General features: G+C 49.1%; 1 protein-coding gene across 1 annotated transcript; it reads right to left on the bottom strand.

Annotated features, from left to right (window-relative positions):
• Positions 1-25,945: 25,945 nt before the first annotated feature.
• On the bottom strand, positions 25,946-107,112 carry Sh3bp4 (SH3 domain binding protein 4). The gene is made up of 6 exons (XM_085696850.2): positions 106,920-107,112; positions 74,062-74,140; positions 43,262-43,509; positions 35,023-37,376; positions 28,611-28,799; positions 25,946-27,899 (listed from the first exon to the last, which is right to left on the bottom strand). Exons 3-6 carry the CDS (start codon positions 43,377-43,379, stop codon positions 27,675-27,677), a joined length of 2,886 nt encoding a protein of 961 aa, XP_085552976.2. The 5' UTR covers positions 43,380-43,509; positions 74,062-74,140; positions 106,920-107,112; the 3' UTR covers positions 25,946-27,674.
• Positions 107,113-144,179: the final 37,067 nt, after the last annotated feature.

The raw sequence follows: 144,179 nt of genomic DNA, 5'->3' as shown, positions 1-144,179 counted from the left end.
TCCTTATTCTGAGACCGGAAGTCATATCTCTCATGTTGATCTGGATCTGTCAAGTCTCTTTTGGTAGAGACTGGTGTTTGGAACTCACACTCAGGATGTCCAGTGTTCTCACTACTGCACGGTGTCACGGAGAGACAAAAGAGGCATTTTATTTTTGCCATGTGTCTACCTGGTGATGCCTTTCCCTCCAATCCAGTACCTGCTGGATCTTTCTGGATCCCCACCCCTGACACTAGTTTTTGGTTTTTTTTTTCTCTTCTCCCATCCTGACACTTCCCAACACATAACCAAGTCCACAGTCGCCCGTTTTGACATCAGGCAAACTAGTTTTGTAAGGGCCACCCTACCACTGCCTCTGAAGACAAAGACATCAAGCCAGGCTCAGCATGCCTTGGCAGCTTCCTCATCTTAGGATCTATCTCTCTGGGAAGAATCTAGAGGGAACCTCAAAAGCCCACTGAAGTGTGGTGTGCCTGTGGGGTGACAGCACTATGATAGGAAGCTTCCTCTCCCCCACCCCATCTGCTTCGGATCAGAAGCAAATAAGAAAACATGAGCTTACAAACAAACAAAAATGGACGAGAGCGTCTTGCAGAAAATACATGGAGAGCTTCAGAAAGATGGGGACGACTTCCCAGGGTATTAGAATGGAATTTTTCAATTTCGGATGAAGAGATGTGTAACATGAGGGCCGGCTTGTTGGGGTATCTGTTCCCGCCCAGTACCCCACAACCGGCAAGTCCCAGAGAAAATCAATCACACAGAGAACTCTATAAGTTATAAACTGATTGGCCCATTAGGTCAGGCTACTTATTAGCTCTTATAACTTATGTTACCCCATTATTCTGATCTATGTTAGCCACGTGGCTTGGTACCTTTTTCAGCTGTCAGCTTACATGTTGCCTCTTCGGTGGTCTGCGCAGGAGTGTCAGAGGAAGCTTCCTGCTTCCCAGAATTCTCCTGTTCTCATTGCATCGCCTCTACTTCCTGTCTGGTTGACCCACCTATACTTCCTACCTGGCCAATCAGCGTTTTATTAAAATACATGATTGACAGAATACAGATAATTCTCCCGCACCAGAGATGATGCGATGGAAATTGAACCAGACTTCCAGAGTATGAGTTCTTAGACTTTTCTAAACAATCTTAAATAAGAGTAGAGACGAACCCTGAGATAGGTTCTGGGCGAACTGAGAAAGTAAAAATGTTGTCTGGTGAGGGGTTGGTGGAACACCTCTGGAGATCAGCAGATCAGAGCATGAAAGGAACGCTGAATGTCCCTCTTGGCTTGTGTGTTGAGAGCTGAGGCCTTGCTTGCCAGACTGTGGGACTCTGGGGAAGTGAAGGACTACTGGGGCTCCGTGTGTGTGTGTCTGTGTGTGTGTGTGTAACTGTTGCCTATGTGTGCACACATGTGGCCTCACTTTGATGTTGAGAGTCTCCCTTCATCACCGTCAACCTTACTCTTTGAGACGAGACTCTGAAATGATCTTAGAGCTTGGTTCTCCATCCAATCTAGCCGGCCAACTTCTCCAGGGATCCCTTGCTTCTGACTTCCAAGTTCTGGAATTACAAGTGGCCACCATGCCACTTGGGCATTGACATGGGGTTCTGGGGATCCAAGTTCTGGTCCTCACACTATGAAACAAGTACCTTATTCACTGAGTCACCTCTCCAACTCTACTTTTTTTCTTTTCTCCTGAGAGAGTCTCCTACTGGCCTAGAACTCTTTGAGGCCAACTGACCAGCAAGACCCTGGGGTCTGCCTGTCTCCACCTCTCCAATCTGGGGATCCTTGAGCACTTCAGTGGGTGAGCATTTCCCCAGCCTGTGGGTCTTGAGGCGCTAACTTCTTCAGTGGATTGCCTCTTGGTGGACTTATGACTCGATGCTAAACTTTGGTCACAACAGTGTGTGAGTAACTCTCTCTCTCTCTCTGTCTCTCTCTCTCTGTCTCTCTCTCTCTGTCTCTCTCTCTCTCTCTCTCTCTCTCTCTCTCTCTGTGTGTGTGTGTGTGTGTGTGTGTGTGTGTGTGTGTGTGTGCATGAGTACCCTCAGAGGCCAGAAGAGGGTGTTAGGTCACCCTTGAGCAAAAGTTTGGTGTGATCCCACCAATATGAGTGCTGAGATATGAATTTGGGTGCTCTGCATGGAGTGATGGAAACTAGGGGGTGGCTTTGATCAGAGGAGCTGGGTCACTGGGTTAGTTCTTAGGGATGTGCCTTACCTTGGCCCCTTCCTATCACTCTCTGTCTCCAGTCTACCATAAGCTGAGTTGCTTTGCTCTGTCATGGACCTTTGGCCGTGTAGCTCTGTCTCACCATGGTGGGTCCAGAAGCAAGAGCAAGAGACCATGGATTGACACCTTTGAGACCATGAATCAAAACAAATCCTCACCCCCAAGTAGGTTCTCAGATATTTTATCAAAGTAATAGACAGCTCTATACCGCTGGTATGTTTTCTGTTGCTATAACCAAGTACCTGAGCCTACAGACGTTATGCAGAAAACAGGCTTATTTGGCTCACTGCTCTGAAGTTTCGAGAGCCCAACGACAGCATCCGGTTGGCGGTAGCAGGACCGAAGCAGATGGTCTCATGACAGATGGTCTCGTGGTTGCGGGAATGCGTTTGGAAAAGGGATTCAGGGCAGGTGCCAGACTTGATTAGATCAACCCATTTTCTCCAGAACTAATCCAGTCCAACAGACAGACTTAATCCATTCATGAGGCTCGAGAGACCATGACCTAATTATCTTTCACTGGTCCCCATGGTTTAAGTCTTCCACGACTGTAGCCCACACACAGGAACAAACCTGAAGCACCTAGCCTCTCAGGGACGTATATCCAAATGATGCCAAAGTCAGCGTCTGCTGGGTGTTCAGACTTAAGCATTTTAAACTGGTGGGTACAGGACTGGGCCTATTGAGGGTGGCCAGCAGATGCTTCCAGGCTTTGGCATGAGGACTCTGCAGCTGTGTTTGGTTGACGAACTATTTTGACCAAAGTTCGGCAGCTGGATTGCCACCTTAATCTTTATTTTTCCTAAATGTAATAACATACAAGATCAATTAACATTATGCAAATCCCACGATTGTAAAAGGATTCCATTTTTCAGTTATGTCAATGTGTGACTGTGTGTACATATGCGTGTGAATGCCAGTGTCTTTGAAGGTCAAAAGCATAGGATCCCCTGGAGCTGGAGTTGCAGGTGGTTGTGAGCCACCCGACATGGGTCCTGTGTTGGAGCAACTCCTGATGAGCCATCTCTCCAGACCCAAGTTCCACCATTTTCAGACACTGTAAGATTTCCTTAATTGAGGTTCAAACAATGCTACCTCCTCTCCGAGGAGCAACTGTGTGGAAAATGAATGGGCAACAAAATTAAAACATCCGAGCTGAAGTGTCTCTCCAGCTGTAAACAGCCAAATGCCTGTGTGCCGTTAATTCAGTCTGTTGCCCCCGCACCCCCCTGCTTCTTGAACCTACCTAGCAAGGCCGCTATTCATCATCTCGTGTTTCCCTGGAAACCATTGATAAGATTTCAAAACACTTCAAAACAACCTAACTGTTCTCTGGAGATGTTTCCATGGTTGCGAAGGAAACATGGTTCTCTTTCTGGGTGCGGGAGAGGAAAGAATGCCACAAGCAAAACTGGATCTCCAATTCAAGCTCACCTCAAGGGATGTGGACCCTCACGAGGTTCAGCCTTGCAAGGAGGAGTCCTGCCTCTGCCTTTTTGTTGCTCACTGTACAGGGCCAGAGACTGTGCAAGCATTCTCCATTGTCTCTAATATCACTAGAGACAGAAACTCTGGGGAAACCTGGCTTCAAAGTGTTTCTTCTCTGTTTCAGTCTCTCTCTCTTTCTCTGACTCTCTGTCTGTCTTTCTGTCTCTCCCTGTCTATTTCTCTGTCTCTGTCTCTCTTACTCCAGTCTGTGTCCTGTCTTCATCCAACATCAAGGAGAAAAGGAGAGAAGGTTTGAAGAACTGCTGGTCCAGGATTTTGGATCTGGCTCCCCCAATTCCTCTGACTTAGTTAGGGTAACTCTTGCTGTGATGAAACACCATGACCCAAACAGCAAGCTGAGGAGGAGAGGGTCAGTTTGGCTTATACTTCAACAGTGTAGTCCATCACTGAAGGAAGTCAGGACAGGAACTAACACAGGGCAGGAATCTGGAGGCAGGAGCTGATGCAGAGGCCGGGGAGTGCTGCTTACTAGTTTGTCCCCCGCCCATGGCGTTCTCAGTCTGCTTTCTTATACAATCCAGAACCACCAGCCCAGGGATGACACCACCCACAATGAACTGAGTAATCCCCCATCAATCACTAATTATAAAAATGCCCCCACAGGCTTCACGGCAGCCCGATCTTATGGAGACATCTTCTCAGTTGAGGTTCCCTCCTCTCAGATGACTTTAGCCTGTCTCAAGTTGACATAAAACTAGCCCTCACACTCTCCAAACAACCGGTGTGCACACGTGTGGGTTTGAAAGATGAGCAGGTACACGACTGGTGTCTCGGGTTACACCTGGAACCCACGCTTCTCTTATTTGCTGTGTTGTCTTTTGAGGCCGAGCCACATAGAAATATAGCACTCAAGCAGATACTAGGGCTTCTCTGCGCAGGGAAGGAGGGCCATTTTCACTCCAAGGAGGGACACTTGGGTGACATTCTACTCTCTTGTCTGTCCCGAAATCATCCTTTTCTGTACCAACTCCTTCCCCATCAGACTGTTTTCATGGAGCAGACTCAAGACCAAGATACAGTGCAGAGGCCTCATAAGGAAGAAGTTGGGCCATGGAGGAACCCCCTGGGATGATGGACAGGTGCCAAGAAACACCAACCAACTAGCCGCTAATGAACAAGCCAGCCAATAAACAAATGGTGTAACTTCTCAGCCAGGACGTATCAGCAAAGATGTATTAGTGTTATTATTCTGAGGAAATTAGATGAAAAACTGATGAGAAACAAGTAATAGATGGGTAAGGCTGGCTGCCTCTCGTTTATCTTAGGGCCACTGCTGCTGTGCTTGGATGTGGCTCACACCCCTCAGCGTCCTCTGTGTTCAAGGCTTGGTCTCCAGAGTGCTACTGTGGAGAGGTGGCATGCACCCAAGATCTTTAGGACATTGAGGTATGAGGACTCGCTTGTGCAACCCCGAGGGCAGTCCTTTGAGGATGTGTTGTGGGAGTAACTTCCGCTGCCTCAACCAATAGTCGCTAAAATACGAGCCCACAGTGCAGCGGGGAGCGACTTCCGCTCCGTCAGCCAATAGCTGCTGAAATACCAGCCCACTGGGGCGTGGTATATTTCTCTTTTAAAAAGAGAAACAGTTCCGGATCAGGCCCTCTTGGTTCCGGCTCTTGGTTCCGGTGCTTGCTCCTGGCTCCTGCTCCCGGCTCCTGCGACTAGGCTCCCTTCCTGACGGTTTATGGTGTATGTAAGTTTTACCCCCCAAAATAAATAACCCCTTAAAACATAACTGGTGTGGGATTGATTCGCCGATAAGGATGCATTTCATAAAAGCTTCTCCCATGCCCTGTGACCACCCCCGCCCCAAACTCCTGTTCCAGAAGTGGCCATTACATCTGTCATGATATAAATGCACCAGGGAGCAGAACAATAGAACTACCAGTCTTGGACTTCAAAGCTCTGAAGCCTTGGGCTAAATAAGCCCCATTTCTTCGTGATTAGCCCGAGTCAGGGATTTTTTAACAGTGATAGAAAGCCGGCTAACACACTGGTGAAGGGTGGGACACCCAGAATTCCTGGCTCCTGACAACTCGCAGCACTGTGAAGCACAGCCTGAGCCCACGTGTCTCTCTAGATCCAGCCCTCTGCCACAGGACACAGAAGGCCGAGACAAACCTGAGATCACCCCCAGCCACTCAAGCAGCCGAAACCAACAGTGAGACAAAGCACCCGGAAATCTCCAAGTTGTTTCCAGCAGCTGACGGGCACAGAAAAGCCAGAGGTGGGGCGCCACTGTCGTAGCCACTGGAGAATTAGGGGGTCTGACAGCTGAGAGCAGAGTCAATGGGGACAATTGGGGGAAAAATTGACAGAAGTGGGGTCATTAGAGAGAATTAAGGAATTACTGCTAATCTTTCAGCTGCGACAATAGCGTTGTGTGTGGTTAAACTCGAATCACTTATTGATTAGAGGAAAATCCTTAGTTATGGTTTTTTTTGAAAGATGAATTGACAGCATTTGTCTTAAATGTTTCAAACAAATAGAAATCACTTTTAGGGAAACAGACGAGCTGGAAAGAGCACAATGTGGGTGGCTGCTGCAGAGGGAGCCGGGTGGTAGGCATTCTTTCTGTTCTATGTTTTGAGTCTATGCTGTTTCTGTGGGGTTTTTTTCCCTATCGAAAGGTAAAAACAACAGTCCTGCTGGACAAGTGTCAGCTTTACCGGACATTCCACCAGTTTTTTATTTTTGATATAAAGTCATCCTCGGTTTATTCCTAGTGTCTTATGCTGTTTGTGGTGCCATAGACCGAATCTGTTTTATAACTTTCTAATTTCTTGCCACTACCTATAAGATGATGGGATGTCCAGCAAATTAAGCTAATACCAAGTTGCTTGGATAAACTCATACATGAGGTCTAATACTGGGTTTGATAAATTCCCGGGGATTCGCCACATGAAGAAGTCTGTCAGTGAGAATAAGAGCAGCTTGTCCACTGCCTACCTGCTTCTTTCCCTTCTCTGGTTTTTCTTTCCTATAAAGTTTTTTTTTTAATTTTTAATTCTGTTACTATTATTATGTGAGAATGCATGTGTGCCATGTGTGTTTGTGTGCAAATGCACGCGTGCTCATGCTATGACATTTGTGTGGAGGTCAGAGGACAGCTTTGTGGCCTCTGTTGCCTTTCTCCTTCTACCATGAGTTCTGGGGATCGAACTCAGGTCATCAAGTTTGTGCAGTAAGGGTTTTCTCCACGGACATCTCTGGTCCTTCTTCTTACTTTACTAGACTCACTGTTGTTGTTGTTGTTGTTGTTGTTGTTGTTGTTGTTGTGTGTCCCCTTACCCCTATTCCAATCCCAGGAGTACAACTAGGTCCATTCTTTAATCTTCATTTTCACAGGAAACTTTGTCATTGATTTGAAGAATTTTCCACTGCTCCCAGTATTGAGCATTCTCCTAGGCAATCAACGTCAGATTTTGTCAGTTTTTTTGTGGTGGCTGTTGACACTCTCCCTTATTTTGCAAATATGATACATTATTTTATAGATCTCCAAACATTATGGCATTTTTTCCTTTTAAAATATTTTCCTTTTTAAATATTTTGAACTTTATTTTTATGTTTTGAGTGTGTGTATGTCTGTGTATCGTGTGCACGGCTGGCGCACGAGGAGGCCAGAGGAAGGACTTTGGATCACGTGGAGCTGGAGGTGGTTGTGAGCTGCCATGTGGGTGCTGAGCACGGTCCTCTGCTACAGCAACAAGTGCTTTTCTGTTGTTTTCGTTTTGTTTTTTTGCTTTTGTTTTTTCCAGATAGTGTTTCTCTATAGCTTTGAAGCCTATCCTGGAACTCACTCTGTAGACCAGGCTGGCCTTGAATTCACAGAGATCCATCTGTCTCTGCCTCCTGAGTGCTGAGATTAAAGGTGTGTGCCAACACTGCCCGGCTCTGGCTCACCTCTCCAGTCCCCAGCTGTATATTTTAGACATAACTCCTACCTGAATGGTGGTTGTCTTAATTTCTCAGTTTTAAGTTCCTATCCTTCCCCCCTTGACAGGGTCTCACTATACAGCCCTGGCTGTCCTGGAACTCACAGACATCTGTCCGCTTCTGCCTCCTGAGTGTGGGGATTAAAGGCAAGCACCACCTTACCTGGATATGTTTAAGGTTTTTTTTAAAAATAACCCACTTTCAGTAATGCCATATAAACATAGATAGAGACTGTGGGTTTGGTGTAAGCGTAGCTACAGAGGCAACAGTGGTCCAGATGCAGTTGGCATTTGTGGGATTTTTTACGATTTTTGTTGTTCTTCATGACTGGGAGTCATTGTGCTTCTTGACTGACTTTCATTTGCAAGCCTCTCAGCCGTGATTTCCTCAGAGACATCTTGCCCACCTCCCAGAGTCCTTTGGCTGTGGCTTTGTCTGTATGCTCACTGGACTGCTTGGTCCTGGTCGTTAGCTCACTAACACACTTCCCACCACTGGGTCTCCATTTGGGTCAGTCCCCTCTGTCTGTAAGCTCAGTGATCTTTTCTTCCCAGACATCTACTCTGGCTATAAAGCCACCGGTGTCTGTTTCAAGCACTGTATTTTCTAGCTCCCACAATCCCCTTGGGTCTCTTTCCTGTTCTAATTCTATTCTTCTCTCCTATTATTTTTCAATTCATTTCTCATCACATTATTATTCTCCATGGACTTCTTTTGTGAAGATTTATTTATTGTATTTTATGTATGCGTGAGTGTTTTGTATGCATGTCTGTGTGTATCATGTGACTGCAGTGACAGAGGAGGCCAGAAGAGGGTGTCTCATCCTCTGGAACTGGAGTTCCGGACAGCTATGAGCCTGGTGTGGGTGCTGAGAACTGAACCCAGGTCCTCTAGAAGAACAAGTGCTCTTAACCCTTGAGTCATCTCTACAGCTGTTAGTAAAGTCTTTCTCTGCTAAACACAAGCTTGCCCCACCCTGCTTAGTGCTAACTGTCAATTTGACAGACTCTAGAATCACCTGGGAGACAGGCCTCAGGGCATTCCCATAGGAGATCTTCTTGATCACATCCATTGAGGTGGGAAGACCTGCCCACTGTGGGCGGCACCACCACTCCCTAGGCTTGGGATCCTCAACTGTATAAAATAGAGAAACCAAGATGGGCACTAGCAAGCGTTTATTGCACTCCTCTAAGAGCTGATTTAGTGTGAACAGCTGCTTCACACTCTTACCAGATGGACCTCCCTCAAATTCCCTTCCAACAGTGAAGCAGTACAAACCCTTTCTTAGGTGGTCACGTGACTGGTCATCTTACCACAGCATCAGGGATAGAAAACGAGGCAGTCTGTTCGGGTAACCCTGCACATCCTTCTCTCCCCTCCTCAGGTCGGATGCCGGGCATAGTGAATTGGACATTGCCGAGGGTCTATCTTCTCTTGTCTTCCTTTAGGTAGTGACTCATCATTTGGGGCTGGCATGAAATTATTTTTGAGTCAGGCTGATCTAGTTAAGACGCGTCTTAACATCTTTTAGGGCAGGTGTAGCCCAGCCTTGGCTCCTGGCGGGGCTCTTGCCTGTGACTAACGTAGAACCTTTTGAATGGTTTACTGAATGCCCTGCCTGCTTGGTTAAGTCTTCTGCCTGACTGTGCAGAACCATGTGTTCTAGCAACTTTCTCACATCCGGACTGCCACAGCTCTTCCCTCCCCAGGTAGATCCAGAACAGTGACAGAGTGGCCCAGGTACCTGGGTCCATAAAGCCCTTCGCTTTGACAAACCTGGGCCACAGAGCTGCAGGTAATGATGTCAGATTACTGCCATTTTCCATACCACACCAGATATTCAGTGCTGGGTTATGAGATGGTTTGTTTTTAATAAAATATGATGGCAGTTTTGGTCCTTTGAGCAGCTCCAAGCATTGCTGTTGCTGCGGCTTTAAGGAGCATTAATAGCGTGAGTAGAGGGGGAAACAGACAGCACAGCAGGTAAGAGCACTGACTGCTCTTCCAGGCTCAAGTGCCACTGGGCGGCCCACAACCATCTCTAGCTTCAGTTCCGGGGCCTCAGACGCCCTCTTCTGGCCTCTGTAGATACTGCATGCATGTGGCGCCTAGACATACAGGCAGACGAAACACCCATACACATAACAATTTAAAATGATAAAAGAGGTGAAGAAGCAGCAGACGGCTGTCTGAGTTCTCTGGAAGAAGAAACTCTGACCAGTCAGGGCTTTGCATTAGAACAGTGGTTTTCAACCCGGGGGTCACGACCCCATTAGATGGGGGTTGACCCTTTTACTGGGGCCAGAAAATACAGATATTTACATTACAATTATAACAGTAGTAAAATTACAGTCATGAAGGAGCAATGAAAATTATTTTAAGGTTGAGGGTCGCCACATCGTGAGGAACTGCATTAAAGAGACACGACGTTAGGAAGGCTGAGAATCATCGCATTAGATTATAACCACCACCGTTTGGATCCCCCGGTGTAGACAGCCCAGCCATATACTCTGCCCATCCTCTCTCACTCCCCTCTCCTTTCCTCCCTTCCACTTCCTTTTCCTTCTAGTCACACCCTGCCCAATGCCATGCTTAGTGTGCCCACCCCTGCCCCAGAGTCAGATGGAGCCCCTCCCGGAGGCTCCTGGGGAGACAATTTGAGGTGACAGTCCTTGTGAAAGAGGCAAAAATCAGAAAGGGAGGTATGGTGGAGTAATCTTTTTGTACACTATGAAGATACGACTTTGACAGGTGCCTTCTTATTAGTTTAATAAAAAATTAAATGGTCATTAGCTAGGTAAGAGCTATAGGTGGGACCGCTAGGCATAGAGGATGCTGGGAAGAAGGAAAGCAGGATCTCCAGGAGACATGGAGCAAGACATGCTGGAGGACAGGTAAAGCCACGAGTCACGTGGCGATATGTAGAATAATAGAAATGGGTAATTTAAGTTGTAAGAGCTAGTCAGTAACGAGCCTAAGCTATGGCCGACCTTTTATAATTAATAATAAGTCTCTGTGGCATAGCTGGGGAGCTGGTAGACCCATTGAAAAGGTCCAACTACAGAGAAGTCATGAAGCTAGGAGGGTTTTACAAGCAGAGTTGACCAAGGCCAAGATCAGTGAGGTACCCTAGGGTGCTGTAGGAGACGTCACCCAAAGGAGGGTTGGGAGTAGATGTAAGAAGAGCCATCTCCGTGGAGGTGACTGCTTCCTTCTGCCCTCAAGGGTGGAGTCTGAGGTCAGAGAAGTGGCCTCTGGTCTATACCTTCTCAGATCTCCAATGTGACCCTTGTGGCTTCACCTGGTCCCAAGGAGGTCCTACTTTGGAAGGGGCATGCAGGATAACAGACATGCCTTTGATCCCTGCGTTATTTGATAACAGACTTGGGCCGCTCATTGTTGAGTGAGTGGAGTCATTCCAGGCACCATACAGGATTGACGATCAACTCCCACAGAGGCACTAGGACCCCAACACAGCCCATCTAACTTCTGATGCAGCCCACCAGACACTTTTTCACAAGTCGTTGGTAAAAAGCCTAGCATAGTCCAAAGACGCACGCTACCTGAAACATACCTCCTTTAAGACAGGTTAGAGTTGCGAGAAGCAAAGAGGATTTATGTAAAAGAGACCCAGATTACAATTCACGCTCAGAGCCTTAATCAAAGGGCTGATAAGCCCCAGAATTACAGCTCTTCCAACATGCACAGCTATTCCCTTGGGTGTGTAGAAAACGTAGATCAAAGGCACTTTGGATAATTTAAAAAAAAAATACTGTCTTGTGCAGTCACGAAAGGGATGCTAGACCCGAAACTATTCTCTAATAGTTTCTAATGAAAGTCTGAGCCAGGAGTTGTGCATTTTGAGTTTCTTCTCGCAGAAACAGAGGAAATTTTACTTTTTCTTAGACTGCATTTTTCTAAAGATGAACGCAATAATCTTTCCCTCATATATTATAGTCCAGCCTAGATGGTCCCCAGCGTGCTCAGGACGGCTATTATGTCGTAATAAGGGGACATTTGAAGACTGTAGTTTCCAACTATGTCTCTTTAAGATTAAAGATTTTCCAATTAAGATTCCATGGTTAATGTAAAGGCCATGAGTGGGAGGCAGGGAGAAGCTTTTAAGTTTGTGTTTTAAAGAGTTTAGCAGGGCCTGCTGGCACGTGATTGTAATCCCAGCCCTCGAGAAGCTGAGGCAGAAGGATGACAGTGAGATCAAGGTTACCTGGGGCTATCAAAATAGAAAATTAAACTTCTGTTGAAATGTTTATTAGTTAATGGGTTCTTGGTCTTCGGGAAATTGTCACAAAATTTCCCTGGAAAATATCCCTAAAACCTTTTTCAGAGTGCGGCCCAGCAGAGAAGTTCACTGGCAGTTTGGCGGGGAGCAGCAGGACTGTGGGCTGTGGTGTTTGAAGGGCCGTGACCTCAAGAGGCTGGCTGCTGTCACAGGTGGGGGCCTGCAATGGAAACTTGAGACCATCACGGGGACAGGAAGCAGCCTACCTCATGGACTTAACACTGTGTGTTAATGGAGGCGGTTGACTGACCGTCCTGTGTGTCCTGGACACCTGCTTAGTCATTTGAAGATTTTCCTCTCCACTTTAGCCGCTCCCGCTGCCTTCCAGCTGTCTCGCTGAGAGGAAGGCTTTGCTTGAGTACCTAGTTAGGAGACAATCTCACATGTGTTCTCGGACCCTGAGGGTACCCAGCAGAGGACTCAAGAAGGACCTTCTGGCCACGCAGACCTTCTGACCTCACGCAGAGTGAGGTCAGCCTGGGGCCAGGTTTATGGGACTGTTTACTGATAACAAAGACAGGCTGTGCCTGCAAAAGAATCAAGAACACGCAGTTATTGTAAATATTTTTTCTTGTGTCTTGAGTTTTGTTTTGTTTTAAATACGTTTTGGGGCTGGCAAGATGACAGGTGAAGGCACTTGCTACCAAACCCGACAACCTGAATTTGAGCCCTGGGCTCCACATGCGGGAAGGAGAGAACAGACTCCTGAAAATTGTCCTGTGAGCCCCATATGTATGACGTGGCAGAGCTCTCTAGAAAAATAAATAAATTAAAAATTTAAAAGATATATTTATATATAAAAAGTCTCCCCTCCCCCTATCTGTGTACTAGGCAGGGTGGAGCTTGCCCAGAGATGTAGCACTCAGGGAAGCTGAGACAGGAGGATTGATTAAGCCCAGAAGATGGAGACCAGCCCCAGTAACACAGTAACATGTCATCTCAAACCAAAAAATGAACAAAAAAACCAAGTAAATACACACGGAATAAAATAAAAGCAAAAGAAAATATGTTTTGCTTTCATCAGGAATCCATCAGGATGCCTCAGAAGCATCTTTCCGTTTGTGTTACCAGGACAATGTAGGGACCAGCCAGGGCTCAATAAAGGCCTAAGTTTCAGATTACCTGGTTTCAGGAAAGACCACAAACTGAGACCACCCAGGCACCACCCAGGAATGGACCATCTAAGGGAAGGTGTCTAATGGTTCACAGGAAATTCCTAATGTTCCAGCCATCGTAGATAGGGTCACCTGATGTCCCTTAGCACAGCACATACCCATCCCCTTTCACTAAGACACCTCTACACAAATGTCAGTCAATCAGGTGTCCTGAGCCTTAGAAATCTCACCCCAACCTCTGCTATGATAAAACCCTCACCTCAACTGAGCTCGAGGCTCTCTGATCATGCCAATGCCTTGGACACACGAAGAGTCCAAGTTCGAACTTGAGTAAAGGCTCTTTGCTTTTTCATATGGGATTTGGTCTCCGTGCTGATCTTTTGGGGGTCCCTGAGATCTGGGCATAACAGACAGGAACAGTAAAAAGTCACGTATCGTTCTCAACAGTCATGGAACTGTGAGTTCTGACCTCTGACCACACTTGGATGTCAATTTCCAGGCCTAGTTCATCTTCCGGTTCCTGCTTCCCAAACATGGACTCTCTTCTTCTCTCCTGATTGGCTGGGGAAGCCAGTCTGTCCTGCTTTCCTCCCCGGGCCTTCTCTTCCATACGTGCTGAACCCCTAGTGGTTGGTGGTTACACTCTAAACCTATGCTCCTGCCTGAGAGCTGCCCTGCTGCAGAGCCCTGCCAGCTGAGATGCCATGGGGCTTTGGCCAAACCTCTGTGGCAGAGCCCTTGCTTCCTTGGGAAGGACAGATGGGGCTCCTGTGCCCAGGCACCTCCACCATGGAAGGAAGCCATACCCTGTGGGTGAACGAGCATGTGGGGGGAAACAGGAGGCTGGTCCCTTAACCCAGACCACTCACCCACAGAGACAACCAGTTAGTGGAGACAAATGAGTCCTTTCATTCGCACAGCTGCTCTGGGTACCAGTGCCATCCTGACAGCTGGCAGAGGGTGCTCTCCACGGGCAGGGGCACAGATGCATTGCTGGCAGGTCTGGGGTGCAGGTGGGCTCAGTCATCATGAACCTTAGATCCTTCCAGCCACTTCTAACTCCAGCTACCAAGCTCCCCTCTAGCTGGCAGACCGAAACCTTTCTCCCCACATCTCTTCCTCCTTTCCCCAGCCCTTGGCTAGCAGCTAAGTTGTTGTGGATGATGAATCTGTTTGAGTCTCTAAAACACTGTATTGTCAGAAGACAGAGACCAATATAACATAAAATGTATGCACCATTTGGAGTTTTGCAGACCCCTAAAAGCCACGCATGGGCCCTGGATGGAGGCATAAGGAACCTTGTTCTACGCGTATACACTCCATTTTGATTATCTGTGGATAGCTGCCTACTCTGTTGATTAACAACATGTAAATTAGGTACTTTGATCTTTAATTTTGTAAATTGGGGTATTCTGTCTATTTCTTGGGTACTTACAGCCAATTCCAAATTGCTGTCATTTCATAAATTACGACCTATCATATCTGTAGGATTAGGAAAATAGCATTGGCTCAGAGTGAGAAATTAAAGAGCACAAAGGGGGTGCAACTGGAGTTGGCTTCCCTCAAGATGCTAGTGTCCCCCCAGGCCAAGTATCTCAGGGGTCTAGGGCACATCTGTGTTCCCTTTAGTGTAAGCAGGAGTTCTATACTTACTGTTGGATTTGTTCCCCTACTGTATCTTAGAGAACATTTACCCCACTCAAAAGAGTTTAGCCTTTCCCTTGTCATGGCCAAAATGTTCTTTTGCATAAACATGCTACTGTCAGTTTTCTTACCCAGCTATCAGTGGATGGCATGCTCCCCCAAGTCATAGGAAATACCCTCAGTTCAGGTAGCCACATGGCTGTCTCCTTGTCAGAGTGTGTGGACAGGTGTTAAATTTACCCCACCAGAGGAAATTAAAGTAAAAGCATCGGGGGGGCCTGGAGAGATGACCGAGCGATTAAGAGTGCTTGCTGCTTTTGCAGAGGACGGATGTTTGGTTCTCAGCACCCACATGATGGCTCACAGCTGCCTGAAACTCCGGTTTCAGGGGATCTGATGTCCTCTTCTGACCTCCCTCCCCACCAGATACAAGTGATGTACAGACGCACGTGCAGGCAAAACACTCATGTATCAAACGAAATTAAAAAAAAATTAAAGCCAAAAAGTCTATGGTAATCCCTTCTTTTGGGCTGAGCTAGATGATTCAGTTAAGTAAAGGTGCTTACTGTATAAGTCAGGCAATCTGGGTTTAATTCCCAGGAGCCCACATAATAGTGGTGCATGTGCGCGTGTGTGTGCCAGGATGCATGAGCATGTGCGTACATGCACACACACACACACACACACACACACACACACACACCAATAATAAAGAAAAACTTTAAAAAACCCTTCTCTGCTTACCCCTTCACATAAAGCATACTCAAGCTGGATATGGTCACTTGAGGTTTACCTTTGCACAAAGTTTGCTTTTGTTTGATTTTGTAGCTATGTATGTGTTTGTCTGTGTGTGGGCCTGTGTGTGTGCATATGTGTGTGTACTTATGTGTGTGTGTCTGTGTGCATGTATATGTGTTTGTGTGCATATATGTGTAACATGACGGGCCGGCTTGTTGGGGTATCTGTCCCACCCAGTACCCCATAGCCGGCAAGTTCCAAAGAAAATCACACAAAGTCTACATTAGGTTATAAACTGATTGACCCATTAGGTCAGGCTTCTTATTAGTCCTTGTAACTTATATTAATCCATTATCATTATCTATGTTAGCCACAAGGCTCAGTACCTTTCTCAGTGTGACATCTCACATGTTGCCTCTTTGGTGATCTGGGCAGGAATGGCGGAGGGAGCTTCCAGCTTCCCAGAATATTCCTCATCGCCCCGCCTCTACTTCCTGTCTGGTTGACCCACCTATACTTCCTGCCTGACCAATCAGCATTTTATTAAAATACATGATTGACAGAATACAGATAATTCTCCCACACCATATATGTCTATGAGCATGTATGTCTGTGTGTGTGCATGTGTCTGTGTGTGCATGTGTGTGTGCACATGCGTGTATGTATATTGAGTTGGTCAGGTGCTTTCATCTGTCACCTTCCACTTTCCAAACTGACTCGGGGTCTTTCAGTTGATCCCAGAGCTCGCTCTTTCAGCCATTCCTGTCAGCCAGCTTGCTCCAGGCATTCCCTGCCTCCCCATCCTTTGAAGAGAGAGGACAGGTGGGCAGCCATGCCCTCTCAGCTTTTTATACTGGAAAACCAAATGCCAGCCTTCCTGCTTGTGTGGCAATCGCTTTGTTCCATGAGCCAGAGGCTTCCACCACCTGAGCATGCAGGCTGTGATGGTTTGAGGTAGAACGGCCCCTGTAGGCTCGGATATCCAAATACCTAGTCACCAGGGAGTGGAACTGTTTGAAAGGTTTACAAGGATTAGGAGGTGTGGCCTTATTTGAGGAAGCTGATCTGGGATAGGCTTTGAGGTTTCAAAAGCCTAAGTCAAGCCCAGTACCTCTCTTTCTCTCTCTCCCCCCTCCCCTCCAGCAGATCAGGATATAGGACTCTCAGCTTCTTCTCCAGCACTGTGTCTGCCTGTATGCAATGCCATGATGACAATGAACTATGAACTAAGCCTCTGAAGCTGCAAGCAAGCTCCTAATTCAATGCTTTCTTTCTTAGTTGCCAAGGTCATGGTGTCTCTTCATAGCAATAGAACAGTGACTAAGACACCAAGAAAGGGGCACGGCACGCTGTGGGAGACAGGCTGTCCACGTCTGAACTTCAATGTCATATTTTCTAGCTATGTGAGCTTGGGAAAATTGCTTAGCCTCTCTGTCTCCTTTTTTATTTATGACACATGGACAATAATTGTGCGTACCACATAGGACATTCTAGGATCAAATCAGCTAATGTCTCTGAAGTGCCATGACCAAGGATGGACATCAAATACTTAGCAAGTGTTTGAGGGTTTTATTAGTCAGGGTGCCCGTGAAGAAAACTCAGAGGGGAATGGGGACGGATGCGGGAGAAAATGCAGGCATGACCTGGCAGCCAGTCCCCTTGGCACACTGCACATCTAAGAAGCAGGGCATACCATGCCCCAGAAGTCAGAACACTGACTTCTGAAGTGGCCAGGAGCTGGTCTGAGGATGAGTCTGCACTCTCCACGTCTCCCTAATGAGCTTCTCCCACACAGAGACCCTGGGGTGTGAGCGCCCACTGTCCAAGCCGAGGTAATGTGTCCACCAATCACCGTCGCTGGGCTTCCACTATACAGCTGTTTGTTCACGTGCAATAAAGCGGATGCTGTTCCCTGAAACCATCTCCTCGCTCTTAACCAACCCATGGGCATTGCTGTCATGTCAGGGGACGCCCACAGCAAGAAGCCAGCTTGCCTTGATACATCCTGCAGAGATGCAGAGACCATCTCTTCCTGAAACTGCAGGCCTGTGGGGAAGTCCCTCCACAGAGTCCCAACTGCAGATGGGTCTACATCTAGACCTGGATAGCTGCTCACACTGGGAGCCTACTGAGAGGTCACGGTTCCCCAAAAATAGCCTGCCGTTAGTACTGCGTTCACACCCTGAGGTGGCCTCTCTCCTCCCCTGGCCTGACTGGGAGCTCACTGTGCTCCTGGGAGTCACCAAGACAGGCGATAAAGACCCCGTTGCCAAGCATTGGGGCCATCTCTCCCTCATGCGGGGGCAGTCCCGAGTCACAGTTACGTAGTTCCTATCAGAGAAAACTCCCAGAAAACAACGTCCCGGGTTTAATTAAAACTCAGAGAACATTGGCTGTAAGTAGGGCATGGGGCAGGGATGGGGTGGGTGCGGGACAGGGGCTCCACCTCGAAAGCAGAGTCCAGACCTTCCTCTTGATCCTCAACTCCCAGACTTGAGAATTGTGAGGAAGCCTTTGGTATTTTGTCATAGGTGTTCCCCAAAGAGTAAACCAGATGAAGACTTGGGAGTGGCAAGCAGCCTCCCACCTCAGACAAAGATGCCCAGCACACCTGCTCACGGGGAGAGGCAGCCGTGGAGCTATGAGGGGAGGACCTGGTTTGGGCAGAGAGACTCAGGAGTAGGAGAGCCACAGAGGATGTGGGTCTCTGAAAGAGGAGCAAGGTCCTGGCACTTGGGGGCCCAGCATCAATACAGAGTTTCCTAGAAAGCAGGGGCAGCAAGGCCAGAGACAGTGGCTGGGGAGAAAATCTGACGAAGACATAAGCACAAGGGGCGTCATGTACCTGGAGCTTCAGCTCCACTTAGAAAAAAGGCAAAGCCGGAAGACTTTGGACCCCCCAAAAAGCCAGTAACCCCGAGGAGGAAGTAGGACGTGGGATTCCCTTGTCACTTCTTAAAGGCGATAAATATCACATTGGCCATTGTAGTTTACATCTAATTTTTAAAATTTATTATTTTTAATCATGTGTGTGTGTGTGTGTGTGTGTTTGTGTGCGCGCACGCGTGTGTTTGTGTAGGTGCCCATGGAGTGCAGAAGAAGATACTAGATCCTCCAGAATTGCGAACTGCCTGATATGGGTGCTGGGAACTGAACTTGGGTCCTTTACAAAAGGCACACTTAACCAGAAGGCCATCTCTTCAGTCCCTTACCTGAATTAAAAACTTAAAAAAACATATCTTTTGAGATGGGGTTTCATTATGTAGCCTACACCAGCCTTGGATCCATAATTCTCCTGCCTCAGCTTTCTGAACACCAAAATCATGGGTATGGACCACAGTACTTGGTTTAGTATTTGAAAATTTGAGCAATGAGTTCAGACCGTAGTGCATCACACCCTGCATTCGCTTTGCCATTTACTATTTGCTTTTTTAATAGGGTCAATGTGCACATACGTGTGTGTGTGTGTGTGTGTGTGTGTGTGTGCGTTTGTGTGTTTGTGAATTTGGGCATGTGATGCTATAGGGTAGAAGGTAAAATACGGTCTCAGGTGGCTTTACCATCCACCTTTGTTTGAGACGGGGCCTCTTTGCTGTGCGCTGCTGAGTATGCCAGGCTAGCTGGCCCATGAGCATCCATGGTTTCTCTACCTCTCATCTCACAGGAGGAGAGTCTGAATTACAAACATGTCACTGCACAGATTCTTATGGGCTCTAGGAATTCTTACATTGTTTGATTATGAGCTGAGCACAGCCTTGAATGGCAAAGCCATCTCTCTAGCCCAGGCTCTGGGGATTTTTTTTTTTTTTAATCCCCTGAGACAGGGTTTTACTATGTAGCAACCTTGGATGTCCTGGAGCTCCCTATGGGGACCAGGCTAGTCTCAGACTCACAGAGATCTGCCTGCCTCTGCCTCATGAGTACTGGGATTAAAGGCATGCACTACCACCACTGGGCTGGCTCTGGGAATCTAACTTGAGTCCTGACACTTATGTAGCGATTACTTTCCCCACTGAGCTGTCTCCCAGCCTCCTCCCTCAACCTTTGAATACCATGGATGCTTGCTTCCTTCCCTGAGCCACAGTTGCCCTGCAGATGTTGGTTTGAGGCTCTTGAACAGTGGGAATGTGGGTGGAGTTCCACATTGTTCGCCATCAGCATAGGCACTGCCTTCATGGCACCCATGAGTCTCAACATGTTGATCTTCAATTTCCATTCTATTAATAATTTTACATATGCTTGTCTTATTTTGTGCTTACACGAATGAATTCAGGTCATCAGGCTTGGTGGCAGATGCCTGCTGAACCATCTTGATAGTACCATTAATTTTTTAAAAATTTCCTTGGAATTGATAAAATATTTTTTTGCATGTATGTGTGTATGTGTGTGTATATACACTACCTTCTACAGGTGCCTGCAGAGTGCAGGGTGTTGGATCCCCTGGAACTAGAGTAACACACAGTTGTGAGCAGCTGTGTGGGTGCTAGGAACTGAACCCTGGTCCTCTGAAAGAGCAGCCAGTACACTAAACCACTGAGTCATCTCTCCAATCTCACCTTGAAATTTCTTTTTATACCCTGAGGTTTACATGCTATCTTGTCAGTTTCAAGTATTGGGAGTTGTTTTTTTTTTTTTTTTTTCTCAAGTGACTTTTGTGTAGCTACCTCTCAGTATCTGCAGGGATCTGGGTCCAGGGTCTGATGACACTCAGACGCACATCTCTTCTGCAGAACTGGCCAGTAATCCTAGCTGCACAGCAAACCAGGCCAGGAGGATGACAAACTCAAGGCCAGCCTGGGTAACTTAATGAGGGAAGACCCTGTCTCAAAACAAAAACAAACAAATAAACAAACAAAAGAAAGAAAGGTCTAGGGAGGGGCCAATGAGTTGCCTCAAAGGGTAAAGATGCTTGCTGTTAAACCCAGTGTCCTGAGTTAGATGCTGGACCCATGTGGTACAAAGAAAGACCCACATCCTGCAAGCTGTCTTCTGACGTCCACACTTGAGCCACAACATATATATATCCACCAACAAGGAAAGACAGAAACACACACACACACACACACACACACACACACACACCACACACAGAGTCTTATTTAGGGTTTTATTGCTGTGAAGAGACACCTTGACCCATGGGCAACTCTTATAAATTAAACATTTAATTGGGGTGGCTGGCTTACAGTTTTAGAGGTTCATGACATGGAGCATGATAGCATGCAGGCAGATATGGTGCTGGAGCTGAGAGTGCTACGTCTTGCAGGCAACAGAAAGTCACACTGAGGGAAGCTTGAGTAAAAAGGACCTCAAAGCCCACCCCCACAATGACACACTTCCGTCAACAAGGCCACACCTCCTAATAGTGTCACTTCCTTTGGGAGTCATTTTCTTTCAAATCACCACACACACACACACACACACACACACACACACACACACACACCAAAAAGCTGGAAGGACTTAGAAATTTTCACCATAATATAGTTTGTGTGAAAGCTGAGTGTGGCGGTGTACACTGTCAATCCCAACACGGCAAGAGAATATGGGTGACTTCAGGTGTTCCCTGGCTACATAGTGAGTTTTAGGCTAGCCTGGAGGCACATGAGAACCTATTTCAAAAGAAAGAAATAAATAAAAAAGCTTGAGGTAGGCACTTAACTAGATTTAACCATTATGCAGTGTAGACATTTATCAAAACTACGTGGTATTCTATTTCTTTTTAATTTCTAAATTTATATTTATGTAATTTGTCATGTGTGCCTGTGTGTGTATGTGGGGGTGGGGTGTATCTAGAGCCATCTGTAGTCACTGTTCCTCACACAGCACCTCCTCAGAGGCCTCCCAAGGCTACCTCCTCTATTCTTGTCCTGGGTTGGGGTCTCTCTCTTTAGCTCTGGCTTCTTTCTGACCTGACCCTACTTATTGATCTGGTAGACTGCTGGCTCCCTGCCAGCTTGTGGGCTCCTTGGGGATGGCACACCCCTTGGGTCCAGCAAATGACAAGTTCAGTGCCCTTCACTAAAGCACTTCTCCCTTTTAGAGCCCTGGAAAAGCCCTCTGCCTATGTCTCCTCCCCTGGCTCTCCATACCTCCTTTTCCTGGAGGCAGAGGTATGAACCTCAATGGGTGCCTCTTTACTGCTCTCTGTGCAGGGGCCCCTTCCAGGGGCTCCTCCCGTCCTTCTGCTTTCTCTGTCCACTCTGCTGACAGAGTGCCAACCCCTTGAAGGTTGCTCCTGTGTAAGACCTCCTCCAAAAGAACTAATTGCCCCTTGCTGGGATGCCCTTGAATATCCGTGTTGGTGACAGGTACTGTTCAACATATGTGGGCTCTATCTACCCTCAGCTCACAGGATCACATGATGCATTCTGAGAAGTCTTTGGTTGCCTTCTGAGATGAAAAATACACTCAACACTACATATATATATATATATATATATATACATACACATATATATTTATATACATATACGTACACACACATATATGAGTGCACAGATACCTTTAAGACAAACCAATTAAAATGGAAAATTAAGAAAAATGACTTTTGATACTTAAAATGTCAACTCACACACCAACTAATTTCTTCAGGTCTTCCTCTCTCTCCCATTAGGCAGAATATTAAATCAAAAATTTAAAAAACACTACCCTTCCTTGCCTGGAACAAAAACAAAAACCCACTAATATAGGAGATTTTAAAATAACATGATAACTGGATAGCTAATGTATGGGAGACTGGGATTTTTAGAAAAAGTGGTAGTTTTGTTTGTTTGTTTATTTATGAGGGGAAGTTGCATTTTTAATTTTCATTATCTTCTGCATTTCTGTCAAGAGTTTATATAGGCAAGGCACTGATATTTTTGGCACTCCAAGGAATTCTCAGATGTGTATGTCTGTGAATGTTTTTGTAGATGTCTAAACGCTTATCACTGCCTTGAGAGTCTGGATGAGACCTCCATTATTTTGTGTCTGATTGGATAAAGCCTCCATCAGTGTGCTGCCTAGCACGGGTGAGACCTTCTATTACTGTTTTGAATGTCTGACTGGGTGAGACCTTCACCCCTGCGTTGAGCGTCTGATGCTGACGAGATTTCCATCACTGCGTGTCTGGTTGGGGAAGACCAACCATTGTGTACTGTTGGGTGCGGTTCTGAGACCTCCAATCACCACGGTTAGAGTCTGGTGCAGGTGTGTGCTCTCACTAGGTGGTGCTATTCAACGGACAAAGAAGCATGCTTAAACTTTCCAATCGCAAGCTTTGGTACTTAGGTGTAAGGAACGCCTTTCTTTGTTCCCCCAGGTTTTATTTCACGCTTTTATATAATTCTGAGGTGTCTCTTATTGTCAACAAATCATCAAGGGTCCCATGGCACAAAGAGCCAGTTGAGTTCCTTTCAAACTAGTTTACAAAACACCACATTTTGTGACAGCATCAGGTACCAAATGGAAATGTTTGCCTTTGTGCAACTGTTCTTGGGACGCACCTCGCTGACTTCTATGCCTGCAAGGTTCTTTGACGCCTACGGATCTGAGCTGGTTTTGATGCATTCCGGTTTCCAGTTGCTTTTACGCTGGTGGGAAACACAGTACGAAGCCCCTATTATCCACCCCAACAGCCACATCTGTCTCCGTTTCAAATGCATTTCTATTGTTCATGTGGCTCCCTCATGCAACAAACATCTAGAGACAGATGGTCTGTTTCCATCCAGAGTCCAGTCTGTAACCCGGCCAGGTGGAAGGGAAGGGAAAGCCTAGGCAGTAAGCACTCCTGGTGTCAGTCCCGGAATCCCAGCTACTTGGGAGGGGGAAGACAGAGAAAGGCAGGCTGTGCAAAGCCTTGGCTCCACAGGGAATTCAAGGATGACCTGGGCAAGCTAAATTGACTCCATCTTAAAAAGCGAAACGAGAGCCAAGATATTAGCTCGGTGGTAGACGGCTTGCCTAGCGCATGCGAGGGGCTAGTTTGATCTCCAGTAACTGTTCCCAAACAAGGAAGACTTCTATGTTCCATCCTGGGAGGACAGAGGTCGTAGGAAGGGTACAGGAAGCAGGATTCGGAGCATCTGGAGGAGATGGGAGATGGGGACTGGTGGTGAGAGCTAAGATCTTACTTCTAGCCACATGTTTGACTGGTAAGATCTGGTGAGAACTGGTCAGGAAGGCTCTATGACCAAGTCCGAGTTTGGGAGTTGCGGCCAGGTGGTAAATACTAGAGACGGGTGAGAAAAGAATTACAGAAGGAATTACTCAGTAAGCATCCCACTGGAGGTGACAGAGTGGCAATCAGGCGGAGGTCACAAAAGGAATTTACCATGAGCCTGTGGTGGAGCATGCATTTAATCCCAGCACTCAGGAGACAGAGGCAGGCAGATCTCTATGAGTTCACCATGAGCCTGTGGTGGAGCATGCATTTAATCCCAGCACTCAGGAGACAGAGGCAGGCAGATCTCTATGAGTTCGAGGCCAGCCTAGTCTACAGAGTGAGTTCCAGGACAGAGAAACCCTGTCTCAAAAAACACCCCACCACCAAAAGAAACAAATTTACCACAGGTAAAACTCATCTTTTTTTCCCCTTGGAACCAGAGCCTATTTTTAAAACAGCTTCATTATCTTATAGTAACTGTGCATGTGTTTGCGTGTGAGAGCTCGCAGAGGCCAAAAGTGTCAGATCCCGTAGAGCTGGAGTTACAGGTAGTTGTGAGCTACCCAATTTGGGTCCTGGGAAGGGAACCCTGGTCTTCTGCAAGAGCACTATGCACTTTTCAGCACGGAGCCATCTCTCCAGAAACCCCCACTCACACTGCTTTCTTGTTTAGTTTTGAGACAGGGTCTCACCATGTAGACCAGACCAGCCTTGAAGAGAGACATTCACCCACCTCTGCCTCCCAAGTGCTGTAAATAAAGGCGTGCGCCATCATGTCTGCGTCTAGTTTTAACATCTTCTCTGCTTAGTATCTGGTCCCAAAGGATACCAATCCCCAAAGGGCGCAGCAGCAGCTGAACTGAGACACTGCTTTTCACTGAGGGAAGGAGGGAGTCGGCATGCTGGATTGTGTGGTGTCCAAAGCTAACCTGAGTTAAGTCCTGCTACTTGTGAGTTATTTGAATTAGAGTCAGCATAGATGAAACCACTGCATTACGTTAGATATGGTGGGACCTAATTCCAGCGATCAGTGTCCTGATAACGAGCGAATGAACTAATTAGGTCATTCGCTACCTTCATTTTAGACTTCTGGCCTCCACAATGATGAGACGATGCCCTTTCTGAGTTCAGCAGTTTGTTAGGGCTGTTCTGGGCTGGGGAAGGGACGGTTCTGTGAGACAGCACTTGCCTGGCATAATAAAGGCCCTGGTAATTCACATGCTTAACACTGGGAGAAAAAAAAAATCCGTTTTCCTATTAGCCACGTGTAATGAGTAAGTTAGGGAGCCACATGGGACTATGTCTTCAGCAACCAAGTAAGTGAGCACTCAGCAATCATCCCAAAATAAGAAAAGGTTTATCTGAACTCACAAATTAGGCATTGATGTCCAGTCCTGGCTGGCCCTGCTGCTATGGAGCCTGTGGAAACTAGGGGGATGCATGACAAAGGAGGTCATTCACCTCACGGCCAGGTACAAAAACAAGACGAAGACTCTGTTCCCCTACTAACATCAAGGTCACACTTCCAGTAACCTAGCTTCCCCACCATCAGGCCCTATCTCACCCCCACCAGTGCCCTGCTGGGGACCAAGCCTTTAACTCCAGGGCCTGTGGGGGACACTCAGGATTCATCACTGAGTAGCCAGAATTAACACAGGCGTAGAAGATGGAGGGGGCTGAGCTCACAGGGGGCTCTGGCCCGTGTGACGAAGATCCAGGCTGTGCAGATGTGGCTTTCCACCTACGATGCCCACGTGTCAGTGCTGGACAGTGTTCCCTGGTCTGTCTTGTCTTTGGTCCAGCTGGCTCCCATTCAGCCTGCTCATTGATGAATTCCATTCTCTCAAGCTGGCCCTCCACGAGCCCCGCGCTCCTCCCCACCCACCTCCAGCTGGGGTTGTTTCCCATGCCAACACTTCTTGTTCCATTCTTCCTGACAATCGGAAGGGTGCCCAGGAGGCCTCCACTGTTTGCCGCCACCAGTAGGCCCAGGAAGATGGCTAGCCCGCTCAGAAACTGCTGGGTCTTGAACTCAGTGCTGGGGGACGGCGGCACTAGTTCCAGGTGGTAGAGATCAGGAACAAGGAGAGACATACACACCCGCCTGCTTCGTTTGGGTGCCTGGGATGACACTGATTCCCATTTGGTTGTAACGAATGATCTAGCCACTTAGGAGCAATTAACAGCAAGAGAAAAAGTCCCCTACACCAACTGCCACACTGTCACTCAGGGTGGCTGACAGGAACCTAGTCACTGACTGATCTTTATGCTGGGTTTTATTTAAAGTCTGGCTAGGCACAAAGAGACACACACACACGCGCTAACCAGTTAAAATATCCAAATAAAATTTACTGCAACTTTTGTAGAATTTGTGTGCTACAAGACTTGTTGCATAGGAAACTCTTCAAGGCCCCTGAGGAAAAAACAGCCACGGTTTAAGGTGCAACTGGTTTTGTTTCTTCTTTGGGGGAAAAGGTAAAGAGATGTTCTCTGGGTAAAACAGAGGCGCAGAATGATGGGCATGTCGGTGGTGATGGGGGAGTTCGTGTACTTGGTACTTGCAGCATTCATACCTACTGCTTCCTTCTAAGTCTGCTGGTCTGAGTCAGAAGTGGAGGACATGTCGGCTCAATGCGGGACTGTACACTGACCCAAGGAAGTCGTTAACTTGTTCCAGGAAAGCAAACAGAGGGCAGCCCCCAGGGTCTGCAGCTGCCCCCGGAGACAGCCTGAGTCCTGTCCATTGCCAGAGTCACTTAACTGCTGATCTTTCTGGTTTGAGTTCTACTTCCTGTTTCCTCCCCCAAAGCCACAGCTACTGTGTGACCCACCACCCTGAAGTTGAATACAATACTCCGCAAGCCTCCAACTTTCCCTAGAATATTGCTTAAGGAAAATGTTCCCTGTGCTAAGGGTTACACTGTTGGATAACCAGTTGTTCCCCCTGTACTGTTATTACCAAGGGGATACGTGTGCACCAGGAAGGAGAATGTCCAACGTGAGAGATGAAGTGTGGCGGTTGGCAACGGCAGATGGCACCTCTGCACACCAGCATGTGACATCATCTGAGAGGTGACCGTGATGGGCACAGGAAGAGTCATGGGCCACCAGGTTCTGGCTGGGTGCTAGGGTTTTTCTCTCACCTGTAACAGAGGCAGAGCCACCCTGAGGGAGACAGCATCCAATGCCCAGAGTGGCAGGGACTACCTTGCTCTCAAGGGGGCATTGTTCTTCTGAATGGCAGCTGCACACACACACAGGGGTGACAGGGACCCCCATCTCCAGCTGATTTCTCATTTGTTGGCAGAATCTCAATGGCACTGAGCTGCCACATGAGGGCTTTGTTGCTCACCAAAGCACACAGGCCAACACGTCCTGTGGATGGCCACTGAGGACAGCAAGGCAGGAGAAGAAGAAAGGAACAGTGGAACTGCGGGCATCCTCAGGGCCCGTTTACTAAACATCACCAGGCCCATGGACTTGCCTTCTCACAGGCGATGAGTGGAAAATGTCCACAAGGAGCAAACTCCTTTCCACTCTTGAGCGTCCAAACGCCAAGTATGCCTGGGACTCCGAGACACCCATGGCCTTTAAATATCTATATACACCTGGAACATAATTTAAAAAGGCCTTTGAAGAACATAAAAACCTCCACAGCGTCCGCCTTTACTAAGGTGATGTTTTTTTTTTTAAATAACTTTTACAATCCATTAAAAAATTAGATACCACCTTTCTCACGTCTTCTCTAGTCTTCTGTTTAAAAAAAGTGATTTTTAAATTTCAACAGACATTTCGACAAATAGAAAGCAACACAATTGGCAACAACCAGAAGTAGAAAACCCCTGGGGCCTGCCCCTGGATAGAGGGGCGGGGCAGAGAGTCCAAGGGCCTGAGCCCCCCTGGGCGTGGCTGGCAGACAGGCCTCTACCTGAGCAGCCGTGGCCCCCTGCACCACCTGGTGATGGCTCAGCCCACCCCCCCTCTTGATGTGGGCAGACAATGGACGGAGGATTCCAGCTCGGCTGAGCAGTAGGCCAGCCCCCCACCCTCTCAGATCACAAAGTCATCATGGTCCGCAGGGCTGAAGGCTGCTGCCCTTAGGATGTCCAGCGAGTTCACCAGGATCAGGGTCCCCGTGAGGTGCTTCCAGCGCCTGGTGATGGGGTTCTTCATCTTGTCCAGGCCTATGTGCAGTTCTTGGATGACATCTCGGTAGCTGTCCCCAATCTGGTGGCTCCAGGTGAGTAAGAAATCGTAGGCGGGTTTCCACATGGCCTGGGTGATGAAGTTACCAGAGAGAGAGAGAGAAAACAGGGTCAGAGGATAGTGAGCTACGTTGGTCACTCCTATGACATTCACTGGGCGTTATGGTCACAGCGGCAGGCAGAGCCAGCGGGGCTGCTCAGCCGACAGTGGGCAAATGGTAGTGTCCTTGTGTAAGTGAGTCGCTAACAGAGCCTCTCTTTCCTCACAGGATCCACTTTCGCCCGTGCTGTGGAATAGAAACTGACCAGGCAAAGAAAGAACACCTTTATGTTTAGTACTTCCTGCTTCCCTGTCCTGTGAGTCAGTTTCCAGGAACACACGGAGACACCCTCCACAGATAGGCAGCCAGTCTTCGGGCATGACTCTATCATAGCCACCTTGGCTAAGTTAGGTAACACAGCAGACATTCGATCAATACAGTGAGACCCCCAGGGTTCTGCTGATCTCACAGGAGGTAATTTAAAAATAAAATTAGCGAGGGAGGGCAGTTCACCTCCCCAGCCTGCGGCAGAGCAGCCCTCATGTCTTCTACTGCGGGTTCCCAAGGATCCTGAGGACAGTAGACGGCGGCTTCCACCTGCCGGGGCACACCCACGTTACCTCAGCTTACCCTCCAAGAGTACAGGAAGTAGACTGCTCATTATTTATTGTACCCCCTGGGTCCCAGGAACTGGGGGGGGCAAAGGAATTAAGCAACCAAGGGGCTCGAACCCCACTCACCTCACTGTCCACCACCCCGTTCCTGTCTCGGTGGGGAGACTCGTAAGCGTCCATCTGTTGCTTGGAGACCTTGGCCAGCTTCTCGGCCAGTTCCCTCCAGCGCTGTGCCACCTCGACAGCTGTGGTCAGGAGCACAAAGTCCTGGATGAGTCTGACCACCAGGCCCTGACAGTCCATTTTCAGCAAAGCCTGAGAAGAGGAAGCACAGTGTGAGGCCAGGGTAGGCTTTTGGGGAAGGTCAACCTGCAGACGATGCTCTTTACCACCAGAGTTCAAGACCGATGCGGTGTCCGGGTCCCTTGCCTAGCAACCTAGCATCATCCATGCACAAGAGGAAGGAGATGGCTTACAGGGTGTATGGGTTGGCACCATCTCCAGAACTCATGTCCAGGACTCCAGATATCGACCTGGCTTGGACAGAGGCCTTTTCAGATATAACTTGATGAATAAAACCACAGATGACAGACCATCATAGCTAAAGTCCTTAGAGCCACCCACTTATGAAGTGGTGTTGGACTGATATTCTTTCCAGAGGGGGTAGAGGGAACTGATACTCTTTCCTGAGGGAAGGTGAGTGGTGTCCCCAGCCACGGGAAGGCCTGGCTCAAGTTGGTCAAGCACGACTGTTGTGTAGATAGCAAGACACACTGGCAGACTCTGAGCAGCTAAGCCCAGAGCCCCCCAGCCGGAGATGACAGAGGCAGACGCAGGACTCCGTTTCTGGAGGCCCTTTCCATGTTGCTGGGCTCACGGTACCAGGAGTTGAACCATACATGGCATCAGAGTGGAAGGGTTTTACCCCATTTCAACCACTTACAGTCTTTCACAAAATGGTTGATTATAATTTTGATTCTGATATCTGTTAAGAAATTGTTTCTATGAAAACTAAAAAATATGTTTACGTTCCAGAAGAAAACGGCATGATCGTGTATGTAGTCACATGTGTGGGAGTGGATGCGTGACATACTGCTGGTCGGGGGTCAGTCCTAAACTTTGTCTGATGTGTTGTGAGCGTAGAGATAAATTGATGCAGGAAGGGTCCCCTCAGTTCTGTGTTGTCCTGGAAGAAACTGCAAATGAACACAGGGCTTAATGGCAAGTCAGTCAGTCATATCAAACAAGCCCGAGTGAGTGTCTGTACACTTGGCTGCCTGGCTCTGGAGGTGGCCTCGTGTTCTAGGTAACAGAGTGCGTCAAAATCACCTGCTTTAGATTCAAGTCACTCTTGGCAGGAGTCAGCAAATCTGCTCTTTCCCTAGGGGCTCCGGGCACAGACTACAAAGGTCCTGGGAAACTCAGGCCACTCTCTGGCCTCTGATGGGCCACTGCTGGCCAGGAGAGCACATGGCCAGGTCCTGAGCAGCCGAGGCTCCATTTCTAGGAGTAGCTGACGACCGGATAGGCTAGTGCTGCTGTCAGGAATGAAGGTGTCTCATCTCTCCTGCACTCTGCCCAGCCTGGGCTCTCTCTGTGACCCAGCCACTCACACCACGCAGTGTGTTAGAGTGCCTGCCTTCTCCAAAAGGGTGAACTCTGGATACACATTAAGTCCGAGCAGCAGGAAGTACACCTCAGGATTCCTGCTCTGGGGATTCCCAACCCACATAACAGCTTACTCAGGTATACAGACACACTAGAAAATACCAAAGGAAATAAAACACAATACGGAGTTCTGATAGAATTTGGCTATAGAGAAGGGACAGCTTTCAATGGAGGCTTGTAGGTCACATGGTTTCTGTCCCAACTTCACAGGGGCAGAACGACATTGCCTAAAGGCAGCTCTTTCAGTTTTATTTCTGTCGCTGTGACAAACACCTGATCTAAAGCAACCCGGGAGGAAGGGGCTTACCTCATTCACAATTCCAGGCTACAGTCCATCACTGAGTTGGGGACTCAAGGGAGGAAGTCACACTGCACTCAGTCAAGAGCAGAGGAGCAGATATGCCCATCCTGTCTGCTTATTGTTTTCTAGTGTTTCACACAGTTCAGGGTCCCAAGCCTAGAGAATGGCACCACCCACAATGGGCTGGGTCTTCCTACATTGACTGTCAATCAAGACAGTCCTCTGCAGATATGACCACAGGTCAACCTGATCTAAACAAGCCCTTCAGTTGAAATTTTCTTTATAGGCAATTTTAGGCTGTGGTAAGCGGACTTAAAAATTAGCCATCACAGCAACTGTAGACAACCGGAAGGTGAAGAGTTGGCCACAGGCTGTGTGGCTGCTAACCTGTTTTAACAAGCTCTTAGGAAAATACAGTGTGCTGGTATTTGGGCTTTTGCTGTTGTGTTTGTTCCTGAGAGGCTCCGGTAAAAACTCTCCTACGCAACACAAGGGGTATGGCTGACGGGGTTACCCTCTTCACGCAGTTAACCATACAGCCCACAGTTCTATCTCTGCTCTCCTGGTCTGAGGGATAAGGTGGGTTTTCCTCCTGATCCATGCTGAGCTCCCTTGCCACCCTTCTGGACTCTTCTGTTTTCCTGCTAGCCGCCCACATTGGTATCTTGGGGCACCTCCATCTACTCCCTTCCTGGAGACAACTGTCTTCCTGGCTGGCACCCTACAAACCCACTCCCTCTTTCTCACACAAACTCCTCCAGAGTGCCCGCTGCAGCCCTCTTCCTGTAAGTCCCACGCGATGACCCAACAGACTGTTGGAGGCTTGGTTCTCGGTGGTGACTCCAGGACCAGCAGCAGAGAGAGCTGACCCTGGGCCCTTGAGGGGCGTGGCTTTCACAGTACTCCCAAGGTTTTAGTGAGGTGGCCACCAGTGGTTTCTAAAATCTCTTTTTCTCTTCCTTTCCAGGCAATGACTTCTTCCTCCCCATAAGAACAGAGACCACAGGGCCCATTCAGGATGGTGTCCTCAAAGAAACAGCGTCTTACACCAGAGGCATGCTGGGACTGAAGAGATGGATCAGTAGCTGAGAGCACGGCTGCTCTTTCATGACGATCCCAGCACCCACCTCAGGTAGCTCACAAACACCTGTCACTCCATCTCCAATGGATCTGAGGCCCTCCTTCGGCCTCTAAGGGTACCGGAGCATGTGTGTGAAGAGGCACATGCACAATAAAAAAAAAACCTTTTTTTTAAAAAAGTGTATTCCTTCAAACTAAAAAGCACATTACTGGATAAAGCCCATCATGGTCCCTAAAGACCTGCTTCCTTGGGGTCCTGTCTATGACCCCTTTCTCCCCAGGCCACTTCAAACTGTGTGCACACGAGATGACAGTACTACAGATCTAGGAGATGCACACGTGGGCCTGCAGTCAAACTGTTCCCCCCACTCAGAGTTTCTGTGATTCATAGAACATCCACGAATATGTGTTCCCACTCGGACTTTCAAAGACACTCAGAAAGCTCTCCTTTCCATGGCCCACACATTACAACAGAAGACGCGAGAGGATCCGGGTGCCTTAAAAATAGATAATGTTCTGCATTTTCTTCCTTTCTGAAGACACCCCCTCCTCCCCACACATACACACTAAACCTCGGGTTACAAAATCAAGTCCCCCACCCCTGCCAGGCACTGGGCCAATGTCTTCAGGGACAGTACATGTCTCCTGCCACTTTCCTGTCAGCTGACCCCAAAGTGACATTGGCGATCTATGTCTCTAATGATGCTTTTTGTACTCTGGAAAGATCCTGTGACTTAGAATAGGACAGACAGGTTTTACAGAGGGTCTTGAACTTCAGTGGTCATCAAAACCACCAGGGTCTCCAGTCAAATATGCAAAGGTACCAGAGTGCAGAACGCCCCAGAAATGTCAGCTGTGGAACACCCGCCACAACATCCTACCCCTTGTCAAGAGGGACACAAGTGGCCCTGAGTGGCATAGGCTGCTAGCCCTTGTTACATACAGGGGTGGGAAGGCGGTAGAAAAAGGAAGCAGAGCGTGACCCACAAGAGCACAGAAGGCCTGGATGCTTCTGTGCTCCGGCCATTGCTCACACACCCACCCACTCCCTCCCACCCTCTTCCAGGGTCTTCTCCATGCCCTCCTTCCTCCATGGAGTGTTGGTCTAATGGAGGGCAGTAATGAGAAACAAGCATACGCCAATCCTGACTCGAGCAAGCACTGCAAAGAACCAGAAGCACAAGCTTGCTTCATCAAGGGCTGGAAGCGACACCAGAATGGGCATCCGAGCGAATGCATCACTGGGAGCTCCAGGCAGGAGGGACATCAGCTGTGGAACACAGCAAGGGGGACAGCTGGTGCACGCAGGACAAAGAGAAAAGCCCACAGGCAGAGGCATGGGCTGTTACAGACCTGAGGTGCAGGGGAGGAGCCCGGTGGCCATAGAGAGGAGCCTCCAGACCTTGGAGAGACCTTTCCCTTCCAGTCTGCACAGTGACCATCTCAAACCTTCCTACTTCCGCTAATTAGAGTTGTAAGAGCAGAGATGCTGATGGTGCAGAGGCAGCTCACACACAGAAGGGGGCACTGGTCTAGCCGTGACCTCCTAAGTGGGGCATGGGAAAGCTGGGGCCCAACTGACCCTTAGTCATGAATCCACAAAAATGAAGCAGGTTGCCGATGCTGGGGTTAGCCAGCCGTGGGTTTTTGACGTGTGGCCAGCCATTAAAATTTAGCTATTCAGGAGGCAATGCCTGAGAGAGCTGGTTAGAACAGAACATAAGGAACCTGGGTTTTGTTTTATTTTTATTACAAAACTGCCCTTGCCCCAGGGCCAAGTTCCAGCCAAGGCCCGGTTGCATCTCCTCCAGGCAGGAAGGCAGAGGGGACTCAGAGGAGCACAGGACCCTCCTCTCTCCAAACCTGCCATGATCGATAAGAACCTGACCACAAAAAGTAAATAGAAAATGGGCATAAAGCCCCCATCCATGATGTTTGCCCACAGAGGAAGGAATTGGGCCTACTCTGGGTAAGCGTCCTTCAAGCGGTGGGATGCTGTTAGGATGCACCTAACTCTGCAGTCACTGAAGGACGCTGGCTGGGGCTCCTCCCTGGGGAGCTCCAGTCAGCCAGGGGGGCCAAGGCAAGGGACTCTCCATGACCTTCCAGAGATTTGTTTACATGGTGACAGCTGAAAAGACCTGTTTGACCCTGGTGGGTGACCTACATGCAGCACCCATGTTGTCCCCATTCACTTCTGGCTTCTTTCCCGGTGAGACAGCCATCAAGGCCTACTGGGGCCTGTCAAGGGCCCTCCTAACTGCAGTTCACACTGCTACCTCCATTTCTGGGGAGTCATAAGCCTGTTCTTCCCGTGCTGTGGCACAGTCAAAGGGTCTCTCACGCCTTGCTGCTCCTCAGAGAGATGTGTGATGATGTCATGCAGAGGGGGCAGGTGGGGATGGGATGTGGAACAGGAAAGCAGCCCAAGAAGCTGGGGACAGGAAAAGCAGGAAGGATCATGAGGAGGTCACCAAGGGTTTCTACTGGCCACAGTGACCATCAGTACCTTACAACTTGGGTGGGTTGCCTGTGGGAAACCACTGCCTTATGCTCCAAGGCCCAGGTTGCTGGAAGACCTGGGAAGGTCTCAGAAAATGTCTCTAGGTGGCCTGAGGTCAGGGTGTCTCAGAACCAAGCATGGAACTTCTCTTTCCCATGCATTTCTTAGAACGCCTATTCGTTTCATACTGGCCAAGAGCCTGTCCGCTATGGACTTGGATGAACCCCAGGCAGGGAGAAGGTCTCGCAGTAGAGACAGAAGCTGGAGGTGCTGGGTAATAAACACAAAGCAAAAACTCACATCAAGGCAAGGCCAGGATTAGGGACAAAAGGCTTGGGCCACTAACTAAGTCACAGAGTCTGCTGAGGACCTAATGACACACAGATACCCTCTGAAGACCCAAACAAAGGCTTCTGGATCACAACCCTGCTGCCCCTCCCCCTTAGCTTCCTATTGCTGTGATAAACATCACGAACTAAAGCAACCTGAGGGGAGGAAGAGTTTATTTGGCTCACACATCCTGATCACTGAAGGAAGTCAGAGCAGGAACTCAAGCAGGAGCAGGGGTGGGGACCACGGAGGAGCACTGCTTATGGGCTTGCATCCCACAGCTTGCTCATTCGGCTTTCTTAGACAATTCAGGATAAACTCCCCGCTCACGTCAATCATTAATCAAGAAAATGCCCCCACAGACTTGCCCGTAAGCCAATCTGATGGAGGCAGTTTCTCAACTGAGGCTCCCTCTTCCTGGGAAACTATAGTTTGTGTCAAGTTGACCAAAACTAACCAGCACGCACAGGTCCCCCAGAGGCCACAGAGAGGCTCATAAATGCAGCAGAAGAGAGGGAGACACCTTCCTTAGGGGTCCTTATGGATCCAACAGCTACACTTCCAATACTGCCCCCTTGCGAGCTGGCCCAACGTGACCCACGCTTGTCTGCCTCAGGAAGCTCACCCCAGGGTTTGGACACCAGCCGGGCACTCACCATCACTAGCTCCTTCTGGAAGGACTTCCGGTCCTTGTTGTCAGGGTTGTTACAGTCCTCCTTCAGCTTTTCCAGAACAGATGCCACCCGCTCCGCCTCACTGTCCAGTTCTGCCCGGCAGAAGAAGGTGAGCGGCAGGTTCCCGTAGCCCAGGGCGTCTGCGAAGGCCCGCCAGCTGCTGATGTTCTCCATGAGCAGGGTCCGCACGGAAGCATAGATGTAGGTGAGGAACTTGCAGGGCCGGAGGATCTGCTCCAACAGCAGCGATGTGCTCAGCTCAGGCCCTGAGAAGAGGCTGGGCCGGGCCTTGCCGACCACCAGCACGTTCTTAGTGTGCACCAAGCCCACCTTGCCCTGATAGTAGCCGATGTACCACTCCTTGGTCCACAGCTGTCCCTTGAGGCGGATGCGCTCCTCACTGAGCAGGGCCACCGTGTCACCCTTCTTGTACTCCAGAAGGTAGTGGCTCTTGTTCTGCCGCACCACGGTCTTCAGGAGCTTGCCAAACTTGAGACTAGACACGGGGCGGTCCTGAAACGTTGGGTACTTGGTGGTGACCACGAACGGGGACAGGATGATCTTCCCGACCTCATTCTTCTTGAGGAACCTCCGCTGCCCGGATGGTTTAACGGCGCTTTTGGGGGGTGGCTGGGGAGTCTGGACACAGAACTGGGTGAGGATGGCGTCCTGATCGTCCTTCACCTGTACCCTCAGGGTGAAGTCGGACAGCTCGTTGGGGTTCTGGGAGATGACGGAGTAGATCAGACGGCTGACCTTGCCCAGTTTCATCTGGAACCCTCTCACCACTTTGGCTTGCTCGTTGGCCTTGACCTCGTAGTTGGTCATGTTGGAGAACATACACACTCTGAGATCCTGGGGCCTGGACAAGATGAACTGGTGTTTGCCCCACAGCTGTAGGGCTACCGGCGCGGGACCGGGAGCCTGCCGAGTAACCTCACTGACCAGGAGGGTCTTCGGGGCACAGTCATGTCCAAAAATGGTCACCACTGTCTTGAAGGACGGATGGATGTGCTTGGGACCATAAAGACCCACAGTGACTCTCTTATTGATGAAATCCCACACAGTGGAAGGGTAGAGGATGTTGGGGCCCTGGGCAACAATAGCGAGGTACATGCAGGGCTCCAGGTTGTCCAGCTGTACCTGGACCGTGTCCCCATAGCTGTAGCTGAGGGGGATGGGCATGTAAGGCCCCTCCTTTGAGTCACTTCTCAGACACTGCAGGACCACTGTACTTTTGCTGAAGATGTCACCTTTCACCTCGGCAGAGACTTTCATCTCCAAGATGATGAAGGTACTCACCTCCAGGTTGCTCAGCTTCACCTCCACCACGGGGCTGATGCTGCTGGATCTGTCACTGTTGAGCTCCAGTGGAGGATCCAGCAGGGCTTTCAAGGAGATCTGCTGCGTCTCCCCAGGGGCTACATGGCCCTCGGGTACATGGATGCTGATGTTGGTGTCGGGAAGCTGCACAGAACCCCCAGAACTATCTAGCTTGCACACGATATTTGTTTCTACGGCTTGGGTCTGGCCCCAACCTGGGCTTTGGCCAAGCAGGTCTAAGTCATGGCAGGATCGGGCCAGTTTCCGGTGATTCAGCCAGGCAGTTCGGAAATCTTCTCGGCTTTGGAACTGTTCCGGGGCGGGTGACTTCAAGCCCGTGAAGAAACCGGACGTTGTGGGAGCATCCGATTTGGCTTGCAGGACAGAGAGTTCCGAAAGGCTGTAGGAACGCTTGCTTCTGAAGAAGGGATTGTCCCTCTTGACCGGCTGCTCCACATGGAGTCCATTGGTGGTCGGGAGCTCGTCAAAGATGTTGCCGGTGCTGTTGGTGGTCGCTGAGCTGGATTCGGTGAAGGAAGATGTGCCCGTATCAAAGAGGAGCAAGTCCACAGTGCTCTTGGGGTTTAGCTCATCCATGCTGGGCTGTGCATTCCCATTCAGAAATGGGTTCGTTCGGACTCCATTCCAGAAAGGGTTGTTACTGTAGGGCCTGCCAGATTCTTTCTGGTCGTCTGTCCAGCCCCCTAGCAGATCTAGCTCCTTGGCAACTTCTTCGGGGCTATCTGGGAGATTGTCAATCATGCCGCTGTCACTCAGGGTAGAATTCCGGTAGTTCAGCGGCTGCACGTAGGAGGAAGGGATGTAGCCCATCTCGGTGGTGTTGTGGGCATACCACCATTCCCCGCCAGATGTGTCCAAGACGTAGAGGTGGTCGCCCTTGGAGAACTTCAGGGTGGTGAAGTTGTTTGGGCAATAGTCTTTGATTGCAATCACTTCCTTTGCATTTCCAAAAGGCGTGGGGTTGTCTACTAGCAAGGCACTGGGGGAAGGCACTGCACAAAACAGAGAGGGAGAGAGAGGGTGAGGTCAGGCCTACAGGCACAGGAGACACTTTCAAACTGGGGACAGAGTGAGTGGATGAGGGGTGGGCCAGAACTGGATGATGTCATGATGTAGTCACCAACCCAGCAAGGAAACAACAGAAACCATCCTGGGGAAAGATCCATGTAATGACTCAGGAATACCCTGGTATTCTTCCACCTTGCTACTTTCCAATTCAATCTTCTAGTTGAGGCAAAAGACCCATAAGAATGTCCCTCCACCACCCCAGAAAGGCAGACCACATGATAGACAGTGAACATGTCCCTTTGCTCCGAAGACCTCATTTTGATAAAATTTGTATCTAATTTCTGATCAGGACTGTCACTATGATGAAAGGGAGGACAAACGTGACATGCTGGAGAGCACACTGACATCATAGGCCAGGCAGTGGCTCAGAGACACTCTGGGCAGTGGCCCAGGGATGCTACGGGCCAGGCGGTGGCCCAGTGATGCTACGGGCCAGGCAGTGGCCCAGAGATGCTACGGTGGCCCAGTGATGCTACGGTGGCCCAGTGATGCTATTGGTTAGGCAGTGGCCCAGTGATGCTATGGGCTAGGTGGTGGCTCGCTGCATGTAAGAACTGGGAATGAGGAGCCCTCAGATTCCAGTGACAGATCATTGAGTTCTTGTTCTCTTTTGGCATGGAAGACAGAAAAGGAGGGGCAGGTCCTTGACAACCAGGACTAGTTCAGTTTCAAAGTCCAACCCATTCCTCACTCTTCTTCAGGTGACAACGATTTTTGTGGGTTTTTTTGAACCATTTTAAATGACTGCTTGAAGCAAGGAACCCCCACCCCCTGATAATCGGAGGTTCGTCTAGCCATGGGCTGTACTACTACCCAGTATCTATTTGGACACAGTCTGAAAAGCCATCACTTCGAAAACAACTCAGGGTAAGGCCTGGTCTTCCCCCTCACACCACGCCTGTGAGTACCACAGATAACACCTGGAACAGACAAACTAAGTCATCTAAGCAGAGTACGTGCCTGGAAACATAACGGATGTGTTCAACTCCAACATATGCCTGCCCCAAGTGAGCCGATTTTCGGAGACAGCTCTTTCTGATGGAAGCAGAGCCCTCCACCATGACCTTACTTAAGTCTAGAGACATCTGGCCTATGTAGCAAACAGAAAGAAACATTCTTTCCTTCTAAAATTAAACTAAATTGTGCATGCGTGCACACACGCGTACACATTGGTGCGCATGGCATGGGTGTGGAGAACAGATTGTAACTTTCAGGACTAGGTGCTCTCCTACCATTGTGAGATCTGGAACTTGATGTCATGTCCTCAGGCTTAAGCAATGAGCCGAGCCCTCTTAGCCACTGAACCATCTTCCCAGTTCAAATAAAACTTTGTCTAAAACCGACTACATGCAGAAACGAGCAAAAGGATGAAAAAATTCTCAGCTAACCCAACTTGACAGTTGCTCAATACAGGATGAGGTCCGTGGTCACTGGGTCATCATCTATCACACTGGCTGCCCAGACACCATTTCCTGCCAGGTTCTTTTCTCTTTGAAAGGGGACACGACAAATCAAATTCTGTCTCCATGGCCAAGCTTGGGGAGTAGACAAGGAAGTCACTTAGATTCACAGCCGGTGGAGGGGCACTCACTGGGCTTCCCTGGGCCCTGGAACCTGCCCTCCACTCTTAAAAGGACACAAAGCCCTGATTCAGGGCCCTGCTGCTGCCGGCTCACCAGACCGATGTTGAGTTGCCTTTCGGAGCTATGTACCCAGGGGCCCCCTATTTTTCCCAATGGAGAAAAGACATCTATTTTAGTAGGCTGTGGTGTGGCCCGATGGTGTACAGCCTGAAGCTGGGGTTATACATAATCTGCCAGAAAATCCATTCATTCCCTTCTAATCTCACTGTTTCTCTACAGCACTCAATACAGGGCAAGGGGAACATTCTCCTTTACTCTCAAAGTTCAGAGGAACAAACAGACCAATATTAAATTGAAGCAAAGGTATATAAAAAAAGTCAGTGTGCAAAAAACGGAAGTAAAGGGAAGAGAAGGGCGGGGAGGCAGAGACTTTTAAGGAAAGGAGTGTGTGATCTTTAGGGGACACCATCGTGTCTGTAGAACAAGCCGTGCCGGGAACACAGGCTCACAAATGACTCTGAGATGAAAGTGAGCTAAATGAGGAATAACACAGTCCATGCAAGCATGTGGGCCCGCATCCCTTCCTGCAGTGTGAGTTTAGCAATGGAAACCGGGGAAGGGAGAGGAGGTAATCTCCCTGGGTCTGGACTTCTAGCAGGAGGAAACCTCTCCCTGCATCTGCACCCCGCCCCCACCCCAGGTTAATCAGCAGGTGCCAGGCCCAGGGTTCGTCACTGCAGACTTGACGGGTTACAGGAACCAACACCTCAAAACACCATCCAGAATAATTTCTGCTACGGGAACACGAGGAGAGAGCATCCTCCTTGTGCCTGAGGCAAATGTGGCCCAAGACGTGGGACTCACGCAGTGGAGCTTCGGCACACTTGGCTCAGACCCCCTGCCCCCACTACTCCTCATGCATCGTCAAACCTGCCTAAAAACATTCAAGCTTAGCCTCAAGTTTGGGGTCTTCACTTCCGCCACACGACTCCCGTGTCACGCTAGCATACACGTCATGGTCTGTATGCATTGTGGTTGTTAGTCTGTCTTTGTCAAAGAGGCCATGTCTGAAAGCATGGAAGTCTTCGTCTCTCAGAGGTCTGTAAGCGCTCCAGGAGCCTGGCACACAGCAGGTGGGCAGGGAATATTTAGGAGCTGACAGTCACACGGCAGCACCAGAACCATTGAATCACAAATGTGACAAACAGGTCACAAGTCCCCTGGCCTGTGTCCTCCTGCTACCACATCTTAACAGTGACAAACTAGATTGGTTCCTTCTTCCTGCCTGTTGCCGTGACAAAATAGGTGACAAAGGCGCCCGAGCAAAGGAAAGGGTTTGCTTTGGCTCAGGGTCTGAGGGTGTCAAGGTGGAAGGCGTGGTTAGCAGAGTGGGAGGTGGCTGGTCTGCAATCAGGAAGATGATGCAATCAGAGATGAGTGCTGGGGCTTGGCCGCCTGCCTAAGTTTCTTCTTTTTTTCTCCAGTCCATGGGATGGTGCTACTCACATATAAGGTGCGTCTCCACCCCTCAATTAACCCCGTCTGGGAACTAGCTAAATTTGTCTCCTAGGTGAGTCTCAATTCTGTTAAAATGCAAATGTCAACCATCATGCAAATCCTGCCTCTGAAAGGATAGGAATGAATGAAGACCCTGCAGGGAGAGGCCAGCTTCCTCTCTGGAGGTGTGCTATGTGACCGCAAGTAACAGTGATGGGCAGGCGAACAGGATGGGAGCATAGCCAGTCTGTGTGAAGACACAAAACCACACAAAACCTTCAGGTTGGGGAGCCCCCACCCCAGGGAAACACAACTGCCTGACGCTGGGTGGCCACGCAGAGAGAGCCACTGGATGAGAAGCCATGGGAGAGGCAGAGGGAGCTAGGCACTAGCAAGGCCTGTCTGCCCCTATTCTTCTTAACTTCTGTCTGTTTAACCTCTCCCTGACACACGGGACAAGGCTCCTCTGGGATAGGCCTTAATTTCCTATCTTAATTTCCCCACCAACTCTAACCAGAGACGTGGGACAGCTGGGTGGGACTGTTGGCGTTCTGGCTGGCTCAGAGCTTTCCCTGAGCATCTGGGAGGAATTCTTTCCTTGATGTGTCAAGAAGGGATAGAAACAGGAGGGCAGGTCACATTGTGCTTCTGGGGCTTCGTTCTGAATCCCAAGAATCTTTGAAGGAAAACTGGAGAAAGGAAGTGAGCCAGGCAGGGTTAGAGGTCATCGAAACCCTTCTCTCCCACATATGTGGCCAGTAATGTCCTCTAGAAATAAAAGATAAAAAACCCAAATAACCAAAAACAAACAAGTAAATAAAACATAAATAAAAATTAAATAGTGCGTGCCAGCCATTAAAACCTTGTCGGAATCCCTCCAAAGTTATTTCCTGTTGTGCTCACTTCAAATAATTAATTCTCTTACAGCAATATTTTCAAAATTAAGAAAAAAGTGCCAACGCACTAAAGCATGCTTTGTACACAGTCTGAAACACATCAATACAAATTATCATTTTAAGTTTACCAGACCGAAGAATCAGAATGGTTTTACTTAAAATTCTGAGCACTCTCCTTCTAGGAGACATGAAAATATATTTCACTTTAAGATCTGGCTTCTGCAAGGGGCAACAGTCTTGCATCCGTTGGGAAACCACCATGGTGGATTGTGTCATCAATTCCCTCCTGGGGACAAGCCTATATAATCTCCATCCGAGCACCAGGAACAAGAGAGTATGGGGTGGAGGTTCTACCTCACTAACTCTTCACCGAATCCCATCCTAATGAGATATGGGGCGTAATGCCCAGACCTACAACCGCCTTGGTTATAATACAGAGAAAAATATTCCCTGGGTGTTTGCAACTTCAGGATTCTGAATAAGACATTTTCTATCGCCTGCCCTAAGTCTGGCCCCAAGCAAAGCATGAATGAGGGTAGAAGAATCTGCAGTGGGTGCTGTGACAACGGTCGGTTTGCCCTTTGATGTGCACACTAAGAAAATGAACATGATGCTGCCGGCTGGGATAGGCCAGCATCGAGGCCAGAGATCATCTGCATAGACCAGACTAAGCCTCCTCCTCAGTCCTGAGTGACCTTGGATTCTCAGGTGCCCTCTCTGAGCCACAATGGCTCTGCGTACTGGGGCAAGCTTGCTTGCTTTCGGGGCATTACGGTTATTTTTAAACACTCAGCTCTCGTGTCTGTGTTTTGAGCACAAACCATGCAGGTTCTGCTCACCTTTTCTACCCCTCCACCCCCAAAGATAGAAATAAGAACACGTTGCCCACTACCCGACTGCAAAAAACAAATGTTCTGTTATTTATAGCAACACCCACTAACTCTGTTGCTATAACACCTTCCAGTTTGTTCCCTTTCTTTCAAAGAACACGTGCAGCAGAGCTCAGGACTGCGTGCATTAGCCAGGGCAGGAGCAGGTAGCTGATGTGAGGGCTGAAGACACGGGGGCTGTAGCTTCAGTCCAGAACCGCTTAGTTTGGAGTTTGCCGAGAGAGAAGGAACAGTTCTCAGGAATAAAGTGCTCAGTGGGAGAGGGAGGATAAGGAGTGACTTTAGAGTAAGCTGTCATTGTTATGTGGCCCTCTCCAGGGAGGATGCATGCAGGCGTGCGTGAGTGCACACGTGCGTGCGTGTGTGTGTGTGTGTGTGTGTGTGGCACCAGCAGTGAATTGTCAATGCTATAAGAAGGCGGACTATGGTGACACAGGTGACCAGGATGCTACCAGTGCATCCCAAAGTACAAGCGACTAGATGTGGTCCAGCGAGGTGAGAGTAGACTTTCAGGAATCAAATGACATTCTAAGATACATGTGTGTGTCTGAAAGATAGATTTGCTCAACAGTCAGATTCTGTGAGCTAGCCAGCCAGCCTTGTGCACTTAGTAAGTTCCAGGTTCAGTAAGATCCCGTCTTAGAAACCAAGGCGGGTAGCATCTGAGTGACATGTGGACTCCAAAGGGAACTTGCATACATGTGCACCCCCACCCGTGTGCATCCCTGCCCACATAATAGTAAGCGCACGCGTGTGCACACAACTGTCTCCCTACACACTCAAAACTGAGATAAATGGCATTGTTTCAGGGAGGAACCAAGAGCACAGCAAGGGTTAGAGGGAGGGATACAAAACCGGCTGCCCATACGCCTAAGAAGCTCCAGGGTTAGAGAGACATCAACATCCCACTGTCTCCTCAGCCAGCGGTTGGCTAGGACCTTACCTTTGACATCATTAAAGCTTGTCTCTGAGAAGCCCTCGCTCAGGTCAATCAGAGTCCCCTCTGACTTGCACCGAGGGAGGCCACTGGAGTTGGCTGCCCGGATGCGCTGGGCCGCCATGCTGAAAGTCTTGGGCGGGTGAGGCGCTATGGACTCATGTCTTCTCCCCCAGTTCCAGCAGGGACAGCAGCTGCAGTCTCATAGGGCAGCCACACTGCACGGCAGGGTCAACTGGGCAGTGTGCTTCTTCCTGGAGGGAGAGAAGAAATGATTTCCTCTGAGCGAGCAGAGCATGGCTTTGAGGGGAATCGTCCAGGAGGAGGGAATCCTCTTTCTTCCAGATCATTCCAGGGAAGAGAGGAGCAATTCATTGCTCTGGCCTGGGAGCAGAGGCGGCATGCTGCCCAGACTCTGTGCCCAGTGAGCATGCAGAGACACTCTTCCTAGGGCACAATGGGGTCTGTGAAATGTGTCCCAGCACCTGGGTGGCTATTCAATGCAGTCAGAGGGGACAGTCTGGGTCTGTGTGGGACACTGCCACTTCCAGGACTCAGGAAGAAAACAGCCTCTGTCTGCCCAGAGTTATGGGTCCTGTTGGAGGAACAACCATGGGTTGCTTAGCACAGGCAATACTGAGCCCGTGACTCTTAAGGCCTTTCCACAGTGATTTAGGGGGCTGCTCCTTGCTTGTGCGTACCCACAGTCCCCACTGGACCTCAAACAGGCATCCAGTCTTTGGGGCCATGAGAGATTTGATGTGCAGCTAATACATGTGATATTGGGCCCACCATTGAACTGCTATTACTAGGCGTGGAGGACATTACTAGTGAGGTTTGCTCTGAGTAGGGGGAGAGACAGGACTTAAGCACCTGTGGCGAGATGGGGGTGCATTTCATTGGTTTGGAGCAGACCCTAACCCAGGACTGATGGTCAAGTAATAGCAACGGCAAAGGGTTGATTTCAATGCATGACTTTTGCAGCATCTCTCTCTAACGGAAACCTGCCTCAGCGGGCCACCATCAGCCACTGCTGGCCCACCACACTGGAAGGAGACAGACAAATTTCATCCCCACACAACTGGGTCCTTACAGCATGACTTGAGTTCCTCATGGCTCAAAACTCTATTTAGAAGATGGCTGGAAATGGGGCCCCTGACGCAGGTGTGAGGTTCTCACACCCACTCTCCATAACAAGGTGATACTTTGCGCTCACCAGCGCCAGCCTCTGTATCTCTGTAGCCCGATTAACAAAAACCCACAGACAGATACTGGGGTTCAACCTGAAGTCAGAAAAGCAAAGCAGTCAGCCACTGGTTCTTATCTCTATCTTAATCTGAAATGGTGATCCTGCCTCCAGGAATCTCAGGAGACTGTGTCTGTGAGCTGTCTCCTCCCATTTTATATTCCTCTCTAGTGCTGGGATTAAAGGTGTGCACTACTGGGATTTGAGGAATGCACTGCCCAGTTTCTATGGCAAACTAGTGTGCTTATGGGATTAGAGGTGTATGTTACCACTGCCTGGTCTGTAAGGCTGGCCAGTGGGGCTGTTTAACTCTCTGATCTTCAGGCAAGCTTTATTTATTAAAATACAAGTGAAATATCACTACACCCCCCCCCCCCCACACACACACACTCAAAGGCCCCATGCAGTAAATGAGCAGGCTCTGCTCCCATCTCCGGCTGACAGGGTGACCGGTACACAACCTGAATCCTATTCAGCCCTAGTATTTGTGTCTATCTCCTGGGGTTAAAATCGCATAAACTAGACTTGGATTTTTTTTTTTAAAGGACAATACATGATGCTTCATACGGAATGATGGAGAACAGAAGGCAAGGACTCAAGGAACACCATTTACCACCACCAAGCATCAGAGACCAGTGGGCAGAGCTCCAAGAAAGGCTTCCGGGTTCCCACCCACCTCAAGACTCCAGAAGATCACGGCTTCCAAGTTCTCTAAGCCAAAGACTCAGTGTCATTTACGGACACTGGGAAAATCAGAGGCACGAGAGTGGGGGTGGGGGATATGTCACTTCAGGCATGGGTTGGAGCCCATACATAACCTGAGCTTGCCGGAGAGACTTTTCAACTGCACAACGCTAAGAGTCCCCTAAGGCTGGGGTGCCTACGCAGAGGCAGTTGACTATGCAACCAATGTGGAAGGGAAGGTGAGGTCAGGGGTTGTCTACTGGCTGTGACAGCTGACGGCAGACTTGGTTTGCCTCGTAGATGCTGGTGCAGCCCAGAGCTGCTCTGAGGACCCCGTGCAAGGGACAGGTAATGCATTGGCTCTTAATCTGCTCTAAAGACACAGGTATTCACTACTTGTGCCGGCTTTCCTCATGTCTAGCATGTCCCTCCAACGCAGAAACCACTCAGTCACTTCTGCCGTCTCTCCTCCCATACTCCTTTTAGGAAGGGGTCTTTGTCCCACTCCTAGCCACAAGAACCGATTTTGTAGAGAGTTAAAGAATCAAAGCCCAAACGGAAAAGAGGGGCACAGTGCTGAGCTCCGAGGCAACCTCTTGGTTTCAGAAAGCTATGGGCAGAACCTTATCTGGGCTCCCACACAAACGGTCTGGGATGAGATGGGCCATAGGAGCTGGAGCTCAGTACAGCCCTGCTCAACAGTACCTGGAGCCTGGAACTGGACCAAGGGTAGGTCCTGGAGTGCCTAGTCAAGAACAGCACACAAAGTGGGTCGGTGGGGACCAGGGCTGGATGGGTCAGTGACGCCTTTCCCTGGGCTCTTTGGGGGTTCAAATGAAAATGTCTCCTAGGGGGCCCAGTATTTGAATACTTGGCCCCAGTTGGCAGCCCTGTTTGGGGAGCTTTAGGTGGTGCAGCCTTGCTGGAGGAAGTACATCACCAAGGGTGGGTTTGAGGATTAAAAGGCTCATGGTACTTCCAGTTCACTTTCTGCCGTTTGTGTTTGTGGTTCAACACGGGAGCTCTCAGCCTTCCTGCGCCTGCCACTAACGTCTGGTGCTTGCTTGCTGGCATGCTTCCCTACCATGATGAACTCTTAGCCCTCGGGAACCGTAAGCCGAAATACATCATTTCACCCATATGCTGCTTTTGGTTGTGGTGTTTTATCACAGCCTGACACTCCTGGTTGGGAACAGTCAAGTGATGTAGCTGAGAAAAACACTGTTTCCTTTGGGAATGGTTACTGTGGGATTAGGAAAGTTGGATGCTGCTGGCCAGGTGCAGGAACAGAGGACACTATTGAGGGATCGGCTGGATGGTCTTGCCTCTCCCAAAATCCAGAGCAGAGGAACAATTTACACAGAGGTACCGGGATATTTCTGAGTGGGCAGCTTTATCGGGGTGGATCGGGGTGGACACCAGGGCATTGTATCTACAAGGCTCTGGAGGTTCTCCACAATCACCACGAAGGACTCAGAGGCCAGTGGAAAACACAAGCGATCAATACAGAAAAGTGGTCCGGGATCCCTTCATGGCCATGAGGCCTGGGGTCAGATCCAGTGTTCTAAGAAGACGAATCATGGTTGTCTCTAATGGAGGGGACACCTTAGTGCCCTGAGCCCGGAGAGAGACAAAAGGGACGGCTGCAGTTACACAGAGACCAGCAAGATATAGAAAACAACGACACCCTCAGAGGCGACATTCAAGAGACAGATAAGTCACCAGCTATGGATGCTCCATCAGATGGAGAAGCCGAGCTCTGAAGTGTGACCACCAGTACTCCGACATGCCTTGTATTCAAACTGGGCACCAATGCGCTCACTCACACACAGCCCCCACCTGTTCCACAGAGTAGGGGACCTTTGTCCTATGGTAAAAAAAAAAAAAATCCTAAGAAGGACAGTTTTTTTTTTTCCCTGTCCAGTGATAGCCCATCCTTGAATTGGATCCTGGCACTGTCAACACCACACTGAGTGATCCTTTGAGGACATTTGCTTCCAGCTAAGCGAGAGGGCAGTTGGCCCCTCTGGACTTGCCTGGACGGGTCCCTGCTCCCTCCTTGAGAGACAGTCCAGGCAGGTGGAATGTGAAGCCCTTTTCTACCAACTCTATGGCTCTGTGCCAGGCACACAGAGAGAATGGCAGCTGCCGGCGCCCAGAGTTACCCTGCACCCTGCACCATTGCCCAGAAGATGGTTCTCACTCCCATTGCTACCGGTGAATGCACTCAATTCCCTCCACCTGGGCTTCTCGCTGTCCTGGCCTGACCCTCCTCGTGCTGACAAGGCATGAGTACCAACCCTCCATCCCTCACTCACCTTGCGGAAGTAACTGCTCTCGGGAGTCCTTGTGACAGCCTCAAGGCTGGCCACTGCTTCCTTAGCCTTACAGCCAGTGCTATGGGCTTTACCGATTCTTCACCATCTGTCCTTGCGGGCACCTCATTTTCTCTAAGGTCACGCCATCTCATTCCTTCAAACCTCTGGGAGTTATTTCTGGTCTCGAAGGAGGCCAAGTCAGCTTTCCCAGCCTGGCATGCTAAGCCCTCTTGGGTCTGTCTCACCTTCACCGCCAGGTTTGCAGCCTGCCTCCTTCTACTGCACACCCATCCCGACTACATTGGGACCTGCTGTTTCTCAGGCCTGCCGAGGAGATGCTCTTTCATTTTTCATTCCAGGACCAAATGAAAACCATGATGGCTTACCTGGGCTTTTGAGAATCCAGGCTTCTCTGCATCCCCTACCCCTTGGCTCCACCCACTTCCCCAGGATTCTGCAACTTCTAGGTGACTCATGGGTACTAGCTCTCATCAGATCAACCCAGTTAACCAATGTCCTCAGGCCTCTCAACCCCAGCTATTACCATTTTCAAACTGTTTATTAACACTCTGGGCCCTTAAAGACTCAGGTGGACATGGCTAGGCTCCCATACAACACCCTATCTTGGGTACAGGACCACATAGGTATCTAAGGTTTCCTGGGTCTAAGTCCAACCCAAAGGTGGCCTCATACCTTCCCCAGCTCTTACCTGCCATTGGCAGCTCCATTCGACCAGCTAAACAGTCAGAGGACCCCCAATATCCCTCAGTGACACACACACCCCTCCACTGTCAGGGAGTAACCTCCATCTGACCTTTCTCAGCATGGGCACACCACCTCGGCTCAGCTCAATTACAGAAATTGGCTCCTTCCCACCAGGCTGCCTGCACCCTGTAGCCCACACCTCAATCAGCAGTGGGAGGCTCTCCACCCTCCCTTCTGTGTTCTCAGGAGTGCTGACACCACCTCCAGGCACCACACTACCTGCCCTCCTCCCACCTGCCTCCACGGTCTCCCTCAAGTTCCCTTCCCACAACAGGATCCAGCATGCCAGTGTGTGCTGTTTGGAGGCCTGGAAAGTTCTCCCCAGATCCCCCATCCATCCACCCAGCTATCTATCTGTCTGTCTGTCCATCCATCCTTCCATCTGCCCATCCATTCATCCATCCACCCATCTATCTGTCCATCCATCCATCCATCCATCCATCCATCCATCCATCCATCCATCCATCCATCCATCCATCCGTCTGTCCATTCATTCATCCACCCATGTATAACATCTGATCTACAGCAAGAGGAATGACTTCACCCCACACTTCTGCTGTACTTTTCCCATCACCACTCAAGTCCCACTCTTCCTTAGCAAGGTACCCATGGAACACAGACTTACTCGGTCTTTCTGCTCCTGCTGTAGGGAATTCCCAAGAGGATGGGGCAGAGGTATGTGGTAGGTGTCCCGATTGACTTTTATAGAGCCAAGGGGCGGATGTGACTAGATGATACACATCATGTTGAACTTGGGAACCCACCCTGTTGACGTCCCCCTAAACACTGATGGCCTGTCTGGGTGGGCACCTTGGAAGTGGTCAGAGAACCAGGCTAAGCGAAAAAGACACCTGCATTTCTCTAAAGAAAGATGCCTCCATTTCTCATGTTCCAGCCGTCCTTCTCCCGGGCAGCCCATGGCTGCTTACCCTCTAGGTCAGTCTCGGGACACTGGGAGGGGTAGGCAATGACTCCACCCCAACCTTCCAGGCGCTGCTTGGGTAAGGAGGCACGCTCTGTGAGGCTCACTCCTAACTACTGAGGTTTTCTTTCCTGTGTGTCAAGGCTGACTTGCTTAGAGACCAGACCCCGGGGAGCTGGGAGGTTGGCATGCACTCTACACAGACAGAACCGCTGACAGATCCTGCTGGCAGCCTCAGGCGCTCCGTGCCCTTCCTGCCGCTGCCAGCTTGCTTCCCTGCACCTCCCAGTCACGGGATTTGCATGCAGTGCTCTTTCTGCCAACACCCTGGCTCCAGGAACAATGAAACAACCCAATCCAGAAAAGGCACCAAGATGGGGAGTGTCCTGAGCTCACAGGACTGTGTGTGACTTGGGCAGAAACCAGGAGGTGGAGGGCGGGGGGGGGGGGGAGTGGAGAGCAAGCCAAGGTGGGAGGAAACCAGGGCATGAATGCTAGGCACCTCCCTCACCGATTCCTGTTGGATTAAGGTGACCCACCTTTGACAACCACCTGCAGTCTGTGGAGTACTGGGCTGATTTCATCAGATTTTTCTCAGGTTTATACAACAACAAAGGTGTGTATGAGTTTTGACCTGATCCCCGTGACTTCAATCTTCTGGTTCCCTAAGAAACAGTTGTACTGGGAGGTCACTTGGTTTCCTAGGAGTCACCCTGAGACTAAAAGACTACCATGGCCTTAGTACCCTAGTATCTGGTCTTACAAGGAAGGCAAAGCCAAGGGAATTTGCCTCCAAGCCTCAACCAGACTGGTCTAGGCACTGTCCCAAGTGGAGACAGCACGGCTCCAAGGAAGCGCTTCCTAGAGAAGCAGGTGAGGAGAATGTGCTCAGAAGTTTCCTCCTGAGGGGGTCAACTCTGCCCAGGAGGATGGAAACCCTGCCCACAGCTTGGCAGACGGGCTTCTGTTCCCACTTGCCACCTGTAGATAAAGCAAAGTGTTGCCCTGTGGCTTCCAAAGGGGATCTGAAGATCAGACTCCTGGGCCAGTGCCTGTGTGTTGTGTTTCAGGAACACGAGAGTCAGCGTGGTAAGTGGTAGTGGTCTGCAGCTACAGAAGCCTGTGCTCTGCCATGGAGGGAGTGGGGGACAGAACGGTAGAGCAAGGCCCGTGTGCCGAGCAGGCTCTGTCTCACGATCTAAAGAAGGGATGTCCTTCTCATGGCCATGGCATAAAGTCACCATAGCAGACACCGCTCAGTATCAGCTTCTAGAAAAAAAGGGTCCTAGGACTCAGAGGAGAAGAACTGTGTCCCCTGGGGGCAGGGCAGTAACTTGCCCACACTCAAGGACTGTAGTTGGTTGTTTTTACTCTTTTACTCTTTCGGCTCGTTGGGGGGCCCACCACCCATCTCCCAAATAAATACACGGAGGCTCATTCTTACCTACAAATGCTTGACCTTAGCTTGTTTCCAGTCAGCTTTTCTAAATTTAAATGACCCCGTCGACCTTTGCCTCTGGTACCTTTCTCTATTTTTGAATTTCTTTCTTTCTTCCTCGGTTGCTAGTTGTGTAGCTGGCCCATGGAGTCCTCTTTTTCTTTCCAGAGTTCTCCTTCTATTTATTCTCTCTGCCTGCCAGGCCTGCCTATCCTTTCTTCTGCCTCACTATTGGCCGTTCAGCTGTTTATTAGACCATCGGGTGTATGAGACGGGCAAAGTCACACAGGTTCACAGAGTTAAAGAAATGCAACACAAAAGAGTGCAGCACACCTTTGCATCATTAAAACAAATGTTCCACAGCATAAACAGACGCAACACACCTTAAAACACAACGAAGGACCAACCCTGCAATGCTGAAGGATTCACCAGAGACTTGAAGGGGAGCCCAGGGGCCAGCGACAGTTGGGAAGCCTAGCTCGCTTGCAGCGATGGAGACCAAGTGGGCAAGAATGGGCTGGATCAGCGACAAAAGTACGGAAAATTGAGTTGGGAGAGCACAGGGTTGTGGGGGGGGATCAAGACTGCCACATTGATTGTGCCACAGCGGACAAAGCACCCCCTTATGCCCCACGCTGCAGAAAATCTCAGAGTTTGGAGGCCAGCCATTAAGAGCGTGGCAAAGCCTGTCTCCTAGAACCTCAGAGTCACTCATCAGAACCAAGTCCATGGTCTGTTCCGCTGTGTCATATGGGAGACCAAGCCAGCGTGTGGCGTAGCTGCTGGCAGATAGGGGATGAGGAAGGTCTTGTGACTGGCCCAGACTGCATATACTTCCAGGTTCTGATCTCCATTCAGTGGCCAGGAAGAAAAGGCACAATTATCTCTGAAGTGTGGTTACAGCATTGAGAAAGAGGGATGTTCATTCATCTAACTTGAGGTCAGACTCCATCTGACATGTGACCCAAGTCTGCAAGCCAGTAGGATGCATGATTTCCAAAACTAGTCATTGACGTCCAAAACAAGCAAAAAGTCAACCAAACCAAACAACCAAAACAGTTAGATGGAGTGAGTTGTACTTACAATCCAAGAAATTGAGAGGCTGAGGCAGAATTCCAAGTTCAAGGTCAACCTCAGCTACATAGTGATACCCTGTTTCAAAAAATAAAAATCAGACCACCGTGTATGTGTAATTTAATAGCACTCTTTAAATACATCAGTAGGCTTGGGTTAAGGCTCAGTGGTTAAGAGGCTTGCTGCTCTTGCAGAGGACCCGGGTTTGGCTCACAGCATCTCAGCTGGATGGCCTATAAGAACCTGTAATGCCAGCTTCAGCCTGTAACACCTTCTTCAGGCCTCAGGAGAATTACACACGTGGGATGCTCTCACAGACCACATACATAAACATAAAAAAAATTAAAATGTTAAAATTCTTAAAAAAAAAAAAATCAACCCACCCAACAGCTGACTTTGTCTTAAGGACGCTTTCTAAGTCTACCCAGGCAAATTGAAAACATCTTTTCTACTATCCCTTCCTCACGGGATCCTTAGGATGGTCTTAGGTAGAACTCTGGGAAGCCCAGGGATGGCCAGTCTGCCCACCTCACAAGTGAGGGAGCCCAGGCTTGGCCATATTGAAAGGGGTGTCGCCGAAGCTAACGGGGAGGAGGCAGCTACCTTACGCAGGCCTGAGTCTCCTGCATGTCCCCAAGAGCAGTCCATATGTGCCATGTTTGAGACTCAAGTTCAGGACGCGCGTTGAATTCCAGGGGCACAAAGCGGAAGTCACCGCACCCCAAGCAGATCCACGGCAGTCCACTACAGCCGTCCCTGCAAAACCCAGGGGAGAGGGCAGAGCTGTGCCCTCCAAATGGAGCATGAGAAAAAAAACCAAAATGCGCTACACTGCCCAGTGCTGAACGGCATGCACACCGAGGTGCCGCTCAGGCAAGGTGAGGACAGGACACCCAAGGGTTCCTTCCTTAGCCTCAGTTATTACTAAATTAGTGTCTGTCTCTTGCCAGAAGGACTCTGCCAACATGTCACCTACCAGCTTTACTAAATAGCTAACATTGAGCTAAGTCTATGTGGTATATGCCTGTATTCACAGCACCAGGGAGGCTGAGGCAGGAGAATCACCTCACATGCAGAGGTCAGCCTGGGATACAGTGAGACCCTGGCTCGGAAAGAAAGAAAAAGAAGGACCATTTAGTATAGTGAGCAAGTGATAAGATTCCTGGGATGGAAGCAGATTCCCCGCTCTTGCCCCGAGAACAAGTGCCCATGATCAATCACTGACCAGCTAGCTAGAACAATGAACCAATTAGAAACCGGAGCTTTGCAAAGGCTTATTTGGGGAAACGGAGGAGCACAGAGCTCTTGTCCCTCCAGACATTCTATGGCTCCTCCGTCTATTTGCCCTCAGGAAATTAAGGATAGAGATAAAGTGTTCCAGATGCTGTGGAAATGGGAGCCCATAAGCACCCAGCATGATCGGAGGTGGGCGTGGGGGGGTGTAGCAGCCTATCTCTTTAAAAGTACCATTAATATGCATCTCCTTAGGATTGCTCAAAGAACCAAAAATCAATACAATGTAACACGGAAATAACCAGTAAATCTAATGGTAAGATCCTAATCTACTTTATTTTCAGAGGTGTACATTTGGCAGAAAAGGGAAGGGCTGACCTTTCGGAGGAAGGGACATTTTCCTTTAATAATGTTAAACGTCTTTGTTTTCTTACTTATCATTTAAAGATGTACTTTATTAAGTCCCATTCCCAGCCCCCATCTCCAGCCCTGGCTTCTACAGGTCCTCTGGAACTTGGCAAAGCCACTTTCTCAGCACAGAGGCAGGCTGTCTGACTGGTGAGTGGAAACCGAACATTTCAAAGTCTCTCATGACACCCACGAAGGGAACGAACCCTGGAGGGTGGAACCCGAGGTACCCAGTTCTGTCACTGTGACCCAGGGTGAATCAGTATGACGTTTGTTTACACTCCTTTTTGCTTGCAACTCTACTACTCAGATGATGGGGCTTCCTGAGTGAAGAGGGCAACGTTAAGGCCCAGACTGAAAAGGCCTCAGAAGTGAGCCAGGCTGACCAAGCCAACAACCTCATCTTCAGGTCTGCAGGGGCCTGACTACCACGGCCTGAAGCTTTACACCCACGCCCAATTCTTGAAGTGACCCTGATACCTAATTTTACTGCATTCTGAATTATTTTTTTTCCTGTGTGCATGTGTGGAGGGGTACAGGATCTCATTCGGTAGCCCAGGCTATCCTTAAATACACAGCAGTTCTCCCGCCTCTACTTCCCAATTGCTGGGATGACAGTTGTGTGCCGCCACACCTGACTTTTAAATTATTTTCTTAGGACAGTTACCTAGATGAGAACAATGAAGACTTACCAAATGCTTTGCTGGAAGGTTCTAGACATTTAAAACCTCTCAACGGTGGCGGGAGGTCATTTCCCACCCTTCTGCAGCAGTTGAAGAAAGGCTCGAACTTACCAAGTAGGATCAGAATATCCAAGTTTGAGTCACTTTCCTTCACCACCACCCAGAACTCAGATCATGACCTGTGACAGTGGCATTTGGTGACATTGTAGTATCAGGTTTCTATTTAAACAGTGACAAGATGGCTTTGTGTTATGTGTCTCAGAACATACCATCACATGCCTTTCTTTCTTCCTTTCTTCCAAAGATTTACTTATATGTGTTTACTTGCATGTATGTATGTATGTATGATGTATGTAGGTATGTACGTATGTATGTGCATACCATGCAGTACCTGAGGAGTCCAGAAGAGGGTGTTAGATTCCCAGATGACCCTGAGTTGCCACTGGGCGCTGGGAATTGAACCCAGGTCCTCTGCAGGAGCAGCCAGTGCTCTTAGCCTGTGAGCCGTCTCTCTGGCCCATTTTCCACCCTACTGCTTGAGCTTCACCCACTGGCTGGCTTGAAGTCTGAATTATGCAAACGTATCAATCAGCCCTGTCTGGCTTTCCCTGGATGCACAGCACGGCCCCTCTTAATGGAAAATTTGATGAGCGCTTCCTTCCCTTTACTTAAAAAATTGGTTTGTGTACTGACATTAATGTACAAAGAATTTATTTTGCTTCTCGGTGAGAAATGTCACAAAATTAATTAGCAAAGAACTGAGTAATTACTTCTACATGGTGTTCCTGAACAACATGTCCCCTACTGACTAATCAATGTCACCGTTACACGCTTTAATACATGCGGACATGAGGGTCTGCGCTGGAGCCACTCTGGGTCAGCAGTCTGCCAATTTCTGTGATAATATCCTCTTATGGAATTGTGACAGAATTTCCAAGGGCCACCCTCCTGCAAAAATCATATGTACGTTTCTTTTTTTAACCTATTTTTCCTTGAGGAACTTTAGAATAATTTAATAAAATGTTCCTCACCAAATGTACCCTGGCTGAGTGTGCTCAAGGATCTGAAAATCAAGACCAGTCTTGCCTAAACAGCAGGTCTGGGGCCAGCCTGGACCACATGAGACCTGTCTCAAAGAGCCAGCTCACCTTCTGCCCAGAACACATCTCAGGAACAGTTTAAACTGGATTTGAAGTGTTTACTACCACTGAGCAGTTTTTTCTCCTATATTTTCAGGACAGTATTTCTGAAAAGCCACTGGCTTCTGTATCTACACACTATAAATTCAATAGCTGAAACCCGCCTTAGAGACACCGATGAATGCTAACAACTTGCACAGACCCCGTCTTGGTACCTTGGCCTGCCAGTCTGTCCTGCATGGCCGTCCTTCCTTGACTTTCTCATCCATTGCAAATCAGCCTCCCCACTGGCACAGAGATTCACCCTAGCTGTCTTTCTCCTGGTCTAGTCAATAACTGATTTAAAATATTACATTTGAAGCTGTAATGTAAGTAAGTGTTAACTTGGGCAAGTTTGATACCAGCTTGGACTACACGGTGAGTTCTAGTCACCCTGTCTCAAAACCCAAACCAAACAGACAAAATACATGCATGTACGGCCATCATGGCGTGTGCTTCTAAGCAGGAATTGCAATATGCCATTCTTTCTTTTAAAAATTCTACTCTTGGGGGCTGGAGAGATGGCTCAGAGGTTAAGAGCATTGCCTGCTCTTCCAAAGGGTCCTGAGTTCAATTCCCAGCCACCACATGGTGGCTCACAATCATCTGTAATGAGGTCTGGTGCCCTCTTCTGGCCTTCAGGGATACATACAGACAGAATATTGCATACATAATAAATAAATAAATAAATAAATAAATAAATAAATATTTAAAAAAATTCTACTCTTGGGGGCTGCAGAAACGACATAGAGGTGAAGAGCGCTCACTACTCTTCCGGAAGACATGGGTGTGGGTGTGGGTCCCAGCACCCACAGGGCAGCTCACAGGCATCTGTGACTCTAGTTTTAAAGGACATGTTGCCCTCTCTGGCCTCAATGAACACTGCACACACATGGTGTACATATACGCACACAAGCACATACTTACATATTAAAACAATGGCAAAACCCAAAACTTTGAAACTCCTCTTAGGCTAGGGAGATGTCTCAGTGGACGACCTGAGGTTGATCCTGGGTTCATATGGTGAAGGACAGGACCAGCTCCTGCGCTTGTCCTCTGACCCCCACATGAGTGGTGTACTGGTGAGCACTGTATGACTGGAGGTAGGAGCAGGTAAACAATAAATCTTTAGAATCAGCCAGGCAGTGGTGGTGCACGTCTTTGTACTTGGGAGGCAGAGGCAGGCGGATCTCTATGAGTTCGAGGTCAGCCTGGTCTACAGAGAGGGTTCCAGGACAGTCAGGACTGTTTCACAGAGAAACCCTGTCTCGGGAAAAGGAAGGAAGGAAGGAAGGAAGGAAGGAAGGAAGGAAGGAAGGAAGGAAGGAAGGAAGGAAGGAAGGAAGGAAGGAAGGAAGGAGAGAGAAACGAAAACTTTGGAATCAGTATAACCCCTTCCTCCCTAAAGAGAGGGAATACAGCCTGGGAATTCAGACCTCAGACTGCTCACCCGGAACACAATGCTGGAGGGTGTGATTCCTGGCACACTTTGGGGACCAGCCTCTTCCTGAAGAGGTGGCAACAGTAGAACTGGGAGTGGTGACAGTAAGTTCTGCCCTGTCTGCCAGCTGCGCCACGTGCTCCAACAATTCCCCAGCTTTCCTCCCTGTCCTGGGTCTCAGATACAGCCCTGGCCAGGCTGGACCCTTCATCTGACCGTGTTTCTATGGGTCCCTGGGACTCTACCTGGGCTCACTGCAGGGACCTGTTATCTCCTCTGTCAGTCAATCCCCTGCCCAGGAACTCACTTCCAAACCATTCTCCTGTGAGCACAGGGGCACCTTGCTGTGCTTTTAATGAACACTTGCCTCTCTAAAGGAGACCGCTCCCCCTCCCCCACCCCGGCCCAATACCCAGTGCTCTCCTTAGTGTAGTTTCGCTTATTTCTGCCGGGGAACTATGAACTGGGCAGGCAGTTCCCTCTGGCAGGCAAGCTCTGCCCCACACAACCTCACCTGCCTCAGTTTCTCTGTTTGAACCTCAATTCAATGTCCCTCTAGGAAGATTCCTCGCCATGGCGGCAGTCTTTACTCTACGTTGGAGTTTTCTTTCTAGCACCTTCTTCAGGTCTGGCCTGTTTCCCTGCTTCCTCAGAGTGCTTGGAGAAAACCCTGCTCCTGAAGCCTCTGCCCCCAGACAGTGCTGAGAGGTACTCAAGAGAAGAAGCTAAAGGTGAGGGCGGGGAGCGACAAATTGCCAACACGGAGTCCTGCACCCTCCCAGGTTCCCCCACCTGAAGACAGCACTCTACCCCCAAACTCCAGTGCCTCGCAGCCCCCCCCCCCCGAGGTACTCTGTGGTAGAGACTTAAAAGGTACCTGAGACACTCCCATTGACTCACAAACCTCAATAGCTTTTACTTGCCAAGACCAAGAGAGGCTGGAGGAGGAAAATCCTGTCAGCCAGACAAGCAACAGGCTCGGGAAGTGTACCCACCAGCCCAGAGGGGACCGTGGGAGGTTAGAGCTTGTCGACAAAATCGGGAGGGCCTGGGACTGCATGCTGTCAACTCTGCATTCCCCTCACTCACTCCGTGTCCCTGAAAGCCCCCATGGATTCCTGCAGAACACACTCACTACACATCACCTCTATCCACTCCCATGCCTACCCAAAGCACCTAGACGACTTGAGGCAACTGGCCCCGGGGCCCATGAGCCTGAGTTCTCTCTCCCCCTTTCCCACGCAGGACAAACTAAGAATTTAGAAGTCGGCTATCTTAAAAGTCTCAGATGGTCTGTCTTTCCTTCTTGTGTATGGGATAGGAAGACATCATTTTACCCAAAGGAAGACAGGAAAGACCACAGAGGTGGGATGCAGAGGATTCAAGTACTTGTCATTTTCTCCGTGTCCCCCAATCTATGGCCTTGTACTCAACTCTAGGGAGAGGTCACATGTGCCCCTCCCAGAATCCCAAGGGCTTCTGGTGATCATGCTGAAGTGGAAATGGCTGATGGGGGGCTGAGGACAGACTAGCCTTGGCCCCCACGCTGTCTGCAGCCCGTCTGGAGCCTTGGATCAGAACAAGCGGCCCCCACTCTTAGCACGAAAACTGTCTTATCCTCACGGGACACCCTTGCCTTCTAAGACACAAAGCAACACACAGGACACATCTTATTTCTGATTCTCAAACACGCCAGGCATGTGCACGCTTCCTCACCTGCGTCCTCCCAGCACTGCAATCGCTAGGGTCCAGGCTGCCCCGCCTTGAAACTACCCACACGTTTGGAGATTCGGTGCTAGGGGCTAGCCTCAGCATTCAGGGAGACCTGCCATACCTTTCCTCCCCACCCTCTGGGTGCCAGCAACTGTCTCCCCTCACCTCCTGGTGCGATGACACTAATGTCGCAAAAGTGAAATTCATGCCTGGCAAGTATCCTCGATATGACTATGACTGACGTGTGCCAGTGTGAGAAGTCCTGCATCTCCCACAGCCCTGAGCTGTGCCTAAATGACACCGTGAGGTGCCCTGGGCACGACCTCTCCTTGCAGCACCATTCAGGAGGGCTGCTTTGGCCCAGGGACTCAGAGAGGCTCATGGGATGTTCAACAACTTAAGATGAAATTCAAACCATCCTTGTATCCCCCAGAGTACCCAGGAGAGGACCCCAGGATGTATCATATTTACTAGGTACTCTGGCCAAGCCCATGCCTGAGAGACAGACAGACCCCAGTACCCCATGGTCTTATATGAGCCATGGGTGGAACAAGAGAAGACAGGGTACAACACCTGGAAACACAGCCTGGTGTTAAGCTCGGGCCAGGACAGTGAGCCTCTGCAGAAGGCAGGGGCTGTGCTATGTATAACAAACCTTGTGGATGGGCCGTCTGCTTTCTCCCACAACCAGGTGCTAGACTGCTTTACAGGGTACCCCCAGATGCTGCAGACTGCTTTACAGGGTACTCCCATGTGCTGTAGACTGCTTTACAGGGTACCCCCATGTGCTGCAGACTGCTTTACAGGGTCCTGGACCTCCCAAGGGCCCCACCCCACCGTGGTTTGAACACAAGGGATGAAACTGACTAGGGTTTTGGGTACTTCATTAAACAGGCAGACCAACTTCCTAGAGCATTAGTCACTTTCTAAGTGTGACCTCCTTTGGCCTTTCTGCCAGGGCGGGCTGAGTGCACTGTGGGTTTAAAGATACCCCGTGTGCCTGCCCTCTCCTCAGTGACTTGAGAAGTTTAAGAACTGGCTGCCGGCCTCAGATTTAACAGGAATGTAGCATGATGGTGTGTACAGCAGCTCTGGCCAAAACCTAAACTACAGAGACAGTGTGGAGAAGCCAGCGACTGCACACTGTTACTACACAACCGCACAACCTTCCTTGTGATGACCAATTAACGATGTCATTAGGGTGGCCCTAATCCAGTATGATGGGCAATCCTTGTTTATAAAAAAGTGACAGGCGTGGACACAGACACTGAGGAAGAGAAAACATCCAGTCGAGTCAGGAAACCTCCCTCTGTATGCCACTGATGCCGAGACACCTGAGCTGGAGACGTGGGCGGGCTCCCTTCCACAGCTGCCAGGCAACCAACTCTGGTGGCACTGGGCTTTGAACTTCTGAGGTCTCTGAGATTCAGAGAACATTCTTATTCTGGTTAAAAGCCATCATGGGCTATGGTCACACGTCATGCAACATTCTGGGGTCAATGAAGGACTGTACATGTGACGGGGATCTCATAAGGGTTGGCGAGATGGCTCAGTGGTTAAGAGCACTAACTGGTCTTCCAAAGGTCCTGGGTTCAATTCGAAACCACCGCGTGGTGGCCCCCAACCATCTGTAATGGGATCCGATGCGTTCCTCTGGTATGCAGGTATACATGCAGACAAAGCACACTCATAAAAATAAATTTTAAAAAAAAAAGAAAGAAAAGGAACATATTACCCATACATAGATGGCCTAACATATGGGCACACACTCCACAACATTCACAAAGGATGTCACACTTTCGAGAACCACCTTCCTCCTTAAGCAACACATGGCTGTCCTGGCTATATTCTCTGCAGCCCAGCGAGCCAACACAGCCTGCTCAGAGGCTAAAACTGTAATTTGTCTGCGGAACTACAGTCCATTTCTGGGACCCTGGGTGGTCCTGCTCCCCAGCAAACCTCTCTCCATCTGTCACAATCAATTCAACGGCGTCTCCAAGACACGTTCCTCTACACCTACACGGGGGGTAAAACTTCTCCTTGCCCATGCTTTCTGAGTGTATTTTCAAAAACCACCAGCCACTGCCTGGTCCTGCTTGGCACACATTCTTGAAGGATGAGCCTGACACTGGAAGGGAGCCAGTAATTCCACTTCTAGGTCTGGAGTGGGATTTAAAATATCTAGCTGTTCACCCCCAGAGTCAGAGAGCGGCATTTGACAATAAGCACATAACGGGGCCTCCGAGGAAGGCTTGGGGAAGATGCCGGCTGCATGCCGGGATTCCTTAGGAACACTCTACTCTACTAGAAACTAGGCTGGAGTCACAGGACCAGAGAATGAGGCCCCCAAAGTCCTGCAGGCATAGCTAGATGGTGTTCTCTTTCCAGAAGTCCTGTCGGGCCCAGCCAGCTGTAGTAAGACAGGCATTGACTAACAAAGCCACGCAAAGGGACACCCGCGTAGTTACAGGCACAGGCAGCCTCACAAAAGGAACCAATGGCACAGAGCAAGGAAAATCTCATCTCTTCCCTTACTGGCTAGTCATGTCCTGCAGTGGACATTCAGGATCTTAACATAAGTCTTCTGTACAAACTGAATCTCACCACTATTCAAGAGTCAGAAATCCTGGGAGACTAAAGCATTGGAGACTGCTGCAAACGTACACCTCTTGTCTCCTAACAGGCTGGCTGTCTCTGACGCGTGTGTGACAGCAGCCTATGTCATCACCACTCTAAGACACTCAGCCCGGCCCCCAGCATCATTGCCCCGACCCAGCAGGGTCCATTCTGTTCCAAGGCCAGCACGGTCATCTTGCACGATCCCTGGCAGTAGAATATTAAACTACCACTAGGGTCTCCGTCAGAGTATGGTAGGGACTAAGCCGGGGAGGTAGCATGGCACACAAAAGAAGTGTGGGATTTGGAGTGGGCTTCAGTGTGAACACATTCACACGAGCCAGGTGGGTGGAGGAGGCTGGGGACTCACGGATCCTCCCTCACCATGCTCAGAGATATGGTCTCCTCTCACACACTGAGGTGAGCACTCTCCACGGCTTTCTTCTGGTAGACATGAGTGCATGAGAGAACGCACATGAGAAGGAAGTAGCTAGCAGGTGGCTCTGCTCCCACCCAAAGCACTTTGGGGACCAGCTAGTCATCCCCAGTGTTCTCCGGGGTGCATGCAGAGCCTGCCCAACATGTCTGTCTATCACTGCTGAATCCAAGAGGAACCCCGGGAACCTGTCCAAGGAGGTCCAGGGCCATCTATAACTTCTCTGGGCTGGCTGTCCCCCAGGGTGCTCTGAGTAGCAGTCAGCATCCCGTGACACCCTCACTGAAGCAGAGGGGAAACTGCCAGGGTTCGTGGAATATCTTTCGCGCTGCTCTGCGCTGATACCGAGGTTGCGTTCACCTGTCCCTGTGCCCTGTGCTTTACTGTAAAAGAACCTCATTGGATCTGCTGGTTTCAGTTCACGGCTCTCTGGTCACAGCAGGTACTGTTGGCTCTTTGGGCTCCACCACAGCACCTGCGACTTAGCACCAATCCTCCAGCAAACAGCACATGAAAGTCTGGCGGCTGTGGGTGATCATAACACCAGACACAGCAAAGAGAAAAGCAAAGCCAGGGACTTCTCCCCGCCTGGCGGAAGCCACAGTAAGGATGACACCAAAGAGCAAAGTCACACTCAGGAGCTGTCCTGTGCCTCCTCACCCATAGGTCCAAGTCCCCACTCTGTGGGTTGTGCATGTGAGCCTACTTGGAAACATGTCTTGGTCAAATTCAGTCAAGTTCATTCTAATGGGTCCTCCATCCACTCACCGGCATCCCTTTAAAAAAAAAAGGTTTTGATGCAGAGAGAGAACGGGGATCTCAAAGTGAGGATGGAGACAGAAATCGGAGGGATGCAGCCACAAGCCCTGGAGGCCACTGGAGGTCATCACCTGCGGCCACCAGAAGCCAGTAAGAGGCAGAGGCACAGAGGCTTCCCAGGTCTCTGAGAGGGAGGAGGACCCTGTCAATATCTCCAATGCAAATGCCTAGGCACCAGGTTATAAGAGAATGCATTTCTGCTATGGGTTTAGTCTTCCCTTGGCATCTTAGGGTGCTGGTCCCAGGACTTGGCAGGCACTCAAGGCCCCTAGATAAAAGGGTGTAATGTTTACATACAACCTATACATGCCTTCTAGTACCCTTTAAGTGTTGTTACGTTGTATTATTCAGGGAATAATGACCAGGATAAAACTCAGCACAGTATAATTCTCACCCCAGAATATCTACTCTGATACTGAATGGATCTACGAACCGAAATAAAACAGGAAACTAAATGTTTTTTCCAGGACTAGAGATGGAACCTAGCACCTCACACACACTAGCTCAAGCACCCTACAACTGATCCACCCCAACCACAACTAACTGCTAAAGCAACCAGCTGCAAGGTGGGTGTGAGCTGGACTCTCCCCCACGAGCTTCTGTGTGCTGATCTGCATAAGCACCACGGCCACCCTAAGCTACAGACTCATACATCCACAGACGAGCCACCGCAGGACCCCCTACTGAGACCTCACTCCCCCAATCCCATAGGCACAGAAACAGGCCGAGCTGAGCTATAATGGAGCAGGGAGCCTGGCCTGGCCTGGTGGCCGCCTGCACAGCAAGGGCAGCTTGCCGAAGCTTTCCATATGTTGTGGGGCTGAAGGGCCAGGCAACCCTCTAGGTGTCCGTCCGACCCCTTCCTTCCCCCCAAGCAACAGGCCTTAAAGTGCTCAGGTTTTAAAATGCTCTGGAGATTGGTGGATTCTAAAGGAACCGGTTCTACTTAAACAACCACCGCAAAAGGTCAGTTGTAAAGGCTTGAGCTCACAGCTACAGGAACCCAAGTCTCATGCAAATCAGCTGACTTCCAGTCCTGGTAGAGAAATTCAAGCCGGTCCCTCCAGCGGTCCCTGATTCCTTGAACCTACCTCATTGGGTGAAAGGATTGTGGCGAGCAGGACTGGGTTCCCGGGGCTGTGCTGGTGCAAAGGCGCTAACACTTGGTAAATGGACAGGCACTTCCGTGCTTTCTCTTCTCTCCTCAGAGTCAAGGCACAAAGGGATCTCTGTGGGAATCTGCCTGCTTTTCAGGGGAACCTCTGCCACAGACTGGAACCCAGCAGAGAGGTAAGTGATGGGTAACCTACCTGACAGGTTTTCCTGGGACAATGGGCTCAGCCAGGCCTGGGGCCTTCTGGGAATCCTGACTTGTTTTCTTACAATTCTTATGGAAAGGAACAGTGGGAGAGGTTCCCGGGACTAAGGCCAGGGTGACATAGAGCCAGAGGGCACAGGGCAGTTTCTTAAAGCTTCTCTGTCTATAGCTTTAAAGTGCCTAAGGAACAGGGCTACACACGACAGGGGTGGCAATGGGTCCAGCAGAGATGCAACCACCAAAGGAGCAACACTTAAAAGTGGCTCCACCTCTGTCAGCTGCAACTCGGTCCTTTGCTTAGGACCTTGTGGTCCTCTCAGACCTCGGGCTGGCTCCGTTGGGCCCTTCTCTGTGACCCTCTGGGTAGCTGGAAGCTCGCTAGCTTCCGCGGCAGCAAGGCCTTCCTCCCACAGGTTGGCTGGCCCAACCCTGCAGTCTAGCAGACTGACTGGAAATCTCCTTCCTCCAGGCTCACAAACATCCTCTTTCCTGCCTTTCTGAACCAAGTGTCCACCTCAGGCCTCATGAGACTGGAGAGGAGGGTCAGGGGACATTTAGAGGTTCAAGGCCATCTTCCCGGTGCACTTCCGGTGCACTTCCTCTGCTCCTCATCCCTTGTTGGGGAACCCTCATCTTCCTTTGGGGACTTCCCTCTCCTGCTTGCCTTCAAGAGTTCCAACCCCATGTCCATCCTGGTCAGCCTGTCTCTTCACTGCGGGTTGGATCAGACTTGGGAAGCAAGCAGCCCTAAGATTTCGTGAATACAGGCACTTGCCCTGTAGGAGGTCAGGCAGGACACCAGGTGGCTCCCCGCCTGTCTGTCCTAAGCGTCCTTTTTCTCTTTTGCACCATAAACAGGATGGGCTGGGAGCGGCACATGCTCTGGGCACAACATCAGCACCACATTCAGCTTCTCTGTGCACCAGCCCGCCGAGCACCAGGGCCAGGACAGGTGGCCATGGCGAGGATTAGCAGTGGAGCCAGGAGGGCTGGCGTTAAACAGCTGCAAAAGGCTAAAGCCTGCATCTAACCGGAGGCGTCTCTATGGCCAGGAGCACACAGTGGACAGACAGTGGAATTCCAGTGGAAGCTACAAACAAGTGGGGTGCCTGGCATGGGAGGACCCTTTTGGAGGGGGGGGGTCCTAGGTGTCCTATGTTGACTGGTGTCAGAGATGGGTTCCATAGCACACGCGCCCTTGTCTCTTCCTCCCTGTAAAAGGACGTGTGTCAACTTCTGAAGTCTCAACACTTAGGCTGGCCTAGCCTGCTGCAGAGTCCAGGCAGGGGACGAACTGAGAGGGCAGCTCTCAGCTCCACCTTGGAGGACATCACCCAATACTAGGACAAGAACAGCCATGACCAAGGCCCAACGGGAAAGGAACAATGTGCAAGGTGTGGGTGGGGTGGGAGGTGCTGGTGGTGGGGGGATGATGAAGGGGACAGGGAGAAGGGGGATTAGCTACAGGAGACAAGGATCCTCAAGAGAGAAGCCTGGGTAGCCCCAGGTGTGGTTGAAGGGAGGTTGCCATGATTCCTTCTTCCTCCACTTCCTGCCTCTACTCATTGAGCAGAGGCCCAGCAGCCTGGGAAGTCTTTTCAAATGGACCCACAGCAGGAGCAGTGAGGTTCCCAGGATAGACTCAGCTGCCACAGCTTAAAGGATGTCCAGAAGATTGTTTCCTCACCAGCTTCCTGTGTGAGTCGCCTCGAGGGCACACATGGACAATCTCGGTTGTCCTAGCACCCTCGAGGCTCCCTAGGACATCGCTGCTGGGCACTATTGTGACGCACACGGTAGCTGTGGACGCCAGCAAAGAATGTGTGACTGATCCACGTGGTTCACACGACAGCTGGAGTTCACCAGCAGACCAAGCCTGAGGGCTTGGGGATTCATGACAGACTAGGGTCAGAGAAGGTGGAGGTCACAGGGGTTAACGGCTAAGGATCTCAGAGAACTTGGACACAAGAAGTCAGCTCTTCAAAAATAAAATGAAACAACTTATTTCACATCATTCATCACTGCCAAGAGGTAAAAATGACCCGATGGTCACGGAAGAATAAACAGACCAACAAAAACGATTATTCAGCCATAAAAAGAAACGGAATGCCCATGCGCACCACAATATAACTGAATCTCCAAGTCATGCGAAGGGGAAGAATGCACTCACCAGAAGTTGTAGGCTGATGCAGAATGTATTCTCAAATGTTCCTTGACTCAGACCGTACTGGAACACCCAGTGTAAGCGGAAAGCACAAGTCGACTCTCCTAACTCCATACATATACTTTTAACAGCTTACAACAGAGTGCATCTGATAAACCAATCACGGAGCTGTGACATCCCAAGGCAAACCTGGCGAGATGGGGTCAGCAGAGCAAGCAGCTATCCTGAACAGAGTGGGAGTGACTGTAAAATGCACTGGAGGGAAACAGAGGCGTGGTTACTTTGTGACCACTCCGGCCAGCACTTTTAGATAGTCAAGACAGTGACTCTGAGGAGGCACCATGCCGCCAGGGCTGTGACGGGTTAGTGACTGTCTGTCCACGGATGTACACACATGAAGAACGGTCTGAAGTCGCCTGGACCGAGAAACGTGGGCAGTGAGAGAGACTGCTCTAGGATGGAGGCAGAGATGAACAGAAAGAAAATCTGTGGCCGGATACAGAGGTGCCCAACGAAGAGAAAATGCTGAATTCATGAGGTCAAGGCAAGCGTCCCTAGGGTGTCACCGACAAGCAGCAGCCGGTTAGAGGTACTGACAGGGAGTCATAGTGTCTGGTGGTGTCCCTGGAGCAACACACTATGAACAGGGACAGATTCCTGCAGCTAAGCGCAACCTAGAAAACCAATTCAAAGGCTGAGTAAACTCCAACCCCAGCTTAGAGAAGGACAGGCGTCTGGTCTAGCGTCCCCTTGATATAGACATTTAAGAGGGGCAGCCTCTGGCATCTTGTCACCCCACTGTGGGTGCAATGTCTTTTTACTCGAGGTTCATCTCACCTGGGTGTGGGTCCACTAGAGTTGAGCTCCTCACTAATGTCTTGGAGGAACAAACGAAGGCATGGCAAGTCATTGGAGTCACTCAGTGCCATTGCCAAGGTCTGAGTTCAGATCTAGCCTTCACCCCCAGATCCACTTGGGAAGTGGGAGAAAGGGGGTAAGTGAGGTCGGAGGGAGAGGTCTCTCTCAGCAGATTACAGCAGTGAGTAACCACACACCCAGCTGTTCAGTGGGGATGCTGCCTCAGTGGAGGCTCCCAGGTCCCCAGCCAGAGCACAGTTCTGCCAGTCAGCTGTCCTTGGCCCTCAGGTGCTTCCTGGACCACCACTGAAAACCGAGAAGGCCAACATGGCAGTCGTGGGCTGTCCAGAGGGAGGTGGGTGTCCAAAAAACCCTAGGGGTACTCAATTTGAAGCCCACTCATATGCCATACTGGAAGAATTTCCAAGTGTTATGTGGAGTAAGGCCAAGTTCAACAATCCACCAAAACTTGGCACCCAGGTAAAGTCAAGGATTCCACAGTGACTGTGTATGCAGGTCACTCTGCAAGAAGCCAAGCTCCCCTGAGACCAAGAGCTCAGAGCCACACAGAGAGAGGTGCTTGGCATCCCACAGGAGCCAGAGGCTCAGGCACACCCTCTCTGCATTCTGCTACTGCCAGCAATTTCTTCCTGAGCTGGACCACTCTAGAACCTTCTCTGGCTTGGCAACATGTGAGATCATGGATATTTGAGGGATCCTGGGTAATGGCGCTGAGTTCTGATGACTCAGTCTAGATGGATCTCTCCCAGCTGCCGACCTTTGGTTTAATTGCTGTTCAACCTGAAGGCACAAGTACCTTGTATGCAGACAGCAGCATGAACGAATGCTTGGCCCAAGCCACCTGGCCTTGAAAGGATCAAGGGAGACAAGCCTACTGGAAATCATAAACCAACAGCAGAGGAGTTTCTCAGCACTGAACAACCTAGGCTGTCTTTGCATGTTCCCCTTGTCGAGTCTGAAGAGAACATCACTTCTAACCCACCTCCTTGGCAAGTCCCCTCAAATGACCCTTCACCACCTCAGCGCCAAGAGTTCAGTCAGCTCGGAGGAACCTCTGCCTGTCACCTGTTAGCCCGGACCCGCTTCCTGGGCTTGCATGCATCACTGGAAAGCACCTCCACATTCGAGGACACCAAGTTCCACAGGGATTCACCAGGCAGGTGGTTCCAAAAGTGAGTGAATTAACGTAAGGGCTTTAAAATGCCAAAGGAATAAAATCTATCAAGGATTCAAGCTTGATGATGGCTCTGTCAGTGACTTCTGGGAGACATTCGACCCCTTTGAGGGGACTGGACCATGCTCAGCCTGCCTGGGAGGCCTTCTTCCAAGACTAGGCTTCTAGCTAATTTTATAGCTAATCCCTCAAGAATCTGGTAAAGGGGGCTGGAGAGACGGCTTAGTAGTTAAGAGCACTGTCTACTCTTCCAGAGGACCCAGAGCCACATGGCAGCCCACAGCATCTGTAACAGGGAGATCTGTTTGACATCCTCTTTTGGCCACGGGGGCACTGCACTTACATGCTGTGCAGACACAAAACGCAAAAGAGCCATAGTCACAAACATAAATAAAACAAACATTTAAACATAAAAAGGAATCTGGTAAAGGTATATAGAAAAATCACTGTACCTGTGAAGATCTGCAGGAATAGTAGGAGTTTTGAAGCCACTGTGAACCACCCTAGGGTGCGTGTGGACAGAGTGTGGGCAATGTCAAAGGAAAGGGAACAGATGTGCTCACTGAGTGTGCAGTCCAGGGCTGCTGGCAACAATGACAGGGCATTGGACAGGGGCAGGAGAGGTGACCCCCTCAAGGAGACTTTGGACAAGCTACCAATCTTCAGATCTCCGCTTCTTCCCTGTCAATGCAGTGTGGCCCTCTGGCCGGTTTAGCACATCTCACGCCAGGCTCCAGCCCCTGCCTCTGTGCAAGGGATAAATGACAGTCACAGCGGGGTGCCACACACCAAGACAGCAGACCACACTGCAGGAGCGGAAGGTCCAAGTTTGTCCCTTACTGCGAAATCCCCAGCGGCCAGGGCCATGTCCCACAAAGATGATCTGTGCAAGGGCTGGCAGCCATCCCTGGGTCAGGCGTCCTTTGAGTGAGAAGCAGAGACCTGGTGACAGGATGCACAGGCAAGGGTGACTGTGATTCTGCAATTCCTGAAGGGCAACCTCACTCCTCAAGGTCCAGTTCTCAGGTCCTGCTGTGTTCAGACTCTGGATCACACCGACTGCCTAGTCCCTTTCCTCTCCATCAGGTCTGAGCACACATTCAATTGCCCCTGTTCTTTGCGAATCTTCCCGGACCCTGGCTTCATGTTTACTGTTGGGGAAGCTAGTCTATGCGAATGCTAAATTAATCTATGTAAATATACACTAATTTATGCAAATGCTATCATAGCTAGAACCAAAAAAATGCCCGTGCTTTGAGGACAGTTGTTTGTTTTCTTTTGTTTCTGAGACAGAGTCTCACTACGTAACCCTACCTGCCTGAACTTGCAGAGATCCTCCTGCCTCTGTCAAATGTTGAGCTTATAGGTATGTGCCGTCACACCCAGCTTTGGGAAAATCAGTTATAAATTCTTTCCACGGATAATTTTAAGAATTCAAGAACAACACACGGGGCTGAGTATGCAGCTCAGTTGAAGGAGTGTTTGCCTAGTAAGAACGAAGCCCTGGGTTCAATCCCTGGTCCCCAGTTCTGCACAAACCAGTCACCATGGCATGCACGACTATATAAACACAGCACTCCGGGGGTGGAGCAGGAGAAGCAGGAGTCCAAATTCTTCGTTGGCTACATAGCCGGTTCAAAGCTGGACTAGCTAAGTAAATAAATACAGACTGTCTTTCTTACCAGAGCTCCTGCATCCATGAATTCCAACAACCAGAGGTGAAAATATTTAGACAAAAAAAAAGGTGTCTGGGTCAGAGGTTAATTCAGAGACTCGTGACTGGTCAATGTGCTGAGACTAACTGGCTGTGAGAACTTAGTCATTTACATCAGTTTTCCTCAAGGTCAAAGAGAGGGGGAGCAGGAATGCATGAACAGGAGAATGGGGAGGGGTAATGCAAAACACTGTTTTCGGGGCATCACTTAGAGCACCCCTGGATTCACAGAGGTTGTGGTCACCTGTACTGGCAGGTTGGTCATGCCCCAGGGGCTGGTCTCACACTCCTATGCATATAGGCAACACCGACTAGACTCAGTAGGTTATAGAAAAAAAGAAGAGGACATGAAGTTGGATGTGGTAGTGGTGGTCCAAGGGGACCTGGAAGGGGTTGATGTCATCAAAATTCTAGGGGGACCCAGCACCCTCTTCTGGACTCCAAAGGCACCAGCAATCTCATTCCTACATACCCACACAAACGTAGAATTAAAAAAATTGTCTGCAGCAAACATGGACAGTCTTTCCTGACTGTTACCTCCTCTAGAAGACACTGTGTAAACTAGACAGCACTCACCCTGTATCGGGTACTAGGAGCCACACGCGGCTGCAGGGGAGCATGTGGGAAGATGTGGGCAGGTTGCAGTCAATATGACACTGAGGTACAGGACTGGACAGCCCGAGGGAGTCCTGGGAATCATTCCCCACCCCTGTGACTACCAAGGGAGCTGTGCATACCGTCCGTGGGCTTTTTCTGAATGACAATCTGCTCGGAGACTCTAGGAACAGGGCTGGAGAGTGAGTGAGCTTCTCTGATTGAACTGGAAGAGCCTTTCAAACCCAAGTGTATTTCATCAAGACATTCCAAAGCCCTCACTATAAACAACACTGGAACTTTTCTTCCTTTGCTCCCTCCTCCCGCCCAAGGTCTCAAGTATGATGAGAATGTCTCACTTGTGCCCAGGGCCACACCTGCTTGAAGGAAGGTGAAGAGGCCATCAGGACCACTTAAAAGCCATGAGCAGGCTTAGGCTCCTTTCCCGGTCCTGGGTCCCCAGGTCCCCCTTCACCGCTGCTGACCTTGCCCACCTTCAGCTGAAGTCCCTTCTTGAACGAAGATGCACAGACTTCATGGCTATTTCAAGGTAGAGGTTTTGGAAGATGACAAGAACAGCCTCCCGGAGACACTGCGGGCCATAATCCTCTTAAATCACCTGCCAGAAACTATGAGATCACACTTGACCCCAGACAGACCCACAGGCATCCAGAGAGAGACTCCGCACTTGAACGTCACCTGGCCAGATGGGGTTCCAGGCGTGTCAGGCTGGGGGCAAAAGTTACTATGACTCAGCCTAAAAGCCAGTGTCTTCTGCCCTGTGTGTGACTTGATCCTAATTCACACAGCTCAATAGTGAGCCCATGACCTCCTCCCATAAAGCCACACCCCTAACGGTTCTGTCTCGGTCCAGTGGCAAACACAGGCTGACGGCCAAGCCTTCAACATATGGGTCTCTGAGGGGCATTTGAGATCCAGATGTGTTAGTGACTCTCTACAATATCCAGGCAGGAGACAGCTGCACAAGAGTGGCTTCACTTGAACCCCTAAAGAAAAAGTCCCATCACCATGGACCAAAGGAACCCTCATTAAATTTCATTAAATTTCTCAATTGTATATCTGACTTTTAAAGACACTTGCCGTGCTAACATGAAGCTCGCCCGTTAATGTCTACTTTGCAGTTCTCCCTACAGGTTCACAAAGGGACCAGGGATGTGGCACATGCCCAATGGCTCTGCGGTCTCCCAGGTACCATCGAAGAAGTGAGTCGGCAGGAGGTAGCTTGGAGGGCACACAAACCTGGAGAATTCTAGGCCTGGGCTTTGCTATTCCATGATAAGCCTCTGGGCTAAACCTGAATGAGGCCCTCTCAGAGGCTTCTTCGCTCATGGGTGAAATGGGAAGTGCACAGAGTGTCCCGGAGCCTCAGGGAACAGCTAGCTAGTGGTCATGGAAGCCGCAGGACTCTGAAGTCCACGCTCTGGAGCCTGGGGGTGGAAGGACAGCAAAGGGCTCAGGTTCTCCATGACTTCAGGCTCCCTGTTCACCTGCGGGGCTGTACTCTTAACTGTCTTAGGTGAGAGACTAGGAGTAGACTCCCTGATAGACAGACAGGGAGGTGAAAAAGATGGCGGAATCTCGCTTCTTCCCTACCCTCCAAATGCGAGACAAAAGTCTGGCAGCTTAAAACAAGGGCCTTGCCGGCGGCTTTGGTCTCCCACCAGCGGGCCCCCTGCTAATGGCATGGTTCCACACGTTCGGTCTGGATCAGGGCGTGTTACACAGCAGTTGTGGGCCTATAGATCAGGTTATCTTTCTCCAAACTGACTAACCTGAAATTGGGGGGTGGGGGACTTCAGAGTCCTAAGAGACTGAATTTGCCTCTGCTTTGCAGAGGGTTCTTTTCTCCATGGGTCTGCGCATGTTCAAACCCCAACCAAAGCCTTTCTTCAACTCTGTCTACTCCTGGTGTTGGTGTTTGAGATTTCTCACATGCAACTTGTGGCACTCAAGATTTTTCCTGCATTTTAGTTCTTTAACTGGCGGAAAACCTATCAAGCAAGACTCCTAGACTGAATCACATGTCCATGGGTCAGTCACACTGTTCTCAAGGATGACCAGACCACTGCACACCCCGACATGGTCCATCCCTTTGAACGGCAACATGCATGGGCATAGGGCAAAAGATTTCCAGGCTAAGCTTTTACACCTATATTGCAGGTACCCCAAGCAAACCACAGAAATGGCCAGTACCGGAACTCTGGACACAGAGATCCTGGGAAGCTCTCCATCCCTGTGACCTCCAGGCCGATCAAGCTGTGAATTTAAAGATCAAGAACGTGGGACATTTGTTTTTCTGGAACAAGAACCACAGGCACTGACCCCAAGGTATCACAGCCCAGAATGCTGGACTTTTTGAGAGCTGTGAGGACCACGTCCAGTCCCTGAACTTCACCCAAAGATGCATGACCTCAGGGTGAGCAAACAGAGCCTGCCTCACCTCACTGAGTTCCCAGGTGGGAGACACCAAGTCCCACTGGCTCATTTGAGATGGCAAAGCCACCCTAGGGCACGTCTCCTCCTACTTCTTCTTCTCTGACATCTTGCTGGCCCAGTGAATCTGGCAGAGTGCCAGCAAAAGCAAACCACACAAATGCCACCCAGGCGAGTACTGGGTGTTATGGTGTCAGCCTCTAACACAGGGGCCACAGAGCAGTCTCTTTAGTTTCCTCTAACAGAGATCAGGATTGGAGCCTGCTCAGCCAAGAGCAGTAAGTCTGAGGTGGAGGAGGGGAAAAGCAGCCCCCTCCCCCATTTCCTGCTGCACAAGCCTCTGGGATTCCCTGAGTTCACCCAAAGAGAATCACCGGGGCAGCCACCGACATTAATTTCAAACTCTGCCCCCCCTCTGGCCAATGCCAGGCCAAAAGAACGCGAGGAATGTGAGCGGCTCTCAGCTTGTTTCCACAACCCAAACAGATGGACGCCTACAGGGCAAAGAACTGCACTTATAAGGAAAGGCCTTGCTGCCGGCCACTTCCTGGGCATTCAAACCTACCTCAGGAGCCTGAACGCTGACCCCGGGACCTGCAGCGCCCACATTCTTCGTGGTAGCCCAGGACACCCAGGCATTCTCCCTATCCTAGCGCACGTGTAGACTCGAACACAGATAAGACAAAGAAGGGGAGAGACATAGAAACAAACACACAGCTTACTTGGCTTCACAGAAGCGTCTGTGGGTTTAAAGAAAACCCCTAACTAGCCCTTGCAGTCAGCGGTAGGCTTTATTTAAACCCATACATCTTCAGAATGGAAGATGGCATGGCCCAGCAGCTGTTTCTCAAACTCCCTCCTCGGTAGCCACTGCTTTCCACTGGGCAAGGAAAGGCGCGAGGCATCTCCATATCATGTGGAAATTCCTCCCCCACTGACTACTGGGGACATTAGTCCTGCTGACAGCCAGAAGGGAAAGGTCAGAAGAAACAGGAACTAATCCGAACACCCACTAATCCTCTTCCTTCTGACACCCCTGGAATGGGGGCAGCAGGGCGGGGGGGGGCGCTAATCTATAACCTCAGGGCCAATGGAACCAATCACTCCACACTGGACTTGGGAAACTCATGTTAGAATAACAGTCCCTTTGTGCAAAGGCAGGACGGGTAACTGGCCCTGCCCCATGCTGCCACCAGAGAAAAAGCTGCCCCACTGGTTTGTCCACAGGACATGAATGGGAATTCACAGAAAGTAAGGGGGAACGTGGCCATCCTGGAAATACACGGATGCCAGCTTCAGACAACTGTGCTTCCCCAGCTGGGCACACTGTGAGCCGGAGGACATCAAGAAAGAGAGGGCTATAAGGGAGATTCTGACAGTAACTTCCGGAAGTTAATGCTCCCTGCTCTGGCGAGGCTTTGTGTGCTGGAAACCTTCCCTCCGCTCCATGGGTGACATACACTCACTGATCCGTGGGATCTCAGGCACCGAACGTTGCTGCTGTTGGGCAGTGTCTTCACAAAGGGCCTGCTTACCTGCTGGGGGACGTTGGCCTCCTGGTGTCAGAGGAAGAACTCCAAGATGCGGCCTTGCATCCAGGTGCAGAGGGATGCCCTGGGAGACATAAAGGGCAGTGTGAGAAGATTCTGAAAGTGGGCTCTGTTGGAAGGGTTTCTGCAGGGGGGAGGTGAGATGACACTCAGACATCAGATCCTTCACTGTGGGCCTCCCAGAGCTGCCCTGCTACAAGGATCACAGCAGCCCCGCTGGGCTGGCCTGCCCTTGCTTCTGCTCTTGCCACTGGTTATTATCTGAGCGGCAGCAGAACCCAGGCAGACTCCAACCCAAGGGAGCAGTGTGGTACCCTTCTGGCATACTGGGGAGGAGGGGATATCTTGGTGACACACTGAGACAGCCAAAGAATGACCACCAGTGTAGACAGAGGCTGCGTGCACTTACATGTCCCAGTGGCCCAGACCCAAAATGATCACACAAAAACTATGTTAATTACAATACTGTTCGCCGATGGCTCAGGCATATTTCTAGCTAGTTCTTATGTCTTAAATTAACCCATTTCTATTAATCTATGTATCACCATGAAGTTGTGGCTTTCTCCTTTAGCAGTTACACAGTGTCTCTTTGACTCCGCCTACTCTTTCTATAGATCTCTGTTCAGATTTCCTGCCTGGCTTTATTCTGCCCTGCCACAGGCCAAAGCAGATTCTTTATTAACCAATGGTAATGAAACAAATTCACAGCAAATAGAGGGGAATCCCACATCACACCAGCAAGGGTAGATTCAACCTCCATGCACGATATGGTGAGGCTAGCGGTTTGAGTCCCTGGCACCATCCACCCCAGGCTCTTTCAAGAACCTGGGTGGCTGAGCAGCTGTGGCATTTATAGGAATGTAGTCCTGGGCAAGGTAGGAAGAGTCCCTTCTGGATACCTTCCCACTCCACCCGCAACAGTCCTCATGCACACAGAACCATATCCATGCCCCATACCATCACAGACCAGCATCTGTGTACCTGGCCCACATCCATGTAACATACAACCCCTCCCTGTGTAGCCAGGGCACATCCTGAGATTTCAGAGCACAGACCTCACCCACTGGGGCTTCAATGGAAACACAAACCTCAGATATACCAAAAGGTGGGAAGCAGAGGACCCCCCAAAAATGCCACATGAGAAAACAGCTGGTCCTTGCAAATACACCGGCAGTGTTTGACATCACGGACCCAGGAAAACACCACTCAACATGACGGATACCACCAAAAAGGCTTGGACGATGTAAGAAGAAGTGTTCATAAACAAGAGACATCTCAATCCCAAAGGAGACCAACGGGAGGGGCCATTCAGGACACCAGGCAGGCACCATAGTCCAGCCATCAGGTTTGCTGGAGAATGGCCAGCCAAGCCATTCTTAGGTCAAACAAGTCTTCAGTACTGGGGAATCCCCATCAGAGAGTTTAAAGACCCCACAGTCAAGAAGGGAAAGACCCTGAGCACAGCAAAACCAGGCCAACCCAGAGGTACCCCACAAACCACCTGCCATTGGGGGGCTGAGGAACGGGAGGGAGAGGTGCCTGGGGGCTGCTAAGCTCATCCGACAGGACCAGATGGCCCCTCCCCACCTCTCTTCTTCCTGCTCGAACTCTCTGGAAACCCAGGGTCTCTGCGGAATGAAAGAAAAGTTACGGCTAGGGAGCCAGAGCCCAACACAGTCATGACTCCTAGGGTAACCATCCGATCTACTATGAGTGGATGGAGTCATTATAAAATCCAGATGTTTCAAGAAACATCATTGTCACCACTGGGAAGAATTTGGGGAACTCCCTATAAACCCAATGCTGAGAGGACAGCATTGCCTTGTTTCCAGGAGTCTCAAAGCACCAGTATCTTCTCATGCTGCCCAACGAGAAGGTGTCCCGGCCACCCTGGTCACCTCTCATGGTCCTGGAGGACATGAAATCTCAGAGTGTGACACGATCTGAGTGCTAGAAGGCTGGGTGAAGGCTCACGGCCACCATTCCACTAAATTCAAACGGCAAAGTACACAGAAACAGAGACTGTCCACACCCCATTCCAGGATGGTTAGCAAGTCCCTCTGTTTCCACGTACCTGGGTGCCCTCTCCACCAAATTCCCAGCCCAGGTCGCAGGATCTCAGAATGTGACGGCATCTGGAGAGAGATGTCTAAGGAGCTAAAATGAGATCAAGGCCCTAATCCGTAAAACCAGGTGATTCGCTAAATGGAAGATGTAGAAAGGGCCTGCAATGGTCACAACAATGGATGTGATTCTGGTGATGGCCAAAGGCCTCCAGGTACCACCAGAGCTGATGCTGGGCCAGGGGGCAGCCCCTTACCCTGAGGTTCGACCTCCATTCCACACCCATGCTGCACTACAGGCATCAGAACTTCAAGAAACGTAACTGTGGTTCTGTGTCAAAACTGCCCATCAAATAATTCACCCCACCCCACAAGCTCATCTGCAAAACAAGGGGAGAGGGTCACAGGGCCCTACCATTCTGGATGTTGCTGAGGGAGACAGGTCTGAGACGGCTAAGGCCCTCCCCCACCTCATCTGCTACAAGTCTTCAGGAAAGGCCCCGCATGGCTCCCTCTTCCAGTCAATATACCGCAAGGCCTGGATTCTGTCAACACCCGGAGACAGCGCTCCAGCAGACACCTGTGATCTAAGTAAGCCTCACCCCTGTACCCCCACCCTCCCGTGGGCAAGTGCTGAGGTTCCGAAATGAATACACGAGACAGAAACAGGTGAGTCTTTGCCCCACACCAGGGGCAAGCAATGGCCTGTGGGCTGAACCCAATGTGGTGATCTCTCTCTGTAGGGCCCACTATGCGTCCAGGTTTTGGCGTCCTTCTTCACCTCCCGTGCCAGTTCCCTCCGAGCCCTCACAGTCCGGCCCACTCCATACTTCTGGACACTACCAGATGCTTACGTATTTCTAAACAGTTGGGGATGGGTGGAATGAATCAAAAGACGAGCGTCTTGCGAGGTGGGCATTACATGAGGCTCACATCTAGCGCCCTTCGACTGCCATCTGACTGAATAAGAAGTTAACGTGTCAGCTAATGTCCCCTGTAGGGCTTCTGTGTTAAGCCATGAGGCAGCTTCAGAGACTTTCTGGCCCACAAAGCTGAAAGACCTGTTTCCTGGCTTTCCAGAGATGTTTACAAGCCCCTGTTCCATGCCAGGCTACTTACGCAACGGGCACGGAGCCAGAGGGCCGCGGGCTCAAGCCAGAGGCAAGCGGGCCCCCACCCACAGGTGCGGGCCGGAGGCCAGGCGTGGTGCCAAGGGCAGCCAGCACAATGAGGGCAGAAAGAAGCGCCAAGGCGAGGACGTGGCCACAACGGGAAACGAGAGCCGACCCAACCCAACTTCAAAGTTATTATCCTGAGCTGCTTCCAACCTGGAAAAGGGAAAGGCACTCCAGGGTTCCTTCGCAAAGGAGAGGGGCACTCCTGACCCCTTCAGCGGCACGCTGCCTCCCACAGCCTTCCTAGGGCAGGTCAGCTCCACCAGCCCCTATGACGGCCAGGAGTGACCTGCAATTCCAGGGCCCAGCTGAGCACTTAGCCCCTAGCCCACTGTCGGGAAGGCCGGCGCTAGGAGTGGGTGAACCACTTGCACTTCGTTTTCATCACTTCTTGGAAAACAGTTCATGCAGGTTTTGACTTCCTTCTTCATCTCACCAGCCAGTTCCCTCAGAGCCCTCACAGTCCGGCCCACTTCATACTTCTGGACGCTTTCAGTAGAAAAGTTCTTATTTATCTTCCGTTTCCTGAGACAGGGTCTCATGCAGCCCAGGGTGGTCTTGTACCCCGATCTGCCTGCCTTCCCCTGGGGCTGAAGTCTCTAACCTGCTGTATCTGTTACCACCATCTAAAAGCTACTGAGGGAGCCGCTTCCTCGGGCAGGGTGCAGCCTGTGCTCTGATTAAGACCTGGAAACCTTCCTGGGGAGCCAATGAAGACAGACCACCCATGGGGACCATTGGAATGAGCTGTTCCCCTGCAGGACTCGATGTGTGTACGGAAATGGAACAGAGGAATGGTGACTGTCAGTCACACATGTACATGTGCTTTCGGATAAGCCTGGTGGGTTTGGCAACACCCCATTTCCCTGCCTGTTAAAACAAGGCTCTCTCTCCACAGCATGTGAAAAACTCCAATGTGAGTTTGCTTCCTTCCGTCTTTTCAACAAGCACATACAAAACCACTTGGGAGAATGGACCTTATTCTTTTATTTCTTTGAAACAGAAGATACCCAACACTTAGTACCAAGTACACAGCAGAAACTTCCCCCAAGTGCTTAGAACTTCACTTCTTACATCTGTACAAGGCTGGGGTTCCCGAACATTGGTACACAGCAGAGATCTGGTTACCACAGACCGCTGCCCACCCCCATCCCGTCCAGGTTCCTGATTCTGAAGTCTACGGGCAGCCCTGAGAGTGAACACGACACACAGGGCCAGCCGACACTTTGGAAGTCACTGGTTTAGTGAACCTGAAATGTGTTTTTCCATCTGTCATCTCAGTGACTGTCCTTTGCAAGCCAGAGAGGCATCTTGACAGGTTGTCCCCAGTGTCCCCAGCACAGAGTGGAAAAGGAACAGAGGCAGGCCAGGGAGAGGCAGGCCAGGGAGGGCGTCAATGACCTCATCTTCTCGTGGAGGACAAGGAAGAGCAGAGTTGGGATCATGACCCGATGCAGTATAAAGCAAGCATCTGCAACCTTGATAACTGGAGGAGCGAAATGTAAAGGCAACAGTCCTAGACAAAGCAGACTGCTGAGACCGGATGTCTGTAAGCAGGGACATAATGCCGTCCCAGGTTGTACTTCCTTCCTTCCGTCAGCCCTCACAGGTGACACAACCTCCCAAGTCTCGAAGCTGGATAAAGTTAAATATCCTGCCTACAGCAGATGAAGGCAGCCGTGGCTGGGTCTTGAGAGAGTTCCTGTCTCCACGAAACACAGAGGGGGATGCAGAGACCAAGAAAATGTGAATGTGCTGGAGACTTGGGTTTTCCACGAGCAGGGACTCAAATCCCAGCACTATCATAGAATATAGCGAAGTTCCCCTCTCCCCCCCTCCCGCCCCTCCAGGATGCTGGGCAGGATAATAAGATAACAACATCACTTGTGGTCCCTGCAGTTGCCAGTTTTCACAGAGCCCTGGCCCCACCCTCCACAACTCCTACCAGCCAGCTCCCCATCCAGCAGCACAGCAGGCGCAGCAGGAGAGCAGTCCCCTGCTGACCAAGGACCACCAGAACGGGGCTGCCAGCTGACCTCTCGAGTACTGCTCCCTACAGGTCAAATCTACTCCTTGGTAACCTCTCACCTTGGCAACAGTGTAAGAGGCAAAGGAGAGAGAAATGCAGCCACAGGCCTGAGCCTTTCAATGAGACCCAAATTCTTTCCATGCTTGATTCATTGTGAACCAAGAGTCCTCTTCTCTCTTTAGATTTGAGGGGGGAGGGGCAGAGGGCTAGGGTGACAGGTCATAGTTGAGAAATCCCAGTCAAGGGCTGAACTACTTGGGAACGGGGCAGGGGGTGGGGAGGAGCTTACTTTATAAGGACTTGTGGATCGCTGATCTGATAGGTTATCTCAAACCATTGCTTTCAAATACACCACGCCCCCCCTCCCCGCAACAGATATGGAAACTAAGAAAGGAAAACCAGTGGGGGTGTTTGCTTGGAGCCCCAAACCTGCATCAAATTACAGCACTGGCCTGTGCTTTGAATATCTCACCCAAATGACTCCTCGGAGTCTAAATTCCTCGGAGATGACCACAGCCGCATCCAGAAGATGAAGCAACGCCCCCATTGTAAGAAATACCTTCCTTTCATTTTGTGTGTGTGTGTGCGTGTGTGCGCGCGCACGCGCGCATGCACGTGCATGCGTCAGAGATTAACCTCAGGTGTCATCTTAGGAGCTGCCCTTGGTTTTTGAGACAGGGTTCTCACTGGGACCACCAAAGAGGCCAGGGCTATTGGCTAGTGAGCCCTAGAGACCTGCCCATTTCCACCTCTCCCACGCTGGGATTACAATCGCACACCACACCCACCTTTTAAACATGGGTGCTGTGAACATGGGTGCTCGGGTTCTCCGGCTTCTAGTATAAGCATTGTACAGACTAAACTATCTCTCTAGTCTGCAGGAAGTACCTTGTTTTCATTACATTTATTCTTTTTAAAACCTGAGTGCTGGGATTAGAGGAGTGTGCCACCACACCAGGCAATGTCTTATTTTTAAGCACACACGTTTTTTAAAGTAAAAATAATGCAAACTTGAAAAACAGGCAATATGCTTGTCACTCTGTGGGACTGTAATGCATTTTGGAAGGCCTTTCGATCTGCGATACTGGGCTGAGCAAACCACCCAGCCTGCCGGCTAGCTCCATTTACCATGATCCCACAGCCTTCTGACTTTGGCCAAGCTGAAGCAAGCACAGAAAGGCTTGTGATCCAGCACAAACCTGTCCAGAGAGGCAGTGTAGATATGAAGGTGGGCTCTGTCTTAGTCTCTATCCTATCTACATATCTGTTTATTCCCGCCTTCCTTCCCTACAAGCCCCATTAAGTAGGCGTGAAGGGTTAGCGTGCTATAAACCCAGTTCCGGCCCTACATGGCTAGGGCTCATTTGGCTCCTAGGGATGGGAAGCTACAAGCTGTCATCAGCTCGCTGTGTGTCACCTCGTGCTGGCCTCATCAGCCCGCTTTCCCTCCTTGCCTCTGTGAAGCAGCAATTTGGCAAGATTATCAAGCGAGCTAGAAATCAGAGAGCGATGAGGTTGAACACAGTAGATGCAAGCTGTCTGCGTGCTTTAACACAGGACAGAATGGCACCCCGAGTCTCGCATAACAAGGACTGTGTGACCCGCAGGGAGGGGAGAGTCCTCTAGCCTCTGGACACTTTAACCCTCCCCGCCACGTTCTCCTCAACATTGTCTCAGAGATAGTTTGGAGTCACCTGTCTCCAAGCCAGTTGGATGGAGCAGAAATATTTTCTGTGATGGCTATTCTTGGTTGTCGACTTGAATTAACTAAAACCCAAGCACCTAGGCACACCTGTGAGGGATCCTTCTAGATTGAACTGTTTGAAGTGGGAAGACCAACCCTAAAGCTGGATCCTTCGAGGTGGGAAGATCCACCTTTAAATCTGGACCACACCTTCTACTGGCAACCTAGAGAAAGAACATAGAAAAAGGAAGCTCTCTCTCTGCCTGCTTGCCCTCACTCCCGACAGCAAGTCCATTCATTCACAGGCATTAGAGCCTACCTCTTTGGGATTCCAGAGTATACTGAAGACTAGCTAAGACAGCCAGCCTCATAGAATGAAAAATTACTGATTTCTTGGACTTTCCACAGGGAGATAGCCATTGTTGGAAGAGCCAGACTATAACCTATAAGGCACTCTAATAAATCTCATATACATGAATATATATGCATATATATTCATTCTGTCAGTTCTGTTTCTCTCGAGAACCCTGACTAATACACTTCCATTTCTTGTAACCCTCAGGGGTCAGGAAGAAAGCCTTACAGAAGGCCACACTACGGGAGGCACCACACCATAATGGATAGCACAGACCTCTTTCAGGGGGCTGCCAGGATAATTCCAGACACTGGGTGCCCCTTATAGAGGGTGCTCCCCATTGCTGCACACCAGGTTTCGCTAGGCAGCCCTAGGATCCACGCTTCCTGCCCCCAGGGACAATTCCAAGGCATATTCTCACGGGTCCTCAAGAAGGCTCCAGCACCACGTAGCCCTCAGTAGTCCATTCCTTCAACGGTTTGCCCATTGCTATTTTTCTCTCTCCTCATCTTATCCTCCTGGTACTCCAAATCCCGCTCCTGAGAGCAGTCACAATCTAAAATAAAGGCTCTGTCTCTGGGGGAGGGGGTCACAGTCTAGAACAGATGGGAAATGTACAACTGGCTCCAGGTCACTGGGTTGGGTTTTTGCCAAGACCCAAACACGAGGCTCAGTGACAGAGAGGGACACTCTTCTCCTGGCTGGCTCTGGTCAAAGCTGGAGGGCAATTCTGTATGGTTGGTACAGAAAATCCCAATTCAGAAAGCCAAGCAAATATTTTGTTCCATTATTATGATGCATTACCACCCAGCTAAATCTGAAGGGGGAAGTGAGGGGTGCTTGTGCTCGAATAGTTGGTTTTTACATAAAATCACAATGGATCATCTCACTCATATTGAGTGAGGTAACCCAGACCCAGAAAGACAAATATCATATGTACTCAGTCATAAGTGGCTTTTAGACATAAAGCAATGAAAAACCAGCCTACAGTTCACAATCCCAGAGAACCTAGACAACAATGAGGACCCTAACAGGTCAGACATACATGGATCTAATCTACATGGGAAGTAGGGAAAGACAAGATCTCCTGAATAAATTGGGAGTGTGGGGACCATGGGAGAGGGCAGAAGGGGAGGGGAAAGGAAGGGGAGTGGATAAAAATATATAGTTTAATAAAAAAAATTACAATGAATGGTTTTCAGGCTGAGGATCACCAGAGGTCACGGGATGGGGCTCTCAGAGGTCACTTCCTTGGATTCCTGGATGCCCTCTCTGTTACGGCTGTAACATGGTTCTACAGATCACAGCGTTAAGACACTGTATTAGGTGCCCTTCTAGGGGCTAGAAACCCAAGGGTTAAAGCCAAGGAGATGGGGTCAGCAGGCTGGAACTAGAAATTCTGTTTCTAGTGTTTCCTGGTGTCACTGCCTCCGATTCCAAAGCATACTAACTTAGTCTGTGTCTGTCATCAGTGCGTGGTGGCACCTCTGTGCACCACATCTTACAAAGACAGCGTGCTTGCACCTAAGACAGAGGTAGGAACCCCGCAGACTATGGTTTGGACACAGTTTGAGTACTAAAACCTTTGTCTCCCAGACTGGAGCTACTGAGAAACAGTGACAGCTTTAAGAGAGCGGGTCTAGCAGAAGGTAATCAAACGATCGGGGCACCCTCTCTTGCAGTGAATCACACAAAGACCGAGCCTGGTCCCATCCTAGACGCCCTCGTTCCCCGTCTCTCCTGATGATCTCACCACTCCACAAAGTCCCACTGTGGTGCCATGTCCAGACCGTGTGCTGGAGATGCTGGCGGGAGACTCTTGAATCTCTTCTTTACCATGTAAAACACCAAGAAATCCGGACACCTCAGGCTCCTTCCATCTGCAAAGGCCCCTTTGCCCTATCCGTAAAAGTTATGGACACACACACTCCATCAACCGCTGCATACTTTACTTGCCCAACCCCCACCCAGCTTCACCTGCCTCTCCTTCTGGTAAACACGTCTCCCCTTTTCCCCACCCCTCCTCCTCCAGAATACATGCTCTATGAAGAAAGACCTTTGCCCTGTTCACTTGAGCACTGGGAAGCCCCTGGGTCCTAGCAGGCACCCAGTAACTCTGTGTTGCACGGATGATTCTGGAATAGTCACAGTGCACATGGGTGGACACAGACTGAGAAGTCCTCACGCTCCAGGTGCGGACAGGCTGCTGGACCCGGCTCCTGAGACTTCTGGCTGCTAAGTGTGCTGAGAGTGATCTCCCCTAGAGTACGCAGAAAGTGGAGGTCAGTAGTCAAAAAAGTAGAGGGGCGCTCCTACACGCCCCTTGACAGCTGCCTTCCAAAACACAAGCAAGGAAAATTAAATTCTTGTGACCTATCAAAAGCAGTTGTTTGACAGCATTTTTCCATTCCATTCCAGTATCATTCTGCAAGGACTCAAAGCGGGTGACGCCCACAACAAAGGTCTCCATAGAAACCGCTCACCTCCCGCCTGAAAAATCATGACTTCACCTCCCATTCCTCCCAAACCTACTCCAGATTGTTACCGAAGAGCCTTTGTGCAAACAAACACCAGCGCCTGAATGGCAGGAAATGTGGCGGGTTCATTTTTTTTCTTCTAATTTTAACTCGCTCCAGGAATGTGTGTGTTCTGAACACTCACTCAGCCAGGGGCCCACATTCCTTTACAGCCCACAGAAAAAAAGCCGGGCTCCAGCAGGGCTTTCTGGGATGGAGGAGGGTATGCCGCAAACCACACTCCACCTCGACAGAGCAAGCTGTGCTCAGGAAGCCGAGCCCAGGGCCTGAACACGCAGGTCATAGCTGGAAAAGCCTGGAGAACAATCCTGCCAACTGTCCCCTGGGACAGAAGGATTCCAACAAGCCTCTCTATATTTTAAAGGCCTCCGTGGGGAGTGGGGGTGGGGTTGGGATCCCTGAAGTGAGAGACAGATGAAGAGCCAGTATCTGCCATGTTCTAGAAAATTCAAATTTGTAGGGCTCAATGAGAAAAGTAGACCGAAAAACATGCCAAGAACCTAGTTGGAACAAGCCGGAATAATAACATGAGTTTGGGGGAGGGGTGGCAGGTGTACCTCGCTGAAAGTCTATCAGATACACTTCGCTCTGGGCTGACCAGGTCTAATATCACAAGGTGGTCAGTGTGGAGCTCCGGGCACAGGGTGGGATGGGGTGCAGGGAATCTGGCTTCCACTGGCAGTGTATATGCTGTGGCTGAAGACAGCACAAAGCCCTCCCCTGTAACATTCTATCATCCTTCAGAAGAAGAAGGGAGAAGTCAATCAGAAAACAGGCATGTCACAGAAAAGTCCATGGTGAAGGTGGGGGAAATTCAGCTATGCATGGCTCAGGTGAACCCAAGGGCAGGCTGGTGGGCCAAAAGAAACCGAACACAGCAAATGACCACCATTGACAGAGGCTGACCATTGTTTCAGTGGCTCAGGAATCAGGGTTGGTTTACCCGAATGAAGAGACCCTTTTCTCTTGGGGTCTCAGTCTCTCAATCAAGGCCAAGATCTCATCAAGGCTCAACAGGAAGGAATTAACTTCCCGCATCATGTGGTTGGAGCAGACAGAGGCTTGTGGCTTCCCGGCTGGCTGAGAGTGTGAGGCCACCCTCATCCCAACCACAGAGCAGTCTGTGCACAAAGTCAACAAGTTATCAAGTATTCTTACACGTCTAATCACAGAAGGAACATTGACCTTTAGTTGTACTTTGTTTTGATTTGACACAGAGATTCATATAGCCCAGGCTGAGTCTAAAACGCCCAAAATAGCTTAGGATGACCTTGATCTTCTACTTTTTCCCCCGATTTTACCCAGAGTGCTGGGATTACAGGCATGCCTGGCCTAATGGTGCTCAAGATGGAACCGAGGCCTTGTCCATACTGGGCAAGCGCTCCACCGGCCTTGCTCCAGTCTGAAACATTATCATTGCGATGAATTTTATTAGAGGCAGAATGTAGGCCAGCCAGAGACAGGAGGGAATAGCATGTTATAACTGGAAACAAGCAGAGGAGGGTCAACATACAGCCCAGGAAAAGGATGGCTCTCGACGCTTAAGATCTGCCAGGTTAAAACTGACCGGAGCTAGGAAGATGGCTCAGCAGTTAGGAGCATTTGCTGCTGTTCCAAAGGACCAGGTGTCAGTTCCCAGGGCCTACACGGCAGTCCACAGCCATCTGTAATTCTCACTCCAAGTAATCTAAGGTTGTCTTTTGGCCTCCATGGACACCAGGCACACACGGCATACATACACTCAGGTAAAAACACTCATAGGCATGTTTTTTTGTTTTTGTTTTTAATACTTTTAAAAATAATTTAAAAAAAAAACAGAAAAGCTGAGACAGGGAAGACAATGAGGCCCATCAAAGCTAGGGCTGAAGTTCTCTGTCTGGCCTGGCAGTGGTTGCATAAGCCTGGACAAGAGTTCTTTGTTATGATTCTTCAAAGACCATGACAATATTTTGCAATTACATATATATACACACACACACACACACATATATATACACACACAAATATATGCATACAGACAGATACATGTGCACACACACATATATACACAAAGTTTAGGGAATCCCCTGACTTGGTCCCTTGCACCCCATGGAAGTGACAATAGCTACTGAGCACACTGAGAGCCTAAAACAGCTTAGATTGCTACTTCTGCACATCTCCGATTCCTGTTCATCTTGCTCAGAGAAAGAATCAAGCCAGCTCTAGCCTGGAAATCCTCTTTGCCACCTCAATAGAGGCCTCAGATTCTACTATGAGGTGAGGTTGCTACTCCCAGGCGAGATTAAGGTACTTAAAGATCACCCCAGCTCTTGACCTTCTACTAAGTACAGGTGCCATGGCTGTAAGAATTCAGCTTTTCATTGGACCAGGGCTCCCCTGAGACCCTGAAGCACTGCACTGCTGGGCCAAAAGAAACCGGTCGGAGGGTCTGGTCCCTGCGGTGAGGGCACCTGTGCCTGCCCCTCACACCTCAGCATCATCAGATACTGGCTGAGCCAACAAACGTGGTCCTTCTCTGGGTGGTTGGATAAGGGTGGCGTAGTTACAGATCAGAAGAGGAAGTGTTGCAGGGAGCTACAACAACAAACCTCTGTGACCATGGTGCATGGCAGCCCGGGGACTGAAAAGCCCTGCAAGCCCCAACCCCAACACTCAAGTCTTCTCTGAAAAAGTGCTCCACAAACCTCCAGGCTTTTCCTGGAGGGCATACTAGAAAGAGCCTGGGTGGGAGTAGGAGTTTTATCTAATTGACCTCAAAAGTAAACGTTAAATTCAGAGAGCAGTGTTGCCGGGCATGAGGAACAAAAACGTGATGCTGGGCTGTGAGGGAAGCTCACAGGGGTGGTGGTGGGGTGAATGTGAAGTTGGGTGCAGCCAGCACAACAGAGTGGTCCCAGGACAGCAATGCCTGGGGCTCCAGTCTGGAAAAGAAGGTGGGCCAGGGGCTGACAAGTCTGGCGGCACTCCTGTCACAGGGCCTCTGAGGAACACAGGGACAGAACTGCAGCCAGCTCCCCTCTGTGTGGCATTCTATTCTGTGGCTCCCCTCTAGCAAGGAGTCACAGGAAGGCCACTAGGGTGTTTACCCACTGACACTCCCTTCAACTACAACATCTCAGAGGCCCACGACAGGGGGCTAACCACCCTGACTTGTTCTCTCCCAGCAAAGATGGCCAGCATGACCACGGAAGTCATGGGCTGTCTGCCGCTGTCCCACCTGAGAAGCTTCAGATGTGGAGGCCAGAGCAGACCTGGCCAGGATTGGAACCTCACCCAGCCGGATACTACGGAAGGGGACCACATGAGAGGCACTCAGAACTCTGCACAGTTCAAGTCAGTGCATGCAACTGTTTTTGCTGTCCCCCATCCCAGACCTGCTGGGCTAAGATGCTGCATTTTTACGGTATCACTAGGTCACTTCTGGGCAGGCAAGAAAGATGTGAGAAGTGCTGGCGTGGAGGATTCCAGCATGTGTGAGCGGGGTTCTGCAAAGAAACAGTCTTCCTAAGACTAGGACCTTAAGGGTAAAGTCCTCTGCGATAAACCCCGCCCCCCGCCCACACCGACAGCCGTGCACGCTCACAAATACCCCCAAGACCTGAGCTCACTCTAGACACTGACTAACCGCTGCATGTAACTCAACAGGTGCCTCGATGTGACTCAGTATCTGGGTAAACTTTGCAGGAGAGCTAATCCCATTCCGCTTTCCATCCTCCCACTCCTAAGTCACTAGCAGGATTAGTGAGAACCTTGACAGATTCCCAATAAACCCGCCAGTTCACTTCAAGGCCTGGTGCCCTGGGCTCTGAATTCCGGGGCCGTTTGTTAACGGCCCATTGTCTTCAGCGCTCCTCTTCCTTTCTCAAGTTCACTCTCGAAGAGATGAGCTGAGCATTGCTTTAAAGGTGCTCAGCTCTAAACATCAAGGCCAGGGCAGAACAAGGAAGCTGTCGATGGGAAGAAGACTGAGGCCCAGCACAGACAGACCCAGGCTGACTGAGCACAGCTCTGCAGAGAAGGGAGACGCTAGACCTCCCCGCTAGAGTCTCCCCACTGTCCAGGGTCTCATCTGGAATACCCAATATCATTTTGCTGCCACTTGCTGCCTTTTGAGGCTCTTTTTGACTGTGTAACTTCCCGGCTGCTAGGTGACCTTGACAGTCTGAATCCAGGCAGGTGCTTTAGAAGGTGCTTTGCCACTGGGACCGGTCTTGGGTTTTCTTCACTAGTCCTAGGAGGTGATGTGTCATTGGCAGGATGCTCACACAGGGGAGACGTACATAGCCATCACAGCAGACTGTCAACAGGATTTAGCACTGCTAGGCAGACTGTGGGCACCTGTCCAGCATCTCTCAAGCCCCTTCTCCAAGCTCCTGTCCCCTCTCTGCTCACAGATGTTCCTGCGCCACTGCCAGACAGAGGAGCCCAAGTCCCAGCTCCCATGTGGATTATGCAACAGGAAGCAGAAATCCATGGGATGGAAACCCTGGCTTAACCACAGGCTGTAATAAATGTGAGACTTCAGTTCCCGCACACCTGCCCCGACACCTGGATGCACTTGAGGTAGAACTTGAGTGGGCTGAAAGCTCACTGCCGCCTCAGCGCCTCAGCGGGAGTGGTGGAAAAAAATGCCTAAGGTGATGATCCAGCCTGTGCTATCACAGAACAACTTCCGGAAGAGGGGTTTCAATACCACCTGCCTTCCCCAGACCCTTTACACCAACCTAACCAAGTGGGTCACGTGGGGGAGCGTTTTCACTTCACTTCTGTTGCTGTGACAACAGCAACTTTGGGTCAAAAGGGCTTATTTGAGCTTACAGTTCCAGGCTACGGTCCATCCCAGCTGTGAAGATGAAGCAGCAGGGACCTGGAACAGTGAGTCACATCCCATCAACAATCTGAGCAGAGAGCAATCAACGCATGCGGGCTTAGTGCTCACCTAGCTTTTTCCGATCGTGCTTCGGTCTGGAGTCCCAAACCACGCTGTCCTTCCCATATCAGTTAAAGCAATTTAAAGCAATGACATCACCTGCAGACACGCCTATAGACCGACAGATCTAGAGGAGCCCTCATGGAGAGTCTCCTGATGATTGTATAGCACTGACAATTAAAACTAGCCATCCCCTGCGACTTACACAGCCTGAGACAGGAATCCCTAGTGGTGCTCTAAGTCTGTGGGTTTCCTTTGCAGGGGTAAGCTGGGACTCTAACCACTAGAAGACACAGCCAACCACAGACCATCTCAGGCCCCAGACACTGCTGTAGAACAGTGGGCTGTGAGAACAAGCTCAGGGTTCAGACACCAGCTTCTCCTGGGACGGGCTGTGCTGAGGATACAGGTGACGAGGTGAGGAGACAGAACAGACACATGCACACACTCTCTCACACACAGAAGTTAAAAAGTCTCGGGCAGCAGATCTCCCGGCTCCAAGGCAAACTACCTGTGCCCAGACTCTCAAGGCTTGGGCAAACTGCTTAGTGTCTCTGTCTCTCCGCATGCTGACACCTCGGAGGTCAGATTCTAGAATTAGGGAGAGTCCCCAGGTAGCTGATGAAAGACCAGTGTCAATGGGTTCCAGGTAGGGAGGTAAAGGACATGGCACTCAGGTGCAGTCAGGGTCCTGGGCTCATGTCCCACTGCTGTGACATCAGTGGGAGCGTAAAGGCCCTGGGCCCTGCTAAAGGGGAGCAGCCGAGCCAGAGTTCAGAGGCCTTCAAATTGCCTGGCAGCTGCCGTCGAGGCTTAAGAAGCAGGGAACCAATTCCATTTCGTGCTAACAAGCCAAGACACGGTAACAGTTGCCTTCCGAGGAGCTCTCACATGCACTCACCTTCAGGATTACCCCACTCCCGCACACAACTGACTCCTGAGACTCACTGCCCACCGCCTTCTCTTGCTAGTTCCCAGCTGGACATAATGCTATATCCCAGCAAAAAGGCAGCTGCTTGCAGGACTGGGAACAGCCGGCTCCAAGGCGCAGGGCCATGGCTTGTGCCAGGCACACTCCACACCATTTCTAATCGGGGGTGCTTTCTTATGATCCCCATTACAAATCACCATCCCCATTACCCATCGCCCTATGTATGAACAGGCAGGGCCTGTAGTCGTAAAACTCAACCTCAGTGTGAGATGCAGACTGGCTCAGATCCTTCCGTCTCCCCAGTGCTAGTCAGGGAAGGGTCTGAGGAAGGAAGGACCCCATGCTTTTCCCATGTTATGAAGCTTGCACCTGCCTGGGCTGTGGGCACCAGCTAAGTGACACTGTAAATACATCAAGGGATAGAGCCCTCCTCACCCAGATCACTAAGTAACCCCTGTGAGGCTGCACTAGTCAAAAGCCAAAACTCCCACACAGTTCCCTCGGTTTCCACAAGGGTCCTGCACAACCAGGGATGGGACCTTGGATGTTCTTCTTCATCTAACGCTATGTCTCCAGGCTGGAGAGAAAGCTGCTGAAACCTGAAGCCCCAGCCGGCCTGGGAAACCACCCAGGCATGCAGTCCCTGTCTGCAATGCGGTCCTCAGACCCCAGGCTGGAGGAAGGAGGGCAGGGCAGTGAGGAGAAGAGAGGAGCCTTGCTGTCTGATCAAAGACAGGGTTGTCCATCTTCCCCAGAAATGCAGTAGCTCGGGTCATGACTCCATGAAAGCTGCCAAGCAGAGCGAATGGTGCAGCTCTGTGGCTATTCCAAACTTGAAGAGGAAAGGTGGGCTGAAACCGTCACTACTCAGATACTCAGAGTGCACAGGGGCAGGTAACCTCATGTGCTTAGTGCAGAGTCTGGGTGACGTTCAGAAAATGATTCCCCCTAAACAGATGCACAGGATGGATGGCCTGCAGGTGACCTCAGGGTCCACTAGTGGATGCTGTCTTTGTACCCTGCCCAGAAAAAATAGACAGATTATAAAACTGACCACAAAGGGCTCCATTTTGAAAATAATGCCTGTGTGATTTATCTCACGGCAATAGTTATAGATTTTCAATTTCTTCTGTCAATTTATGTTTTCTAAATCTACTATAGTGAGTTTAAATCATTCAAACAAACACAGCAGTCTACAGTGCTTCACACACCGAGAGCATTATGCGCTCAGATCTTAGAGGTGAGTCTCCATGGCTGCCTGTTCTATGTGCTGTCCACCGCCACACCCATCCATGTTGGCCCTAAACAATGGCTTGGGCCTGAAATTCCATCCCTTAGGAAGTAGATGCATAAGGATCAGGAGTTCAAAGTCATCCTCAGCTACATGGTGAGTTAGGCTACATGAGATCCTATAGCAATAAACAAGCAACAAAAGCCCAATTTGCAGGGGTTCCAGGTGGCTTCAGGCAGCAATGGTGGAAGGAAGTTTGCTCCAACCTTCCATGGAAGGCTGTGTCTGTGTGGAGGCTGCAGGGAAGGCAGCCTACAAAGGAAATGAGGGAAAGCCAGCTGCAGACTCTGCATGCCATCTTAGAAGTCTCGGCTCACTCTGTGACACTAAGAGGTCCGCAGCCCCCTGCAGGGCAGGAGGAGGACACTATAGAATCCATGCTCTTGGTTCTTGGATAAGAGCCAAGACTGCAATGGCGTGTCCACACGTGGAGGGTACTGACTGTGTCTGCTGCATAAATCCAGGAAGTCAAAGCAGGAAGAACGGCTGGAGGTGAGGCTCAAGACATCCGACTAACTCACTGACCACACTGTGGCTCTTAGGAGGCTGCGGCAGGACTGCCAGGCCCTAGGAAACCCACCAGCATTGGTGCTGACACACCATCTCCATGCTTCAGTGAAGACAGAGATGCACTGAGGTAGAGATACCAGTCATACTCCAAAGCCACTCACAGATCAAGGTTAAACATGCAAAACGAAAACCACACACAAAACACTGCGAACACCAACAAACTCGATACTAGAAACAAGAAAACACGTCACAACACAACACTATCAAATGAAAACTACCCGCAGGGGCCACTGAGAAGAGAAGAGGTTAGAGGTGTTATCCTGGGCTGCAGTAATCTCCACGGCCTGTCCTGGTTAGTTTCTATTGTCAGCCTGACACAAGCTAGAGTGACCTGGGAAGGTGGAACCTCAATTAATCACCCAGAGCAGATTGGCCTGTGGCCTTGTCTGGGAGAGACTGCCTTGCTGACTGATTGATGTGGGAGGGCCCAGCCCCCAGCCCACTGTGGGCATCACAATCCCTATGAAGAGGAGATCTGGGCTATACAAGAAAACATGCTGAGCATAAGCCAGGGAGCAAGCCAACAAACAGCCATCTTCCATAGACTCTACATCCAGGTTCCTACTTTGAGCTCCTGTCCTGGCTTCCCTCAATGACGGGCTGTGATCTCAAAGTATAGAGCGAAACAACCCCTTCCTCCCCTGTGCTGCATGTTGTCACAGTGTTTAGCCACAGTGACATCAAGGAAACCAGAACACTATACCTGGACTACACAGACTAGACCAGGGCAGCTGGCCTATCTATCAAAAGAATAGAGGGAGGAAGCTATCAGCAAGGTGTGAAATAGAGCCACCAGCCACACAGAGACCTCTCTGTCAAGACTAGTGTGTGTGTGGGGGGGGGAGCTGCTAGACAAGGGCATCCAGCAGACAACATGAAGCACAACCCCAATTCAACTGTGCCACGCCAAGGTCTCCATAACCCAGAAAACACAACTGCTTTTCACATGCCCAAGACTAAGCACAAACACTGCCAACCCCAAATACCCTCTCTGAGCAGAGCCTGAAGACTACCCAGAACATTCTATCAGCCATCACTAGGTTAGGAGAAGAGAGGTCATTTTAGAACATCCTGTCAGGCATCACTGTTATCGCTCGGTTAATTTAAGGAGGAGGCTCTCTCTTGGCAGACCACAATCCAACATGGCCCCTCTTCACTCCTTCCACCGAGGACTGGTAAAGAGACCCAGGTGGCCCCAGTCACCCTCAGGGAAGGGGTGGGATTCTGCTGGTAGGTGATCAGAAGGAACAGCATAGGGAGATGTCTGAGGCAGACCACTGAGGTCAAAGTTGCCTCTCCGACACCTACAAGGCACAGCAGTGTGGGCCATGACCAGACGGCCTCAACCAAGAAGCAGGCTCTGATGGAGCTGAGGAGGCCATGAGGAAACGCAGCCAGGGTCACAGCATACAGAAGTATGCTCAGAGTACTTGGCATCAGGGCTCTGAACTAGGTGGCTACAGTGACAGTATCTCTGTGATGTTGGAGGGCAAGAGCGGTGAGAGCCGATGGGAAAAAGGAAAGGGGATGGCAGGAGCCAGGAGGTGAAGGCACATGTTGGGCACAGCACAGAAGAAGTCTCTCCGACCACGAGAACAAGGTTGGTGTCACCGCCCTAAGTTTCTGGGGGAGCGGGATGGAGGAGAGCAGCAGCTGCACACAGACCACCCCAGACCAGGGCAGAGGCAGCCTGGGGGTGAGGGCAGCAGAGAGGCGAGAGACGGCGAAGCTAAGCATAGAGGGGAAGGTGGAGGCTCCTCTAACACGTCCATGCCCCCTCAGCATCAGGACCCCTCATCCAGTCCAGCTCTGCCTCCTGCCTTTGCTCCTCAGATCACACCCGAGGACATTTTGCTGCTGTTCACCTCTCACGAGAGACCCCAGGTCCCCGCCTCCTACTGTACTGCGGAGGTTTGAAAGAAAATGGGAGTAGCACTGTTAGGAGGCGTGGTCTGGTTGGAGGAAGTGTGTCACCGTGGGGGCGGGCTTTGAGGTCTCATGTCTCAAGTTTTGCTTGGTGTCACAGTCAGTTGACTTCCTGTTGCCTGCGAGATGTAGGATACTAGGCTATTTCTCCAGCAAGGTGCCTTCCTACATGCGGCCACACATCCTGCCATGATGATAACGGTCTGAAGCCCTGGACATAAGCAATCCAGCACACTTAGATGTTTCCTGTAGAAGAGTTACCATGGTCATGGGGTCTCTTCACAGCAACGGTGACCCTAACTGTGTTACGGTGTTCCTCAGACTGGTTCCAGCAACGGCCCGCGTACCCTGGAGGGCTGGTACCCAGACTGGGCAGAACAACAACAATCTGATGAAGACAGCCTGGCCTTCACTGCTGGCTTCTGCAGTTCTCAGCTCCAATGACTCCCTCAACTCTCTGACTTACTTTCTTCGTTACACGATTGCAGTAAAAGTCCCCACTCCCTCATCGGGGTCAGAAAAAGTTTCCAGGCAAAACACTGAAGATACTGGACAGCCTGTCTGGAATGTTAGAGGCCCTGTTGTTAGAGGCCCTGTTTATCACTGCAGTTATCCTGGCACAACAGAGACGGGAAGGGCATGGACATCTAAGAATTAGGAGGAGAAAATACGCAAACCTGGCCTCTCAGCACAGTGGGACCACGGTTTCCAATGGTTCCATTCTCGAGTCTAAAGATAGTTTAATGAAGCAAAGCTTCGCATTCTCTGCAAGGCGGGTGGTGCTCACATGGGTCGGTGTCAAAGAACCTGCCATCCATGAAAATGACTTAATTTCTGAAAATTCTGCCGAACCTTGAAATCCAAAGGAAGACAAGAATTCGAACAGTAGCCACAGCTCAGGGAACCTCAGAAGTCGGGTGCGAGAGGCAGACAGCGGCAGGGGAGTTAGGCACAAAATGCAGGCGCCTGGGTTAGCCGTGTGTGCCTGGTGTTTTCAGGCACAGCATTCTAGGTTCCGGCATCATTATCTGGCTTCCGTTCTTTCTTGGTAAACCGGGGTCAGGACCAGTTGGCTCTGTGAGAGTCCCCGAAAATCCTGCTGTCGGAAGTGCCTGGCAAGACCTTGCAAACACCAGCCACCACTTCTCCCATGGCTCTCTCTCCCATGTCAAAGGCACACTTTGCTTGGTTTCCTCAAGCAGCAGGAGGAGTGACCCACTGTCTCCATGTCAAAGCTCATACCGAATCGATTTTTTCGCATGTGTTTGCAGAGCTCTGTGGGATGCTTGCCAGCAGTACCAACTGAAGGCAAAAGACAACCACAAACAAATGAGTACTCTCAAAGTCATGATGCCCAGTTTCCCATCATCCGCTAAGCGGCCAATCGGGGATTTTGCTCTGACTGTGTCAGTCATGGTCACCCTTTGTTACCCAGCCTCCAGACACAGCACTGACGGTAGAAATTACCGCTGCCATCCTCTCTCCCCGCTCAGAGGAAATCATTCCTCCTCGCCATTGCAAGAATCAAACTCACGCTTAGCAGGCGGTCAATTTCCAGGTGAATTTTCTAAAAGGTGTGTATGACATTTTTCTTCGGTTTCAGGGCGGCATCCTCTGAACCCTAGGGATGTTACAATTTTACCCTGGGGATGCTTAGGACCGTGGCTTTCTTCTTGGAGCAGGCTGTACTCAAGGTTCCCAAACGAGACTCGAGTATCTAGGTGTCTGTGTGTTAAACAGACATCACTCTGGTGGTCGGTGAACTACAAGTTAACAGTGAAGTTGGGTCCAGAAAAGATCATCTTCCTAGGGGTCTGGCCACCTGCCTGATCAACTTCAGATAAGCCCTGTTCACACGCAGGCGCAACACAGCTTTTCCCATGAGCAGAGGCAATAGGACCATAAAATGTCAAAGAAAGGCTGTAGGGTTATTTTATGAAAATCTCACCACAGGACTGAAGGGAAATGTACCATTCATGTGGAATCCATGTGAGGTTACAGGCAGGGAGCCAAACTCCTCCGTACACAGAGACTGTGATGAAGGGACCCAGGATGAGAAGGGACCCATAGACTTAGTCCTTTGCCAGGTCACCTCCTAAGCTATGTCACCCCCTGGACTGCTCACCCCCTGGGCAGCTTGGCCTCTGGCCTTTCAAATCATGCCCTCACATCTAATCAAATATTCCCAATGTCCTCAAATAAAGTTCAAAGTGGACGGAAGCCCAGAAGGGCCTGTCCGACCAGGCACCTTCCTCTGGCATCCTTCCCAGGTATTCTGGAAATTCTATCACCACGGTATCCCTTTTGGTTCTTTGGATTCCCCAAGCCTGGAAACCGACTATCCACTGCCCTCCAAACTCTGCCCACACCCTCCTGGCCTACTCAACCCTTCATGTCATAAACGTTCTTTGGGAATCTTCTCCTGCCCCAGTTTTAACCTGGGAGCCTTCCCCTCCTCCCCTGTATACGTTAGCATCTCTCCAGTGCCAGGTAGACACCCAGTTAGAGCTGTCTCTGGGTCCTGACTCCTCCCCTACCCATGCACTGAATGAGTGAGTTAACGTCAAATCCAGCAGCAGTGGGGGAGGGTGCCTGGCACTCAGGACCAAATAACAAAGCTAAGGAGCCCTGAGCCATCCAGACTGCCAGCCAAATCAATCCATGACCCTCCGTAGGATTTTACAAGGCCCCCAAAATGCTGCCTCATGTTACCAAAAGGTAGATGAGTCACACAGACAGCCAGTGCCAAAACCACTCTCAGGAGACAGGCCAAAAAAATATTCCACCTATAAAATTGGTTTTCCTCTCTTGCCAGACTGAAGCAGTCCTGTGACACCAGACTGCAGTCTGGAGGCAGAACTGCGGCCTGACCATCAGCAGCCTGGACCAGGAACTTCTCTCAATGAACTCAGAGGTTCCCAAAGTCATGTCGGCACCATTCACAACGCAGTCTCTCGGAAAAGCTCAGGGCCTCGGCTTCTGAATCTAAACACAGCAGAAGTCACCACCTGGAAACCCCCTCACCCCCGTGCCTAGGTGGAACCCTTTCCCCCACCCCAGAGTCCAAGAGCAATGCACCTTGGGGAATTAGCCCCTAAGAGGGAAGGGAGACCGCTTTTAGAAGCAATCAGAAACTGCCACCAGTGGCATTGCCTGGCGAGGGGCTTTACTGTACAGGGACGAAGGCCACCAACAGTCAATACAATCGAGAAGTGCTTTATAGATTCTGAACAACACAAAAGTAAAACTCATCCTAAGAGAAGTTTAGACTGAAAGACGCAAGCTTATGTTAATGAGATGCTCCCTGAAATGCAGCGTATAATCAGGGCAACCATGAACTGTGTGGTCACGTGGTAAGTAAGCATGCCTTTAATACCAACATTCAGGGCTCTGGAGACAGCAGCAAGAGGAGCTCCCATGAGTTCAAGACCAACTTGGTCTATTCAGAAATTTTAGGCTAGCCAGGGCTACATAGTGAGACCCTGTCTCAATAAAATAAAATAAAAATATACACGGTAAATCCCACCACTAACCTGATGTCAAAAGCAGGAAGACAAATCCTGTTTATCAGTTTGAAAACATCAACTTCAAACATGCAGTTTTTAAAAAAATGCATTAAAAAAAATCCCAGCATGCCAGGAACACCAGCACTCAGAAAAATGTGAATGGTTCCATCAGGGGGTGTGCAGACCACTGCTGATGTGAACTTCCTCCCCTTTAGCACTTTTATTCTAAGGAGCATATAATTATTGAGTAATAATGTGAACTCAATGCAGAAACAGGTTTTGGTTTTTGTATTAAGTTTTAGAAAAGAAAAGCATCTATTTTGTCAACAATGTACATTTATAAAGCATTCACAGTGGCCAAGGGTTCCCAACCCCCGACCCAAGCAAGGCACAGACACCTCTAGCAACATGCTTCCATCCTCCCAGGCTCTTTCCACACAGAGCAGACCAACCTATGTCTGGGGCCTGGAGAGCAAACTGCAGTATCGCATCTCTTCTTCCTCTTCCTATCCCCTCCTCTACTTCCACCCTGCTCCTCTTCCTCCTCTTCCCCGAACAGTGAACAAAGGGCAAGGTAAACATGCTTGTTTGTTAAAGGTCAGATGGAATGTCCAAAGAATCAAACCCCAGCACTCCGTTCTGACGATGAGACCTCCCTAACCAAGTTACTCCTGGTCCAGGTCACTTAGCTGGCCATAAAACGTTCCTCTAGTCACCCAGTATTTGTGAACAAACTCCAGTGTATGTACAATACTCATGAAAGACTCCCCGCCAGCCAGAAGGAACCCCGAATCCACCTCAGACAGGCTGTGGATATTTCTCATGATCTCATTTGAAAATCCCAACCTTAGGAGGTCAGCCCTGAGGTCACCACTTACAGACACAATGTCCAAAAGGAAGCCTGCAGGTTTGTGACGGGCGAAACCCAGGTTTTTCTGCACTGTGACACACCTCCCTTCAAAACGAAACAGGCCCAGCGAAAGGCCACCGGAGAGGCCCCTTGGGAAAAGGAACTTCTCAGATTCTAGTCACCAACGTCTCCGTTCAGCTATTGTTTGCTACAATGGCCTGGTGCAAATGCAGAGTGCGAGAGGAACCTGATAGGTAGTCAGTTATTTAATTCCCAGCCGGGATCTTCCTGGACGACTTCGGCTTATGCAAACTAGCCTGTTTCAGATTTGACTGACCACAAAGAAACAGCTACTGACCGACATGTCGCAATGCCCGCTACAGGGAAAAACCCAACCAACTCAGAAGAATCTGAAACCACAGAAATACTCTTATGTTAAAACACAGTTATTCCAAGTGGGTGTCACGGGTGTTGCCAAACAGTGGCATATCTTTTGCCTCTATCTGAACAATTCTGAGAAAAACATGGAAGAAAATTGGTGTGCACAGGTGGGCACAGCAACAATCTGCGGCGGCTGATGGCTATCGGGGATGGGTCCCGCTGTCGCCCATTGTTTTGCCTCCACTATGGACTTGGAGAGGCACCAAATTCAAATGCCATCTCTTGGCACCACCCCAATAAGGGTATGGCTCCCAGTACCTGCCAGGAATAGAACTGTTCTCGCAAAGACCTTAGGGACAGATTTCTGAAATGAAACACAGCAACAAGAAAACACCAGCTTTGTGAGAGAATGTTCTGAGAGAGACGGAGCTAAGGGCAAACTGTAGCAGCCAGCAGTACAGGGCTGCGCTCTGCTCGCCCTCTGAGCACCGCTGGGCTGCACGGGGACACTATGGGCCAGCACGCTACATGAATTTTTTATACGCACGACACTGGCAGCTATGAATTGTTTTCTGCTAGATCTTTACATAGTACCTTGACTCTCCGTTTATGCATGGGCCACATGTAAACTCTTGACACTGCTGCCTGTCAGAGCCATAATTCTTGGTGAATTTCAAATGGACTACTCTGTATCCTAAAGCGATTGAACAGTCAATCTACTTTATAAAGAGCAATAACATAACACGGGTAAACAGAGGCAGGGTATGTCTGGATTAAAAATTAAATTGCTTACAACTCTGGGATGGCTACTTGACAGCATTTATAAGTAAGTTGATTATTATTCATAATCCAACATACTAAAGCCAGAAATTACTCTGGTCATATATATTCTAAGTTTTAGAGTGCCAAGATACCTAAGAAGAGAAAATTGGGCTTGTCACTGTATGGCAGGACGAAATCACCACTGTGTTTCACTTGGCCGGTATACACACACACACACACACTTATCTGGCATGCTGTGGCTTAAAGTCTACCATACTGTACAATGGAAGATGCATTGATTACAAGATGTAAGGATGGAGGGAAGAAGCTCAGTTGGTGAACGACCTAAGTTTGATCCCCAGAACCCAGTGTGACTAAACGCAGAGAGTGACAGAATATACTTACAATCGCAGTACTGGGCAGAGGCAGAGCAAGCCCTGGAGCTTACTGCTGAGTTCCAGGCTGGTGAGAGGTACTGCTTCAGAAAGCTAAAACCAAGGAGACGGTGTCTGAGGAATAATACCCAAAACTGTCCCCTGGCTTCATACATATATACATGGTCACCCGTACAGATATGGGCACCCACTCATAGGTCTGTTACCCCCCACACACACACACACATACAGGCAAAAGGGCACTGGACAGAGGCAGATAAATAATACAGGGCAGCTCTTGACCTTGGGAATCCAGGGAAGCTCTATTGGACCTTGGGGACAAAGGTATCCCATGAACGGTGCTCTTAGAACAAGAGCTCCAGCCAGCCTTCCACAAAGGCTAAGCAGAAAGTTGCAGACCTAATACCTAGGCAGATACCTGGGGGTTGTTTTAAGCCTACTGATCCTAAAGAGCCTCTCTCGCTCCTTCCCTAGGACCCTCAATCCTATTGCCCATGTGATGCCAGACCCCGAAGATCTGAGAGTCCTCTGGCTCACCCCTGGCTCCTGCTATTCTGTCCATCAGCTCACCCTCACGAGATGGTCCCACTCGTCTAGTTACTAGTGGGTGTTCTCCTTTGTCCTAGAAGTTCCCCTATCTCATAGCACAGCTCCTTCAGGCCAAACCCAGACATTTCCAGACTTTCATCCTGGGGTTCTTGGACCCCTTTTCCTACACAGCACCTGACCCCCACCTGCTTCTGCATCAGCACACACTGGCCTTCCTGTCCACCTTCACCAGTGACCCCAGGCAGCAGTTTTACAGCGAGTCTCCTGAGCACTTTTTCCCACAAAGCAGAGAAGAGCCCAGACCTCCCCTTCTCCTGCGGTTCTTCTCTCCCCTGCCTGTGACCTATTGTCTCCTTCACAATTACACCCAGGGGACTCCAAGGCCTCTTCTCAACCAGACCTGCTAACCAGAGCTGGCTGGAGCCCGAAGGTATCTTGCTAACCATAGCTGGCTGGGGCTGAAGATGTCTTGCTAACCACAGCTGGCTGGGACTGAAGATGTCTTGCTAACCACAGCTGGCTGGGGCTGAAGACGTCTTGCTAACCACAGCTGGCTGGGTCTGAAGACGTCTTGCTAACCACAGCTAGCTGAGGTTGAAGGACACTTTTCTCTCCTGCACAGAATGCTGCTAAAGAAAGCTCTTAGTTTTAAAATAATTTTACTGCTAATCGTGGCAGAGGAAACATATAAGCCGCCAATGATTTAAAAAAGACCCTCGATGGAGCCCTGGACTTTCTCCTTTACCAACATGGCCCTCAGGAAGAATGCTGGGATTCCCCGCCTCTGCTTTAACATGCAAGATCTCCTCATCACACACACAGTCAAGGACCAATCTCATCTATTCACCCAGTCTTCTTCCAAACCAGAAGAAACAACCAAGACCAAACGAGGAAGGTCTACCCCACCCTGTGATGAAATGGTCACAGGGGACATCGAGAGGCAGCTGAGGAAACTGGCCTCTGCCCGCCTCCCCCAAGAACACAGCACTTCCCTGAATAATCTACACCAGCAGAAACAACAACACCTTCCCCGTGCCCCCCCCACCCCCCAATGCAAATTCAGGATTAGCTCCATGCCTTACCCTAAGCTGCCGGCTCAATTCTCTTCTTACACAAATTGTATATAAGAGCGGTAGCAAAACCTGGGTTCATGTGAGCATTACCTGGGCACGTTTGTAAGTTATAGATGGGCTGGGGAGACGGCTTAGTGGGTAAGGTGCTTCCCTTGGAAAACAGGAGAACCTGAATTCAATCCCCGCAACCCACTAAAAAAAGCTCATCAGGATTGTGTCCACGCTTGTAATCCCAGGGCTAAGGAGGCTCACTGGTCAACCAGCCCCATCTGCTTGGTGAGTCTGAGGCCACTGAGAGACCTGGTTGTAAAAATAAAAAGTAAGGTGGAGAACTGGAGAGATGGCTTAGCAGTTAAGAGCACTTGTTGCTCCTGCAGAGGACCTGGGTTCATTTCCCAGCATCCACACGGTGGTACCACCTGTAGCTCCAATCTTAAGAGGATCCGACACCCTCTTCTGACATCCTTGGGAGCCAGGCACGCATGGGGTGCACATACATAGATGCAGGCAAAACAAAATAAATAGATCTAAAATATATCCAAAAGTGGGTTACTCCTTAGGATAACAGCAAGGTTGAGATGCCTGGCCTCCAGCTGTAAAACACTCGTGTGTGTACACACACAAACACGCACACATACACACATGCACACACACACACACAAACACTAAACGCTGTAGACCTGGAGGCCCATACCTAGAGAGATTACTGGTGGGAGTGGAAAGCACATTGTCAAGCTCCCTCGTGACTTCAACACAGCCTGGGTTTTGAAGCTCCCTTGCTGGTCAAATTAGGTTGCACTGTGTCTCCCAAAACCCTCTGCAACTTTTGCTTCCAGGCAGACCCTGCTCAAGCTAGGCAACTATGTCATCTCACTGAAAGGGTTGGTGGAGGGGCTCAGCACATGCAAGGTGAGCTGGAATCAGGTTTTTCATTTTCTTTCTTTCTTTCTTTCTTTCTTTCTTTCTTTCTTTCTTTCTTTATTTTCTTTCTTTCTTTCTTTCTTTCTTTCTTTCTTTCTTTCTTTCTTTCTTTCTTTCTTTCTTTCTTTCTTCTTTTCTATTTGTTGGCTTCCACATATGGTTAAACGTGTAGGAATTTTGCCAGCCCACGCTGGGAGCTTAAAACCAGCCAGGGTGGGAGTGTTTACACCACAGAAATTGGCAGATGGTACCATCCAGGCTCTTTGTTTTTCTCCCCTGGAGCAGGTTCCCAGCACACACCTGGCTCCTAGCCTCCTACATCGGAAGCTGGGTAAACAGGCCCTTAGATTTCAGGGGGGTCCTGAGATCTGAGCTCTTCATGGAGGCTAGGAGAAGGCTGAAAAAAAAAAACCTGAAGCCATTAAAAAAAACTTTTTTTAAAAATCTGCTCAGAAGAGTTGGGCTAACAGGCAGCCCCAAAGTTCTCCTGGAACAAGTCTCCACCGAGCAGATAAGAATAATCTCATTAACATGTCATTTATTTGGCTGTAAAAAGGAAGGTGGAATCCTTATCTTATGTTTACTTAACAGTCGTCCTACAATCATCCTGACATCATCAGGCCAGGACACCTCTCTCGGTGGTACAAGGGCAGGCTTCTGGTGGATTCTGCCTGGCTTCTCCCCACTGCAGAACCTCAGATCTTCCAGATACATCAAGTTCTGCCCTGCAGACAGGCAGGGTGAGGACGCCCGCTGCAGGAGTGGAGGTGCGCCCTGGCTGCCTTCCAGAGGCTGAGGTTTCATCACCTTCCGAGTGTGAGCTAGTTCCTAACTGTGCAAGAAAGACGGCATCCAGCTATTTCCATGCCTGTTTCTTAACACTCCCCGGATGCATGACTGGGGCGTGTTGTTTCTTTCATTTCAGCACTCTGAGGGGTGATGGACGCCTCTGGAATACACAGGTCCAGGTTCAAATCCCGGCTCAAGCATGCATCCAACTATGGAGGAGGAAGAGTTAGCAGAATTCTGCCAGCCTTCCTGTCGTTAACAGTTACTTGTGCGGGCTCCCTAAAGTGCGTGGAGGAAGACTCCAAAGAGCACAAAAAGTGTCACTGGAGTTCTCCGTGTGATGTGGTGTGACAAGGCTTCTCCTGGAGACACACTACACGTGTCTACTCACCCCGTAGGGAACCCACCACACACCAAAGTACAAACACCACCAAAATCCAACTTGGTGGACCAATGAGTTTTATTGGGGCTACGTACAGGATTGTGAGTGTGGGGCTCCTTACTTACTGGAGCAGAAATAACTCAAAGACAGCCCCGCCCCAACACAGGTGGCAGCTCACAAAAGCCGGGAACCTGGAACACAGGGCACAGCCTGCAGGCAGTTCAACAGGTTAAAGGGTGTCCTTTCTAAGTAATTCAGTCTGTCTAGACCTCTTGCAGGCAACTGCTCTGATCGCTTGTAGCTGGTCTTGTCTGCCAGAGACTCCCAGTTTTTATTGCTTACTCTGGAAAGGGGCCTAGTGAATCTGGTCAGTTTCAGGGACTTCCTGAAGCTATTTTTGAGTTGCTTACCCTCCTGTTTAAGAAGCTTCCCTGCAGGATGCAATGGAGGCAACAGTCACACAACAGATGTCTAGTTCTCTCGAGTGGCATCACGGCTTGCTGACTGTTGAAAGGGCAGAGTACCTGGCAGGTAGGCAAGACGCTAGATGGGCTCCTTAAAACTCAACCCCAAATGCTTCTTCACTTCTGAAAGGTTGTGCAATCTCTGCCCTCTAGGGTCTCACATCTTCTCCCAGGAGCCGGCCTCCATGCCTGTGGTGTGGAGTTACGCAACACAGATGTCCCGGGGCCTGCTGAGTAGCTGGCCAAGGCTTCTCGGAGGACACTGAATGCACATGCATTGTTCCCTGGGTGTCTTGGGGTTTGGTCAATAATCCTCTGTCACTCCTCAAAGAGGGGCAGCTGTACAGCTTGTGTTGTGCAAGTTTCTATGGAGCAGGACCTATCTGAAGCCGCTAGAAGCTGTGTTAGAAATAGGGTGGCCCGTGGCTATGGGAGTCAATGCAGCTGAGGTGAGCAGGGCTGTCTGCCTGTTATCCCCATCCCTGGCTGTCGGGTTGTAACCTTGGGACAAAGAAAAGTTGATGCTTATCTCTAGAGCCCTGGGAGATGTCCCAGGGATCTGACTCCAAGTCTTAGGAGAAAGATGGTAACACAACCCCATACAGGTGTCCAGTGCGAAAATAACAAAGCACTGGGAAGCCTGTCCGCTTGCTGATTCCAGCAGTGAGTTACGGTGCTGTGCCCTGAGCCAGGACTGCAAGTTAGGAACACAGTGGCTCTGGCCTTCTTCCGGTCAAGGGCTCTCAGAGAAACACCAATGGCCTTCTCGCCCAGGAGGTGTGCACCCGCGTGTACACACACACACACACACACACACACACACACACACCTCCCACATGGTTTCCGAGAGCCAAGGGCTCTTAATTGGCTGGGAACAGAGGACTCAAACCCAGGAGGCCTCCCAGGAATCGAGGGCGTAAACCCCATTCATCATTCATTCTCCTATCTCATTATCAGACTAGAAACCAACCAGAGAATAAAAAGAAAGTCTATGCAAACAGCCCGGAGGGGAATAATTCCAGCCTGCTGCTGGATTAGCAAACAGCAAAGGAGAAATTCCAGGAAGACGCACTCCCCCAACCCCCGACTTCTACCTCGGCCCAGAAAATTAACAGCACAACTTGTGTTAACAATAGCAGGAACGAAGGGTGCCTTTATCAACAATTTATCCGGCCAGGTTTCTGGACCCTTCTAAGCCTCTGCGCCTGAGCTCACATCTGCAACCAGACCCAGGCCACATCAAAGGGCTGGGGGTTGGGGGGGGCGGGTCAGGGGCAGCAACAATTAAAAACGAAACTATCATAGAGGGTCACCAGTGACACGAAGAGAATCTTCCAGCCGGGCTCTTGGCTGGGAGACAGGGTGAGGACAAAAGGCAGCCTGTGTGCCTCACCTCTCTGTCTGGGTCCCTATTAATTGTTCTTTAAGAACATTAAAGGCTGGTGCCAGGTCCTGGGGACAACAGGAAAGAAAAGAAAGTCCACAGAGGCCTCGCTGGCGTGGCTGCCGCCGGCCTTGGAGCTGGTCATTGTTCAGTCGGTAAACACGGGAGACATAAAACAAATCTCTGGGAAAGCAGGTTGTACACTTCATATGCCCTCCCAGAACCAACTGCTCTCTCTTGGAGGATGACCCGGGCAGGCATTTTACAGGACAGTCTACAGCTTTGCAGATATCTGGCACCAAGACTCCCTGACTTCAGGACATCCACCCATCCTCCCAAGTCCAGAAGATGCTGCGGGAAAGCAGTCTTGAGAACTCCAGCTACTCCCAAGCTTCCCACTTTGAAGGACTTGGCCTGCACCAATGGGGAAATAGGAATGTGTTCTGGGATCCCTGGGGCCTGCCTGGATCTTGCTTCCAGGGCAAGGTAGTCAAGCTCCAGGCAGCCTGTTTTACCGGATGACACCGTAGAACGGCTAAATGCTCCCCAGCACATTGAAATACAGCCGCTGTCCATCTGAGGATGCCAAAACGCTCCGCAAACCACCCATTATTTTTTTTTTATGGTGGCCTAGGAAGCAGACTGAGAATCATTACTGTCATTTTTACAAGGCTCGGCACCAAAACCACGGACAGGGCTGAGGTACCGGGTCTCCCCTTCTCTCAATCTATACCCATCATCTCATGGAAAACCCCAGCACATCAAAAGGGAGACTCGTGACTATCAGAAACAGCCTTTGTGGTGAGGCACGCAAAAAAAAAAAAAAAAAAAAAAAAAAAAAAAAAAAACCAAACTTTGGACACTGGAGATAATCAGAAAGGTGGGGAGGGGAGGGGATGGTTTCATGTAAAGGTTTTTTTTTTGGGGGGGGGGTTATGCAAGAAGGCACCAGGTATAATTCAATGATTAAATCTACAAGGTTGTGACACCCCCTCCCCACGAATGTGGAATCAGCATGGGTCTCTTGTGTTGTTTATTTCTGCTCTGGACACTCAATGTTTTTATAATCAGAGCAAAAGTTATGCGAACTTTATTTCTGCTGCTAAATCACAAAATAGCACAGAACACCAATCAGTTGCGATAACAAGGGAAAGAATAAACATGAATAAAACCCAGCACGGTATTCCCTTTCAAATCTCATTGATCCACGAGGCTTCACAACCTTCTGTGCACGCAGAGCGGCCAGTCAGCTCTCCATTGCTCCTCCCGAGGGGCATCTGCCGGCGCCCGGAAAGGGCCAGCACCAGCAAGCCCCCCAGTCCGCACCGCGAAGCGCTCCAAACCTACACACTGCCACCTCCAGATCCCAGCTAGGAGACTCCCGGCCCCCAAACTGGGACCCTCTAACAAGACACACTCGGGGGCGCAGAGCGGCTTCCCGGTAAACAGTACTTGAAGAACAACGCTCCTCTACCCCAGCCGGCTGCTCCCACCCACCCCCGCACCCAGGAGCTGTCACCTCGAGGGTGCTCGGTCACTAGATCTCCAAGAGAGAAACTGGAGTTTTCAATTTCATCCTCCGGGAGGGCTCTCTGAAGAAGTTGAAATGTGCATTGTCACCAAGTTTAACCCGGAGCCGCGCGCCCTTCGCTCCTCCCCAGAACTGTGAGAGTAGCGTCCGCGACCCCTCTCAGCCCTCCCTACGCCCCAGGCCCTAAGGACCACGATCGGCAGCCAGAGCCGGGCCGTGACTACAGAGGGCAGGGCACATGGAGCTCTAGGGATTTGGAGCTGCTTCGGGTTGGCCGCACCCCTAAGCCCGGGATGCAGCCCGAAGCCACCCCGCGCGCGGGGGTAGGGTGCGCCGTCCGGCCCCGGGTTTCTCGCCGCGCCTACCTGGCTCGCATGGCGCCTGGCGGGTCCTGCGGCTCCTTCGTCGTGCGGGGCTCGCCCGGCCGGGGGCGCGCGCGACTCCGGGAACCACGGCGACGGAGATCGAGGGGCGGAGGTGGTGAAGTGCCCGGACGCCGCGACAGCTCAGAGGGCTTGGCTCTCGCCGGCGGGCTCAGAGGTGGTCTGGGCCGGGGCGGGGCGCGAGTGCGGGCGGGTCCCGGGCTCAGACAGCGGGCGCGAGGAGGGCGGAGCGCAAGCACGGGCCGCGGGAGGGTTGGGGCAAGGCTGGGGGCGGAGCGGGAGCGAGAGGCGGGGTCAAGCCCAGGCTGGGGCGTAGAAGACCCGGGACGGAACTTCACGCTTGGGGAGTCTCAGGCGGAGAGGCGGGGCCTAGGTGAGGCTGAGGCTAACGTGGGCGGGGCATGCTCGAAGGGGCGTGATCAATGCCAGGCTGGAGCGAGTAGGGGCAGGGTCTGGAGCTGCGGGGGAAGGCAGTGCTTAGCAAAGGCGGGTCCTGGCTTCAGGGGGAGAGGCATCATGGAGGGGCGGGGCCAAGAGAGCTCCGGCTGGTTGAGAGAAGCGGCTTGGCGGACTGGCGCCTCCACTGCCCGCGTGCAGTTCCCGCCAACCCTCCTCCTTGTCTTCGTCCTTAACAACGCCAGCTGAGGAATCGGGGTTGGATCCTTAGGGGATTTACCCCTGGGCTCAGAGTATGCGCCTCCGACTGTCTGATGGAGACCTCCGATGTTCGGTTTTGGGAGACACTCTTGTCCTCCCGCCCAGAATCAAGCTTATTGAAGGCAGTGGTTAAGCAGTTAGGCGGAGAAAAAACTCGGCTTTAGGGAACAGCTACTAAGGGAGGAGAGCTGCCCGCTAGGCAGTCTGCAAACTCAATACGTGTCAGCATATTTACACTTCGTTTGTCCAGGCTCCACTGGCATAGAAGGAGACGCTCAGTGAATGAACGCACTGCGAAGTAGTGGAGCAAAAGCCCACACTTGGCTGCTCATATGAGTCGTCTCACGGTAGTCCCACGGGAGTGGACAGTGACTTGTAGGGTTGGATTGCCTCAGTGAGGTCGAACCAACCTTCGGCCGCCGTAATAAATGGTAGGGAATGGAAGCGGCAACTTGGAAACCGGAACAAGCATATCTTTAATGTCACAAATCCAAATCCAGCAACCCATTGAGTCAGTCCTCACCGGCGACAGATACCATTTATATTTTCAAAGTGACTTCAGACGTTAATGCAGATTGTCATTGTCTTATCTGTCAAGACCACATGGGGTGTTTCGAAATCGGAATTCCATCTCATCCGTGTTCTTTATGCTCCCCTTTCCCTCAACCCTTGCACTCGGCTCTGGGAGCCTCCCTTAAGAGGAATTAGGTCTTTTCCACTCCAGGTACAGTCCTGGTGGATTCGGGTCAGTCTAGGGCTCAGACGGTGAAATTTAGTATTCTCTTCTAACGTGGAAATCATTACAATTGCTCTTAGAATATAGCTGCAGACCTTAAAGGAAGCAGTCTCCTGGAGATTCAGGTAAAGCCTGGCCTTAGCCTAGGTGGAGGGGGAGGGGACAAAAGCATCCAGACTGTGGAGGGCATGTCAGGAGCCAGCCTGCTGTTGTTGGGAAGGCTAGGCCTCTCCGTGACTCACTTATCTATATGAGTATAAAAATTAAATACAGAGTGTAAGTCTCAGCAGAGTGCCTAGCACGAAGTAGCTGTCACTAAATTTTCTGCTACTCCAAAGGACTAATATCTGTCGGAGACAGGGAGAATATTAATGACTATGGGCTGGGGATAAAGCTCAGTTAGAGTGTTTGCCCAGCATGCACAAGCACTGTGTTCATCCTTAGCACTAAATAAACGGGGACGGTGTGGTGGATCTAGCCTGTACTCGAGGACTGAAGGTCAAGGATGTTGGAGACAGAAGGATCAAAAGTTGAAGGTCATACTCCACAACTTAGTAAATTCAAGGTGCATAAGACCCTCTGTCTTAGGGGCTGGAAAGATGGAGCAGAGTTGCCCCAGAGGGCTGAGCTTCAATTCCCAGCTCCCTCTTGGCAGCTTACAAGCATACATCTAACTGGAGTTCCAGGGGATCTGATGCCCTCTTCTGGTTTCCATGGGCACCAGGCATAGGCACAGCACACAGACATACATTCAGCAAAACACTCATTTACATAATATCTTTAAATTAATAAATTAAGTGAATAAATAAATCTTTAAAAGAAAAGATCCTGTCTTGGGGCAAGAGGAGACCTGTTCAGTTATGTGTCACATACTGTAATCCCAGTGTTTGAAAAGGTGAGGCAGGAGGATTGTGAATTCGAAGGCAGCTTAGGATCTGTAGCAAGACTGGAGGAAGAGATGCTTATAAAGCATTTAAAAACACGGGTGAGTTGTAAATGATCAAAGGTATGAAAAGATGGAGTCCTGAAACTGCAACTAGCCCAACAGGTGAAAGGCTCCTCAGCCGCACCCACCTACGAGGAAGCTCAGAGGATACAAAGGAACAGCGCGGAGGTGAGAAAGCCCAAGTGTGACCTGGGCAGTGCCCTGACCACTGGGAAGCAAAGGCCGGGGACACACCACAAATCAGAGGACAGAACGGGGCAGAAATTCAGACTGCCACATGAATGGACTCAACACTGCAGAGCGCAGGAGCCGCCGTGCTCACCCAGCCAGCCAGAGCAGGGGATACAGAATTCAAGCCTGCCTGCCTCCTAGGTGAGGGGTGGACTGAATTCAGGGTCTAGGAGGAAAATAAGGGAGAGAAAGGGAAGGCCGCTTCTTCCGGCCGTAAGTCAGATTCGACTTTGAGAGAACTAAACCGGGGAGAGAGAACACTGTGTTTAGGTTAAGCCATCTGTGAAGCATTGTGTGTTCTAGAAGGAATGAGGTCTCTAGATATGCTTCCTGCTGAATGTGTGCTTTGTGCTTCTGCTGGGTTTTTTTTTTCCTTTTCTTTTTTCTTTCTTTTTTTTTTTTTTTGACTTGCCCTTATTTTAAAGATCTAAGCAGTCACCGTATTCAAATATTCGTCGAGCATTATGGGTGCAAATGGGACAGCAAAATTCAATAACTCGAGTTTCTCAGTATAAGAATAGTACTCATTTGTCTTATGAATTAAAGCATTCCAAGAGTCGGGCATATTGCCAAGCACCTATAGTCCCATCAGTTGGGAAATAGAGGCAGGAGAATCAGGAGTTCAAGGTCAGTTTCTCTTAAAAGAGTGTGTTCCAGGTCAGCCTGGACTCCATGAGACCTTGGCTCAAAACACAAACAAAAGCAAAAAATGTTAGCGGCCAGTGTGGTATGAATGCAAACATTGGTCCCGAACGAAACCGTCTCTTAACGTTTCATGATGAAGGTAGATTGCTTGTCTGTAAAAGTTCATTGTAAGCTTTGGATGTCTATTAAGGCTATGTACATGCACGCACACACACATATTTGAATTTGATATATATATATATATATATACTTAAATATTTATAGATGTATACATAAAACATTACAGAAGACAGAGTGATGGGCTATCAGACCTGATTGTATGGGCACAAAGGCCAACCTGACCTCCCGATGGCTGGGTAAAATGAAGCCATGCCATCTGTGCCTGTTTTCTCATCTTAGGTAGGCACCACTGGGCAGGTGAAATGGCTCAGGAGGTAGAAATGCTTGTCATGTGAAGCCTGACACTGTGAGTTCAGTCCCAGGGACCCACATGGTGGAAGGAGTTGACCTCTGACCTCTAGACCTGTGCTGTGACAAGGCATAGCCCTCTTCTCATAATGAAATAAATGTAAAGAAATAGAGCTAGATGTGATGCTTGCAAGGATTAATTGAGATAATGTATGGATATCCATTCGCACAGGGCAGGGTACACAGTACATCACTTCCAGATACAACCTACTATTTACATACACATAACCTGACAAACGATTCTTTGGTTCACCTTAAATCCAAGTGAGTGGGTCTGATTCTTAAATAATCTCCAAATAGAAATGTCCTTTTCAAAGGGATGCCCATGGTGCTTTTAGGAAACAAGTTGGTAACACTGTTCAAGACTATGACTTGAGTGAGTTCTGCATAAGTTTCTCTGTAGACATGTACTCAATATGTTGTGAAAACTTTATTTTGGGGACACTTCATATGTTTTTAAGCCTTGAGACTGAAATTTACCCCACACAGTCACATTTTGAACCCTTATTTCTGGCTCAGGGATGCTATTTTGGGAAACCTTTAAGAACTATGGCCTAGCTCGTAGAAGTAGGTCATTAAGGATGGGGCTTTCCCTGTGAGAGCCTGGCCCCGGGTTCTTGTCTTCTGCTCCGCTTCCTGGCCACCCATGATGTTAACAAGGCTCTCCCACACTCCCTCCACCAGGAGCTAAACTGCACCCCTTTTCTGAACTGAAACCGTGAATGACAATCAACCTCTCCCTTTTCACTCATTCTCCCTTGTGGGTATTTTCTTCCACGGATTCGAAAGTTACTGGCTTCTGCCTTCTAGATCCGGGAAAGTGAGACGCAGAGAAAAGACACTCGATTACCCATTACTAACCCAGCTGCGTCCCATCCGCGCCAAACAGTGTTGCCCATGTGCCATGCGAAGTACTCAGCAACCAGCAAAGCCACTAATGCACGTCCAGGATCGCCAGCTCGGATAAGAGCAACGCCAAGTGGCTCTCACAGGCCTGAACTCTACAGACACTCTCTGGTATGCCATCGTTGCTCTGGCCACCTGGAAAACACACTTCACACAAGGGGTTGGCTGCTCCGGAATCAGAAGCAGACCCATCAATAAAGCATCTCTCTGTCTACTCGGGGATGTGCTCAGCCATGAAATAGAAAGGATAATATTTCTTTAGAGGAATGAAATCAATACGGACCAAAATAGCGGTGCAGAGGGGAAAACAGGGTTGAGAGCTGCTAGGGAAGGAAGAATCACTCTTTTTTTGGTAGGTGTTGTCTAACCGCTGGTAGGTTGCCCCTTTCTCATTGGACCCCACACCTGCAAACAGGTGGGCAAGGCTCGCTGGACTTGGTGAGTTAGTGAAAAACACAAGAGCAGAGGGCATGAAGTTAGGAGGGAGATCTGAAGAGAGTTAGCAGGGGAATGGAAGATGGATATGATTGTATTTCCATGTATACGTGTATGAAATTCTCAAAGAATAAATAAAAGTGCATATGTGACCTAGCTACAGAAGGGCTGAAGGCATATGGTACCCGATACTTTTCCAGCAGAAAATACAGGTCATAGAATAATATCTGGGGAGAAAGCTACACGTCCAGCATCCTACAGTTGTTATCCATCATAGAAAAGAAATTGATTCACCTGAATGAATGACAAGAACTTCAAATTGGGGGCTGGAGAGATGGCTCGATGATTACGAGCATGTACGGCTCTCCCAGAGAGGGCTGGAGTTCAGCTCCAAGTGCCCATATCAGGCAGATCACAACCCCTATAACTCCAGCTCCCAGGGGATCCAACACCTGTGGCCTCCACAGGCACCCCCACAAATGTGCACACACACACAATTAAAAAGAAAAGAAATGGGTTTGTTTATTCGTTTTTTAAAGAAAGAAATTCAAAACTGCTTTCTCTGGCTTTGAGTGTGCAGACAGCTAACCTGCCCTCAAAGCCCCAGAATGCCAAGCACCACCCCATGTCCCTTCCATAGCCAGCATGGGGAAGGAACTCTGAAGACAAAGCTGTTTTCTTCTTAAGAACCCTGGCTTTCCATCGGTAACAACTGTCCCTCTGCCTAAAATTCACGTGGAAGGAACTCTCTTTAGCCGAATCTACAGGAAATCCATCTATTTTGTTTGTGTTTATTTGAAACTGAGAATGTATCTACACGATTCTTGGGCTAATAGTTGAAGTAGGAAGTTAGGTTTGTAACAGCTAATGTTGCAGCTTAGCCTTCAGCTGGGAGCTAGGTGTGCTGGGGCTCATACGGAATCCTAAAACCCAGGGGCTTGGGCAAGAGAACCTCAAGGCCAAGGCCAGCCTGGGCTACACAGCAAGTCTTTGCCTTAAAAATTCAACAACCAAATAAGCAAGTAAACCGACCAGGAGCCATAGCTCAGTTGGTAAAGTACACACAGCCATAGATTCATTTCCCAGTACCGCGTAAGATAGGTGCCTATAATCTTAGGCAGGGATAAATGAATAAATAGCTGACAAAACTAAAACATAAATCTTTTAAGCTGGGCATGATGGCTCCTGCCTTTAATTCTAGCACTCAGGAGGCAGAGGCAGGTGGGTGTCTGCGTTCGAGGCCAGCCTGGTCTACAGAGGAAGTTCCAGGACAGACAAAGCTACACAGAGAAACCCTGTCTCAAAAAAAAAAAGAAGAAAAAAAAAAGAAAGGAAAAAAGAAAAAAAAAGAAAAGAAAGAAAGAAAAGGTATTTTAGGAAGCAGCTCTCTCTCTCTCTCTCAACACCCACACTTAAATCTGTGTTAAACTTTTTCTTTATAAACTTCAACTCCACTTCCAAAATTAAAACAATGAAAGTCAGCTGCGATTCTAAAAACCTGATAGCCATAGCACTGAGGTCAACCGTATATGTGACTCCAAGGGACACAGCTGAATTCCCAGAATTCAGATCTGAGGTTGCATTACCCCATTGCTGTGGAATAATCCTTTTGTGTGCTGTGAAAATTTGTCACTGTAATTAGCATAATAAAGAAGCTAACTGACCAATAGCTGAACAAGATAAAGAGGCAGGAAAGCCAGGCTTGGAGTAAGAAGGGTGGAGTCTGGAGTTACCAGTGAAGGCAGAGGGAGCAGGAGATGAATGTGCCACACTAATAAAGGTACTATCACATGGCAGAGCATAAATAAGGAATTATGGGTTAACTTAAAATGTAAGAGCCTGAGCTATTGACCGAGCATTTATAATTAATATATAAGTCTCCGTGTTGGTTATTTGGGGCAGGCAGTCAGGGTAGGGAAACTTCCGCCTACACCCCACACTCCTTTTCTTGCTTTGCAAACAAATTCTATAAATATTTTAATCATGAATCCAATATGAAATTCGGCCAAAAATGTTACATATTTTATTGTCATGGGATGAGAGACGAAGACATACTGTTTGAAGTAAGCTGTGATGACTGCATGTTATTTCCTAAATCTCTCGCTCTCACTTTGTGTATGTGTGTGTGCTGGGGATCAAATCCAGGACCTCTAACGTGCTAAGAAATCCCTCTCCCACTGAGCTACGTCCAGAACCCTTCTTTGTATATTCATTCTCAGATTAAACAGTCAGACACTCATCCATAATTTAGATTTTCACATTTCCTCATTTTCATTACATTCCAGGTACGCAAGGGAAAAACGCATATTTCAAAATCAAGTAAATATATCCTCCTTTCTAAAAAAAAATTCCACAAAACCAGAAAGGTCTTCTTGGGCTGCCAAATACTCCCTCTAAAGAGCAGCAGCCAGGCTACTGAGGAAGTATTTATTTCTGGCCTCCCATGTGCTGACCCTGGGCAGGGACAGCCCTGAGAGAGGACAAGGCCCAGAGAGACAGGCAGATCTGCTCATGCTGCTGGGGTTTGGGGATGAGGAAGGAAAAAGTCACAAGCACCTGATGGGTGCCTTAAAGAAAACCCAAGGACCTGTGAAGAACAAGGAGACTGCTCTGGGCATTGGGGCTGAAGCAGGTCCTAGGGAAGCACAGTGGGGAAGGGGAGGAGGAGAGGTAGGCGGGGGTGGGGGGTGGGGTGGCAAGTGCAGAGCCACCCCCCACCTCGCCCCCAGGGTGGGAAGAATTAGAACTGTGCTTGGTTATAGAACTGAAAAGAAACCAGCAATGTGGGAGAGGTCCTAAGGAGACCGTGTAGGGAACCAAGAGTCGTGGGGCCTCCGGACACTGCTTTATGCTTTGCGGCTTCCTTACCACCCCAGAGAGCACTGCTTCAGAGACTGTAATAGGAAGGAATGTCTGATTTAGTCAGGAAACAATGGCTGACTTGTTTGCCATTCTGGGAAATGTTTATTCTTCAAACTCTAAAATGTAGGGACCATCCGTCCTTTTGGCTGTCCTTACACAGACACACACAGAGACACACCGCACACACATATTTACACACATACACATTTACACACATACACATCACATGCACACATGTGCACACACACATACCACACACACACGTTTTATATACACATGTGCACACACCACACATACACACACCACATACACACACCACACACACTTACCACATACACCACACACAGGCACTACACACACATCACACACACACATACACAGGCATAGAAGCAATGGATTCTCAATCCACAATTCAGAAAGTCCATGCAGAATTCAGAAAGGTTGAAGGCTTTATGGAAACTTCTGGAAATAACTCTAAATATTCATTACATCTCTCCTTTATTCACTTGAAATGACTGTATCTAGAGTGCTTAATGTGTGCCAAGCGGTGTGCTAAGAGAGAGGAAGCCCTAGTTCTCATTAGCAGGCAAATGAAGCAAAGGGGAGGCTTACCCAGTTCAAATGCTACCCAGGTCTAGCAGAGGAGGAAATTCTGCCGTTCCTGGCAGTCTGGATGAGACTGGAGAACGATTATGCTAAGTGAAGTAAAGCAGGCACAAAAAGACAAATACCACACGTGCTCTCTCATCTGTGGGATTTAAAACAACAGACGCAGAGATGAAAATGCTAGTTAGGGAATTGGCGTGGGGGGTGGGGAGCTGTGGATCCGAGGATAAAATGCCTCATCTCAAACTGGAGAGATGGGTCGAGTTGCTTTTCTCTTCCAAGCTCAGTTGCACAGTGTGGCCAATATAGCTGTGTTGATGGCTAGGGCTGATTGTCAACTTGAAAGGATCCTAGATCACCCAGGAGATAATTAATTAATTAGTTAATTAACCTCTTAATTAGGTTAGCCTCCGGCCGTGTCCCGTTGGGTTGTTTTGATTAGGTTAGAGGCGAGAAGACCCGCTCTGGTCTTGTTCTGGAGAAAGGAGGAAACTAGGAGCAGGAGGCTCTCATTTTGCTCTGCTTCCTTAGTACAGGTTTGATGCGGGCCAGCAGCCCCTCAAGCTCCTGCCAACCAGGATTTTCCCGCCACGCTGAACTGTATCTCCAAGTGTGAGCCAATAAAAACCCTTTCTCCCTCGAGTCACTTTTACTAGGTGTTTCATCGCTGCAGTAAGAAAAGTAACTAAGAGATGGTAAGTAACACTGTATAATATTCTTCAAAATCACAAAGTATAATTTCAAATATTCACAGCACACACACACACACAGAGAAGCATTTGGGATGGACATGATAACGAGCTTGATTTAATTATGTATGTATTCATATATCACACCAGCAATCCATCTGTAACTTATAAATACATATAATTTGTCAACTTATATCTTATACTAAAATGGTAATTGTCTGTGACTGGAAGACAATCAATTTGTGTTTTTAAGTACTGTAGATTTCCATGGATGTAATTTCTTTAGAAAACTCACTTGGTGTGTTGCTCCCCCCCCCTACAAATTAGAGAGAGAGAGAGAGAGAGAGAGAGAGAGAGAGAGAGAGAGAGAGAATGTGTGTGTCTGTGTGTGTGGTGGGGGTATGTATGTGAATGCAGTACCTACAGAAACCAAAGGAGGGAGTTAGATCCCCTGGAACTGGAATTATGCATGTTTGTAAACTTCCCAATGTGGGTGCTGAGCACTGAACTTGAGTCTTTTGCAGAAGCTGTGTGTCCTCATAATCACTGAGCCATCTCTCCAACCCCAACTTGAATTACTGTAGCACAATGCCTGCTCTACGTGCTACAGTACGGTTTGTGAGTCCGGCAAGGGGCTGGAGATTGAAACACACACACACACAGACAGCCAAGAATGCTCCTTTATTGTGTTCCAGGGCAGCTTATATAGGTTCTCCTTGACTAAATGGCCACACCCTAACTCTCAGCTGCAAGCCCACCAGAAACCACTCCCCTGCCATCAGGAACTCCTGAGGGTCTCGTTCTCAGAGCAGCTGCAAGCATAGGAAAACAAGTTGTATACTCTGACAGGCAGAGGGGGGAGTCACAGGAAATTCAGGGTCTGGGGGTCCACAGTCCCCAGCATCTCCCCTTTTCTATATAATTAGACCAAGGTTCTAGACTGGCATGGGTGTAGCACAAATATAGCAATAAGTTGGACAATGCCCTAGCGAACATAGTCACTGTAATTCTGGCTGCTGTGGTGGGGGCTGCAGCGATGACAATAGCGGCCACTACGCGGCTGTGATCCCAAAGTTTCTCTCAGCTGGGACAGCTCAGCACCAGCTGATTAGCGGCAGTCGTAAATTCTGACTGCAAACTCCAGATCCTCCTGCCTCTGCCTCCTTCAGGAAATCCTACCAGGCATGCACCACCAGAACCGGTCAGGGTGGTTCTACCCGACTGGGCATCAAATGGGCCAGTGTGACGTGCCTCCTACTGCTGCTGGGAGCCAGGGCGGCAGGCAGGCTTGAAGACCTTCTGTGGATGCTGTGTGGGCCCCTCGGGTCCTGCAGGAAAGCCTGCAGCTCATGCTGCAAACTCTTGGGCGCACAGAGCCGGGGACCGCTGCCACCTCCCTGCCCCGCCACCACCTTCTCCATATGCCATGCATGGGCAGCTCTGTGGGGTCTGGGCAGCTCAGGATCCCCTCGACTCCAGCACTTGTTGCCACGGTTGCCAACATGCCTCACTCCCGACATGGCTCATGGCACCTCTGCCACCTATGGTGTCCCCCTTGGCTCCATAACTTCCAGTAAACAATCATTTAGGGAATTTGGTCGTAGTTCTCTCTAAACTACTTCCTGCTGTTAATTGGGTGAGGCAATTCTTTTGGAGGGTGTTTACATCAACCTTTCAGTTTTGGTCCATCAAATTATATTACCCTGGAATGATTCCATAGGTTCTCATCTTCTGTGGAAACAAAAGCAGAACCTCTTTTCCAAAGCAACAAATCCTTAGACCCAAATTTTAAAGTCAAGATACCTTTCTTAGCAGTCCCCAGAATCAAATGTCTCTCTCCAATCAAAAAATTAAAAGAAAACACAATAATACATATACTCCAGATTCTCTGTTTACATTCCATCTTTTCGAGGTCTTCAATTCACCCTCCCACCTCCACTTTTTTACTTTCCTGCTGACCAATCTTCTGGAGAGCGTCCCTCAGAGAGTTCCTAGTTCCTGATCTCAGCTGTGCCTCCTGCAGCGCCTGCATCCTCTGGAACTACTATCAGGCAAGAGTCTGGGGATGAAAAAACACATAGACACATACCCATCTTCAATCCACCCTCACCATTCCTGAGGGCGATCTCTCAGGAATCCCTAGTTCCCGATCTTGCTGGGGGCCTCCATTTGCAGTGCACAGTCCGCACTATATGCTACACGCTATAGTACGGCTCACAAGTTGGACAAGGGGCTGGAGATTGAAACACACACAGAGATACACAGAGACATGGGTAACGCCAAGAATGCCCTCTTTTATTGTGTTCCAGGACAGCTTATATAGGGTCTCCTTGACTAAATGGCCACACCCTAACTCTCAGCTGCAAGCCCACCAGAAACCACTCCGCTGTCCTCAGGAACACCTGAGGGTCTCTGTGCTCAGAGCAGCTGTAAAACAAATTGTTTGCTCAGAGCAGCTGCAAGTATAGGAAAACAAGTTGTTTACTCCGGCAGGCAAAAGGTCACAGGAAATTCAGGGTCTGGTGGTCCACAGTCCCCAACAAATTACTTTTTCTGGGGAGAAATAAGTATGTGTCCACCCTAGATAGAGCACCAATAACAGACCAAAGAAATGATTCACCAAAGTCTAGCTCGGTGAACCAAAGAATTTACTGGAATTATATCCAGGAGCATAGGCAACTCCAAGGCAGCTCATCACTGAGAAGCCACCTAGCTTGAGTCACTCCCAAAAGCTGTGTCCCTGGAGTTGGCTGCCCAGCTTCGGACATCTGCACTGAAGACACCGCCAAGCCGCCACTATTTATTGCTCACCTTCCCAGCGGAGCCTGGGAACCTGGAGGCTTTGCAGACTGCCCTAGCCTTGCACGGTTCCTTTACTTCCCCAGTCTTAAGAACCTCCCTCCTCCCCCAGGAGAGAATGTCTCAGTTCAGAGGAAATAGCTGCACAACACCATCTGTAGGCTTTTCTTCTGTTTTGCTGTTCCACCTACTAGTGGGCAGAGCGCCTCTCCCCGTGCGTGCTGCTCAAGATGCTGGAAAAAGCATATTCATAATCCCCGGCTCCCTCTCTCCTTCCCACTGTCCTCTTTCCTGCCTACCCTTCCTCGTTTTCTCTCCTGTGATAAGAGCTGTCTCTACCTTCTCAGCCTCCTAAACCACATTTTTATTTTCATTGCCCACTCTGGGTGAAGTCACAGGGAGACAGATATGAGATAAGTGTTAAATGGACCGTTTCTTGCTGGCGATTCTGGACCACATGTGGGTTTTGTTGTTGTTGCTTTGGCTTGATGTGTGTGTGTGCATGCATGCATGTGTGTGTGCCTGTTAAGAAATTTGGGTATTTGAGACTGGCCTCCAACTCTATGCATCCAGAGATGACCTTGAATTAATGATTGCCCTGCCTCCATTTCCCAAGTGTTAGGATTAGAGCTGCCACACACACAAATCCTTGAGTGGTTTTCAACATCCAAAAAGTTAAGGGTGCTGTGCACTCCTAGGTTCTGGTGTGTCTGAGTGTCTCACCCTTGATGGAAGCCTTTTTTCATGTTATTATTCATTAAGAAATTACTCTCGGGGCTGGAGAGATGGCTCAGAAGTTAAGGGCACTGACTGCGCTTCCAGAGGACCCAGGTCCAATTCCCAGCACCCACATGGTAGCTCACAACTGTCTGTAACTCCAGTTTCGGGGGATCTGACACTTTCAGAGACATACATGCAGGCAAAGCACAAATTCACAGGAAATAAAAATAAAGAAATAAATAAATAGGTGAAAGCACTCTTGTGGGTATGCTTCTGGGGGGCTGACAACATCCAACTCTACACAAACCGGGTGGACATTCCAGAACTTACACTCTCATGGTGTAGTTGCGGGTGCAGTTAACATGGGAGAGCGTCTTTTAGGCACCAAAGCACAAAGTGTCTTTTAGGCACATGTATTCAAAGTATGTGATTACATACTGCATGTTTTTAAAAGCTCATCTTTCTTGCCTTCTTTTAGGGAGTTTCAGTGTGGCACAAGCTGACACTGAACTTGCTGCAAAATTCAGGTTTGCTTCAAACTCACCATTCTCCTGTCTTGGCATCTGAGTGCTGAGATCACAAGCATGCACCACTGTGCCCAGCAAAAGGATAAAATGTCTGCTATCGGTTTGCATTCCCCCAGGTAGAGGCAGTGAAGTGGAACTGTAGGAGGCTAATTTCTGGGCAACTTCTTAAGGGCAGCCTGTGTCTCTCAGCGGACATCTCCCAGGGCTCCATTGACGGGTGTTCTGTTCAGACACTTGTTTCCAGTGCTTGGTGCTTCTACACTCCAAGTCTTCATCAGTGGTTCCCACAGAAGCCTCTTCCTGTACCCAGTACCCTGAGGCTGGACCACTCGGACTGAGCTACCTGGCTGTTTGTCCACTCTGGATCTAACTTCTCAGGCCAACATGGGCAGAGTCATTATGTGCAGGCTGCCTTACTCCCTTCAAAAAGATTCATGTCATTATTATTTTTAAATGTGTCTGTGTGAGTATGTGTGCTTGGGTGCTGGTACCTGGGGAGGCTGGAGCCCGCAGATCCCCTGGAGCTGGAGTTACAGATGGTTGTGAGCTGCCCGATGTGGGAACTGGGAATCGAACTCCATTCTCTGCAAGAGCTCTCTTAACTCCAGAGCCATCTCTTTAGACCCCACCCCATCGTCTTAGGGCCATATATACTTTTTCAGAATAGCACTTCCTAACTATTGTGATGTTGGGCAAAAGTGTTTTCTCACCAAGAACAAAGCTCCCAGGGAAGTGAACTAGTGGGAGGCCACTAGTGCCACATAACAGCATGTTCTCTGCAAACACTGCGGCCAGCCTCACTCACAGCTCCACGGGGCCTCTACTGAGCGGGGGTTAGGCATGTGCATTGGTCTCATCGCCCTCAATTTTCCAGAGATTGTCCTGGCTGGCACTGCCTGCCTCTATGACACTTGCTGCTCAGGGCTCAGTGCTGCCCACATCTGGAAGGGAGGGCAGAATGAAGGAAGACTCTTCTTTCAGCTAGTTAAAATTTTTTATTACATTAGTTGATTTATGGGTGTGTGCACATACATGTGTGGGTGTGTGTGCCACAGCATGGGGTGGAGGACAGAGGACAAGTTTCAGGAATCCATTCTCTCCTTCTACCATGTGGATCCTGGTCTTAGAATCCTGGTTATCAGACAAAGTACCAGGTGCTGTTACCCACTGAGCCTTTTTAAAAAAAGAAAACAAGCAAACAAAGAAATTTTTCCTTTAGCTCATTGTAGACGCATGTGTCTCCAAGAGGGGTTTGGTTATCAATTGTTAACACTAGGTCACAAAGCCGTTTTTAAAAGCTCAAATGTTTAAAAACCTTGAAATAATGAAGTGAGATTTGTATCCCAACTTTATGAGATTCACCGAGAAGAAAGCTCACTGTTTTTTACCTTTGGGTCACTGGTAATTCCACACAAAAAGAAATGGGGCGAATTATGAACAAGTGTCTTGTGCAGGAATATGAATTTATTCACTCACCCAGAGAACAGAATTCATCTTGTAGAGATAGTACCTTTCTCTTCATGTTCTTGGGAATTTCTCTTTGTTTCTATGTTTGTGGCCTTGATTCTCTAGACTTAAAGTACAGACACAAAACAAAACATGGCAAGATCTGTCATTCAAAAGTCCCTTTATCCAGAATAAAGAAGACAGATGAGAAGGAGCCAGATGTGCCAGGGGACACTCAGGTGCTTCTTGCTGACACAGAAGCAAGATGGGGCCTGTGGCTGTGGGATCAAGCAAAGGACACACTCAGCAATGCAAATGCCACTGAGGCAGAACCTGCTCATTTCAGAGTCTGTGAGGGAACACGTGAGAAGAAGTCTATGAACAAGGCTCCAGCTTGGGTGTGGATGACCTAAGGGGTGATGGCTCCTTCTCAGGATGGGACCAGTACTGAGTAAACGCTGTGCAGCAGTTTCCTCCAAGATCAGAACATTCCACCCAGCAGGAAAGCTCTTTAAATAGGAGGGCAAACAATTCAAAATAGCTTCAGGAAGTCCCTGAAACTGAGCAGCTTCACTGGCCTCTCCCTGCCACAGTAAGCAATAAAAGCTGCAAAGAAGACTCAGAAGAACCGAGTTGCAAAGAGGACTCTGGGACCAGACCAGCTGCCTGGAAGAGGTCTAGATCAAGTGAGGCACTTGGAAAGGACGCTCTCTAGGCCGTTGAGCTACCTTCATGCTGTACAGTGTCCTCCAGGTTCCCAGCTTTGTGAGCTGCCACTCATTCTGGGGCGGGCTTTGGTGATGTAGCTGTCTTTGGGTCATTTCTGTTCCTGTAAGTCATCCCAATAAAACTCATTGGTTCATCAAGTTGACTTAGGAGATATCCATATTTTGGTCTGTTGTGGGACCCTTATCTGGGGTGAGTAGGGTCTCCCCAGGTCACACAATAGGAAACAATAAGGTCAGGTCTGAACTCTTGAGTCTGAAATATTTATGCTACATCTAACTGTGGTGGTGTGGTTGTGAAAGACAATGGCCCCCATAGGTTCAGAGGGAGTGGCACTTCCAGGCAGTGTGACCTTGTTGAAGCAGTGGGGCTTTGTTGGAGGAAGTGCATCACTAAGGAGTGAGCTTTGAGGGCTCAAGCCAGGCCCAATGTGACAGTCACTTCCTGCTGCCTGTGGATCTGGATGTAGGACTCTCACCTACCTCTCCAGTATCATGTCTGCCTGCATGCCACTAGGCTTTCCACCAGATAAGACAGTCCAATTAGGTATTTTCCTTTATAAGAGTTGCCGTGGTCATGGTGTTTATTCACAGCAATACAAACCTACATGTAACATGAGGGGCTGGCTTGTTGGGGTTTCTGTCCCGCCCGGTACCCCACAGCTGGCAAGCCCCAAAGAAAATCACACAGAGGTCTCCATAAATTATAAGCCAATTGGCCCATTAGCTCAGGCTACTTATTAGCTCTGGTAGCTTATATTAACCCATTTTTCTGATCTATTTTTGAAATAAGGCTCAGTACCTTTCTCAGCTGGCAGACCACATCCTGCTTCCTCAGTATCTGTGCAGGACTGGCAGGAATCAGCTTTCTCCTTCCCAGAATTCTCCTGTTCTCATTGCATCACCTCTACTTCCTGTCTGGTTGACCCACCTATACTTCCTGCCTGACCAATCAGTGTTAATTTAAAACATGATTGACAGAATACAGACAATTCTCCCGCACCACTAAGACACTAACCAAAGCCAATGTGTTTCCTCCAGGGTCTTGATGCTTTTCAAGATGGGGTCTCATGTAGTCCTGGCTGGCCTGGAACTTGTTCTGTATATCACACTGGCCTGGAACTGACTGTCTCTTCATGCTCTATGAGAAGACCACTATGACCCGTTCAGAGTCTGATTTTTAAAAAACTGTGACATAGGTGAATTTGTAGGCTTGGATCAGCCAGACAGGAGAGAACTGACATTTGCCCCTGGGCACCTTGGCTTTCCCCCTGCTCTGTACGTCCTCTCCCACCACCTAGAAAATGCCCCTTGAATACAGTCACCTGTCTTGGTGCCTCTGGACCCACTGTACATAGTTGACTCCCCGGTGCTCACAGGGTTGGCTGTTCTACAGTAATTCCACTCTGAAAACTGTCTCCTCCTCTCAGTGAAACTTCTTAGGTTCTCCCCCACTGCTACAGGCTGTCAGCTCCACCTCATGATTGGTGTCTACAGTCTATCAATTGTTTAAGCCTCTGCACGCCTGTGTGAGAGAATTTCTGGTTTGGGTTAACTGGGGGTAGCAAGAAAACCTATCCTAACCGTAGGGAGCTCCATCCCATGGACTGGGGTGCTGGATGAGATATAAAGAGAAAACAGAGCAGGAAGAAGCAATCTCATGGTAGCACGCGGGTGCTGGTGGCTGTAGATTAGATTATCTTGAGCTTGAGCATGCGTGGCGGCAGAGGAAGGACTCTCTGAACACGCTCCTTCCCTTGCAGAAGGCGATTTATCACCAAGCATATTTCTTGTCGGCTAAGATGGTGAATCTCCTTCGAGAATGGCCCTTTAAATCTTTCTTGTAGCCACTATTAGCGTCAAAAGACTAAAGTCCAGACAAGGAAAGGAAAAAAATGAGGTGAGGACACTGCCCGAATAGAGAACAGTACAAGAATAAACAACCAGCAGACGAGCAAGGGAAAGGGGTGGAAAGGGAGCCGTTCTCCAAGACAAAGGAGAAAGGTTGAGATAGGAAAATCAAAAGCAGATGGCCCGTAAGCCAGCCCTCCCAGGTGACAAGCAAGGGAAAGGTCACAGCAACATTATCAGTATGGACACCTGAAGGGAAGAAGGCTACCTGAGCTTTAGAGACAGAGGTGAACCGCCACGTGGAAGGGAGGCCCCGCCCACTCTGATTGACAGAAACTAACAGCACCTTCTCGGTGGGGTGCTCCCTGCTCATCCTTAACATCCTTATGCTAATTAACTCTTGTTTAAGCATCTGGTCAGATGCTGTCTGCTCTCACCAGAGCCAGGTTACATCGGCTGCTAGCTACCCCTCTCTGACTGGCCACTCTGTCCAGCCAGTGACCAACTGTTCCCATTGGCCCAAGACTGAGGGGTTTTGAGGTGAGTGGAGATCCCAGGGAAAATTGAAAAGGTCCCAGGAAAACCAGTCATCTAACATGAACTCCAATGTCTGAGACAAGGGGACAGCTTGGTTTGATTTGTGATACCAACACAGATTGGATTTCCACCCCTCTTCAGGGACCTCTCTCTCAGAGCACAAGGAGGGCAAACCTTGGCTTGGGGGCCATCTACCTCTGCACCTCCTCCATGGTGTGTCTGGCACACAGTAACAGTGGAGTATAAACTACGAGGTAGTAGCCAAGTCCCTGCCTGTGACTTAGTGTATATAAAGCAACTTCCCAGTATTTGACTCCTTTAAATATATTTTTAAAAAGCAACTTAAAACAACACCACCCAAGGGCATGGTGTCTGTGTGTGTTTCACTTGGTCATCCTCTCTAAAGCAGTCAGTTGGAGTGGAACACCAGCTTCTTGGGGTACAGGCACAGCTCCCTTCTGCCACCCTCAGCTGCCCTTAGCATTTCAGGGGACCTCAGCTCAGGGCAGGCCCTGTCTGCGACTTGGATGCAGAAAGGACCTTCAAGACTAGGCAGAATGCAGTAGATTTGGAATTTGAGGAAGTTTCTTGAATGAAGGCTTAAGCATAAGGTTAGAGAGGAGATCCTCACCTGAGAGCCAGGCCTTGGGTTTCTTAAAGAAGAATCCCAGAAAGTGAGTCATTATCCCCAAGGGTGAGCACAGGCTCTCCAGGGACACTCACAGCTCAAAGCCAGCTGCTGTTTGTGTTTGCAGTGGCCACCTTTAATGCTTTGGTGGGGTTTGTAGCAACTGCCATAAAAAAAAAAAAAAACATTGCTAAGAAAGGGAATGAAGTCACTTGATGGAACCTTAGGGGCACCCAACAGGATTAACTGGCAGAGACACAGCCATTTTCACTGTAACAGTTGTGTTTGAGATTTCCAGATGTCTTGGGAAAGGAATGAGGCAACAACTAAGGTCGTCTATATCCAGGCCAGAAGCCTGGGTCATTGGTTTTTTATTACTGTTGCTTTTTGTTTGTGTTTGGGTTTTTTGTTTGTCTGTTTTTGTTTTTCGAGACTGGGTTTCTCTGTGTAGCTTTGGAGCCTGTCCTGGTACTCGCTCTGTAGCCCAGGCTGACCTTATATATCCACCTGCCTCTGCGTCCCGAGTGCTGGGGTTGAAGGCGTGTGTTTTTTCTAACGTAAGTGTCTTATATTAAAGGAGTACTTGCTCTATGCTTGCAACCTTCAGAGCAAATGTTTAGTGTTGAGATTGTCAGTCCACTGGCAAGAGGTTTCAACTAGACTCAAGGGTGTGTGTGTGTGGGGGGGCTGCTTTTCTTCCCCAGGTGCCAGTAATTCTGTCTTCACCTCCTCATTCCCCTCCCACTGACTTTCAATTGTCTATTTCCCTTTGTTTCACTTGTGGTACGTTTGAGTTTGCTAAGAGTTTAGAATTCCCTTTACTATATTAAAAGGGGACTGTGGTGATTTGAGAGAAAATGGCTCCCAAAAGGGAGTGGCACTTTTAGGAGGTGTGGTCTTGTTGGAGGAAGTGTGTCACTGTGGGGTCTGACTTTGAAATTTTTTCTCAAGCTTCACTCAGTATGACAATCGACTTCCTGTTTCCTCTGACTGTCAGCTCCAGCACCATGTCTGCCTGCATACCTCCATGCTCACATTCATGACAATAATGGACTGAACTCTCTGAAACTGTGAGCAAGCCACCTCAATTAACTGTTTCCGTGGTCACGATTTCTCTTCACAGCAATAGAAAATGTTAGGAATATTTCTTAAGACGAGCCTCTCTGCTGATGCAAATAATTCCAATCAGACCAAATTAGACCGAATAAAAGATGCCCACGTTTAATGCAGCGCTCCTGGGTGGCACCGGGAAAGCATGGTGAGGAAAGAGAGAAAAGGGAAGACCATGCGAAACCTGGAGACCACATTTTCATTTTCTTGGGGGCAGCCTAAATAGCCTGTGGGAGCGGTCCTGACCCTCCCTGGGGAGGGATCACCACTTGGCGACTTCTCTTGGCCCTCCCTGGGCCCTGGGGAAGGGTCACTGCTTGGCAGGCTTACTCAGAGGTGGAGTCTGGACTAAGGTAACTCAAAAAGGGAGGGGGCTTGAAACGGAGTTCCTGCCCAGTATTTCAAAGATGGGTGTCAGGGGCTGTGATGAGGCTCCTGACTATAACATTCCAGACTCTTTGTATAAGGGGTATCAGGGGGCTGGGGTCTCATTTCCAACCAAACATTGGCAATCCCAAGTATCTCCTTAGTCCTTGGAAAACACCAGCCTTAGAGGCAGTGCTTGCTGTTAGCTGCTGAGTACAAGAAGCCCAAAGATTTGTGTGTGTGTGGTGTGTGGGTGTGTGGGGGCATTTAGTCTACCTGTCTTGGTAGGATGAGAAGATAGATTCCCTGGGTGGCATCCAGAAAGCTAAAGAGGTAAAAGGCAGCGTTTTGCTGGGTGGATGGCTTTGCCAAACCCAAAGGCAAGCCTCCAGGTGGAAGGTCTTCTGTAACCATGCTCAGAGAACCTTAACTAAGACAGTGATAATTCGATTGGCTCTCAGGATGTGGTCTGCATAGCCCAACAATGGCTGTCTCACCCTGCAGAGTCCACGGGTGTAGACAGAGGTCTCTGTCCCGCCATTCAGTCTTAAAGAAACACACAGAAGACAGCATCGATTATAAACAGATTGCTCTATTAGCTCAGGCTTTTTATTAGCTAATTCTTACATCTTAAGTTAGTCCACAATTCTTGCCTGTGTTAGTCATGTGACTCGGTACCTTTTATCAGTGAGGCATTCTCATCTTGCTTCTTCTTGGTCTGGGTGACGACTGCAGACTGAGCCTTTCCTCTTCCCAGAATTCTCCTATTCTGATCGCCTGCTTATACTTCCTGCCTGGCTACTGGCCAATCAATGTGTTATTAAACCAATACAAGTGACAAATCTTTACAAGACCATTGCCCCACAGCACTATCCTCCTCCCTTTTTTTTCAAAACAAAAACTCTGAATCTAATCTCCTTTGTTTAGCTTTCTTCCTGACCAATACTCATAACAACTTGTAACCAACATGCTAAACAGAGAAACATCCATAATCCATTATTTTGGGGAATATGGGTATAGTTTTCCAGGCTACTTCCTGCTGAATGGGGGCACTGATAATCTTATGGGAACCTAAAGAAAATTTAAGATTATGGTCAAGTCCTGATTGGAATATTCTTGAGGCTTGATTATCTCAGCTAAACAGTCTTGAGGCTGTTCTGGATATAGAACTCAGAGGAAACTCCAATAGAGGTCCTCTGAAATGTTGGATCATCTGGGCCATCTGCTACTGTTAGAGAATTTTTTTCAAGGGGTGGGTCTTCCTTGATCAAACCTGATTTTTCTTCACCCAGAATGAGTAAATGTTTTGATTTACTGTGGAAACAAGAGCAAAACCTCTTCTCCAAAGTAACATATCTTTTGACTTAAAATTTGAAGTCAAGATATTTTCAAAATATATATGTTATAATAATTATAATCAAATGTTATTTAGCAGCTGTTCTTTCTTCCTCAGCCATCAAACAATTCAAAGACAACACAGTATTCTTTGTGATTTTTCATCTTTATGTGACTCTATTTTAAACTCTATGTCTTTTTTTTTCTTTTCTTTTTTTATTTGAGACAGCATTTCTCTGGTATTAAAGGTGTGTGCCCTACACCCAACTGCTCTCTTTCTTTCTTTCTTTCTTTCTTTCTTTCTTTCTTTCTTTCTTTTTTTTAAAGGATTTTATCCTTTTTCTTTTCTCTCCCAAGCCTACATATATTTTTAAACACACTGTAAACCACTTAGAGTTTTTTCTATGAATCTACCTTTACTATATATCTCTCTTTTTCTGACTACATGAGTCTTTAATTTGCTAAGTGAAATGGCTAGGATTAAAGCTACGGCGTTGACACCTGGATCTACCCCATTCTTTAGCTTTCTGAAAGTCTAGCTTCATGGCAGAGCTACTGGCAGGAACTAGGCTTATTGCCACAACTCTATGAAGTTTCAAGCTCCCTGCCACCACTAAGAAGCATGTAAGTCAGCTATTCATAATCATCATTTAAGTGTTTTGTGGCAGGGTCTCTTAAAAGGGCTACAAGGTTTTTGCAGTTGAGTCAGGAAGTCTCTCTTAAGTCTTAGAGACATGCTTGTCTCTAGCAAACAGAGCCCACCAGAGAAAATGCTGCTACCAAGAAGCTTAACTCTGTTCTTTTGTGTCTAGAATTATTTCCCAAGCTCTCTCAGGTTTTATGTGAATATAGTTCCCCCATATTGGGTGCTATTTGTAGACAGAGGTTTCTGTCCCACCTGGTCCCACAGCCATTCAGTCCCAAAGAAACACACAGAAGACTACATTAATTATAAACTTGTTGGCTTATTAGCTCAGGCTTCTTATTAACTAATTCTTACATCTTAAATTAACCCATAATTTTTGTCTGTGTTAACCACATGGCTTGGTACCTTTTATCAGTGAGGCATTCTCATCTTATTTCCTCTTGGTCTGGGTGACAACTATAGACTGAGCCTTTCCTCTTCCCAGAACTCTCCTATTCTGGTCACTCCACCAATACTTCCTGCCTGGTTGTCTCACCTATACTTCCTGCCTGGCTACTGGCCAATCAGCATTATATTACACCAACACAAGTGACAAATCTTTACAGGGTACAAGGCCATTGTCCCACAGCACATGAGGCTGGATGTCTCAGCAGTCCCAGTCTGGCCCTGAAAACTGAAGGGTTCCTGGAAAGCTGTTGCTCTTGAGTCTGCATTGGAATCCTGAAGAAGTTGATTCTGATCATGTGAAGGGATGCTGCAGCAGCAGGATAGATGAACTTGCCAGCGAGAGTGAGGGCAAGCAGGAAGAAAGCAGAGTTCCCTTCTTCTGTGTGCTTTTATGTGGACTGTCACCAGAAGATGCCACACACACATTTAAGGTGGGTCTTCCTGGTTCAAATAATCTGATCAAGAAACTCCCTCACAGGAGTGCCCAGCAGCTTGGGTTTTAGTTGATTCCAGATGCAGTCAAGTTGACAACCACGATTAGCCATCACGTTGAAACAACAAATTAAGATAGATTCAGCAGTTAATAACTTATTACTATGCCTGTTAATAGATGTTTATTCAACATTTATAATTAGAGGGGTTTTGTTTGTTTATTTTGAAGTTCAGGGGACGGTCCCAGGTCTCACACATGCCAAGCAAGCTCCCTACAGTTGAGGCCCAACCCGCACCCTCCTTTTCTCCCTTAGGCCTTGCTCATTGTGATGCTGTATTCTGAAGCACTTTACTTTCCTAAATATTTATTAATGGACTATTTTTATAGCCAGATATGCCTTTAAACATTTACTTCATAGACATCCTCTTGTGAAGCTTTGTTTATAGAACTGCTCAGAGAAAACGAGAACTACTCTGACCTCGCAGAACTGGAGCAATTTTAACAGCAGCAGTGCAAGGTTATTTGGGTTTGGGCTTTGCTGCAAAATGATGGATTGTGTTCTGCCGTGTCTTATGTGGCTCTGATGCTTACAACAGTTATCCAAAAATAGATGCATGCAGATTGTCTGCAAGGGGGGATCCAGCAAGAAGAGCCCTATTCAGAGTTTGAGACTCGCGGATACAAAGTGAGATTTCTTATTTTTTGATTCACAGCAAGTGAGGGATGACAGGCACACCCAGTACGCCCATAACTAACACCGGTATATACATCCACAGATGCACGCTTCATCGTGTGGGTGCCTTCCTGGTGTCTGAGAGATGTGTCTATTCCTGTGTCTCCTCTGGTTCCCATTTTGGCTGAAGGGCTACAGCCTGTGCACTACAAGCATAGCCACACCCTCTCACTTCCACAGGGCTATCTGTCTAGAATTTAAATATGCAGGCAGTTTTTTTTTTTTTTTTACTTCAGGCAGCTAACTTAAACCAGTTATTGCCTGAAAAACTGTGATCCAATGTAACTGGGCATCATCCAACACTTTCTTTGCCAAGGGAAAATGGATTTGCTCGAGTGAGCTACACACAAATCTCTTCAGAGAGTTAGGACTTAAATTTTGGGTTGGTGAACAAAATAAATGCCACTATTATTATTGCTATTATTGTAGGCAAGCCTATGACTTAAGAGTCATGAGGTTATTTTCTTAGATGCTACAGGTCAATTATTCTCAGTTACAATACATAGTACAGAAGGCAATTTGGGGGTGGAGTGACGCCCAGCAGTCAAGGTTTGCTCCCGGGCTCTAGTGATTCCCCAGGGACTGGCACACCTGTGGTTGTCCTCCGGTCACGAGTGACTCCAGGGAACTCAACTCAACTGCACCTGCCTTACGTCACTTGTTTTCCAGTAAAGCTTTCTGTTCTTTTCTTCTCTGTAAGACTAGAGAGGCCGTTCTGGGCAAGGCCTGAATGTCTGGTGAGCGTGGCAGAGCTAAGAAAAGTCATTTCTTACGTGATGCCTGTGTGTATAATACTCTCATTGTAGTTCATAAAAGTGAATGATTTGTGCTAATGGACCTAAACCTGACGGCCTTTACTTTAAGCCATAGAATGTACCTCTGTGTCCCCAACCTCCTACCCTGCCCAGTACTAGCTACTTAATGCAATTAGAGCAAGCACACATGCCTCATACATGGCTAACAAGCCTCAGCCCATCATTGGACGTGTTCCCAAATTCCTAAGAAGAAAACCTGGCACCTGATATTTATTGTTGAAAGCTATGCCTTAGGTAATCTACATGCCCTTTGTGAAGTGCTGGTCAAGAGTGAAGAGCAAAGAACCAGTACAGTCACCGAGCACACAAAAGCCATAATTCATTAAGCTACAAATAATGAAGGATACTCCCCTACGGCATAGGACTGACCCCTGATGAATTGGACCTCCTTACTCACCCAGCTGGAGGCTATGTTCTCAAGATGTCTGTGGGAGTTTGTCTAAAATCCAGGGCTCTTTGAATAGCAATTTGCACCTTTAAAACTCGCCCAGCAATTATTCTTAAGTGGCCATCTGGTATCCACCTACCCAATTGTCACCTTTAAACGGTTATTGAGAAGTTTCATTATTCACGTTTTTGGCACATGAATCTTCAATTACAGGCACAGACCTTTCACTACTAGAATTTTTTTTGGTGTGCCAAAAGTGGAATATATGGTACCGCTTGATTTGGTGCTTTTCTTTCCAGTAGAGCCACAAAATTGATTTTAGGGTCACACGTTCACAGAAATGTCAAGGTCACCCTAGGGTCAATGTCATCTAACACAGAGTTCCTTTTCCTATGTCCTAGAGCAGCTGGATTTTCCTCCCTGAAGGCCCATGAGATCCACGGAGGGCCTTGGCTCCCTGCTGCTTTCAAGAGAGGATCTTTTAGGATTAAAGGGAGCACTCACCCCTCCCCCAGATCATCTGTGTCCTGGACTCACAAAAGACGACATCTTCTCTCCCACCCTGTTTGAGAACATCCTGTAGCAATCTCCCTGTAGGTAGCAAGGGAAGGAGGCCACGGGGAAGACTACAGGCTGCTCACTTGTTTCAGTGAGAACCGAAACTGGGGTTAAACAAGGAGATTCAGGGTATATGAGTTACCCTTCTGCTGCTGTGACCAAATGCCACAACCAAGGTAGCTTATCGATGAAAGTATTGATTTGGGCTCAGGGTTCCAGAGGGAGGGAGAAGAGTTCTCCACCATGGTGGGGAAGCATGGCAATGGGAACAGAAAGCTGAGAGGTCACACCCTCAACCACAAACATAAAGCAGAGAGAGGGACCTGGAAGTTTTGCTTTGGGAGATGTATTTCCTCCAGCCTAGCTGCACCACCCAAGCCTCCCCAAACAGTGCCAACAACCCAGTACCAAGTTCCAAATACCCAAGCCTGTGGGGGATGTTTCTCATTCAAACTACCATGAAGGGTTGACAAGGCAAAATCTAGAACACTGAGGAACATGACTATGGAATGTGACCAAGCTGGATAGGGAAGAGGAGGGACAGGGCTCTGGAGAGTAAAGGCCGGCCAGCTGCACCCTCCTCACGAGCTCTTGAGGGGCTTATGCAAGAAAGACCACAGCTACATCTTGGTGGCTGGGATAGAGTTAGCCCCCTGCCATGATAAAACCATGAGCTGATCATGTAGATGTGAGAACAAAGTGGAGGTAGTCTCATGAACAGATGCAAAACACCTGCACGGTGGCTAACGGCGATGGCAGCCAGCCCTGCCAGTAGCAGACAGTCAAGGTCAGCAGTGAGAAACCCGCAGGTCAGAGGTGGACAGAGTGGGACTTCAGCCACTCCTAAGAGGGTGGGGAATAGATGAACGGTCTGTGATCATTTTCTTGACTGGGCCCAGGGTGGGGTCCCTCCTTAGCTGGTGAGTTACCACACAGCTCATTCTCCTGTGGTAGCTCCAGAGAGCCAGCCAGTCCCACAGTAGTGAGCTCATCCAAGACAAGGATGGCGATGACTTGGAAACCTCTCCTGCACTCCAGAGTGCCTCCTACTCTTCCCTAACTTCTCACTTTTCTCCCATTATCCCCAAGAAAGCCTGATTCTGCTTTTGCTCACTCCCATGAGAGTCCCTGTTCTTAGTCTATTGGCGTGAGGTGACAAACTCCAAGCCACTGTTCTTGGATAACCTTTGGTGACTGAGTTTTTGTCAACTTGACAAAAGCTAGGGTCATCCGGGAACAAAGAACTTCAATTGAGAAAATGGCTCCATCAGATTGCCCCGTTAGGCAAGACTGTGGGACATTTTCTTGATTAATAACTGATGTAGGAGGGTCTAACCCACGGCGGGCATTGCCAACCCTAGGTAATTGATCCTGGGTTCTGTGAGAAACGGGTTAAGTGAGCCATGAAGAGCAAGCCAGAAGAAGCACACTTATTCGTGGCCTCTGCTTCAATGTCTGCCTCCGGGTTCCTACCTTGAGCTCCTGTCCCGTGCCCCCTCTATGATGGACTGTAAGTTCTAAGATGAAATAAACCTTTTGTCCCCAAGTTGCTTTCACTCATGGTCTTTTATTACAGGAATAGATACCAAACTAGGACAGCGCCTGCGAGTGTCTGGCACCCTGGAATGTGAAAGATCCCGTAGCACCCCAAATTCCTGCATCAATCCCAGGCCCCTGTGCTCTATGACTGCACCATGCAGGAGAATTTCCAAAGAAGGTTTCCTCTTGGATGCTTGGCACTGAAATCTCTTCCTAGTATTTTGGGAGGACAAACCCATACCCCACTACGGAGGCTGCATCCAGGCAAATGGGGCAGTTTCCAACCATATCCATAGCTGCTCCACCTTCTTTCCTCCCTGTAACAGGGCCTGGGCACATGGTGGTGGCTCCTTCACCGACTGGACCAGTCTGGGTGCTGAACTGAGATCTGCTTGAGGCCCAGCAGGATGCTCCTCCCTGCAGTGAGAGTAGAGATCATTGCAGGTATGAAGGGCCTGGGAGAAGGGGGGATGGCAGCCTGCCCCATCCATCCCAGGTGTGTGCCCACCACCCCTGCCCCTGCAGTTCTCACAGTGGCTCTGCATGCTGCATCTCAAAGGTCTATTCTGCTTAAACCAGGGGGGGGGGGGACAGCTTGTGATGCCAGTGGCCCAGAGTTTGGCTGGTTGTACACAGCACAGTGTATGAGTAGGCTTTCTGCTTTGAAACTTGAGTTGGGGGCTCCTCAGATAATCTCCCGACTCGTCACCTAGGTGACCTCAGCAATCATTTTCAGAAAATGGCATCGCAGACTGGTCCTGGCTTCAGCGGAATGTCCATTAACTAAGCCAATTTGTCCGGTAATTATATCTTGTATTTATTTATTTGTTTGGAATGTCTTACCAAATGATCCCAGAGTGGGTGGATTATACAGCAGACATTTGTATTGTCACAGTCTTTGAGGTTGGGAATATGAAATCACAATGATGGCAGGCCTGGCTTATTTTTAGGCTTTCAGATGTTCTTCCTGCCATGGTGTTTTCCCCATCCCGCTCCCAGTGTCCTTCCCCTAATCTCTTTTTGCAAGGTCATTGGTTCTATTGGTTCTATTTAGAGTCAGAGGACTTTATTTTGATTCATTTGACTCATTTAAAGGCCCTGTCTCCAAATGTAGTTATGTTATTCTAAAGAACTGGAAGTTGGGAATTTTCAGGGAACAAACATTTTGTCTCTAAATGTCATGATAAGTAGAGAGCATTGTTGTTGGAGGCCACTTTTTTTGTTCCTGGTTGCCCAGACCAGGAAATAACCACTCAGAAACTATATTATTTATAATACTGTTTGGTCAATAGTTTAAGCATATTGCTAGCTTGCTCTCATATCCTAAACTAACCCATCTCCATTAATCTGTGTGTTGCCATATTGCTGCAGCTTACTGGGTAAAGTTCTGTCTGACGTCTGTCTCTGGCAGGACTACATGGCTTCTCTTGACTCTGCCCTCTTTCTCCCAGCATTCAGTTTAGGTTTCTCGCCTAGCTCTACTCTGCCCTATCACAGGCCAAAGCAGTTTCTTTATTCATTAACCAGTAAGAGCAACACACATACAGAAGGACCTCCCACACCACAGTATCTGATATGCTGAAGCCTCCAATCGACTTTAAATGTTGCTGCTACTCTTTATATAGGTAAGACTCATTCCTGGGAGAAGGTGTGGAAGGCCTGCCTCTTCCACGTGTGTTGTCATGGCTGCAGGGCTGTGCCTGGGTGGTGGGAATGTGCTTATATGATTGTCCTTTTTCACCTTGATGGCATTACAGGAGCACATTAGTGGGCCGAGTCTCACCCGCAGTGGGAGGCTGGCCACGAGCAGGCTGCTCTCCTTTGCTTTGCCCTTCAGCTTGCACCCTCGCTGGCTTATCAGGAAGAGGGAGGTAAGGTAGCACAGCTTCCTCCATGGTGCTGTCTCTGGACATGTGAAACTGGAGAGTTCTCATTGTCCAGCGTGCTACCAGAATGATGGCTATGTGTGCTGGTTCACAGGAGAGATATTTCCCCATAGGCTCCAGTATTTGAACATTCGGCTCCCAGTTGGTAGCACTGTTTGGGGGAGTTTTAGGGGTGGCCTTGTTGGAGTACACATGTCCCTGGAATCAGGCCTTGAGAGCTTACACTCTGGATCTAATGATCTACTTCCAGTTCGCTCCTTCTCTCTCTCTCTCTCTCTCTCCCTCTCTCTCTCTCTCTCTCTCTCTCTCCCTCTCTCTCTCTCTCTCTCTCTCTCTCTTGTGCTTACATTTGATGATGGGACCTTTTTTTTTTTCTTTTTTTCCTACAGCTATGGAGCCAGTCCTGGAACTTGCTCTGTAGACCAGGCTGGCCTCAAACTCCCAGAGATCTGCCTGTCTCTGCTTCCCAAGTGCTGGGATTAAAGGCGTGCACCACCACCACTCAGCTGATGATGGGAATTTTTAATATTCCCCATCCCATCCTGCTGTCATGCCTGTTACAATGGACTCATCTTTCGGGAACTGTAAGCCAAAGTCAGTGCTTCCTTCCCTAAGTTGGCTTGGTCATTGTGCTTTATCGTGACAGAAAAGCAGCTAATACATTGTGTATCTAGGACTGGAATGGACTAGCCGGGTGCACAGGGCAGATGCCAGTGGGAAGCTGGCGTCTCTGATGCTGGTTCTTTTATTCTGGCTGTGTTACCTGTCCTGGGAAGTTACACAGAAACTCCTCTTCACCTAGGCCTAGGAGAGACTTCCAACAAGTCCAGGTAGGTAATACATGGAGCATTTGTGTGTGTGTTTGGGAGGGGGGATTGCTTCCAGGAGCATGGTTCACTGAGGCAATTGCAGCACTGAAAGAAACCCAACCCAGCATGAATGAGAATTGTACACCATACTCTGGAGGTCCCTGCAGGCACAGGCTGAGGAAGAGGCTCCCCCCAGTAATTGTTCACTGCTACAAACCTTAGGTAGGGGCCTGGTGGGTATCGTTAAGTTTCTTGCGCATAGGGTGAATCTGTGAGTCTCCAGAAGGGAATGCGTCTATGGGAAACAGCTACAGAGTAATCCTGCAGAGAATAGCAGGTAATGCTGGACATCTCTCTTGTGCCATTGGCCTCCCTGGCCTAACTGGGCCTTCTGACCTCATTTGTCAATCTCTTCAGCTCAGCCCTGGAAGGCTAGCCTGAGAGCTGGAGAGGCTTCTTGGTGATGCCTGAGATGGGTGGGGCAATTTGCAGGAAGGAGGCTGCTAGTTGGTTCCCGGCTGCCCGGCTAGCTTAGACCTGAAAGAATCACACAGAAACTGTATTAATTAAACCACTGCTTAACCCATTAGTTTTAGCTTCTTATTGGCTAACTCTTATATTAATTTAACCCATTTCTAGTAATCTGTATATATGGTCACATGGCTGTGACTTACTGGGTAAAGTTCCCAGCGTCTATCTCCGGCGGCTCCATGGCATCTCTCTGACTCTGCCCTTCTTTCTCCCAGCATACAGCCTAGCTTCCCCCGCCTAGTTCTGTTCTTCCCTACCATAGGTTCAAAGCAGTTCTTTATTCATTAACCAATAAAAGCAACACACAGACAAGGTCCTCCCTTGATGGACAAGGTCCATCAGATTTGTATTTCTTTTTCTTCTTTTCAGTCTTCTGGTGAAGAAAAAATCTTGCAGACAAGCACATTCACTAGGGATATGGAAGGCAAATCAGGAACAAATTTCAAAGTACTTATGATTCCTCATTCCTTGTTTCTTAAAACAGGCTGAAGATACATGGTGCTCACCGGAGTCCTGCTGCTCTGTGTGACGACCCGAGATCGTGCTGGAAAGCGGGCTGTAAATAGGAGTCCCTCTGGCATTTCCAGGTGCCTGACCTCTGCCCAGGTCTCTGCCCTCTTGGGGATAGATACTGCCCACATCCACTCACATCCACTCCCGCTGTGGGTAGTTCTACCAAATGACATAACTGCCGCTCCTCTCAGAATGCTTGACGTACTCCAGACGTGCTTAATGTGCAGTCTGGATGCAGAGCTGTTGGTGTTTCACCGTAAAACACACTGTCAAAAGGATGGGCAGTTCACTCAGTTTCATACTGAGGATTTGAAATCAAATGTCACAGTCCAATTAGGAGAGATCTCAGAACATCAGGCATGGCTAGAGGTGGTGCGTTACCATAGAAACTGGAAGCTTTTGAGTCACAGAAAGTAAGATAATTTGGATCCTATTATCCCAGAATTCTGAAATTGCAGTGTTCACAGGAATCTATCTGTCTGTCTGTCTGTCCGTCCGTCCATCCATCCATCCATCCATCCATCCATCCATCTATCTATCTATCTATCTATCTATCTATCTATCCATCCATCCATCTACCTACCATTTCTAACTCACATATCTATCCATCAGTCATCTGTTAGTCACCTACCTACCATCTGTCTACCAGTCATCTATCTGTCTATCTGTCTGTCTTTCTTCCTATTCTCTACCACCAACTTATCTTCTATATAAATAAGAAAGTATACATTTAAAAATACTGTGATAAGTTATTTGATAAAACCTAGAACCTTAAGGCTATTGGAGGAAATACAAAAAGAACCCTAATTTGACAGCTAATCAAATTCATGGGGAAAATGAGTGAAAGGCTAAGGGAGATGGGGTGTGGAGCCCTGTTCTGGAAACAAGGCAGGACTTCTTAGAGCGGAAATGCTGTTATTGTATCTTTAAAATTATTGCTATTATTATCATTTTGAGGGGAGGTTTGAGACAGGGTTTCTCAGTGTAACCTTGGCTGTCCTGGAGCTCACTCTGTAGACCAGGCTGGCCGCCAGCTCACAGAGATCCACTGCCTCTGCCTCCCAAGTGCTGGGATTAAAGACATGTGCCACCACCACCCAGATTTTAAAAATTATTTTTGCATGTCGAAATTAACATGCATAAAAATATGAATGAATGTTTTAACAAATAATTATGAACCAACAGTCTTGCTCAAGGCTAAGAATGAGAATGTTCCAGGGCTCTGATGCACAGATGTGTCATTTTCAGTCACAAATCTGCCTCCTTTCTAATGTATGATCGTCCTTATTTTGTAGAAATTACTTCAGTTGTTTTGACTTTTACTTACCAAAACTATGTTGTAGAATCTTATAGAAAGTTTTTTAAAGCAAAGATTCTTTATCTTTAAGTATTTTATTACTTAAATAAACAAGATTTTATATTTTATTTTCTGTGTTTCTATATGGACTTGACTGTGTTCACCATGTGTGTGCTTGGACCTCTGGAAGCCAGAGCAAGGTGTCGGATCCCTTAGAACTGGAATTACAGGCACTGTGAGCCTTTTGGTGTGGGTGCTGGGAACTAAACCTAGGTCCTCTCTCAGAGCAGCAAGTGCTCTTAACCACTTAGTTGCCTCTCCAATCCTTATTACATTATTTATTTAAGACTTGGGGATTGTGAACCACAGAGTACTTGTAGAAGTCAGAGAACAACTTTCAGGGATCTCTCCTTTCCCAGTATCCTGAGTATCAAACTCAGGTCATTATGCTGGGTGGCAAGGGATTTCACCTTCCAGTGAGCCATCTTCACTGGGCCTAGAAATATTTTTGCATATATAAAGTCCAACTAATTAATATTTAGTTTGGTGAGTTTTGACAAATGGAAACCCAGCACCCCATGAATATGTAAAATATTTCAACCACTCCAGAAAGTTCCTTCTTGCCTTCCTTTGGTCAGTCTCCACAGAATGGACATTAGCATAACTCTGACCTTCTTGACTGTGAAGTCCATCTGCCATTGCCTAGCTGCATGTGGATTAACCTTGCAATGACTCTTCTGATACTTGCAGAGACATGGTGACTAGGGACTGATGCCAAGGCGGGAGGTAGCTTCCTGTGTGTGGTAATGGGACAGATCCACAGCAGAGACTACAGGCTGGCCACATGGAGAGACTCGCCTAGTTAACGGCCAGAAAGACACCCACTAGAACAGGTTGGAGTCAGCAGCACTTGCAAGTTTGGAGAGCAGCTTCGGGTCAGGGTGAATGGCCAGCAGATAGTCAAGGTCTGCAGCTGCTGAAACAGGAGTTAGAGATGGACAGCCGTGTCCTAAGTGGGCGAGAAGCATGTGGATGTCACATGACCATCTCCCTGGTGGGGTCAGAAGAAAATAAACTGTAAAATTCCTAACTGGCTTGACTTGTGATAGGCTCAGAGATTCTTTTTGTTTTTAATTTTCAATTTATGTATTCTATTTTTATTTTTATGGGTATATGAATGTTTTGCTTGCACGTATGTCTGTGTATCACATGTGTGCCTGGTGCCCACAGAGGTCAGAAGAGGGTCTTAGATTCTCTGGAACTGAAGTTACGGATAGTTGTGAACTGCTATGTGGTAGAGCCAGCTTCCTCTGCAAACACAATTGCTCTTAGCCTGTGAGTCATCTCTCCAGCACCAAGCTCCGAGATTTAGGCAGTGTCAATAGGAATCAGTTCAACACTTCCAGTTTCTGCCATAAGTCCCATTAAAAAGACCTAGACTAGCAACTTAGCTGTTTTCCTTCTCTTTGGATCCTCCTGCTCTCTGGAGTTTCTTTTATAATTCCTTAATTTCTCTTCAAAAAAACCCATTGTTTTCACATCACTTGTTGCCATTTGTGCATGGCTTTAATTATTATCAGTGTGGGACAACAAACTCAAGAGCTACTGAGTCACATTGACTTTTGGTTACCAGTGACTTTCCAGCGCTGTAAGTCTCTGGGCCAAGAACGTTCCCATCACCCTCAAAGGTCTATATATCTGCCACCTGGCCACAGCACTGTGTTCATTACTTTTCTGTTGTGATTAAGCACCTTGTAAGGCAACTGAAGGAAGAGTTTATTTGTGCTTCTAGTTCCAGAGGGCAGGAGTCCGTCATGGAACAGGTATAGCAGCATGAGGGAGGCGTGGCAACGTGAACAGGAAGCTGAGAGTTCACATCCTCAACAGTAAGCTGAAGCAGAGAGAGGAAACAGGAAGTAGAGTGAGGTTGTATCCTCTCAAAGCCCACCCCCAATGACCTACTTTCTCCAGTAAGGCCAGACTTCTGAAGCCTTTCACAGTATTGCCCACAGTAGGGGGAAATCATGTGTTCAAATGCCTGGGCCTAGGAAGAGCATTTCTCATTTGAATCCAGATTCACATGCAGGCTAGGGAAACAATCTACCTCCAAGTTACTCCCCTAGCCCATAGATACTGACTCTTGAAGGGTTAAAGACGCCTTCAAGAGTCTTCTGTGTTGCTGTCTGACTCCAGCCTTTGTCTTTCCTCGTGGCTAAGTGTAGTGGTCACGACATGGTCCTTGCTGATTTTTATTCCTTCTCTCAATTCTCCCATTAATGGATGGTTGAGTTGTTTGTTTTCTGTTTTCCTGTTTGGACTGTTATGGTTAAGGGATTGTGAACACTTTTCTATGTGTTCTTTTGTGAATGTGATGCTTCTGTTTACTGCGGGTAGACTTACATAGACCTGTGGAGCAAAGGGTGGTAAATAAGTGTTCGGTGTGTAAGAAACTCCTAAACAACTTGCCAAGGAAGTAGGATGGCCTCACCATTCTGCCAGGACTCCACTTCCTCCCTAACACTGCTGTCGCCAGTCTTTGAAACAGGTGTGGAGTGATGGCTCATAACTGAGAGAAAAGTTTTACACATTTTTTTTGTCCCTGTCTCCACTTTTGTGGAACATCTATCTATTGACATATAAAAGGACACCTCCCTCCTCATCGTATGAAGTACAGATAATAATAATAATGCTAAAACTGCTGCAGTAAATGAGGCAGAATGTGAAATGGGAGTAAGGGAGAAGGGTCCTTCTAACACATCTATTCAGGATGCTTTCTCTAGGGAAGGGTTTTTTTTTTAAATCAGAAATATGAGAATGAGCTACAGTCATGAACAATATAAAGATATGAAGGAAGAGAAACCACAAGGCAGATCTCTTCTGGGGGCGGGGGTGGAGGGGTTGCCTAGTCAGGTAGAGGAACGAAGATATCTGATTCTACTGTGTCTTAAAATGCTCGCACATTGTCTTGTTCCACTGGCCTGAATTTGGAGATGGGTTTTGGGGCATAGATCATTGGCTGTACTAGACTGGACAAACTCTCCCACCAAGGGGAAGCTTGGCTTGGTTCCTGCAGACTCTCAAAACACTGTCCGAAGAAGGGAGATTGGCAGCTGGTTAAAGATGTCTCATGGTGGTAGGGCGTGTCCATACTGACTAAATTTTCGTTCATATTTTGTTGCTGGGAGCCAAACCCCGGGTCTTATCCATGTGGTGTGACTGTTACAGGTCATGTACATGGGGCATGCTTGTTTTACCACTGAGCTATGACACCAGCTCCACACAGATTTCTGAATGGAGGAGTGGGGATGTTTAAGGAAGGATATGTTTCCTCTCTGCACTGCTCAGATATCTCTGGGAGAAAAGGTAGTGACGTCTCTCGCCCTCACCTCAGAGCTCTCTAGGGCAGAGAACAAAGGACATAGAAACACAGACAGGGTGCCCAACCCTGGAAGGTAACCCACCTCCTAGTTCTCTCAAGTCTAAGTTAGCTCTCAAACACATCACAGACGAGCCAGGACTGGTCACATTGTATGCGGACACAGACGAAGGTCCGAATCTCCCAATCTTCCTGAGGCTTAGGCCCTTTCCAGGGAGGCTGGACCTCCTGGCCACTCGGGTTTGATACAGCCTGCTCCAAGATTGAGATCTTTGCTTCTAGAGCTGAGAGCTAGTGGAAAAAGAAATATTCGAAACCTTCACAGTCTTGCCTAGGAGGGGGCAAGCGTGGAGCCTCAGCTGGGATTTGAGGTTTGTCCATCCTGCCTGGACACTAAGTCCCAAATCACCACAGGAAACTGGAGACTGTACCAGATCTCACAGGCTTCCCTGGGGACTTCCCAGCTGTGGCTGAGGACAAGGAGTGTGGGAGGAGGCTTGCTTGCTCAGAGATGGTGGACACAGCAGGACAAAGAGGTCGGCAAAGCCCTACTGTGGCTTCAGTGAAGCGCTACTGTGCTCATGCTTCCGATTCCGGGGCGACACTGTCCGAACCATCCACCCTCTACAGTTCTTAAACGTTATGAGCTTTACCACGCCTAGTTCTTAAGGGAAAAGAATTTTCCTCTTTATTCTTGGTGTTTTGGGGGTGGATATTTACAAAATGAATACCACAGAGTTGGATATATCCGGAGAAATGGCTCCTGCGGCCAGGCAGGTTAACATGTTTGCTCCATGTGGAACGACCTTGCTCACATGTGTTGTAACAGCGTTTAAATTCGGAGCTCTCATTGAATTTCCAGTATCCATACAACACTGTAACACGGTCCTTGTGCTGAACCTCTGATGCCCATACTAATTCCCACTACTACAGGCAACTCTGCCTGTGCCCCGCACCTCTATGTTTTACCCTTTCCTCTCCTTGTCCCTGGTGATCACATTTTAAAAATGTATTTATTTATTTATTTATTTATTTATTTATTTATTTATTTATTTATTTTTGCGGGTGGAGGTCAGAGGATACCTTGTAGGAGTTGGTGGTCTTTGGGTCCGAGGGATCAAACTCAGTTGTCAGGCTTGGTGACAAGTGTCTTCTCTCTGAGCCCTGATAACCACAGCCTTACTCTTTGAGTTATTAGAGTTTGTTTACTTCTACACATAAGTGAGAATATGTCGTATTTTTTTCTCTTCTGTGACTCATTTAACTTAACATACTGTCTGCTGTTTGTTTTCATCTATGTTAGATGCAGGGTCTCTTTTGTAAAGACTGAATGGTATTCTGTTACACAGATCTTAAGACATTATATCATTTATTTTTCTGTCTACCATTTATCAATCATCTATTATCTATCATCTATCTGTTATCTGTTTTTCTGTCATGTATCTAGCTACATACCTATTATCTACATATTATTTATCTATCATCTGTCTGTCTGTCTGTCTGTCTGTCTGTCTAGTATCACTATCATTATCTATGTATCTATCCACCTTCTCCAAACAGAAGGATCTCTGGGTACAAAACTCCATTCATATCTCATGCAGGTACAAATGAGCATCTTCAGGAAGCTGTCCTTTGGTTTTGAACACGTGTCTTGCATGAGAGACAAGTGCTATTATATGTGACATCTAAATTACAGAACAAACTCACATTGAAGAAGTAGAAAGGCATGGTTGTAGGAGGAAATGAAGTTGAAGACAGGTTCTCCTGGCCTCAGGTGGAAATGCTTGTTCCCCCGAACAGGGAGCTGAATGTGTCAATCTCAGAAGAAACACGGGCTCCGCAAGACTTTGAGAAAGAAACCCAATGACTGGAAAACATTCTTCTGGTTAATGACCACTCTTTTGCAGAAGATTTAGGGCCTATTAACAGGAAGTGGGCCATAAAATATATACAGCTTCTAGGACCAGGGGTTTAATAGCTCCAGGGACAACTTAAATGATGACAGTGGACTTTCCTAGATAAAATGTGATTTTTCTCCAGTTAGTG

Source organism: Myodes glareolus, chromosome 1 (assembly GCF_982192425.1).
Source record: "Myodes glareolus chromosome 1, mMyoGla1.1, whole genome shotgun sequence".
NCBI classification, from domain to species: Eukaryota; Metazoa; Chordata; class Mammalia; order Rodentia; family Cricetidae; genus Myodes; species Myodes glareolus.
The sequence above is the reverse complement of the archived record's forward strand: the minus strand, read 5'-3'. Positions and strand labels throughout refer to the sequence as shown.

Bases quoted from the DNA above. Each gene is read 5' to 3' on its own strand.
- Sh3bp4 (XM_085696850.2), bottom strand. From the start codon at position 43,379: ATGGCGGCCCAGCGCATCCGGGCAGCCAACTCCAGTGGCCTCCCTCGG. The intron at 28,800-35,022 runs GTGAGTGCCCGG...TCCTCTTCTCAG, and splicing joins TCCAGAAGGAGCTAGTGATG to GCTTTGCTGAAAATGGACTG. The intron at 27,900-28,610 runs GTGAGTGGGGTT...TTCATCACCCAG, and splicing joins ACGGGGTGGTGGACAGTGAG to GCCATGTGGAAACCCGCCTA.